General features: G+C 38.8%; 8 protein-coding genes and 1 long non-coding RNA gene across 14 annotated transcripts in view; 5 read left to right on the top strand and 4 right to left on the bottom strand.

Annotated features, from left to right (window-relative positions):
- The first annotated feature begins 6,492 nt into the window (after positions 1-6,492).
- LOC144653417 (protein ST7 homolog) lies at positions 6,493-19,627 on the top strand. Of its 2 annotated transcripts, none has more exons than XM_078513407.1 (18): positions 6,493-6,652; positions 7,621-7,703; positions 9,237-9,363; positions 9,905-9,959; positions 10,055-10,124; positions 10,738-10,789; positions 13,136-13,214; positions 13,745-13,799; positions 14,900-14,996; positions 15,360-15,457; positions 16,372-16,464; positions 16,581-16,602; positions 16,699-16,771; positions 17,121-17,223; positions 17,538-17,688; positions 17,793-17,885; positions 18,245-18,384; positions 19,023-19,627. In XM_078513407.1, exons 1-18 carry the CDS (start codon positions 6,493-6,495, stop codon positions 19,116-19,118), a joined length of 1,647 nt encoding a protein of 548 aa, XP_078369533.1. In that variant the 3' UTR covers positions 19,119-19,627. The 2 variants fall into 2 exon arrangements, with proteins under 2 accessions (XP_078369533.1, XP_078369534.1); XM_078513408.1 differs by having other exon boundaries at positions 17,793-17,898; positions 18,257-18,384.
- A 262-nt stretch (positions 19,628-19,889) lies between these two features.
- Positions 19,890-24,401, bottom strand: LOC144653419 (uncharacterized). The gene is made up of 2 exons (XM_078513409.1): positions 24,319-24,401; positions 19,890-21,251 (listed from the first exon to the last, which is right to left on the bottom strand). Exon 2 carries the CDS (start codon positions 21,206-21,208, stop codon positions 20,129-20,131), a length of 1,080 nt encoding a protein of 359 aa, XP_078369535.1. The 5' UTR covers positions 21,209-21,251; positions 24,319-24,401; the 3' UTR covers positions 19,890-20,128.
- A 2,425-nt stretch (positions 24,402-26,826) lies between these two features.
- Positions 26,827-34,643, top strand: LOC144653420 (uncharacterized). Its single transcript, XM_078513410.1, has 3 exons — positions 26,827-26,961; positions 28,896-30,840; positions 31,207-34,643. The coding sequence occupies exons 2-3, from the start codon at positions 29,017-29,019 to the stop codon at positions 32,212-32,214; spliced, it is 2,832 nt and encodes a 943-aa protein (XP_078369536.1). The 5' UTR covers positions 26,827-26,961; positions 28,896-29,016; the 3' UTR covers positions 32,215-34,643.
- Positions 34,644-35,437: 794 nt separating this feature from the next.
- On the bottom strand, positions 35,438-44,239 carry LOC144653416 (dystroglycan 1-like). 2 transcript variants are annotated; one of them, XM_078513405.1, is made up of 4 exons: positions 43,859-44,239; positions 43,159-43,395; positions 38,729-39,248; positions 35,438-38,275 (listed from the first exon to the last, which is right to left on the bottom strand). In XM_078513405.1, exons 2-4 carry the CDS (start codon positions 43,333-43,335, stop codon positions 36,318-36,320), a joined length of 2,655 nt encoding a protein of 884 aa, XP_078369531.1. In that variant the 5' UTR covers positions 43,336-43,395; positions 43,859-44,239; the 3' UTR covers positions 35,438-36,317. The 2 variants fall into 2 exon arrangements, with proteins under 2 accessions (XP_078369531.1, XP_078369532.1); XM_078513406.1 differs by lacking the exon at positions 43,859-44,239 and adding an exon at positions 43,606-43,744.
- A 3,680-nt stretch (positions 44,240-47,919) lies between these two features.
- On the top strand, positions 47,920-71,456 carry LOC144653421 (uncharacterized). 3 transcript variants are annotated; one of them, XR_013570739.1, is made up of 4 exons: positions 47,920-48,054; positions 48,519-48,578; positions 58,523-58,648; positions 70,086-71,456. It is a non-coding gene; the product is annotated as an uncharacterized LOC144653421 (long non-coding RNA). The 3 variants fall into 3 exon arrangements; XR_013570738.1 differs by lacking the exon at positions 48,519-48,578 and having other exon boundaries at positions 47,935-48,054; XR_013570740.1 differs by lacking the exons at positions 48,519-48,578; positions 70,086-71,456 and adding an exon at positions 59,961-60,100 and having other exon boundaries at positions 47,935-48,054.
- Positions 50,448-60,100, bottom strand: LOC144653415 (uncharacterized). Its single transcript, XM_078513404.1, has 3 exons — positions 59,932-60,100; positions 58,308-58,824; positions 50,448-56,695 (listed from the first exon to the last, which is right to left on the bottom strand). Exons 1-3 carry the CDS (start codon positions 60,088-60,090, stop codon positions 52,164-52,166), a joined length of 5,208 nt encoding a protein of 1,735 aa, XP_078369530.1. The 5' UTR covers positions 60,091-60,100; the 3' UTR covers positions 50,448-52,163.
- Positions 71,457-75,851: 4,395 nt separating the features above from the next.
- Positions 75,852-100,647, top strand: LOC144653413 (neuroepithelial cell-transforming gene 1 protein-like). The gene is given in 22 exon segments (XM_078513402.1): positions 75,852-75,939; positions 76,062-76,116; positions 80,985-81,086; positions 82,148-82,198; positions 84,479-84,541; positions 87,494-87,589; positions 88,054-88,152; positions 89,799-89,870; positions 90,354-90,416; positions 91,339-91,435; positions 93,370-93,446; positions 93,874-93,981; positions 94,685-94,736; positions 95,647-95,705; positions 96,206-96,247; positions 96,631-96,687; positions 96,779-96,823; positions 97,334-97,402; positions 97,510-97,599; positions 97,996-98,019; positions 98,021-98,093; positions 98,799-100,647. Coding segments are annotated over 22 exon segments (1,551 nt in total). The 5' UTR covers positions 75,852-75,931; the 3' UTR covers positions 98,948-100,647.
- Positions 100,507-107,098, bottom strand: LOC144653414 (uncharacterized). The gene is made up of 4 exons (XM_078513403.1): positions 107,003-107,098; positions 106,190-106,499; positions 105,037-105,514; positions 100,507-104,046 (listed from the first exon to the last, which is right to left on the bottom strand). Exons 2-4 carry the CDS (start codon positions 106,484-106,486, stop codon positions 103,916-103,918), a joined length of 906 nt encoding a protein of 301 aa, XP_078369529.1. The 5' UTR covers positions 106,487-106,499; positions 107,003-107,098; the 3' UTR covers positions 100,507-103,915.
- Positions 107,099-107,380: 282 nt separating this feature from the next.
- LOC144653411 (uncharacterized) overlaps positions 107,381-116,705 on the top strand; it is a 48,238-nt gene continuing 38,913 nt past the window's right edge. For both annotated transcript variants that reach the window (XM_078513398.1, XM_078513397.1), the window contains exons 1-8: positions 107,381-107,766; positions 107,956-108,101; positions 108,195-108,290; positions 109,671-109,743; positions 110,617-110,708; positions 112,155-112,301; positions 115,670-115,804; positions 116,053-116,122. In XM_078513398.1, coding sequence (XP_078369524.1) covers positions 107,547-107,766; positions 107,956-108,101; positions 108,195-108,290; positions 109,671-109,743; positions 110,617-110,708; positions 112,155-112,301; positions 115,670-115,804; positions 116,053-116,122 — 979 coding nt within the window. In that variant the 5' untranslated portion in view covers positions 107,381-107,546. The remainder of the gene's footprint in view (positions 107,767-107,955; positions 108,102-108,194; positions 108,291-109,670; positions 109,744-110,616; positions 110,709-112,154; positions 112,302-115,669; positions 115,805-116,052; positions 116,123-116,705) is intronic.

Here is a 116,705-nt window from a genome sequence, read left to right as displayed (position 1 = left end):
GTTGCATTTTAACCAAATACTTTAAAAAGCTTAAGATATATTAGTCACATTCCACTGGGCTTTTGATATCAATAGATCTGGGTGCACAATATAGGGTAACATGATTCGAACGGTGAGGTTGTTTTGTGCGTGAATTCATGAATCGGCGGAAAAATACGTGAGTGATCAGAAAGGGCGTTTTAAAAACCACAGGAGGTCGAGAGGGTTCAAGTCCTCCGTGGTCGGAGAAATTTTTCATTTCACTTGGCGTGATTTTATTTTCCATTACCACCGCTCACGTTAAGAAAGAATTTATACAATGCAGGGCCAATTTTTACAGGCCATGTCGCGGTTTTTTGCGGCATTTTCATAAGGCTGTAAACATGGCTCGATATACAGCTAATGTTTCTGCACAAATCCGGTGTTAAAAAGGTCGAGTAAATTTTTCGGATTTCTGAAATATTGGAAGTCTGAAAACATAAGATATTTAGCAACAGTTACTGATTAAAAGAATGTAGCTGACCTTGTAAGTGCGCTTGCAAGCTCGTTTTAGTCTTCCGGCCATTCTATATATTCGTCTGCAAGATCAATTAAATCGTCCGTTGAAAATATACTGATAAATCACGGTATGGAAAGCTATAAACGAAACTGAACAGTATCTCAGCTTCATCCCTCAGATTTGATCAATAAAATCATTTATTAGCCATGGCCTAGGATTGCCGACTATTAAATATTGCAGAAATTCAAGTTTACCAAAATAATTTGACATCAGATTTTCATATAAACTACTACATTTCAGTGCCATGTAACTCCGCTCGAAACACGATTTGAAAACTGAGTAAGTAACACGCCTGAAAATCATGCAACTTATTTCACAGTGTTCAGGCAAAATTCCTGACAGTTACATGAAAGGTAGAGTAGAGTTTCGAAGTCTTGGCTAGTTATCTCGAAAATGGCTTATAATAGCCACGAATAATACAACCCGCAGACATTTTGAAATTCAGGCAACGAGGTTCCCCTCCCTTTCCACTTTCCACTTCATGACCCCATTTCTAAATAGCCGTTCTTAAAAACACGTGAAAAACAAAAAGTGACTTCATCTCAGTGACCATAAAAGGGATAATGGTAGGTAAAGTCTGCGTACGAGCCAAGTAAGTTGCCCATCAGGCCGGAGCTTACTCCCAGTTTTCCATAGCAATAAGTGACCAGGAGTATTTATGGATGGGATTTGAGGATGGGATGCTAGTCCACCGCAGGGTTACCCCCTAGCATTAAATTCGCCAGTACCCATTTATACCCTGGTATAGAGGTACTATAAATGAAGTGTCTTGCCAAAGAACACAACGTAGTGCCCCAGCCAAGGCTCGTACCCGACCCGTCCAGCGCACCAACCATTAGGCCATCGCTCCTCCCATGAAAAGAATAATAGGGTCCTGAAAATATTTTGAAATTTCGACAGAACAGGGAGGCGCGAGATGCTGCAGATAAAGAGTAGCTTTCTACTTTAACAACAAATACGCGCAACAGTTTCAATGATAACAACAGCAACAGCTTTGTTTGGATGGCTATAACCCGGGGGCCATAAATGGTTACAGCGTTGCACAAGCATAAGCTAATTACAAAGAAAGGACAATAAAGTTGGAAATGAGACTCATATCATCTTCAACAAAAGTCTGTCATATCTAGAGATCTTGTCGTATCTACCTGTTGGTTATTTATTCTGAGTTTAACTAAAGCTTATCTATAAGGGGTTTACAGTCAACTCTCTCTAAGACGGACACCGCGTCGGGACCTGCCCCCACTGTCCGTCTTAGAGAGGTGTCCGTCTAATAAAGAGTCTATTACAGTAAAATGACTGCAAAAACGGCGGAGCCACGGGACCAACAGCGGGTGTTCGTCTTACAGAAATGTCCGTTAAGAGAGAGTTGACTGAATATTAAAACGAGTGTTCCATTTTAAAAGAGTGTTACCTGCAACACTGCACGCAATATCGTCGTACAATTTTTTTTATTATAATTGACTGATGCTTTTAATCTGGACAAACAAACGTGAAATTTTGTTGTTATTTTCTGTTATTTTTTAAGCCAAATTATGCCAAAAGTAAACTATACTGATTATAACAGTTATGCTGTAAATACACAAGAGTATCGACAAAGGTCAAATAATGTATGGAAAACATTATGAGTTGGTCTGAAATAAGGTAAAGGTTTCACGATACCGTATTGGTACTTGATATCGCACAGTTATCACGGGTCTTTAACTTTTTTAACGGTTTTTTGACATAGTTTTAATTGTCTTAACGCACTTTTTGGTCAAATCGAGAAAATATAACCCCGCGAAATATTGTCTCGCCTGTAAACAGTAGACCGTCCTAGACAGTAGTTTTATTTTTGATTGTTTTATTATGAATATACTTTTGTCACTTGGTTTCCATTTTCTTCTTAATTTTTTAAATAATTATAATTCATTTGTATTTTTGAGTGCTCTTTTTATCCGTTTTTAGTCCTTGTATATATTTTATTTTTTTTTAAATGTAGTCATTTTTTAAGCAGGGCCCTTTTGATATCGGCCAAGTGATAATTGGGCCACGCTGCCTAAATAAAGTTGACTTGATTTGCCAAAATGGCGAAATGAAAGGAACTACATCGCGGACAACCCATTTTGGAATAAACTGGCAAGTTTTTTCAAGTTTGTCGTTGGCAATCTGTCTTAGGCCCCGTCCACACTGACCCGTGTAAATTTGAAAACGCATCTTTTTTTTCTCCGGTTAGGCCAACCGTCCACACTGAAACGGCGTTTTCGGTCACCGAAAACGGAGCTTTTCAAAAAACGCTCACCAATGAGCGTTTGGACTTGGAGCGTGAAATAGTGTATTTTTATATTTTATTGTAAATAATTTTAGAGGGCCACTGGTTTGTTAGTATTTTTTATGTTATTTTAGTGCTACCCTCGTTAAATAAAGACTTTACTTTTACTTTTACTTACTAATGAAGCGTATCGTTTTCAAATTTGCCCGGGTTAATGTGGACGGAAAACATCTTACGCGGCGTTTTCAAATTTCTCCGTTTTCAAATTTACCCGGGTCAGTGTGGACGGGGCCTTAATCTTCGTCAGTCGAGACCATCCTTGGTTATTTTCACATTTTTATTACTCCTTTGTTGTTTTTCTAAATTTCACAACTATTATTTTGAGGTTTTCTTCACTTTGAAAGTAATCAGAAAAATGACTTAAAATATCGTGACACTGTTCCCTTAAGTACGTACCCGCGAACTTAAGTACCAATAAGGTAGTCACCGCACACCCCTTACCAAGCCAGAAAGAGCATCGCACATAAATCTAGGCACGTTTCATCGATAATTCATTCCCAAATGTAGCAACATACAAATCATGCTTTTTAAAACCTTTTAAACGTAAAATAAAGTACTGGTATTACACCGGGTACTACATTGCATTGCACAATACTTCGCACGATGTTTTATTCACTCCTGAAAATGTTGCACGCAACACTAACCGCGCGCGCTGTTGCAGAAGAAGTGTAATCAATTTCTAGTTTCGCAACATCGTCCGCAACAATATCAACCGGCTTCCACTCTCTGCACCACTGCGTGCAATGACGAGGCAAAAAAAAAAACGCTTCCAATGTAAATTCTCATTGTACCATACATGCCAAATAAAGGCTGGCTTGGCCAGCCGAAATATAGTACTTACACAAATTTTAAGTCATTCTACGTTGTATAGGTCTCTGCTTTTATATTCCTTATTTTCTATTAGATCACTATTGATCAAACCTATAACAGCAGGATATATCGTCAAAGGTTGCTTGCTCGTACATTAATAGGCAAAACTTCTAGCCTTATGATCCGATATCTAACCCAAGCAAGAATATGGTTGTGTATTATTTTGTTTTTTTCCCTGAGAGCCTAGAACATACTACATATGACTGGCCTGTGAAAGTCACTATTTTGGAACTCGCTTGCCACGCCACGCCACGTAGCGATTGGCCACGTTGAATAAAACTGTTGCGTTTGCTCCAAATAGCAGGGTGTTTCTGGGTCTTAACTCAGTTCTAAGAACGTGACTTGAATGCAGCCTTTGTTTAACTATTACATGATTTTGCAAGTTAAATTCGTGATAAGAACTGCTAATTAGCTCTATACATCTTTTGCCGGCTGAATTAATAAAGTTTATATACATAATTTTTAATAAACCGAGATGAAAGATAGCGCTAATCACTAAACTCAAGTGTACGGGTCAAGGATTCATGTCAAGTTTATGGGTTTTGTCTGGAACGAATGATACAATATCAACTGATCAAAGGTACAATAGATACGGTCATTCTAGTAGTCTCGATAGCTTTCTTTTACGACTTTACGAACTCTTCGTCTTTTAAACAAAAAACAACAACAACAAACAACGGATAGCATCTATGAACTCACCCGAGAGTTTTGACTTTGGAAACTGACTCAAAAGTTGTCGGGTTGAGTACGGCTCAGGTCTAATAAAACACTTTCAAGTACTTTCAATTTCGCCCAAAATCACTCGAGTGTGTGCATCAGCTTATGTAAACACGACGGAGCAGTTTTCCATTTCTTTCATTTTTTTTTTTTCAGTGTTATAGTAAGAAATGTAAGGTGACGCGATAAACCTGTCTGTTTGCAAAGCTCGTGCAAAACGCCTGCTCGTTCTCCGCTCAACGTCCCCGCATTTCAAAGTGCTGAATGTGATGTTGTTTCAAATGCTAAATATTGCAATACCTCTTCAATTTATTCCTGTAATTTCGATTTAATCGGGTTCTTCTAAATGACGGATGTCTTAGATAATCATCTGGCCCGGGTAGCCTGTGACACTTAGAGAACGTGTCTCCCCTCTCCTCTTATTTACTCTTCGAGCGGGTATTATGCTTGTAGAATGTAGATTATATTATAACGAATAAATTGACAGTTTGCCGCATGTGAGATCTGACGATTATCATTTATGTCACCCTTTTCGGTACTCTTCCTTTCCCTTATATTCTTTTCTTTGTTTGTTCGTCCAGTAAGTTCATTCCTTCTTTCTTTCATTTGATCCTTTTTTCTTTCCTTCCTTTCCTCGTTAATTCATTCATTTGTTTATATCGTCTGTTTGAATTTTCATTCATAATATTTATTCTTTCCTTAACCGATTCTTCATTCGCCGAATCACTCTAGTCTTTCCTCCGTCCCTTCCTTCTTTCCTTCCTTCTTTTGCTCATTAAATTTATAATTTGTTCATTAGTCATGTTTTGTCGATCTATATAACTGCAGTCGAATCTCGATTCCTCGAACCTCCAGGGGAAACGGAATTTTCTTCCAGTAATCGGGTTAAAATTACAGAGAAGTACAATCCAAGGCAAGCAAAAATTTGTTCTAGAAATCAGAGTTTTGAGAAACCAAGGGTTTGAGAAATCGGGATTATTATTTTTTCGTTTTTTTAATTGTTTTATTTACATGATTTAGTTAACTAATACCATGCACATAATAAAAGAAAAACTTACAAAACATACAAAACTCAAAGTGCTTTCCTACTTACACTATACAATTAAACTAACGATACTGACGACGAAAGAAAAAGAGAAAAAACCGACTACTTGCACCATTTTCGTACTTTACAAATACTTACAATACTTGAGACTACTACTGTACTGTATTCAGCGATCAGTCACTACTTCTTCCTTTCTTACATTCATCATTCCCGGGTTTTCATATATCTAAATGACAGGAAGTTTACTTGTCATTTTCATGTAGAGCTAATAACAGACAACTGAAAGCAAGGCTGATCGTACTACGTGAAAAGTTGACTTTGCGAGACACCACCACGACTAGAACCGATACAGCAGGATTGCAACCGCAGACAGCTGTTTCGTCCTTCTTGGGACTCATCAGTGCGGTGTAGCAAATCTAAATGGCGCCAGCTCAGAGAGCCAACGCAAATTAATTGCCCAATAACCCGTACACTGTATCAAGTTCCATTTTATTGCTGATCAGAACTCTCCTTAGATCCTACGAATAGCAGCATTATCGTTTGCGGTCCCTTGCAGTTTTAGTCTTACTTTTAGAGCTAATAACTATTTTAAATATTTTTCGAAATATTTTAATTAAAGGCCCTTTAAATACCTAAATGACAGAATTGCCTAACTAAACTTGTGAAATAACTACCCTTTTGTATACCTGAAGCAAGAACGGGCGGAGCCTCCCCGTATAGGCCATTATAGGGAGTACCCCTCCGGGTCATCATCAGTTCGTTCTTTCCTCTATTGATCCATTCGTTCTGTTCCTCTTCTATCTTTCTATCCTTTCCTTTCTTTGATCCTCTTTTGTGGATCTCTTTTCTTTTCTTTTGCGTCTTTGTTTGATTTACTCGTTGTATCCGGGACGCTTGATGCTTCACTTGTCATCATCACTTGGGGACTGAACATTGAAGTGACCCCCGACCGCGCGAGGTCTAGACCTTAGTCATTTTGCGCAAGCGCGGAGGCTTTATTTTTAGTGATCCAAAATGGCGGACGAGCCGAGCGGTGTTCAGCGATCGATAAGTAAAATTAAGCAGTGGATCGGATGGTCATGGACGTATCTGTGGGGATTTTGGTTTCTTTTGGTCATATTCTTACTCTATGTACTTCGTACACCACTTCGTCTGAAGGAAAACTTGAATTTAGGTGAGCCATTGATCTTCATTTGTTTACCGAAAAATAGAATCAAGAAATTAAATTCGCGCCGCTTCTCATTTTTTTCTAAAAAAATTAACAAATCAGTCTTATAATTACATATAAATGAGAACTATTTTAGATACCTCAAAATAATTGCTTTTTATAGGTAGGTCCTTATTTCCATGGTTTGATTTTTTTGGTTTAAGATCGACGTGAATTTTATTCGGGAAACGAATCGAAAATGTCAAACCGGATGACACTTGTGATGTCAGCTGTTCTCACTGAGTCGTATTCATTGTTGGCGTTTGCCTCTTTTTTCAAATAAGAATCCTATAATTCCATTGAATTTTAGTCCAGCTTATAAATGTGACCATTTTAAGATTTTTCCTCGTAGCCCTAGTTTGTCTATTCCGTAAGCTTATAATTTGTTGAATGACCTTTTGATCTTTTTTATAGTTGCCATGTTTCTTCATTTAAATTTTTTTTTCTTTTTTGAGGGAAGAGAGGGAAGACAGCAATCATTTTGAAAACCTGTACTTCACATGAAATTTAAAGCTTTTTCAGATAGCAATCCTATTATATTTTCTTACACTATAATTTCTAAAAATTATTTTTCACTGTGGCACCCAGGCTCTTCTAGAGCACATGCAGTTCTGATGTAACACAAAATTAAAATTAAATGTTAGGATAATCCTTTTTAATTTGATGTATTATTCAACCTGAAGTCCCAGCTAAGCCATCAATCATTTTTATTCAGCATCATGTTGGATGAAGTGATTAATTAAATGATCTTCATGCAAGTGTTCAAACTTGTGGTGGCTAAACAACCAGGCATGTTTATCAATCTCCGATGAAAATGCTTGGTTGTTGCTCATTAAACTGCATCAGCTAATAGCTACATTTCAATGTTTATTTTACAAGTTGCATGAACCAAACAGGTCTTAAAGTTTTAATTACTAATTTACAATTTTTTTCAGCTATTCTGTTCCTGAACACACTGACTCCTAAGTTTTATGTTGCTCTCACGGGAACATCTTCATTCATATCTGGAATTATACTGGTGAGTCTAGTTCTGTTAAAGTCATTCAGAGATCAATTTGTTTATTCAGCTTAAGCATCTGTTGTGACATTTGCAGTTTCTTTAACATCTCTTCAACCTAGTAAAATGACTTCTGATTGGATGTGGAATGTTTCCTCTGGCTGTTCAAAAGCTTTCTCAAGGATTATTCTGTTTTTTACTTAAGGACATAATTTATAGATCTTTGATATTTTGTCTTGTGTCAACAAAAGCCTTTAGATAAAACCAGCCTGGCCAATACATTTTATGCCTTTGAAGGATTAGTTTTCACATATTTTACAATTCATTATATTGTCATGAAATTTAAATCCACCACGTGTAGTATTGACATTTTAATCATGCTATTTTTACTAGCCTTACATGGGTCTAATCCTACTGAAATGAAATGGCCTTAGGAAAGCATTGTATTTTGCATGTTTTAGACAAAAGCAAATGACATTAATCTTTGTGTACTCTTTCATTTAGTAATACATATAATGTGGCTAATTATAACTAGAGAACTCCAGTTTGAATAACTTAACAATTCCTTCCTGAAGATATCTCTGCCATTGCATGCATATTGTTGTCTTTCAGTCGTTTAGACCTATTCATAGCAGGCTTGTATAATCTATTGCATTTTCACATGGGATGACGGCATTGTAAATTTGGTTTTATTACCTTATTATAGGAAATTAACGCTTGTGTTAATTAAGGTATTGGAAATTAACGCGAAAGAGAGGGTAATATTTCAAAATGAAGGAAATTAACATGACGTACACAACAGGAACAAGTTTATTTAAACACTTGTTGGCATATAATCTTAAACGCAAACAATGTTCATGGTACTTTTCCCACTTCGAGCATTCTTTGTAGTATCAGTGATAGCGGCAGATGTCCACCATGTTAAGATACTGATTTTTCCTTTGAGTCAAGAACGTCTGGACTGTAACGAGAAATCGGGGCCAAAATTTAGGAAATTAAGGTCATGGAAATTAACGCTCCACTTAATTAACGGTGCGGAAATTAACGTTAACAAAAATTAACGCGACTTAAATTAACACGAATTTTTGAAATTCACGTTAATTTCATGACGCGTTAATTTTTTATAATAAGGTAATTGTTCAATTTTGCTCAAAAGCTCCGATCACATTGAGATTTCGCCTAGAGCATGCTTGATAGTTACTCTAACCAGATCATTTTCCTTATGGTAGCAACATCTGATTTCCTTCACAAAACATTAAATTTTATACCTTTTGAAACAAATCATTTAGTTCTTATACAAACTCTTGTACTTGTTAATTGAATCTTTGTAACACAACACCACTCAAAGGCAAGAGTCGCATTTGCGTACATTTTGCTTAGGGTCATTTGTAATGCTTTATTGAGTGTTTGCATTTCCATTTTTTTTTATTTGTATGTACATTGTTGAATAAAACAAAATGGTTCTGTGGACGCCATTCACACCCCACATAATCAGCCTTTAGGCATCTCGTTACTATTTATTGGTAACTTTTTCTAACTGTTCTGTTTTCATAGATATTTGAGTGGTGGTACTTTCGGAAGTATGGCACATCCTTCATAGAACATGTGTCCTTGTCACACCTTGGTCCACTGTTGGGTAGTTCTGATAATACTCCACAAAATACACAACAGAATGTAGCAGGTATGTGCCATCCCGGCTCGAACCAAGGCCTATTTCTTGGGACACTTGCCATTTATTTTTTACACTTGTAACAGGGGGGAAATTTGAAATTCCTCCCCTTCCCCAATACAATGTTGTGTATCTTGAAACAACAATGCCTCCTGTTGCCATCTATCTTGCAACATTGCTTTTGGGAGATGGGGATTCTCCATTCCTTAGAATTTGTAACAGAATGTCACGTTACAGTTGTTAAAATGAGTGTCCCAAGGAAATATGGCGTGGATTGAGGGTCACTGTGTTGTGTTCTTGGGTAAGACACTTTACTGTTATTAGAGAGCCTCTCTCCACCCAGGTGTATGAATGGATACCAGCGAATTAATTCTGAGGGGTAACCCTACAGTGGACCAGCATCCCATCCAGGAGGAATTAGAAAATACTCCTAGCCACTTAATGCTATGGAAACTGCCCAAATGAGCTCAGGCTGTATGGGCCAGATGGCTTGACGCACGCTTTACCTTACCTTACCAGGCAATGAGTTGGATTCTTTTTTCTGTGTTTTTAGAGTGTAAAGTATGGAGAAATCCTGGAAATCTTTTCAGAGGAGCAGAATATAATAGGTAACCATACTTTGTTGAATTGCTGTTTCATTGTAGTAGTTTTCGTTTTTCTAATCTATGTTTCAAATTACAATTTCATTTGTTTACAACTACAGATATTACTGGGTGACAGGAAAGGAGCCATTAACTTATTATGACATGAATTTATCTGCTCAGGATCACCAGGTAATGTTTAACCCTAATTTGTTATATTTGACAGCTAGTATTTTAACTTGTAAAAGATGAGGTGCCCGCATGCAGTCTGGGTTCAAGCTTCTAGACTCTCAAAATCAATCCAACAAAGTCCTTGCAACCACTCGGACATTTAAGTTACCGTGTCCCAATTTCCTTCTTATGCACATTTACCATGAAAGCTCTTTTAAGCCCCTGTCCCTCCCTCGATGGTAAATCATGACAATGACAATTTATGAAGAAGGAAACAGGGGGAACTTTACCCTTTTAAACATATTCATTTCAACCACATTTACTTATTGTTGTTGCTTTTTTTGTGAAAATGTGTTACTAAACAACACTACAACGGTGAGAAGCCTTAAGAAGTACTTTATTTTGTGTTTTATACCGGTATACCCTAACTGATACATGATTTTTAATAAGCCCCCCTCTCTGTTAATCCCTTTTAAAAAGAAATATGCCCCCACCCCACCCCCAGGGGCTTAATGGAGCTTTTATCATAATTTCACTACAAGAGATAACAAATTTTCTTGCTTGCATTTTAATATCAGGGCAAAGTATTTTAAGAAAATAACTATTTTTTGGATCTTCCTCTTCCATGTTACAGACTTTCTTTACTTGTGATGCTGATGCTGAAAGCTCAGAGCCATCTGATGAGTGTGAGTATTATTTACGTACTTATTGACTGTACGAGAGAGGGTGATATGGGAATATGTCTGACTGGATGCATGACACACATGTACTGGCTGAGAACAAAAAATAGCCTGCCCTAACCTGCGATCAGGCTTTCTTTTTTTCGCTGCAGAGGGAAGGTCTGCTGCCCCCTAATTAAAGTATCTGTCAATGTCGTCGAGAATGTCGGCGATGCCATCAGATAAGCGTGCATGATTAGCGCCTTCAGATTATATTTTCACTCTCACAAGCATGTGTTTGAATTACCCTTTTTGAACGAGCTGATCGGATGGTTTTTAAAATTTGTTTTCTGCACAGGCTGATTTTGTGTAAGGCTCAGGTCAGACATTTCAAGGGCGTAGTTTTCGTCACTGGCACGATCGTCTGGCATCTTTGGTGGTGTGATGCAATAATCTTCGACACCATTGATAATAGATCACGCTCTTGCCGAATCCCGTCGGAAGCACCGCCAAAACATCTTTTCTTTCACAAACTATTCATCGAATACACTCCCTTTGTTCGTCTTTAAATGTTTTGGGAACAAAACTCTTGAGAAATTTTCTAAAAGCTAGAAGAACTCGCTCTCTACTTCATTCCGCTCGACACCCGCCATGATAACAATCATCTACATGCGATATTTTTGGACCGGAAATTAGACTTGAACTCAGTAAGCCAATCAGGATAGAGTTCTAATGTTGCCTTTTGTTTTCTGACCAATCAGAAAAAAGTCCAGATTCTGGACTTTTTACAGACGACTCGACAAGTAATTGTATTAGGCGTTCATTTTTCCGTTGACCCCTCCGCCGCGAGAAAAATAACGCCTGATCGCAGGTTAAGCCTGCCCATGCAGAATGACTGATAACCGAACAGTTCTTCTCCAGCTTGAGTGTACTGGATGAATAAAGTTATTATTTTCCCATCAGTAACATTTTAATCTCGTTCCCACATCTCGCGGGTACGAAGCCGGAAAGCGAGATCTGGCCAAGTAAGAAAATTCAATTTTTTGATTGGCTCTTTCAAAGCATGGCTGTCACAGCGCTAAAATTTGAACGTGCGATGCGGCCCCAAGGGAATTCAATGTCTGTATTTTATGCAAATTATAGATCATGCACGCAATCATAATATATTTATTTTTGGGACGTTTCGTTGTTTACAGTCGGCCTCAAAAGACAAGAAGATTTCGTTTTAGTTCTTTGTAGCATTATAGAGCTATTTCAAACGAATAATGAGGTTTATAAACAGAAAATCTGCCGTAAGAATATTTATGATTGATTACGTGACCGGATCAAATTTGTATAAAATCTAGACATGTCTCAGACATTGCATGTAACCGCCGAATGAACAATTTTTTTAAATGAAATAACTATTTTTACCTGACCTAAAGCCTTCATGATTGCCTTTTGCTTAGTAAAATACTCTGCTAGATATTATTCCAGGAAAGACGAGAATGGTAAAGCATTCTTTATTCATATAGTTGAGGATTGGTTATTTATTTGATTGCCATTTTCTTAGAGTTGTCTAGGGCATGCGCAATTGACTGGCCTGCCACATTCCTGACAGGCAATCACGTGGTACAAATCGGATTTGACCAGATCTCGCCTTCGGCTTCGCCCGCGAGATCTTGGAACGAGATTAGTAACATTTTTGAAGCTTATTTTATAAGCAGATACAAGCCATGTTATTTTAAAAGTATACCGTATTTTCTCAATTAAAAGCCGGACCCTGATTAAACACCAGTCTCTTTCAAACACTGGGTCAAAACTGCTAGGTTCTAAATAAATGCCAGGGGCATTTGATCGAGGTCCCGGTGTTTGTTCGAGGTCCAGGCATTGCCATTTATGAACTTAAAACTCTATATCAGTAACATTTACTTGTTCCCATGTTGTTCATATAGTGTTTCCGTTCTGTTTGTCACAAATCTTGATTGCAACATGCGGTATGCAATACTGTAACTCTTGGTAATAATCATTCTTGTAGACCCAGGGACAGTTTGTTGGGGAGGGACGAAGGGTAAAATTGTTCCGCCTTGACAAACTGGCCCTGGGTATCCGAGGATGGGTAATAATAAATCAACTTGAAAAATAACAGAAAGTTTCACTTTTTTTAATAAACCCCGGGCCCTGATTAAACGCCGGCTTCAAATAAATGCCGGGTCCACCAGGCCAAGTTTGAAATAAACGCTGGGGGCGTTTAATTGAGAAAATACAGTATGGGCATACTGGTTACGTTGCTAGCCTTAGAACAAGACCTTTTACAATTTAGCACTTTTCGTGTTGCTACATTGACTCTTATTAATTTGCATAATTTCATTTGAACTTGTGTTAATGTTTTAGTAATGTTAAGAGCATGGAGGGAAAGAGATCAAGAGAAGAGAATCAAGACAGCTCATCAAGCCTTAGAACATAATCCTAGGTATGTATTATGCAAGAAAAAAAAAACTTTTATATCAAGCTCCCTCACAAATAATTGCAATGTCAGCAGGGCTTTCTTGCTCTTCTAAAAGCTTATTTCGATAATAAGAATAACTAACTTTAAACAAATTATGTTTTAACAAACTTTATTCCATGTTAGTTAATTAATCTGTTATCGCCTGCCCACTGTATTCTTAAAAGGTACTTTTACCACTATTAGTTAAAATTTTCTTAATAAAAGGTGTTTGGTTGAGGACAGAGTAACTGTCTGCTGAAATACCAATATTCCATGTGGTATCATTGTCTGGTTAACCACTTTGTTGCCCTTGATTTTGGACAATTTTGAAGTTTTTGTTGAGTTGTTTCCCCAAATACCACAACAATTTATGCTGTCAAAGAAGAAAACAACACTTGCTCCTGGCAAAATTAGCACATTGTCTAAGATCTTGTATTGAATGCAAGTCACACATTGGTGAAATAATGTTTGTTTGTTTGTTTGTTAAAATTAATTTGGTTTGTTATCTTGAACAGTTCTCCAACAGCACTTATTTTGCTAGCAGAGGAGGAGGCTCAAACCATTTTAGAGGTAAGAAATATCAGATTTTATGAATAAGGGAAACTGTAGGTTGACTCCAGTATCGATTCAAGCTTTCTGATAAGTACTAGTCACTGGTGAGAGTTGATGGCTGGCATACATGTAGTTTAATTCTTGCTTGCTCATTATCAATTTCAAGGAAAATGGGCAGTGAATTTTACCAACCCCACACTGGCTTCTTATGCACCTATCAATGGTTTGCCCCAGGATGGGGGGGGGGGGGGCAACCTACGGGAATTTGACATCGTAAGTTCTCCCAGGGTAGGGATTATGACATCTTAAATAGTATGCTGGGTTAGAAATTTAAGAGGACATATGTAAAATTTGACATTCACTAGGTGCCCAGGGGTGGGGATTTCAACTCTGAATTCCAAAAAAATTCAAATTCCCCTGTGGTTGTCCCCCCCCCCCCCCATCCTGGGGCAAACCATTGATAGGTGCATTATATAACCACAGTTAGACCACGCTAATTCAAACTTGGTTATTTCAAATTCCCTGTTATTTCAAGCTTAAACCCATTTCCCTTGGATTTTCTCTTCAGTCATTTACATGTACTAACAGCTATTTCGATCTCCTGCTATTGTTGTTTCCCTGACAGTTCAAAATAACAGGGTTCAACTGTATTGAAGATAATTACTCCAAACTGAGAGTACAGTGGTATCTGTTAGTCTAAACACCAACAGATCCCCTGATCATATGTTATTAATGGGTGCTTCTATAAAGGAGTTCTGAATTAAGAAGATGACAGCCTGTGTACAGGAGAGTGGGAGCTATTCACAAGGGAAGAAAATGGCTGACTGAGTTTCTATTTGTGCCAAAAGAAGGTCATGGACATAATGACATGGTATTCATAATATGGGTTTCTTCTGTAGTTTGGAGGGAGGCCCTAGGAAGAGTTTACTTTCTACTTAAGGTGGTTTTGGTAAAAGATGACCTTTCTGGAGCTCTAACTGCTATTAAATAGGGATTTCATTGAAAATCAAATGCCTGGAAGAACTGGGGGTGGGGAGTTCTGTTGGAGGATTTTTTTTCTTCTCATTTGTAAGTGATGTTTTCTTCCTTGTCACGAACTATCCATGTTTGTTTTACAGGCTGAAAAGTTATTCAAACAAGCACTGAAGGCCAGTGAAGCTTTGTTACGAAATAGTGCATCAGTGAACCCAGACACAAAAGAGGAAGCCTTACACAGTGAGTAAAAAACCAAATCTCTTTAACAAAGATTGAAGATAAGAACATAAAAACACTACATTTTTAACCTCCTATAATCAGACACCTTTCCTAAGTGGACACTTGGTTTTGTTCCCACCACATACAAACACTACGTGCTTTACCTCTCATAAGTTAACACCTCTTCTAAAAAGACCCTTGTTCAAGCCCCAAAGGTGTCCACTTACAGAAAGTTTGACTATACCTTTAGATTACAGTGGTTTCAGAAAGGTTGCCATTCGCTTTTGAGTTTTAAATGAAATGAAACCTTACTACCAACCTTTCCCTTGACTTTTTTAATCCTAAACCAAGTCATGAACATTTCCAATTATATTCCACTTTCAGGAAGAGACACCAATGTGTGTGTTTATATAAGACGAAGGCTTGCCATGTGTGCGAGAAAACTTGGAAGAGTCAAAGAAGCCATTAAAATGATGAGAGATGTAGGTTTACATTCTTATACTGTCTGCGAGTTTATAGCCAGGGTTACATTCACTTGCAATGATTACGTTCTATAGCTAGTGTAGTTTGACAAGCTTATTAAGGTAATTCATGTGAAATAGAACTGGTCATAGATTTTCAACCAAACTTTGCGGGTTGGTTGTTTACCTTAAGGGAAGTTAATTTTTGATACAAAAAAGTGGGGTCACCGTATTCGTTTAGGAGCAGGAAGACCTTGTAGGTACCACATAATTCCTTAATAACTCCTTTGCGAGTACCAGAAATAATGTATCATTCTGCCATAGAAATTGATCTGTATTCATTTTACAAAAAGAATTTGATCACTACTCTCAAACTAAGAGACAAAAATGATAGGTCGCCATATTCATTTACAAGAAAACGATGATTTATCTCTCTCACGGGCCAAGCCGCATAGCAACCATTATTTTTGTTTGTGTGCATGCGCTAATTACGCATAAAATTCTGCGCAGTAAGGATGCACAATGCAATACTAGGGAATCACCTTAACTAAACTTTGTTTTGTGGCATATAGTTGGCTTTGATGATAAGATATTTATCCACTATGTCAGGAACGTTAGACAATTAGGAAAATAATCCAGAGTCCCCAGTAAGGTTTGAACCTATGACCTCCAACACACTAGTTGGACACTCCAACCACTGAGCTGGTGAGAGCTCCTGGCAAGCTAGCTAACATGACACTATAGAACCTACTATTGAAATGATATAGTATGAGTAGTATCTCAGGTCATCTCAGGACTTCTCAGTAGAACAGTTCAGTAGGCACAAGGTCATGGGTTCCACCCCTGTCGCAGACTAATTTTTTTTTCCAACTGCATCTCATTTCTATCATAGTTAGGTTTGGTTGTTCATGATCATGTTATTTGTTTTTTTGCAGCTAATGAAGGAATTTCCTCTCATGAGCGTTCTTAACATTCATGAGAATCTTCTGGAGGCTTTACTCGAAATACAAGCTTACTCAGAAGTGCAGGTATTTAAACCAAACTGTTTTGTTTTTGACATTCAATAATTCCTTTCATCTCTCTATCATGTATCACTGAAACTGACTGTAACTTCAATTTTTTTCTTTGTTATTTCCCATTGCAGCAAGTTCTAGCCAAATATGATGGTAAGAATATAAAACAAAGACGCAACTTTGCTTTACCAGTTCAGTTGTATGATAAAGTGACTAATACGAATATTAATCATAACTTTCTTTATTCAGATATAAGTCTTCCGAAGTCAGCTACAATATGTTATTCTGCTGCACTTCTAAAAGCCAGAGCAGTCTGCGACAAGTAAGAAAAGAATTTTTGTAGCATTGCAGGCCTTGTATGCTAAATTATGTTCAACACATAACCGGCTTATGGTGCAAACTTATCTTACTTTCTGCACGTTTTGCAAGGCTGTGGTGCTAGAATGTCTAGCTCTCTGCACGCAGTGCAGATTATGATGGTAAATAATTTCATAAGCCACTCACCCATAACATTAATTTTAAGGCCAGACCACTAACACCTACTCTTTTAGAAGAGCATTTCTCTTCTTTTGCTTCCCCTATTATCAAGTTATATGTTTGAAGGCCCTATTCTTAGAAACATTTGCCATGGACTGGGGCATTTTCATTTTTAATTTTTTTTTCCTTTGCAGATTCTCTCCTGAGATTGCAGCGAAAAGAGGGTTAAGTCCAGCTGAAATGGCGGCCGTTGAAGCCATACACAGAGCAGTGGAGTTTAATCCTCATGTTCCTAAAGTAAGGATTTAAGTTATCAAATATGTGTCCAGTCCAAGTTAATTCGCTTTCAAAGACCAACAGAAAAATGTTAAAAAGTTGTATGTGCGGTAATTGGCTATTTGTTTGGCTGACAAGTTTGGAAAACTAATAGAAAGATGTCAAAAAGTTCTCTGTGTTAATGATTGCTCTTTGACTTGGCTGGGGGGTTTGGAAAACCAGTATAATGTCAAAGTTGCCATTATTTAATCAAATCTTTAGTTACTGCCAGCCCAGACTGCCAGCAGTTTGATGCATGTCACAGCATTAAGATCTATAATTTGTTTCTCTTATAGTATCTTCTGGAGCAGAAGAGTTTGATTCTACCTCCGGAGCATATTTTAAAAAGAGGAGACAGCGAAGCGATAGCTTACGCCTTCTTCCATTTACCTCACTGGAAGAGAGTGGAGGGCGCTCTTAACTTACTTCACTGTACATGGGAAGGAAGTACGAAAGACTCTTTTGCTTGATTTTTTTTAGATTTGTTTTGTTTATTCAAGTTATGTAAGTTTGTGTAGATGGACGTGAAAACTCTCCTGTGTCTCTTTCAGCATTTCGTCTCGTCCCCTACCCCCTGGAGAAGGGACATTTGTTTCATCCTTACCCAGCATGCACTGAGAACGCTGACAGAGAACTTCTGCCAAGTAAGAAAAATATCTTTGTTTTACATGTACTAACTGCTTTTGCTACCCCTTTATCGTACCTATGAATTTAAACGTGCCGGCAAAATCCTTTCTAGATTCTCACAGGTGGTTTACAAATTTCCAAGGGTTGTGACTGTAAGACAAATTCTACGCACGTGAACAGCTGACCGGCAATGCGTGAAAAACACGTGCGAAAAAGGTTAAATCACGGGAACAACACATGGAAAAACTTTTGTGAAACTCATGCTTTCCCCGCGCCGTACTTTCTCTTTTTTATGCAGTCAAGATCAGTGCTTGAAGCTGTGCTAAAATAGCTGTAAGATAAAAAAGTGACTAATATTACTTTTGGTTTGTTTCAGGTCATCATGAACTCTCCATTTACCCCAAAAAAGAGCTTCCTTTTTTCATTCTGTTTACCGCTGCCCTGTGCTCCTTCACTGCTATGCTGGCTCTTCTTACTCACCAGTTCCCTGAACCCATGGCTAACGCGGCCAAAACTGTAAGTAGCAAATAAACTGTGGCATTTTTTTGGTTTTGAACTGTAGTGGTGGTTGTTTAGCTGTTAGCTTGTAAATAAAATATTGTGAAAATAACCACTTCACTGCTCAGGCAAGGCTATAGATATGAGTAGCAAGATTTTGCTTAGGCAGGACATTTCAGAGATATTGGAAATAGGTACACGACGCCCAAATGTTGATGGCGGGGAATGGGAATTGAATATAGCTTTCCATCTTGTAACTTGGCGAAAGAGGCAGAGAACGTTATGGAATTAATGACTCTTTAAGTAGGGAAGATCGAGAATTTACCCTATAAGGAAAATTGAGAGTCCCCAGCGAGGACTTAATTGCACTAGGGCATAGGGACATGTTAGCATTACAGGTCAAGGGGCATTTTCGGCAGATATTTAGGTTTTGGAAACTGAACACGACTCGATTTTTAAAGGTCCATTAGTCTAATCTACTTTTTAATTCGTATTTGGGACCACCGAATACTTCTGTGTATTGCTTATACTAGGGTCGATAAAATCTGCATTTCTCGAGTTTTCCTTTTTCTTGGCACCATATTTCTGTGTATATCCCACGTGATGTATTTTTTTGTATCAGATCAATATAATTTTCGATTTGTTTTATTTTGCAGTGTTTGAGCTGGATTTCAACGCCGTTAAACCTTATCATACAGAAGTTTGAAGATTTCTTTCCGGCTCACATCTGGCACCAGTTAACACGCATCTGATTGAACCGATCACGTGCTTTCATCCCTGCCCTCTGATTGACTATATTTAACTCCATATTTGGAATCAAAGTTCACGTGATCAGTGACGTTTTGTTTGTCTGAGCTGTGTTTGCTTGTTAAACGGCAAAATAAAAGTAAACTTAACTAAACCCTGCATATTTTCGAACAGAAAGAGAAACGGGTTAAAAGAAAGCATTTAAAAGAGTCACTTATGCAAATGGCATATGCGATATCGTATCCCATCAGAGTTAAAATATTTTCTTCATAGCGTTTGCGTAGTCTCGCGTTTCCTTACGTGAAAGATATTTTAACTACAGACGAGAAAAAGTAACAAAAAATTAAAAAGTAAATGTTCCCTCTTTCTCAAGCATAGTTATAGAGCTAACATATTTCTCCAAACATTAGTAAATTAATTGCTATATCGTTTAAGGCTGTCAGAATATATTTATGTAGTTCAAAAAGTTAGAAAGAAGATTGTTGAATATTAAAAGTTCAATTCTCCAAGACAATCCTTGGCGTTGTTCTGTTAGGTTGTCGGGGAAACTTTACAGAGTGGAGGGGAGTATCGAGGGGAAATAACAATGCTCCTAGTTTTTTCAAGCTTTAAGTGCTGGCTGTTGTGCCTCACTCCACCTTCCCCTATGTAGTCCTATAACTTCCCCAGCCTCCCATCCACCACTGAACGAGAATAAAATCTCCAAGTAAAGTCACTAAAATCAAAGTGAAGCATTGTTTTAACTATTGTTTCCTGGAACATTTAAAAACATTTGCTTTTTATTGTTGTTTTTTTTGTGTATTTCTCAGTTAAACATGAATTTGTGTAGTTCAAAGCAATCATGGCTGTACAGTAGAATCTCGATTTCTCGAACCTGCGGTTTCTCGAAATTCCCGATATGTGGAACCAATTTTCATTTCCCTTGAATAGTACTACTCTGCTCTGTAACACCGATAACCCCGATATCTCCCCTGGAGGTTCGAGATCTCGGGATTCTACGGTATTTCGTTTAGTCTCATTTATTAGTTAAAGTTTCATGGAAACCGCGGAGTCCATTTAACTTTACTGTAGATTCAGAGCTTTCAGTCCTAAACGAAACTTTGCCACTCTCCGAAGACTCGGCCTCGTCGTCACTTCGTTGAGAGCTCGATTGACTTCCTGTAACAAATAAATCCGACATTTTAGGACATACTCGAACCATTCCCTCCGCTGCCTTTCTCCACTTTCGCACTCCTTCCCAGTCGCTCTCTACTTCCCACGGCTTGTCCCCAGAGAAATGAATCACCTCGGGTTTTACATCCCTCATTTCATAAAACCATTTCGTGCAGGCATACTTGACGTGAATATGATGCCATTCAGTTTTGTACAATTGCGTAAAGAAGTATTCATCGGGACCAACAAAGTTCGCTGTTGTTCCGATTTGAGGGAGCGAACTCGCTAACAGATAATGATCTAAATTAGGAGTCAGTACCATGATACATCCGTGTACACCGTAATTGTTTTCAACAGAGTTTTCAATTTCCAACTCGGGGATTTTCGACCCGTGCCAGTAATCGTGATTTTTGATGCTGGAGCAAACTCCAGCTGGGGTTGGAAGTTCAAAAAGCGCGTCGATGTTGTTAAGAACGAGCGAATCTGCGTCTAACCAAACAATCTTGTCGTACTCTGTAAGCTTTAGCATACGCGCTTTCGTTAAACTATATTCAATCCATGTATCCTCTCTGCGATACTTTTTCCCCCTCAAAGCGCTTTTCACTCGCGTTTTGATATACTGCACCTTTAACACTCGATCGTAGAGCTTGCGCAGTAGCTTCATGGCAGGAACACTGACGTCAGGTGTTACCATGACGATCAATTCATGCTGAGTTTTCTGTTGCCTTAGAGACCAAGCGAGGGTCAGTGCTCCCTTAATATACTCGTCACCGCACATCACCAAGGTGACGAATGCATATCGCGGGCGCGGGATTGTTTTTCTGAATTCGTTTTGGAGGTGTTTTAAAGTGTTGGTCTTGGGTGGTGCAAAGCGTGAGATTCTGTTGAGTTTTCGGTGGTTTGAGTCAATCACTTCTCTCAGGAGTGTTCTTGATCTCGACATCTTGTCCTTTCCTAAGAAAAATTGTGTTTTTTTTTCCTTCAGCCTAGAACGAGAAAAAGACAAAACAGAATATTAAACCCCTACGGATGAAAAGAAAGAAAAATTAGAATGCACAGAAAGCTATAGAACAACTTAAAATTCTACAGAGGGTCTGAAAGGGGGGGGGGGGAGGTAAAGATCCCATTTCCCAGCCCAAATTTTTCCCAAAACTCATTTCCCAACCTATTGGTTTTCCGATTTTCCAAATCCCAGTCCCAGTTCTATTGATTTTTCTTTTGTGATTCCCAGTCCCAGTGACCCAACCATTCTCTCAGTGAAAATTTGCCCAAATCCCAGTTCCCCTTTTATCCCTTCAAGTCCCTCTCTACAACACCGCCGACACAAAAGAAAGACAAATTGTTACGCCGTCGATGTTATCAAGTCGCCTTGCCTTTAATTAGTGATGGGTAGCTTTGTTTAACCAGCAAAATAATTATAGTCATGTATTTTTACGTTAAAGTGTGAAATGCTTGAAAATTAGCTACCAGACCATTTTACAAGTCATTCACAGCAACTAATTGAGGTGTGACTTGAAATCACCTTTGCAAAGAATAAACGGTTCGCATTGCCACAAACCACTCTTCCTTAGATTAAAAAGGGTGTGAAAAAGTGTTAGCGGTGGATGACTCGATTTTGAAGCTATACTGCTGAAAAATAAAACAGATTACTCTTGATGCAAAATAAATCAAAATTTCAAAAGCAAACTCCATACTGAGGTAGAGAGAACTGACCTATTAAATTAAGTTGAGACGAGGAGCGATTTACAGTCAAACGTCTGTTTTCTCCAATGTTTCACGCCGGCAGCTGTCGTTGTTTAGCTACAAATAAGTTGCCGTATAGCTTAAAAGGGGGTCTTTAAAAGAGTATTGCAAAATGTTTCAAAAAATTTACGATAATAGTTGGGAACAAAATACCGGACACACTTGTTGCGTAAGATTTGTATAGCTGTCTGCTGAATCTGAATTGTGTTGGTTTACTTCAGAAGGACCTAACAGGAAAATAGAGCATTAATGAATTAATGACCAAAATACACTATCTATACGCAAAAATAGGCTTCGATGCTTAGATTTTATAATATTATTTTTTTTGCCCAATGAGGCATATTTCTGGCTAAGTCAGTTTAATGGAAAAAGGCAACAAGTGAGCCTTATTTGAATAAAACTGTCGTGTGTCAGACTTGAAGGAATATCTTAGTATCTAATTGTCCACTGCCCTCACATTAAAAGAAAACTTTCTCGTTCTTTAAAAACTTTTTTCACTAATTCTATTCTTGACTAGATGCAGACTGTTTGCATAAATAGCGGTCTTATACACAATATACAAAATAGACCACTAGAGCTTTGTAAAATCCGATATATCTGGACTGTAAACCCGAACAATAGAAGACTTAATGTGTATAGTAAATCCACTTTAAAAACAGTATACAAACTTGAATATCGAGAACGCTACCGCTTTAAGGTCGATACAAGCACTGTACGGACCTTTAGATTCTTCAAAATCCCAGTGAATTGCACGAATTCTTAACAATCTCGAAGAGTGGTAACTACAGTAAAATCGCAAAACGGATTTTACATGTTTGTTTACACGACTTCTTGACTAACAAAGATTTTCGAGTCTTGAACAATTTTCTGAGTTCAATATATGTGTACTTACTTTGCAAAGCTCTTCTAGGAAAGTTTGTGTTCTTCGTCACCGCATAAAACCTAGAGCATCACAAATACTTCGAGATGTTTTAGCGCCAAAGCCGCGCCGACTTCTGAGAGCTGTGTTGATTGCGCCGGGTTATCAGTTGAATAATTTGAGGTTCGTTTTAAGGTTTTGTTTATTCCAAACAAAAGCTCTTCACAATAGACGGATTATAAATAAAGAGCTTAAGGCGATATCAGTGTAAGCTAGTATTAAATTAGCACTCTGCATTAGATTTGTCGTGGGTAATTAATTTTTTCACTCTACAAACAGAGGTAACTTTCTAAGAGATACCGCGATTTACGGAATTTGCGTTGAAGAGGTTAACAATTTCAGAATCTTGGAATCGATAACTGTATCACGGTTTCGTTGAGTGATTTTGCATCAGCAATCAAATAAAAAAACAAAAGAAATAAACATTAGACAAAGACGTTTTGAAAAAAAGTACAAAGTTTTCGATGCACGAGGCAGGTCTTGTTTCATTGCTATATTTTTTAAAGGTATATTATCGTTTTCGAAAATAATGTGGGAATTCAAGTTGAGGAAATTATGTGGCATGAAACAATTGCCTTTGAAATTACATAAAGGGCTCCAGTACTACTCCAGCGCATTTTGGCTCAATACTCACGTTTATTGTAAACGCATCGAACTTTTCTCAAATTATGTAGTAAAACTTAAAAAAAAAAAAACATTCTTAGAACTCTGACAGCGTCTACTAAACTAGCCAACAAATAATAATTAGTTTTTTAAAAAAAAATGCTATGCAGAGTTTTGTAAAATATCTGTGGAAGCCACATTAAACTTTTGAAACCCTGAGCATCAAGCCGAAGTCATATTTCATAACGGGTTCCTGTCATTTGTCAGCTATTGCTCTACAATATCAAACCATTATTATTATTACCTTTCCTCTGAAATACATTATCTACTGGGCTTCTTCAAAATAATGCAAAAAACAGGAGACTGTTCGAACATGCTTCATAAACGTTTATCTTTCGTAGTGTTTTTTTTCTCGGCAGGATAACATCTAAAGTAATTGTTTTTCCTGATAACACTGAAATCGACTGTTTAAATACAACGTGTACAACGCGTTAACAATACTGTTATCACCCTGATTAAAAATGCCGTTAGAATTTTCTTCTAATTCAAGCAAAAGATGAAAAGAGAGGTTACATTTTATGAATAATTCCGTCGAATAAAATACAAAAAGAACGATTAGACACTGCAATCTGCCAAACATTCGTTACTCAAAACAAACTAGATCATATCGAATGCAAATATAAAATTCAAGACCAAAAATATCACCAACAGTTCTTAGATGTTTTGCAATGCAGTGAGTCCTAAACTCGAGATAACTGTTAAAGCGGCATTATTTTTAATTTCCTTACCTTGAATAACATGTAGAATTAGGTTTTCCTTGAAAGATACTTGTATCTCTTTAATTCTCGTCCGACCGGAGGTGAAACAAACACGAACAGCGCTGAAAAAATATATTATTTTTAAATCGGTCGCCAAAGCAACTGGTAAGTTTGTTATTTGATGATCTGTTCCTGAACACCTGCTGCAAAAATAATGACTTGTTAATCTATGAAATAAGAGGAAAAGAGAATGAGAAATGCTACTGATATAAAAAGTTCCCGGCTTTAATCAGTGGCGTTGGTTATAGTTGCACTATTGGCAATTTTTAGCCAGATTGCGAGAAACTAAAAATCGTATCGATACCGTAAAATACGGTTTTTATTTTCCCTTTGCTCAGGGTTATTCCTGTCTGATATAAGGAAAAGTTGGTGCGCTACTCCTTTTTAGTTTCTATGCTTTTCAAACTATTATTTTGACGTTCACTGTATAAAAGAATTGGTTCATGCTTTAGCTGTGCGTATATCGAGTTATGCATGCACTTGGGAAGTTTAGAGAGCACTCAAGAAGCTAGAGTTGCCCTCGGCTATCACCTCGAGCAACTCTTGCGCATCTCTCGTGCTCTCCAAACTCCCCGCGTGTATTCATAACTCGATATACGCACGTTAAGCATGAAGCAATTCTTAAAAACAATAACCGAGCTACTACGCGCGTTATAATTGGTTGATACCTGTCATCTATTAGAGTATAGATCATAAACACTATTGTTCCTTGGCGATTTCAATTAAACAAAAAAATAAAGTTCGAACAGCGGCAACAAACATGGCACACAGACTACACGTGGTTTCTTTTTGTTTTTGTTTTCAAACCACGCGTAGTCCATGTGTGATGTTTGTTGCCGCTGTTTGTATTTTAGAGTACAGATGTACAGATGACGTCACTGCGTGTGTGTAAAAATGCGCCACGGGATAACCTAATTACAATTGATTAAATAAAAAAATCGGTGCACTTGTACATGTTAAAAACATATCGATTTAAAAAGAGCGTCAACAAACATGACACGTGGACTACGCATGGTTTCTTTTCTTTCTTTTCAAACCATGCGTAGTCCATGTTTCATGTTTGCTGCCCCTGTTTGTACTGTAAAGTGCAGTTATACAGATGTACAGATGACGTCACTCGTGTGAATCTCGCGCGTGATCGGAGTTCATTATCCAAATCAGTGCTATCGGCAAAGTTTTTCAAAACTTGCAGGTCCACAACACTGAGAAACAATCAGCCAAACATCGTTCACCTTTCGAGACATATCACTGGGCTAAACAAGCTTGAAGTAGGGTGTCCATGGGGTTGTGGCTTTTACGATTAACGGTTAGTTGCTTTTCCTTAAGGTTAACAGAAGTGTTAAAAATTAATTTCCATTGTCCTAATAATAAAAATTAATCTTCATTGTTGTAAAACATATTTAAGGTCTTAGGACTTGAAGTAGACACTGACTGATTCAAAAAACATCGAAAGCTGTAAGTGCTTGTCCGATGTTGAGTAGTTTGAAGACACCACGAGAAATCGATGAATAGCAGTTGAACACTAAGGTTAAAGCTTAAAGAGTTAAACAACTTTCCAAATGGGATAAAGGTTAGTTTTTCAGTTGACATTTCATATTTCCATCATACAGTACTTCGTGATTGCGGAAAACTTTTTTGTGAAATGAAAGCATCTTTAGCTCACTGGTAGCGGCATTGCTTTAGCACTGAAATGCACTGAAATGCACTGAAGTCTTCTGTTATTATATAAAACAAAGAGATTCCATTTTGCCGTCCTTCTGTTCAGTTATAGATCACAGAAGACGTCAAAATGTCTTTTTGGTTCCTACCAAATTTTACCGGACGCCATCTGGTATAACTGAACAGACGCACGGCAAATTGGAATCTATTTTTATATAGGGCGAGGTAGGGAGAGTTTACTATTAAACGCTAAGAAAAAAACTAACCATTTAGATACCATTATGGATGGCGTAGTTCACGCGAGAAAAGTTGATCATTTGAGGAAGAGATTTGTACTGTTGCGAGTCAGTGAGCCCTTGCGCGCGGTAAGTAAACTGTTAAAAATGAACTACGAATTACGCGATCTGTAGTTAGCGGCTAGCGTTTATTAGTTTTGCCGATCGTTTTTAGCGTTTTTAGTAATTAGCTGAAGCATTTTTAAAGTTACCGTATTCTGGTGTTTCTGCTTTCAGTTCATGGTCGTGTAGTCAGTTGAATTCGCTATCTGTGCACATGCCTTCGACAAGCGCTCCCATTCTCGACCCCAGAGCCTTCGGTTTCTTGACTGCGCTAGAGCCCTGGTGTCAAAAATAGCCTCATGCTGTGCTCAACGCATATTCAGAAAGGAGGCGATCAAATTGCACATGATTAAATTTTCATATTTCTGTTACAACGGCTAACAATTATAGACATGTGTATAGACGGGGGTGTAATTAAGTTTTGTTCACGTACTAAATTATTCAACACTTTCTTCTTAGCGAAGGAATCCCAGCGCGTTTTGTAAGAAAATGGCTCTTTAATGATGCTTCGAACGATGAACGCGCCCTCTAAGTGCTTCACCAAGTCTAGGAGAGGTTTTCTGGCCGCAAAAGATTTAAAATGACAAGATCCTTGCAGCACCCATTCAGTAAGCAGGTAGGAATTCTTTTGCAATGTTGCACAATAGTTCTGGAGGGGCAGGTGTAGTCATTATACAAAAATTTTATCTCTTCTGCAATTCAAGAGTTTTTTAACGTGCAGTTTCGTAACGGAAACGTTTCGAAAACAGTCCTCTATACCAACAATTATTTTGTGTGATTTTCTGATTTAAAACTATATTTAAAAGAGTCTTTTAAGTACATCGGATTTAACAAAGAAAGCATCATTATTTTTGCACATAATAAGTTCTCAAACCTTTTCAATGCGAGGGAGGTATGAAAATTAAGCAAGGATTTCAAACATCGTCAGTGTTTGCAAAGGTTTTTCGTTGAGTAAACTTTTATAATATGTGCAAATAGTCTTAATTTCGATGAAAACAGAAATGTTGTACTGTACAACAATGGAAATTATGCTCCTATTTAGCAGCGCGTAACTAAAACATCTGCTTAATCGTGATCACAAAAATTTCAGACATTTGAAAAGAAAATATCGCCGTGTAAAAAAGATGACGATATGGTTTTGCTTCATATTAAAGAAAATTCTCATCTTTTCAAGGTTCTGTTGTCATTTTTGAAAACCTGTGGTACCGGCAAAAAATATACCGATTACGATCAAAGTAATTTGATTTAAAATGTAACGAATACTGCGATGTTTTCCAAATCATTTTAAAGGTGAAAATGATTAAGCAAATTAAGTAAAGATTTAGTGTTTGTTTCTCGAGCGAAGTGGTCTATTTCATCGATGTTGAGATGTGATTTGTTCAGATACTCTCAAATATTTAAAAAAGCTTCAGTTTGAATCCATGCTTTAATTGTGAAAATTAGTTGTTATATGCAAAACTTGACGCAGATATGATTTTGTATTGAACAAAGGAGCTCGTTGAATTAATGCAAAAGATTACAAAATAACAAACAATTTTGCATTGGTGATAAGTGCTCCAAAACTCCATTTTAAATTACAACTCTTTAAGCTCGAGTTTTGCAATGGCGCGCGCCTTGGAAGAATATAATTATTATCGAGAATTTAATGTTAACGATGTTTTAATTCGTGCTCAAGGCGTGTTTTATTTTCCCAGGACCTTAGACGCGAATAAATGAATGCCTTGGATTGGATACCCACTAGTAAAATGTCTTACCCAAAAGTATAAACATGCCTTGATGACGTCAAAACCATAGCCGCAATGCACAAGGAAAAACTTAGAACAATTCTTCAAAGACCAGTACCAAAACAATTTTATAAACGAAACATTTAAAATTCATTCAGTAGTAATACAAATTTTACACAGATTTTCACATCCAACAACCCCAGTTCTGTCTACGAAAAAGGCGATCTGCGCCCGTGAATGTCAAGGCAAGGTTAATTTCGCCATGGAATGAAAAAAACGCTCAAGACACGATCTTTATTTATTGTATCTGCATTGTATATTTTGTTATGAAGCCACAAAGTAGAACCGAGTCGCTTGAGGCTTTAGAAAAGCCACAATGACTTAGGAACAAATCATGAAAATGCGGTTACGGATAGTTTTCAATCGAGACTTGATTTACTCTCCAATACGCGCCATATTTTAAGGCACTTCTTTTCACAAAAATCAACAAAAAATTTCATAATACTTTTAAAAACTACGAACTAAAAATTTGATATGGATGATATTATCAAAAGCATAAAATAATGTAATTTTCGGTGCTAATAAAATCCTTCAACTCGAACTTTAATCTCAGTAACACATTGCTTTACTTTTCAAGTGCTGTTTTGTCCAGTTAAACCTTCGTTAATTAAACAGAGCCTTATATTATACCTTCCTTCAACATGCCTGTTATTATCTTAATTTTCTTCTTGTAGACATAAGCATTACACAATTTTGTTTTGGGTACCGGTTTCAGTTACACAAAAGTGATTAGTTCTGTTCATGTCTCGGATTTAACTTTTTTCAGGTGTATCAAGATTTATTGTTTAATCTCGCACTTGGCTGGATCTTTCCGTGAGCAGCAGTCAGAACAGAGCTTCAGTTCAACAAACCGTCCGCTCTCATGAAGCAGAGAAGCTTCTTCTCCAATGTCAAAAGCACTAACAGTTCTCAAGGTGTTTTTCTCTCTGGTGTCCATAAATTCGACCGAGACTCCATCTTCTATTAGCACAAGTTCCACCGGCCCGAGTCGCTCAACGCTCGCCACGACAAAAGTTGCGCCAAAATCCTTTCAAGGGACGGCGCATGTTGGGCAGGCATTTCGAATACCGATTCCTCAAGAAACTATAGACGCTGTTAACGGAGATACTGCTAATCTTCGCTTTACAATGAAGACATCTAACTATGGAAAAATTCGCTCCTCCTCATGGGTTCAGTTTGATATGAAAAGACGAGAAGTTTACGGCTTTCCTTTGCCTGGAAATGCGGGAACATTCTTTTATAAAATCCTCGTTAACAACATTACGGGATCTTTGGTAGATGAAATTTTATTGCGGCTACTTGTGAAAGCAAACGGATTTGCGTACAGTCACGAACTGATTTTAACTACAGGCACAAACGTTCAACAGTTTATGACAAAGGTAAATATGAGAATTGACTTTGCTTCGAAGTTGGCACGCTATTGTTTCAACGAAAAACCAGCGTCCATTTTGCTCAAGTCGTTCGACAAAGCATCTAGAAACCTAACTCTTGTATTTGTGAATATCCCTTATTCTCCTTGTAATGAAGACATTTACAGCAAGCTTAGAGCAAGGATACTTGAAGAGAAAACAAAGAAAACAAAAACAATTCAACCCAAGTTTCAGGATGCGCTAACTGAAAGATTTCCCATCAAAAGCGCGCACTTCAAGTTTTTTGGAGCCTGCGATCCAAACTTGTTCGGACCAGACCCTCCTTTTGAATGGGGCTGGTTGAAACATTTCATGCCTATTGCCATTCTCCTCTGTGTGGTAGGGATCCCGGTTACTATTGCTTGTTTAGTGAATAAATACAAAACTAAGCGTCCAGTTCCCGAAGAGAAAAGAACGCCTCGAACGCTGCGTCGAAGAAACGAAGATGGTACAACGGGTTGGACATCGCACACCGTTCATTTTAACAACCGACATCCTTCGATGCTGTCAGTAGCGAACAATTCTAAGGAAGATGGCATCGGTGAGGACGAGAAAGGCCTCGCTGGGAAGGCGAATATTCCAAATGGTAGTCCCTCAAGTAAACATTTGACAATTCCGAACGCAACTGCAAATCGGCCCAGACAGGGTATGGCGGCCACCGCGGACAAAACCAACAATTCAGCCAAGCAGAATAATCCGTTTAAGTTTCCTTTCAACAGGGAAAAGGGATCGTTTGATGTTCGCGCCATGTGGGACGATGATGACGACACAGAGCGTCCCCCCCTGAACATTCCTGTTTATTACACGTACAGGAACAATGACGAAGAAGAGCCCTCAATCTTGGATGCAGTAATAGACATGAACTTTGCTGACATCGCTGAAAACATTTCTACAAAATTGAAAGGTGTAAAGTCGATGTTGAACATATCCCAAGCGGAAGCTACGGAGCAAGAGGCAACAAAACCTCTCGGGGGAACTTCAAGTGCTGAGCCAAGTTTATCGTCAAAATTGAAAGGTCTGGGAAAGTCCATGCTCAATCTTTCTGCGCCAACAGAGGCAGCGGGAACAAGTTCAAGCAACTTGGCGCCCTCTCTCTCGACAAAGCTACGAGATTTTGGAAAATCCATGTTGAATATTTCCACAGATGCACAAGACGCAGCTGGCAAGATTGAGACAGAGAAGGGTGTTGGACATCAAAAGGCTCCCTACGACGATTCCGATGACAGCGAATCGTACATTTACAAGCCTCGGGAATACGAAGATGCACGAAGTGAAAGACAACGCTACGATAATGCACGAAGAGTTTCCGATTTCTCAAGAGACGGCAGCTCTGTTAGACAGTCTATCCGTCGACCAAGTGACGCATCGGAGTACGAAGATGCACAAAGGTCAACGACAACGCTACGATAATGCACGAAGAGGTTCCGATTTCTCAAAAGACGACAGCACTATCTATAGTCAGTCTATTCGTCAAACAAGTAACACATCCGAGTATGAGTACGAAGATGCACGAAGGGAACGTCAACATGGCTACGATCATGCACGAAGAGGCTCCGACTTCACGACAGAAGACAGCTCCGTGCATCGTCAGTCTATTCGTCGTCCAAGTAACACATCGGAGTACGAAGATGCACGAAGTGAACGACAACGCTACGATTATGCACGAAGAGGATCCGATTTCTCAAGAGACACAGCTCCGTGCATCGTCAGTCTATTCGTCGTCCAAGTACCACTTCTGAATATGAACTCTCCCAGTATTTCCCAGCTCGCCAAAATAGTTTAACTTCTGATAATCACAACAGAACTTATTTCCAAGGTCGCCGACATAGTACAAGCTCCGATCACCATCAGAGGACCCAAGATCCCTCTGGTGGCCCCAATTATGGTGAGCAACAGGGCAATAGAAGACCTTCTAGAGAAAGCGGCTCTGACGAATACCCTGATTCCCTTTTTGATGCACCCAGCGAGCATGGCTTCGAAGATCGGTCCGACCACGAAAAGTCGATTTTTGACAACGATTTTGATGACGGTGATGAAGCCACTCCCTGTCTCGCCAAGCCCAAACCTATCAAGAATCACTCCCCGGTCACCAAGGGTCAGGGAGGCCTGGGCATAGAAAGCTTTCCTCTAAACGAGGTCAAGTACCAAGATTACACCAACCCACATCAGTATAGTAATGGCCGCCTCCCGCGCAGGAAGCCACCTTACAGCGCACTGAGATCTAACAGCTACTCTAGCCAATCAACGCTTGACTTTTGGGACGATGACGAATACGACAGGAAAAGTAGCTGGAAACAGTCCTCCAAGACAAAAGACGACTTCTTCACTTCGTTTGACACTTCTGTACCAGATTTAAGGCGAGGCAGGAATAATGGAGGAATTCCAAACGGCACTAAACCACAGAGCAAAAGTAAAGCAAGGCAAGGAAACTCGCTTCTCCCCGACGTCGGTACGCTATTCTCGCGGGACTCGAAGGACGCGCGGGACACGCGCGAGAAGCCACCCGTTGTGTTCACACTTGGTGACGATGAAGAAGAAGAACGTCCACAAGAATTCGAAAGGGACAATTCTATGGTCGGTCTGATCAAAACCAAGGTTTCGGGCTTGCTGGAGCCAGACGGGAATGTATCAAAATGGTTTTCTGGATTTAACAAAAGCGACAATCCCGTCACGTAGAGCAAAAGAACAAATATATTTGCATGCTAGTTTTCTAGATCAAGAAGCAATTAGTTCCTGCGCTTGATAAAATGTAGCGGTCCAAACTGCCTTGAAGCCTTTGGTTCGTTGGAACCAGAATGGCGTGAAAAATAACTCAAAAGTGGCGTTTGATCGAGTAGATCGTAATGATTGGAACAAGACCACTCGAACGTTGAATTGTCATAACCAATTTACTCAGCTTTATTGGAAAAGAATGTAAATATGGGTCGTTTGAAAGGCCGCAAGCAAAATTTCCATAAAGAAACCCGTTTTCTTTTCGCGAAAGTAAAGAAATGTTCAAGCCATTTTTTCAGTGCGCATGCTCTCTCTTTCAGTTTGAAACTGATTCCAGTAAACGTTAGTCTCAGGACATTTTGAATTGGCGTTTGGTTTGCCAGTTAAAGCTTAGCAATTGTGCGATGCCAGGTTTTTGTACAGTAGTTGGGACTTACGTTGGTAGTGTATTTAAAAAGTGTAAATAGAATTGGTAGTTTAGATAAGAAAACCGCTATTTATGGTACTAAACGGTACTCGATCTTTTCAATTTCTTTATTTTATATTTTTATCACTTTAAAAGGATGGTGAGAACTTTTTGTCCTATGTTAAATTAATCATTGATATCAACAAGTGATCAAGTGATATTTGGGCAAAAGAAACAATTTTGCGCGAGCGTTTATTTGCTGAAAGGGCTCATCTTATGATTTGTCGAGGCTAAATTGTTACAATTTGTGAAATGTATACTCTTTAATAGCGAAGCGCGCAAGTGACGTCATGACTCAGACAAGACTCAGACAAACAAACTGGAATGGCGGACGATTTTCCCAAAACATTTTCTAAAACATCCGGTGTTCCCAAAACACATTTTTGAAACGAAAACTTTACCTAAATTCCCTCTATTTCTCTCAGAATGTACGCTGGTGTTGTCTGAGCCTCGTGGGGGTATAATTATTTGCATTCCATTTTTAAACCTCGCGCGCTCCGCTATTGAGGACGAGAAATATATACGCACTTTTCGACTTGACTTTTGAAAACTTTACAGAACTGAACAAAGAAGGGTGGAATTATAGAGCAGAGCATTAAAGTCTTAAAAATTGCAATTTCTTAACTGTCATCTCTAAAACCATTTTTATTTAGTTGTATAAACGTAACGTAAAAATACATTTGAGGTAAAATTTAGCACAGCAGTTTTGTCACCTCAGACAGCCAATATTTTAATTTCGAACACATCAGTCGAGGAAACAAGTACTAGTTGATGGCGACATCACTTCTCCGAGAAGTGACTGAGCCCGCAGCTTTCGCCCCAGGAGTTGCTAAGCAACATGACGTATTTGTACGTGCAATTGCTTTCAAAGTACTCGTGAGCGCTCGCGCTAGTTTTTGATTGGATGAAATAACTCGGAAATACTCGTCGAGTGTATCAACGAAGATTTGCACTTATTCCCCCGACTGACATATTCTAGTAATTCTAACTATGAATGATAAATGTAAGATTCACTAATATTCTAATAACAAGGATGATTTGTCCGCATAGTAATTTGGCACTTAATAATATTGCACTGCTAATCATTAAATTAAATCAAGTTGTTTCTCATTGCCAGAGAGAGAAAAAAAGCACAAAACCCTTATTCTTTCATCAGCTTCCTTGACAGCTCTCTGTGAAGTTTATGCTAGAAAGAGAAACTGTTCTGAAGCTTAACAAAATTAAAACTCCTTCTCGTTGTGACAGTTGTTCTTTATTTTTATTAGAAATGATTTCACTAAAGAACTTTGTGACAAGTTCCGGTTCCCTTGGCATTAAGCTACTGAAGTTAAGATGGCCTAAGAATAAAAGTGTCTTATATTTCTGCCCCTTCCTGGATGGGATGCTCCATCGCAGGTTATAATTACCCCCAGCATTGAATCCCGATAACTCGTACCTTCAAGGGAAGTCGAAAAAGGTTCGCGTTAGAGCGGTTTTCACTTGAGTGTCGAAAGTAATTTGCGTTTGCTTTGGTTCTGCATTACTACGCTCAGTGATTGGTTTAAAAATCTCGCGCCACTTTCTCGACCAGTCAGAACTAAAACAAAAACCAATCGTGACTCGCTCGCGCACGTTTTCCCGCGCTTCGCGTCAGCTACATGTTTTTGCTTCGAGTTTTGATTGGTTCACTGGATTGTCAATGTCGTTTCTGATTGGCCAGAGTAATTACTTTAGTTTTGGTTTTACGACACTCAATTGAAAACTCCTCTATCGGGGGTAAAATTAGTAAGAAATGAACTGGAGGGGAATTGAGAATGGTTCGAGTTACCGAGAGTTCGAGTTATCGGAATTCAACTGTATGTTTGAATTGTAATTCTTATTTATTCTTTTGGTAATAAAGCGTGTGTTGTGTTCACAGTATCGAAGATATCACGAGCTTTGTGGACTTACTTTGATAGCCAATTAAACTGTGAGTTGTATAATAGTCGGCCTTTGGTCTGAGCTAACTCGATTTAGTAGAAACTCGGCCGAGTTCTATTGGAAATCAGCGAATCTGATTGGTTCTCCCATTGAATTCTATTCGCTGAAAGAACATGATCGCGCGCGCGTTGTTCCTTAAAAGGACAATAATCTTGATTTTTGGATCAAGGGTGCATAAAATTGTAGGTGTTGGATTGCAATTCTTTAGAGTTTCTACTAAACCAATTAGACCACTCGCCCTCGTTTTCTATGAGCGATCTCCAACACGGCTGCCTCTCGTTGACAATTCGCTCATAGAAAACTCGGGCTCGTAGATCAACTCTCATCAACTCTCGCCAATCGAGGGAAAACTTTCATAGACTCTCATAAAAAAAGAGAAGATCAAAGTCGATGAGAGCACATGAGAGTCGATGAGAGTGCATGAGAGTTTAAGACCAAACAAAAGTGAGAATTTGAACTCTCATCAACTCTCATCCTTGTTTGGCCCGGGCTTTAAATAGAAATCGTTTCAACAGTCAGTGCTAAATGGCGAGAGGGAAGGGGGGTTGGGGGGTTGGGTGGGGAGAGAGGCATCTGGCCTTGGTTCCAGCACCTCATTGTTTGAGAAGATGCACGCGCACCTCGTTTGCGTGTTGTTTTAAATGAACTCTGCTGGAGGTAAAACTAAGACACTTGTTTAATAAACTGTAAAGTGCCATTTTACACGCCCACATTCCCGCATTAACGCTCGCTTTTGGCAGGATTAACAATTATGGCAACATATCAGTTTAAAAATATCACTTTAATCTATTAATGCCTTTAACGAAGTAGTCAAATACAAAGATTATAACCTTGGTATAGAAACATATATATATTTTCTGATTGGGTATGTGCATTATTGGCAAAAAATTAACAGCGTTCATAATGATACGATCTCTTACGATATACATGGAAATTTTTTATCAAATCAATACGCTCTATAAAAGCTCTATTTCAATGTGAAAATACGGATGGCCTTATCTTCTTTGTCTTTATCTTTATTTGCCACGGCATTCTTGGCAAGATTATTTGAGGCAAATCTTTTGAGGCTATCTTTGGTAAATCCTCGAAATGGATAATGCATTTTCTTTCCTTTTGAAGCCGAGATTTCGTGAAGGAATGTTACTTTTGAAATAATACAGTTTCACAGCGGATTTAACACTTGAGCAAAACAAAGCATCTTTGGTTGCGACAAAAAATGGAACTTTGTTTAGTTTAGTTTTAGAATACTACTACTACAAGAATAAATTTAGCTAAAATAATGTAATAAACTTGAACTATGAAGCACACTTTGTTTTGCTTTATGTATTCGATAATTCCCAACTGAAACTTTTACCGTGTTACTTTTAAGCAGTGCTTAGAATTCGTGTCCCGATATACACGCACGATATCACAACCCCTTTCTGAGCAGAGAATTTTGAATAAACTGAGAGAAGGCACGGCAACTACGCGCAAAATTTGCGTAGCTTTTAACTCAAAATCCTTTTTGTAGTTTGTTCAGTTTACATCATATCTTTCGGCAACATGTTTTGTTTTCCAGTTTTGTAAGTCTTCATCGAATTTTGTCCTTGTTCTTTCCAGTTTTTAAAGCACCAAAACGTTCCTAATTTTATATATCTTTTTCTTACGGGGGCACATAAGCCGGGGGTAGCCGGTATCCCGAATATGCAGGCTTCCGAGGGCTGTTCCCACCGGGAGTTCCTTGATTACTTGGTTGTCTGCTTGAAGCGAAGGAGGGGGCCTGGTATCCGGGGGACTGGGGCGGCTCGCTGGCTGAGTGGTTTAGGGACGGGCTTCGCGGATAGACCGACGGGGCGAGGGGTGGTTTCTCGTTTGGCAACACAAGCGGCTGTTTAAGTAACCTTTCCTTGACTTCATACTCTTCTTGGAGCACGGCCGGTTTCTTTTTCTCCACGAAAAGTTTTTGATCCTCTAGCGACAGCTTGCGTCTTCGGCGCGACCGCATGATAACAAAAAGACATCCGCCGATGACCAGTAACACAATTGCTAAGATCACTACCGGGATGATAATGTAGGTCTTCCATACACCCGATCGCTGTTTCGTCACGGGACCAACTCCACCCCCAGCGCCACACTCTCCAAGGCCTTCATACGAGCCAGATTTGACTGGAAATTCCGGTTCGAGAGCTTTCTTTAGATCAGGATTTACATTGTCACCATCTTCATCAACGTCTTCAGAGAGAAACTTCTCCCTCAAAGGAAAGTCACAGTTGTCGAACGGGACAACAGAGGAGTCGAACTGGAACTTGAAGATCACGGAGCCTTCGGTGAATGAGACGGCTCTAATGCTGCTCGCGTTCACTTCAAAATATTGAGCAAGTTTTGAGAGCAGCTCTACTCTAATGTCTAAGTCACTGGAGAATTTCTCGAAATCATAATCAATCTCAAGACCAAACCGATGATTGTAAGAATCAGACGAATCGTCCATGACGTTCACTTCAAAAGCATCATAGTCCTGTTCTCCGTCACTATCAGCAGCAATGATTAAAAACTCGTGAAGGCCGATGGTATCCTCGTCGACAGGATAGGCATAAATCACTTGTTCTTCAGCGTCAAATTTAATCCAAGGCACGTCGGACAGTGTGGTCCATTTGTAAGTTTTCATCGACAGAGTCAGATTGGGCGTAAACAGGTCTTCGTTATCATAAAACGTGTCCCAAGGAATGCGGAACCGGAGCTCCTGACCGCGGTAAACATCCAAGCGGTCAATGGGATTAATGACTTCTGGACGACTAACAGCCTCTGTTGAAGGTTTAACAGATGGTCCTGTTGTAATTTTTTCTGTTGTTGGTTTTTCTGTTCTTTTAGTTGGTTTCTGTGTGGAACTCGGCTTCTCAGGTGGTGTTGGTTTCTCTGTGGTGATTAGTACCGTTTTACCTTTTACCTCGACTGCGGTCGATGGTGTAGTCGTACTAGGCGGAGATGTTGTCGTCGTTTGCTCGGTTGTAGTCGGTTTTACCGTTGTGGTTGGCGGCTTGGTAGTCGTGGTCGGCTGCACAGGAGTCGTCGGCTCTTCCGTGGTGGTCGGTGGCTCGGTAGTTGTCGGTCGTTCGGTAGTAGTCGGTTTTTCTGTCGTAGTTGGTCGTGCGGTAGTAGTCGGTTTTTCTGTCGTGGTCGGTGGCTCGGTAGTTGTCGGTTCTTCGGTAGTGGTCGGTTTTTCTGTTGTGGTCGGTCGCTTTGTAGTAGTCGGTGTTGGTGGTTCCGTCGTCGTCGGTTTTTCGGTCGTTGTCGGCGCCACCGGAGTTGTAGTCGGTGTCACAGTCGAGGTCGGAACAACAGAGCTTGTCCTAGTAACAGTAATCGTGACACTAGCGACAACAGACGTAGGCGGTGCCACAGTCATGGTTGGTGTAGGAGTGGCCTGGACAGCTCGAACGTATCTTTTTGTTGATCGTTTAACTACTTTTGGCGTTTTGTCCTGCGCAGCTTGCTTGCGAGCTCGTTGTCGAGGCTCTTTGGGGTAACCAATGGATACGTGCCATTCAGTCACAGAGAGACCAAGCACTGGACCAAAGGATCCTGTCTCTGCGCTTGATTTGAGAAAGGAGGCTATTCGTACCCCTGTAAAAACACAAACAAAATATTCAAATCTCAATGTCAAAGAGTTGGTGAAATGTCCGTATGGAGTTAACCATCTTAACGATCTGAAATTAGTGGTAGGCAACTTAACCATAAAAAACCATTATCTTTGGACATCTTAGAGAAGATTTTACCCTAATGTGTGGATGGAAATTAAACTTCGGCTATAAATATCGATTTTTTGAAGATGCGCGGAAACAACTTGAAACGTTTAGCCTCAATTTTTCAAGTCGCAATCCGTTTCTATCCTAGCTATCCTTAGCCAAAGATGCTTGTTAACAGTTTCAGTGCTCTAATATGGCAATTTTGAATAAAAATGGACCATTATTTTTAGGTTTCCTATAACACAAATATAAATTTGGGCTTTTAAAAAATCTGGAAAGGCAATCCACGACAAAGCCCGTTTAAATAGAATCAATAGACGTGAAAACCTACCAGCAATTGGTATATCGACCCCACAGCCGATCTGCCAGGAAACGACCACGCCAGGCTGACTGGAATCTGCCACATTTCCTGGCCCTGCTGTTACAGTTATCACATCTTTGAGCCCAAAGGCAGTGTTATGCCCTTTGCCAGCTAACATGTGAAGGTTTTTTACATCCACGTCCACAAAATCGTGCACTTTGTTCATGATCTCTACCCTCTTTTCTCCCGTAACTTTCTCCAAGTGATAATCAAGCACAATCGAGGCGGCTGCCACTGGTAATCCCTTGGGACATTTTGGTTTGGAATACGAATTGGTCTTGGTATTGTTAGAGCGTGACGAAGGCTGTAACGCTTCGTCACGCAAGTCTTTAACCTCGATTTTCAGAGAATGTTTAACACTTCCATCCTTTGATTGAAAATCGATGAAAACTTCACCTCTGTCACGCCAAGACGGCACGCCAAGTAGCAAAGATTTGTCCTCGATGTAAGACAGCCACTGAGGTAAAGTATCTTGCCCTCTTTGAACCACCTAAAAAGTAGAGCGAAAAAGAGATATTTATAGACTGTTGTTATCAAGTACAAAAGAATAGCTTCTTTCAGACCACGCACTCGGGGCTTCAAAACGTCAGGAAGACATTAATAAGCTTCAGAACTATTCAGTTTTACCCGGAATATTGCAGAAGACAAACTTGAGTTTCTCCTCAGTTCTTTCACTAGCCCGTTCAGGCGTTCGGTTAGTCGGAAGCAATGCGAAGAATAGCGAGTGCAAAACGTCCAGGCGTTTGTCAAGAAGGGGTGAACTAACCCGTCTCTTTCTTGTCTTTTCTTCGCGCAGGCTAGTAAAAGAACCCAGGGGAAACTCAATTTTGTCCTGTGTAGTACATGTATCCCGGATAAGAGTACTGACAGTCACCGAATAAATCACTATCCAGTGGATTAGTGTTAACAAAACAAGATACCTTGTCCACTGGATAGTGATTTATCTGGTGGATAACGTTATCCATCCTTTGAACAAATGTGGGCAGGTTGACGAAACAATCAAATGGTGCTTTGTGATCACTACTCTCGAGAAAGGTACTCCGGCTTAGCTTCAAACGACCATTTACAAGTTAGAAAGCTAACGAGATAAATATTCTAATTTTTAAACCGCAATGCTTTTTATACACCACACTATCGAGAAAATAATAATTGGAGTGCATTTCTATAGAGAATTTTATGGTGGTACACCAACTTGAAAGACAGGAAAACCTAAAAACCCCAATAGTCTTATGAGAACTGTTGAAGTACATCCCGGGAGTACATATCTGCAATACATGACAGCTTCTGGGACCTTTGAATTTGGACTAATAACTGGCATGTACTAAAACCCGAAACAACGAAACGAAACCACCGAAACGAAACCACCGAAACGAAACCACCGAAACGAAACGAGCGAAACCACCGAAACGGCCGAAACGAGCAAAACGAGACGAAATCACCTAAACAAGCAAAACCCATTACAATTATTGGGCATGTACTAAAACCCGAAACAACGAAACGAAACCACCGAAACGAAACGAGCGAAACCACTGAAACGGCCGAAACGAGCGAAACGCGACGAAATCACCTAAACAAGCAAAACCCATTACAATTATTGAGAGCTAACCGTAAACAGGCTAACCGGAGTGCATAGTGGGCTAACCTATTAAAGTGAAACGTAGGCTAACCGGGGTGTGTAGTAGGCTAACCGGAGTGTATAGTAGGCTAACCGGGGTTTATAGTAGGCTAACCGGAGTGTAAAGTAGGCTAACCGGGGTTTATAGTAGGCTAACCGGAGTGTATAGTAGGCTAACCGGGGTTTATAGTAGGCTAACCGGAGTGTGTAGTAGGCTAACCGGAGTGTAAAGTAGGCTAAACTGAGTGCATAGTACGGTAAGTGACGGAATTCTTGAAGTTTTGCTTGTTTCGGTGATTTCGTTTCGTTTCGCTCGTTTCAGCCGTTTTGGTTGTTTCGGCGGTTTCGTTTCGCTCGTTTCGGCGGTTTCGGTCGTTTCGTTTCGGTGGTTTCGTTTCGTTGTTTCGGGTTTTAGTATATGCCCTAATAACTTGGGTATCGACTGAGTTAATTAGAATGGGTTTCCAACAGATCTAAGTTGTGATAGCTAGGGTTTTCCGGTCGATCCGGCTTGGATTCGTGTGAAATTTTTGACAAAGTTTTGTCGCAAGAACGGTTTTATTCTGATAGGTTTTATTGACTCTGAAGATGACTTCCGCTCAGGTTGTCGAAACGTCAGTCACCAACAACAGTTCTTTTCAGAACTACTCTCACCCAGACGATCACACTATAAGAACTTCTCATACTCCTGTGTTCAAACTATTTGCTAGGAAAGGTTTTATTATTCCACGGAACAAGGAAAAATTTCTAAGTAATCGTGTGTCATATCAAGGAAATTCTAAATGACAGATTTACTCGAAATAGAATGTGCTAAGGATGGAAATCTCTCGCACTATCCAAACACTTCTAACTATGAGCGTAAAACAGGAAAAATATCCAGTTTAAGTGATATTTCCTGACATATAAACTGTGATATCGTTAAAGGCTTCCTTTGCGACAATTTTTAGCTGGGTTTGGCAAAAAGGTTAAACATAAAAGGTCATAAAAAACCCAGACATACTATATTAAACGGAAAAAACGGCACCCGGAATAAAAAAACATCCAAATTTTGTCTAATTGAGACAATCAGTAGCCTGCGTAGCTGGCGGTTTTCTTGCTAAGCACGTTAGACAATCACTATTTCCATTCCAGAATTTCCGATATTGTGCATAAAGGAAGTACGTTATTTTGGTCCAATTGTGGTTGAAGATATGATCACGCACGACTTGCAAAACAGCAAGCACGAGGCACAAGGGGGATGGGGAAGGGGGGGGGGGCGAGCGAAGCCCCTCACCTCCCTCCCCCTCCCACACCCTCACGCCTGACGCCTCCCCGCTGGCGTCCAGTTCTCTTTCGATTCTTTTCCCGTGTTCAAAATTCGAAGAAAAAAAAAACACAAAAAAGAGAGGTGTAAACAGTCTACGCGGCGAGCAGTTTAGTTTTTCCTCTGTCTAAAATCGACCGGACCTTTGACTTGACATACATGTAATCAAACTCCTAACAGGGAAACCGCGAACCACACGATTCGCGGGCATTGAAAACGGCTTGAGGCAGTGAATTTAGAAGGCTTGAGGCTTGCTCATCACGGCATGGCAGCCCATAAATCACGCTCTCTGCGCTCTGTCCAAATAGGATAGGTACTTGATTCTTTATCGTTAAAATCGACTTTTACAACACAAAAATAATTTGGGAAATGTTATCAATGTTTTGTTTCGATCGATTTACGAGGTGGAGTTGGGCGAGATCTCGTTTGATAACTCATGCCGGAAATCATATCTGCCATGCATAGCCAGACGTCACATGCAGTACAGACAAACACGAATTGTCCGCTCTAGTCACTACAAAAACACAAATCGCTCAACATATTTGTTCCTTTCTTTTCTCTCCTTTTTCAAGCCTCTTTCGCGATTAGAAATACAGCATTGATCAACGAATGCCGAGTTTCATGTCTTATAACTGGTCAAAGATGAATCGATAAAACAGATCCTTCACGACTCATTAGAGCGCGGTTTTGAAAGAATTCCTTTCGCTATGAGTGGTATGCTCGCTGCATTTTATCTCTTTGACACTTCAGCGGGTTTTAATTTCTTTATTCTACACCCTAATTCTTTGTTTCTGCCAAACCACAACAACAGGGGCCCTATACAAAACAAGAGGAAGCCGTTTTAATAAAGAAAAAAATATGCACAATTACTCCGTTATTCGGCGGAGAATGTGCCCACAAAAATGCTAACTTTATGACAATCGCGAATTTTACTGAGGAATACTTGTAGCTGTAAAACGCCCAAGAATTTTGATCATTCCACACAACTGTCACATGCATGTTATCTCGATAAAATTTTACACGCATTTAAAACACGTTAAGCTTCTTCAGTCAACGTGGTATTCATCCCTTTTCTTACATATGTTAGGCACTTAAATGTATTAGCACTTTTACTAGAAGTCACGAGCATATGGACAACCCAGCACTAACTCAATATCCGTAATGCTTTGAATGCTAAATAGATCTAGAGATCATATTTGTATTATTAAAATACGTGCAGAAGGATCACTAACTATGCCATTATTTTAGGTTACCTCTGTGTGTTGCTTAAAGTGTAGCAAACAAATAAAATGACTTTTAACGAAAATTTATATCATCGATGAACGGACATTTGTTCCAAAACATTGCTTTGTTAATTTCGCAACACAAATCCGTTTGTGTGGAAATAAAGATCAGTGTGTATTTATTTTACCCCACAACTAACACAAAAGAAAGGTCGTTTGTCTCGTTTAGTTAGCACCCAACTCACAACTCATCACTTACCGTGTATGTCTCTTTATGGCCACCCTCATTTGGCAGAGAATATACAAAAACCCTTCCAACAACTGCTAATACATTGTCGATGCTTTCAATCGGCTTCATGTTGTTTTGTTGGCTTCCTCTCTCGGCGTGAGCCACCGAAATGAACAACAAACCAAGCAGAAACGCTCTCGAGTTCATGGCGAAGGTCTTTCGCGGTCTGTAACTGATACAACTACCTTTTGGACGGCCCCACTGCCTCTGTGAAATACAACGGTATAACGAGATTAATCAATGCAAGCACAAGCTACTCCGCGGATTTCGGTAAAATACGTGCTATTCCGCGATTGCTGGCTTGGCCCTAGATCTCCAGCTAAAGGAAACGATTTAACGAGTAAATATTAACAAATATCCGCCCTGCTTCTGAAGGGCCGATGACATACGCTTTTACAATAATCTTTATATTTATACCTAGCTAGTCTGTTTCTTTGTTCGGCTAGTAATCTGCCGGGTGAGCTTTAAATGAACACCAAGATTAACACTTAAGAATAATATTTGCACCTTAAGACCAGAAAGAAGCCGTAGTGAGGTGCAGAGATTAGTTTATAAGCTATAAGACGCCGGCATAAATTCCAAATGAACGAGTCTTTAACCGCAACACATTCCACGCGAAAGGGGGTTTCATTCAGAATGAATGATTGCATAAATACTTTAAAACACCCACCGATTCTATCCAAGTTTCCTGAAGCCCAGAGAATGCGTGCCTTCCGCTCGCCCGTCAAGCTTTCCACTCAACTACAGCATGAAATCTACCAAAGTTTACAAACAATAAGAGTCGAATTAATTCCTCAAATAGCCGGGTACTGTTACGCTCGGCTAATCGACTACTATCATATGTTCCCTCTCTGGATCTCTAAAGAGAGCGTCGCTACGGTTCTGTAGATCTGACCTTAGATGAAAGGTACAATGGACGCTCGGAACCTTATGCCAAATGGTGTCGAATTGCTTTATATGTGATGACAAGTGACGAATGAAAGCTGCGCTAGTTAATTCTCCCGGTCACACAGCAGTGCTCTCTACACACAGGCAAGCGAGTTCGGCTGTCGTGCCGGATATATAAAGGCTCTCGCTCAAGATCAGACTGAATGAGGAATTCATTTGAGGACTAAGTTAATCCCTTCAAATTCTATGTTTTCTTTGGAAACAGATGGAATTTGGAAGAAAACGGGGAATTTTTCAGTATCAAATGTCACATTTTTTTACCGAATTGATGGAAACAGGCGTTCTCTAAAAGCAATTTTGTTCCAACCTCTGTGCTTGACTGATTTCAAAAACTAAAAAGGCATCGCTAATGAACAATGACATTTCGTCTAACAAATAACATCAATTATGTGTAGTATTCTCTGATGTATTTATAGACAGAACAATTTTCTGACCTCGTTAACAAGAGACACGCCAGCCTGTGAGAAAGAAAAGGGGAGACATTTCTTATCTTGAGTTGTTTTTGCTGGCGTTGTCTAGTACACTAGAACATGTCAGAGCATTGTTTGCTTTTGAGATTTTAGATTCGGGCTTTTTAAAAGTTTAGCTTTCATTCTAAGATCTGCTTTACAGCCTAGTACGAAAACGCCTTAGAATATTAAAGGCCTAAAGAAATCACGACATCCTTAAAAATAGTTTAACGATATTAATCTTTTTACCTCCCTCGAAGAAAGAACGGAGAATGTTGAGCCACAAAAACAAACCAGCAAAGCTTCAAAAGCTTAAATACGCTGAGTAAATATGTAGACAGACTGGCAAACAGTACTTCAAAACAATGCATTCCTGAAGTCCTTCGAGTAAAATTAATTGATCTCAATTGCCAAATTCAATTTTTGGGACAAGAGAAAATCCATTTGAATATCCGCCTTTGGGTGTTGTATAATGCAATTATAGTCATTATAGTATATCCGCATGCCTGGGATAAAACCCATTTAATAGTTAGCAGCTTTATTTTTGATGCTGAAAGAAACCATAAATGCAAAAGGAAAATGCTCAAAATTAGGACTGAAAAGTTTTCGGATGTCAGGAATACACAGCAGGAAACTGCAGTCATCACGCACACTTGAGAGACATTTCAGGGACAAGGAGCTATGCAGTGTCGGGGCTTGAAAACTTTTGTGAAGCAAACAAACTTTATAAACAGCCCTAAAATTACCGATATATCTACACAAACAGATTGTCGGCCCGTGACCACCCACTAAACTGATAAACGAGTAAGTCTACTATCTGACGTTATCTTATGTTTCACCTTATTAGCTGGAATCGATAAGGTTATCACTGTACTGAAGTTTGCCAAATTCCATTTTTGTGGTTCAATTTAATGGTGATTGCCCAAAACCAGATGCATTCTGTGTGCGCATATGCAAAACCCTGAAAACGAAAGTTCTTTTTCTCAAATTTTCCGTACACCGCGTAATGAAGAATGAAAAAGGGCGAAAATCCTATTTTTATTTAAATAATAAAAAGGGGCTAGTTTCTCCTCGTGTAAAAATATTTCTTTCTTTAAGCTGTAGATATGTTTGTCATGCCTTGTTAATTGGCCTCTTGGCTGCCATCAAAATCAATTTTTAACTAAAAGCGTAAAATATTATTTATTTTTTTAAGCCAATCTTGGTACGGTAAAATAACCCGCCAGTTGATAAGATGGGGCTGATAAGACCTGTGCTGCCATTAACCTTGTCTTGATCTGCCGCTAGGTTGACAGAAATGTATCTTTATGAATGTCACCATGCCAGATCTGTTATTTTTCTCTTTCTCCATCTCGTTATAAACTGTTTACATGTAACAGTAATCTTATTCTAAAAAATACTTGCTTTTCCGGCTCGAAGCTTTGTAATGACCCTCTTTAATGTCATCAGGTGAGTGTTACTTCCAGTCACTCGTCACGCGTACCGCGTGACAGTTCTTGTGAAATTGCGACGATTGCGTGACCACCAACTTTTGCGTGGGAAAGAATTTAGCTCTCGGTGTTTTAAAAGTGATGAGTTGTAATTGTGGGAGTAATGGGGTGTGGGCAATACCATACTTCCGCTTAAAAGCGGATGTCTGAATGGAACACCTAACCGCAATCTTTTTGCAATCTGGAGATCGCAAATACGTTTGTCATTTTTTCGACGTTTTTGCTTGTTTCAGCTAAATGGTAGAATGGGGTTAGTGAGACCATGTACTCTCGGGACTTTTTTTTCTCAAGGGACTGTTTTATCTCAGGGAACTTCCCTGGGTGTCACTCGTTTCGCGTGACTTGTCACTTTACGATTACAATTTTAGTGACATGTCAGCTTTCTTTCTCACCACGTGTGTCTGGGCGATCTAGCGTCGCACAACATGGATTGCGTAACTAAAACACGAATATATCACTAGCACTTCTCGCGTGGAGTGTTGCATGTCGGCTACCGCGTCGCGCGTTCGGTGGTTTCTCGCCATCGTTCTCTTCATCGGCTTCACTGTTTGTGGCTTTCCGGTCTGTTCCCCCTCCCGGCGGCCCAGCTTGAGTGTACGATTGTCGCCCGCGTGTCGGATCCGTATTTTTGTCTTCGGCTCGTCGGCCGCACTTGCGGCGGTCCCTCGCAATCCGTCGAACGCATTTTTGCTGTTTCGCTTCCCCGTTCGACTGCCTCGGTCCCGTGTCGTCTCCGCACTTGTGTGTGGATTGTGTTTCCGGGGAACGAGCATTTTGACATTGGCTGCATTTCCTCCGCGAAGATGGATGACTAAGCTGTAATGATCGAGAACATGCAGATCCTTCGACTCATTTTCAGCAACGTCGATATCTCGAAGAGACTTTGATAGTTATTATCGCAGATTATCCGGACATGAGTTCCGGATGGAGGAGAGTGATGCATGGGCAGCGCCAAATCGCGGTTTATCTTTACATTCTGAATATTTTTTTCGTTGGAGAAAAGATTTTCTTAGCTAGAGACATTGATTGAAACTCAAAGAAATCTAACCTCGTTTTCAGGTCTTTTTGAGAACGAGGCTCAAGACTGCGGGAAAATTCAACTGTTGTATGCTGAGCTATTTTTCACGTGAACTTCACCGCTGTCTTCAAAAAAGACTCGATAAAAGACCCTGTAATGCCTCCTTTTTGATTGGTCAAAGCTCAAGAGCTCCTCTAACCACAGAAACCGCCTATACCTTGCGGGATGAAACTTTTCCGTTTTCCAATTTTTGCGGTTTTGCGATTTTTTTCTAAATCCAAAAAAAATTAATTCCGTAGCCTCAAAAGTCATACTTTCAAAATACATACTTTTGTGCCAGATGGCACGAAAGTGTCAAAAAAGTGAAAAAGTAGGAAACAGTGTTTATGGTCAAGAGTCTTTTCTTCAAAAGTACTGATATACTCGTTTGAATTGAAAAAAGCAGTTATCTTGGACAGCTGATGGTTCCTGTCCGTCTCAATTGTCTATTGTGTCCCGTTGTTGTTTACTTCGTGGTTATTATCGTGTAAAAAAATTAACATTGCGACTGACCCCCATTCCGGCCCCCATTAAACCCCAGAACCATCCTCGTACCCAGGGTCTTCGTTCCCTTTGACCCGCGGTCGACGGCCTGCGCAGGGGACGAGACTCGAGGCGGTCCCCATCTCGTTCCCAGCCTCCTTTCTTTGGTCACGTGGTCGGCGTCGCTGGCCCTGGGGGAGGTGGATGCCCCAGAACCGGTAAGAGAGACGGGCTCTGGGGACGAGAATGGTAAGATTCTTTCCAGCTCTCCTCGTCACCTATTACTAATCACCGCTGGACAAGATGGGACTGCTGAAAGTTTCAATTTCAGGAGAAGTGCGCGGTTCAAGTATGATTTTGTTTACTGACACTTAGAACTCTGGCGTTGATGAGACAGTTAGAGAACTGGAATGAGCTTGAACGACAACGCTACAAACAGGTACCGGTAAGATATCGCAAGGGAATCAAAATATCTGTTTCCAAATGAGAGCGGCTGCAAAAACTTTAATATGAAAATGATTTGTATTAATAATTTTGTTGCCAGCTGTCTAAATATAACTTAAAATTTAATTCTTAATGCCTGCAGTATTTCATAGCCTTAACCTTAAATTAAACTTTCAATTTTAATGTTTTATTTTCGATTGCCCTCAGCCAGGCCAGCTCAAATTCAGAAGTTATAAATATTGTCTGTTGCCGTAAAGGAAACCATGTGCATTCACATGCGGTCCCCAACCCCCCTCCCCCGGCCCTCCATTGCAGTAGCATTGGAATTCTTTAGGGGTGGGGGGGGGGAGGAAATCGTGGTGGTCGGACTGAGAAATTTTATGAAATTCTTGAAATAAATTATTATTCTTGTGGAGTTAACATATTTTTATGGATAATTTTCTTTTAATGGCAACACAGGTCTTATCAGATTTATTTAAGGATGAGATTGAAAGACCAGTCCTCGACAGGGTGAGGCAGGTGAGGGGGGGGGGGAGGGGTGGCACAGATTTTAATATCTTGTGGAATGTAGTTTGTTAAATACAAAATGAAAGAATTGGCCAAACAGTGTAGCCAAACTTTGTAGAAATATCAGTGCTACATATTATGCACCTATCAATGTTAAGCCCAAAGGGGGGGGGGGGGGCTGAGTCGGGCAAGGGGTGGGGATTTTGACATTTTCTATAAGAAAAAGTCAAAGTAATTCCCCACCCCCGGGACAAAATAATTGGTCAAAATCCCCACCCGGGAGCAATGAAAGGTGGTCAGATGTCCTTCAAACCTTGTTACAGGGGATCATATACGACCAAAATCCCTACCCTGGGGCAATCACGTACGATCAAAATCCCTACCCTGGGGACCAACCTCACGATCAAATTCCCGTGGTTAGCCCGACCCCCCCCCCCTCGGGCTTAACATTGATAGGTGCATTACATAATTTATCTCATGGATTGATAAATGCAGGAGGATATCCAGACTTTTATGAAAGGCCACTCAGGGCCTGAAGTTAAAAGGTTAGGTCTTACTTTTTCACCTGGGTATTTTTCTCTAGATCTATCACTTTGAAAATACTATACAGTGCATATTTCTAGGACTCCAGTGGCTTGCCAGGCCAGTGCATAACTTTATGTTAATGCTATGTAGCATTGTAGGTCCCTAGAGGTTCCTTATATCCTGGTTTCATCCAATACCCACACTTGGTCATGGTCCCAGCCAAATACCGTCGCTTGCATCTGCGTGCACAAGCTGCCACTTCTTTGGTTCGCAGTCGTTCTTGCCGTCGGCACTTCCGCTCATGCTCCCATACACTGGCAGGTGACTTTGCACCAGAGTGATTCAGTCCATCATGCATTTGACACAGATCAGGATCATTTGTCGGGAGTCTTGTTCCATCTTCCGCCAGTTCGGCGGGTCGCGGTCGCTTCACGTGGACCATCATCCACGGTCCCTTGTCTTTCGGCTGTTCCGGTGCGGGTATAAGCATTGCATTTGTATCCTCTAGTTGTGGAACAAATCTCAAAAGAAAACACCGAGTCCTTGTCTTAGTGAGGGGAAACCCCCACACCCCAGGAAACCATTTGCTCCAATGGACCAATATTTTCTAAACATTGTTGACCCCATCCCACCTGATGAGGTCCCCAATGAGGTTACCTAATACCAGGTGACAACGGTTGCTCAAGTTGATCACATATTTTATCACTGTGAACATGGTTCTAGTTTGAGTCCAAGGCTTCAGTTGGTAATCTTAGTTTGTTCGTGAAGCACCTTTTAACATATAATTTCCCATTCATTTCAGTTGAATTCACTCTTCAGTTATTTCATTCTTCTAACATTGACAAACCATTCTTCCAATTTCCTCAGTAATGTACTTATTGGTCTTGCAGTCAATGTTAGATTTTCAAAGACAATGTGTGCATAAATATTAGAATTACAGCAAGGCGCCCAAATGTGTGACCACTTTTAATTTATTCACATTCTTTTGTGCAGATTTAATCCAATCAAAAGCTGTGGATAGCTTGCAGTTGACTTCTGATTGGATTAAATCTGCACGAAAGAATGTAAATAAATTAAAAGTGGTCACACATTTGGGCGCCTTGCTGTAATGGATGCCCGGGGGGGGGGGGACTCCCACATGCGGCGGGGATGCTCGTCGGTTTTGGCCCCTGGCCAATCTGGGTGTGGCTCGCTTTTCTGCCCTGTCCACTAGATGGGTTTTGTTCTTCGGGTCCCTGGACCATTTTGGCTAATTTGGCGGGGCGTTTTGCCGGCCGGCTCCCCGTCACTTTCATTGCGGTCCCCCCCCCCCCCCCCCGGGAATGGTTGTCACAAAAAAAGTTCAAAGGCAACACACATTATTAACAGCTGAAATTTATTTTCCAAGATTATTTAAAAAAATAACATTTCCAAAAGTTTACTGATCATAAGAATAAAGCAAAGACTGAATTACTTTGCCACATTGCACTGCTATAAAGAGCAAACTGAACCTTAAGTACAGTCATTAGACATGCTAAAATTTACTATCAAAGAACAGCATCCCAATTTTCAATAATTGGTAAAAGTTACAATTTTAAATTTGCATTGCCGCATTGCACAACTGAAGGGAGTGTAGAATGGTGAAATCAGAAATCCCGTACTTAAAAGCTGACTCTGACTCTTGTGTGCAAATTCCAATTTGGGTTTTCAAAAGTCAATCACCAGTCAGACTTAAAATGCAAGTACTTTTTGCAAAACTTCCAAGAATCATTACTCATAGGGACCATTCTGCACTCCTTAAAGCCAGTTTCAAAGTCACTAGGCATAATTTTTAAATAAAGTTTTCTTCCTAGCCAAGAAAGAGTACATAATTCAACATAAGTAGACCAAATACTAGTCTTAAAGCAAAATGCCATTTGCAAGTTGTCTTCTGCTCTGGTTTGAAACATGTTGAGGTGTAAAACTCTTCCAAATGGAAGTAGTTTCATTTACAAGACAATAAATGTGGAATAAACTCCTTTCCATTTGAAAGGTTGTGTACCAGGCGTTGTTTTGCAACAAAGTAAAAGGCATCTTGGAGATGGCCCATTCAATGGATGTTATAATTTTTTTTCTTACATTCATTATATGCCAATAAAATTATCTATGTTTAACTCGAATATTAGTAGAAACATGAAAGCTAGGTTGCATGGAATGAAACCCTTATGTCAGACCTTTTGGCTTATCACCCAACTGATGGGTGATGTTGATTTTGCATTGCTCAATCATTGAAGCACATTGTCATAAAACAGTCTTCTGTTTCTTATCTTGTGCCTGGAAGCATTTATAAGGGCTTTCATTGACACACCCTTTATCAATTTTCTTTACAAATATTATGATGTTAAAATTTACATCTTGTAATTTTTTAAATTTGTTATTTTTACTCTTACTTCTAACAATGCATGCCTTAAACTTAGGATTAACAATACCTATTGCAAATTTATCCTCAACATCCAAACAAGGAATTTCTACATCAATTTTAAATAATAATATGTACAAAACCAGCAAATTGTTTTTACATGCTATAATTTGTTTACTACTAACAGTGAATATTTCACTGGTTTGCAAACAGCATAAAAAGTTTATCTCTTTTTAACATTTTTAACAGAAATATGCACTTTTCACCCAAGCTGATCACTTGTTAAGGCATACCATAACAATAACAATTTATTCACCTGAGTGTTGTTGAACAACAGAGGATATTCACCTCACTGCTTTGTAGTTTGAAAAATATCCGCTGTTATTCACTTCACTCTTGTGAAAAACAACAAGTGCTAACGTAAAAACTTAACAAACAGAAAACATTCAAACCACCAAAATAATCTTGTTACTGCATCTATCGGATCATAGCATTCTGAAAATATGTTCTTTGGCCTTGTCACGCAATCGTCCTCCCATGTGTAGGAGGCTAGTTTAGAGGCAGCTTCAGCAGATTGATCATAACAAGCTTTTAACAAATCACTGTCCCTTAACACTTGAACATCAGCCCAGTCAGCAAGCCACTTGTCGTGACTGACTGTCAAGAGAGTGCCTCAGTTTTTTTTTGTAACGAGCTTATGGTGGCACATAGGCTGGAGGTAACCGGTAACCAGAATAGGCTGCCTTGCGACTGCTCCCAGAAACACTGCCCCCACTGCTGCTATAACTGTAGCTGTATGAAGTCTGCTTAAAACCACCACCACCTGAAGCCATACTAAAACCGACAGAACCACCACCAGCAAAGCCGCTGCCACCAGCACCTCCCCCAGCTCCACCTCCCCCAGCTCCACCTCCACCAGCCCCACCTGCACCGGCACCACCACCACCAGCGCCACCTCCAGCACCTCCGCCACCAGCACCTCCACTGCCGGCCGCACCACCAAAAGCTCCTCCAGCAGCACTACCCCCTCCACCTGCGCCAGCACCACCACCTCCGGCACCACCAGCGGCTCCAACCCCACCACCGCCACTACCACCGAAACCAGCAATTGCGCCACCACCACCGCCACCGCCACCACCTCCAGCCCCACCACCAGCTCCACCACCATTGCCATTAGCAAATGCAGCATTACTACTACCACCACCACCACCACCCGCCATTTGTCTACTGGACACGAATGTTGGTGCTTGGTAGGGTACAGACTTTGTTTCCTCCACCAGAAGTGGGGTTTTGTCACCACCTAGTACAGGGCTGCGAGGATACACAGGTGGAACAGGTGGCTTTTCATTCGGCAGGACTATTGGCTGCTTCAGTAGCAGTTCCTTGATCTCGTACTCTTCCTGGAGGACAACTGGCTTTCGCTTATAAATGAAGGTGGTTTTCTCTGCTCCTGTCATTTTCTGCTTTCGACAACATCCCATAAGGATTAACACGCAGCACCCAATGAGAAGGAGGACAATTGCAAGCACAATTGCAGGTATAATTGCATAAGTCCACCATATTCCTCCAGGACGGTCTCCAACTAAAGCATCAGTGTCTGGTCCAACAACTTTACATGGAGTTAGCATCTCATAAGACCCAGATATCACCCTGAAATCAGGACCAAGTGCAGCTACAAACTGTGGATTTAAATCTTCACCAAACCAAAACAATTCAATAAGCTTTGTCAAGAAAGGATGTGAACATTCCTCGTATGGCAAAAAATCGAAATAGAATGTAAAGAGAACCCCAGGAGTGTAGCTGAGGACACGCACACTGGTGAAGTTCACACCAAAGTAACTTGCTATCTTGTCTAGCAGGAACACTCTGACCCCGACATTGTCCATGAATGTAACATTGTCATAGTCGATCAGAATGTTAAACTTGTGATTGTACGGAATGTTGTCTTCCAACACACTCACTTCAAATGCATCATAGGCCTTACTTCCTTCCTTATCAGCTGCAACCATCAAAAACTCATGTAATCCAATTCTTTTTATATCAGTGGGCAAGCCGTAAATTTCTTGGCGTGAAGAATTGAGGAGTATCCAAGATGTCCTTAGAAGTTTGTCACCATCAATTGTCTTCATCTCTAGCTTTAAGTTTGGAGTATACAGGTCTTCTTTGTCATAAAATGTGTCATTTGGAATTAAAAATCGTAGCCCTTGTCCTTGGAATACATTCAGCCGGTCAATGTGATTATATAGTTGAGGAGGTGTATTTGCTATTGGTTCAGGCGTTTTGCAAATGTCCAGGCCTTCATATGAGCCAGAAGTGACTTGGAACTCAGGACTAAGAGCATTGATGAAGTTTTCATTTAATTTTTTGTTGATTATGAAGCTAGATTTCCACTTCAATAGCCGTAAGTCATCACATTCTAGGTTTGGGATGGCAAACTGAAAAGTAGTTGGAACATCTGGGCCATAGCTACGGACACGGACATCATGAAAGTCAACACCAAAGTAAGCAGCGAGCTTCTCCACAAAAGTTACTCTGGAATTTGCATTGTCTGGGACTGTTGAATCACCAATTACAATTGTAAACCTGTGGTTGTAGATATTGGTATCTTCCAACACCTCCACTTCAATTTCATCAGAATCCATAAACCCTTTCTTGTCCATGGCAGTCAAGTAAAACTTATGTACACCAATTTTGTTGCTGTCAATTGGCAAACTTTTAATTTCTTGCTTTGGGGAGTCAAAAAGAAGAATCCACGAAGTTGGCAGCAGATTTTCACCTTTCGCTGTCGTCATGACCAATCTGAGATTGGTAGTGTAGCCGTCTTCCTTGTCATAGAATGTCTCTGGAGGAATAGCATACTTCATCGCTTGCCCTTCGAAAACAGTTTGACGCTTTATAGGGTTGATTAACCGTGGTGGAGTGTTTTCCCCTTTGCATGGTTCAAGACGTTGGTAACCACCGGAAATGACAACAAAATCTGGAGAAAGGGCTTCCACAAATTTTGGATTCATGTTTTTACCACTCCAGAATCCATTTATTAACTTTGTAAGGTTTGTGTTGTTGCACTGGTCAGCTGGAACAGTGTCAAATCGATAAGTAAATGTGTCAGCAGGCTCTTCTCTCAATACCCTTACATTTTTGAGATCCAGACCATAATAACTGGCTATTTTAGCCAACAATTTCACCCTCATAGCAACATCGTTCTTGAGTGCATTGTAGTTGTCAATACGGATGGTGAACTTGTGATTATAAGCTGCTTTGTCCTCCAAGACATTCACTCTCAACGTGGTATCTCCTTCCTCGTTCTTTCTATCCCTTGCGACAAGGCGGAACCTGTGACTTCCAACTGTACTGATGTCCAAAGGTAAACCATAAATGTCCTGCTTTGCAGAGTCAAGCGAAAGCCAAGATGATTGTGGAAGATCTTCATTTTGCATCGTTCTAATGCTCAATCTCAAGTTAGGTGTAAAAAATTCCTGCTCGTCGTAAAAGGTGTCATAGGGTATGTGGAAGGACAATGCTTGTCCTTGGTACACAAATTTCCGGTCAATACGCTCACTTTCATATGGAGCACTGTTTATTTCTGATGTGAGATGTTCACAAGGTCCAGAAGCTATGTAATGGCCAGTGACAACAGTTATATTGTCTTCTTTAAGGGCAGCTACAAAGGATTGATTGACCTCATTTTTATCGCCATGGACCCAGAAGCCATCGATGATTCTCTTCAAGAGTGGACTATCACAATCATTATATGGAATGGAATCAAACCTAAAACTTACAGATACTCCTTGGGCATATTTGGCAATGCGCACATTGGTTAAATTCAGGTGATAGTATTTAGCAATAGATTTCAATAAGAACACCCTGTTTTCAGCATTTCCTGCAATATCTTCGTAGCTATAGCCTCGGAGGCGAATCCCAAACATGTGATTGTAACTGTTTGTATCGTCCACCACAACCACCTTTACGTTAGTAAAAGTTTCAAGTCCTCCTTTATCAATAGCAACTATACGAAACACATGCTGTCCAACTAAATTCTGATCATTAGGTTGGCCAAAAATTTCCTGCCGAGAAGAGTCAAAAAGGATCCAAGAGGTTGCAGGCAGAGCTTTGCCATTGTTTGTTCTCATTTCAAGCTTCAAGTTTCGAGTGTAGTGGTCTTGTCGGTCATAGAAAGTGTCCCAGGGGATAGTGAAACGCATTCCTTGTCCCAAAAACACAATCAGCCGGCCAATAGCATTCTTTATTTCAGGTGCAGTATTTGTAGAAGGAACTGGTGCGCAGGGTCCAATGCCTTCATGAAAACCATACATTACGTCAAACTCTGGAAGAAGAGATTTCTTGAAGTTTGGATTCAATTGTCTGTTATTACTTCCAAAGCCGTCAATAAGATTCTTCAAAGATGCACTGTTGCAATCCTCATTTGATAACTCGAATTGAAATGCAAAGAAAATTGCACCATGTTTATAATAGTAGGATGCAACCTGTAACTTAGACAAGTCCCAACCATAGTAATGAGCAATCTTCCTCATCAGCTGTAGCCGAATCGCAACGTTATTCATAAATGTCTTGTAGTCATAATTCAAGCAAATTGTAAACACTTGATTGAAAGGGGTACGACTGTTAGACACCTGCACAGTAAAAGAGTCAGACACAGATTTCCCTCCTGTGTCAGTGGCTGTAAGAACAAACTGGTGTAATCCAATCTTGTCATTACCAAATGGAAGGCCATAGATTTCTTGTTTCTGTGAGTCAAACAATATCCACGATGATGACGACAGTTGACCAGAACTACCTGTTCTCATTTCTAGTCTTAGATTTCTAGTGAAACCATCCTGCTTGTCAAAAAATGTATCAGCTGGGATTTGGTACCGTACAGCTCTTCCCATGTAGATAGTCATCTGGCTAAGCGGGCTCAGAATGGAAGGTTCGGTGTTGTGAGTAATGGTCACTGTAGGAGTCACTTTAGTAGATGTTGCAGTAATAGAAGTCGGTGGAGCCACTGTGAATGAAGGAGTGGCAGTCTGACGGACTTGTCTCATTGAGCTTGCTAATGGCTGAGTCGGTACTGGGGTTGGAAACAGATTGCTTGCTTGTCTGCGCACCCTTTTTTGATGAGTTTTTGGATGCCCAGTTGCAATGTGCCATCCACTTACAGGGGCTTCAAGGGCCTGTTTGAATGTTCCTTGCTCAGAACTGGATTTCAATAGAGAAGCCACTTGCATTCCTACAGTTAAAACAAGACAAGGTTCAAAAAGAGTTCTTTATCTTATCACCATTTGGCTCCAGTGACACAATCCTAAAGAAACTGAATAAAGTGGTAAAATATGTATTGACTGTGTAAAGTTGGGCTGGGCAGGAAAATATTGGCTCTGGTCATTGCGTACAGAACTAGGGGTGAAAAAAAAAAAAAGTGATAAATGATCATCGCAGTGAATTTCCAATTTAAGCAATTGGAATAAAGAAGCCTGAAAAAAAAAATTCAGGGCTTCAACAGGATCTCCGCGATACCGGTGCGATGCTCCGTTGAAGCCCTGAATTTTTTTCAGGCTTCTTTATTCCAATTGCTTAAATTAGAAAATTCACTGCGATGATCATTTATCACTTTCATATCCATCCGCAGTTCGTATATGAATTATTTCATATACATTACATCAGAACTAGGGGTGTCGAACGGTTAATGCGAGACTTTGCTAGATGGCGAGACTGACATCTTTTCTGCGAGCCCGAGACCTTTTTAGCCTTGAAAAAGAAATTGAGACTCTTCGAGAAGGCATCAAAGAAATATTCGAGACGACGAGACACCTGAACTTTGGCTTAAATTTTGCGAGACACGCATTTTTTGAAGGACCATTCACCACCCCTAAAACTTGTGGCACAGGCCACACACTATGACCTCAAGCCAATGTTTTTTCATCTGTTCCTACTTCTTAGTCCATAGGCTCATACTGTCACTAGTATTCAACAAAATAATTATATTGTGCAACACTCTCACAACCCAGGGGGGTGGGGGCACTGTATATTTTTGGGTGTGGGTGTGCAGCTGGGACTCTAAAGCCCTTACCCTATACCAGACCATGTTAAGCTGATTCTGCAACTCTATACTAGACCAGACACCAAAAAAAATACCCTATCCCAGACTTATTTTTTTGGAACTGTCTCATTATTAGTGTTTTTAATGGGAACCATCTGTCAGCAACGTTACTGCAACTATTTTATTTATGTTTAGATAGCCTGTTTCTCTTCTGAGTTTCAATTCCTTTTCTGAACTTAATTCTTCATACCACTGATCAGTTTCCTGGCAAATCATGCCCTATTCTAGACCAAAACTCTCTGATTTCAATACCTTGTCCCAGACAAAACCATACCCTTCACAGCCGCACATACCTATAAAGCTCATATATGGAAGTTCCCCCCCCCCCTTGGTCTAGAGTCCAACATACTAATTATCCATTTTGGTGACCACATCTCCCTTAAGATAAGATAAGATAAGAACTCTAATAGTAATCTCCCCATAGGGCTTTTCAGAAACTATTTACAATAAAAAATAAATCTACTAACACTAATGTTTACAAATAAAATTGAAAACTAAATAAAATAATGATTAAAAGTTTAAAAGAAGATGATCCCTAAGCTTTGATTTAAAAGAGTACAGAGATTTAGCGTTTTTGATTTTAATATCAAGGCTGTTCTATAGGTTTACGGCTCTGTATGTGAATGTTCTTTGGCCTGCTGCGTTCCTGAACAGTGGAATTTGCAAGCTCTGGTGTTGACAGGTTTTTCGTCCCTTCAATCAAAGTCACATCAATTTCAAAACTGCATTACTACATACTACCCACCTGCAACGTCCATTCCACAGCCAATTTTCCAAGAAATCACAATACCAGGCTCCTTGGGATCTGCCACATTCCCTGGTCCTGCTGTTACCATCATGACATCTTTGAACCCGAATGCTGTGCCGTGTCCCTTTCCAACTGACATGTGAAGCTCTTCCATGTTCACGTCAGCAAAGTTGGATAGTTTTCTCATCAGATTCATTCTTTCTCTTCCACAGAGCTTACCCATGTGAAGATCGAACTGGATAGTCGCAACAGCAACATGCATTCCTTGGGAGCACTGTGGTTCTGTAAAGGGTGGTACCTTTGTCTCATTCGAGATCATGGATTTATTCTCCAACATGGTATGCAAGTCTTGAACATCAATAGAGAAAACAGCCTTGTCCAGTTGACTGTCCTTCAAATGGACCTCAATGTCCACTTTCCCTTTGTCGCGCCATAAAGGCAACCCATGAAGTTGGTTCTTGCCTGCATCAAATGACAGCCATTTGGGTAGAGCTGTTTTACCTTGTTCAAACACCTAACAGACACAACAGAAACAACAGCTGCATTAATATAGAAAAACTACAAAACTGAGGTGATATTACAATTGTGGTGCAACTTAGATTCTACATGTAGTTGTTTTTTACTTGGCAATGGTAGGACATGCACTACTGTAATAGGTTAGAGGCAATGGGGTAGATGCAACAGTGGTAGAGTGATACTGTACATGTAAGGGAGGTAGACATAAAATCAGGATGTCTTTGGTACATTTGTATCAAATTATCCTATTCTAACTTCTAGTTGGATTCATCTTATCTGAGAAAGGTTTGGAGTACAAAATTGTTTGCTCAATGAATACATTTAGTAGCCTTGTCACTCTAAGAGTACCTTGAAATTTTAACTGTTCCTCAGGACTTCATTTATAGCCAGCATTACCACCTATTGTGACTTGCAACTTTAATTAAATTGACTGACTGCTCAAAGTTTGAAAATGACTGAAAGATGACACTAAGGGAACGGATCCATTGTATCACCTGCTTTAGGTGCACAGGACCAGAAAAGCCAGCTGGGCTCTTTAATGAGCCTGCTTAGTTCTTTCTTAGCTGCATCCTTAAAAGGAGGCATGGCCTTTGTGAATGCATGACTGCCTACGTTAAGATGGGCAGCCAGCTTCTGACAGTTCCTTCACTAGTTTGTATGTCACAGCTGCTACGTTCATAAAATCAAGCAATTCTCTAAAATATTGTTCCATTGCTACAATGTTAATCAATGGTTCAATTAAAAATGCATGACAACATCTCAAATTCTGTAGTTTCCACACCCTTGCAATTAAAATTATGGACAATAATATTATGGTTGCAAAGGATGTAGCATTTTAATTCTATTGTGTTCTAAGTCATAATTTTCCTATCTTTAATCAAAGTTGGATTGGTGAAAGTACAAAAATTGTGTGCACTTTCAGACCTGCCTTCAAAGCTGAAGATATTTTTAATTAACTTCTCTTGGGTTAATTTTTTTAACCTTGTACTTAACAACTCTTTTAATTAACACCAATATTCAATGTTGTTAGTGCTTCAATGGATTAAGTGATATCCATTTCACGGTATGCACATAAAGTGTGTGTGTATCTGCTTTCAGAACATACCTTATATTGCTGTTTGCTTCCATCTTTAGGGGGTAAAAAGTATTCAAAAGATCTTCCAACGACAGCTATAGCATTTGGAAGTCTTCTGTATTGATCCTCTAATCCACTAGCACAAATAAGTGTCACAAGAAGGCTGAGAATACATATTCTGAAGTTCATTTTGTAGATGTTAAATGCTTGCTAGCACTTCTTTATGTCTGTGCAGCACACTCCTTATTTGCAGCTTAGTGAAAGCTTCTACAAGTTATCTGCACATTGATGGATCTGTGGAAAAAATCACACATTCAACAATTTATTATCAAGAGGACAAACCAATAGGGTCATTTCTATTTAATTTGGCTAAATAAGCTAAGAAGTCAACAAGCTTAATAAGCTAAGAAGTCAATAAGCTAAAGAAGTCAACAAGCAGTGCTTAGTCATCGGTGTCTGACATTTGCAGAATGCAGAATGCAGAATGCAGACTAAGAGAATATATTGTGTTACCTTTACCATTATTGAAAGCTAACTGTAAACAGGCTAACCGAAGTGCTATTTAGGCTAACCAGAGTGAATAGTAGGCTAACCGGAGTGAATAGTAGGCTAACCGGAGTGTGTAGTAGGCTAACCCGAGTGAAAAGTTCACTCCGGTTAGCCTACTACGCACTCCGGTTAGCCTACTATTCACTCCGGTTAGCCTACCCTCCAATAGCACTCCGGTTAGCCTGTTTACGGTTAGCTTTCAATAATGGTAAAGGTAACACAATATATTCTCTTAGTCTGCATTCTGCAGACTGCATTCTGCAAATGTCAGACACCGCTTGGTCATAGAGCTACAAAACTAAGAAAGGTCCAAGTTTACCAGCCATCATCAGAAAACAGTAAGAACAGGCCCAAAATCTCTAGCACCAAGTATGATCACATCTTCTTTGCTTGGTCTAGAAAATACTCCCACGAGAAAAAAGACATGTAGTTTGGTGTGTTTAACATTTGGGGCTTAATGAAACAAAGCAAGCCACTTTAGAGTACGCATTTTAATCTTGGTGCCACTTTAAAGGCACCAAAGAAAACAATGCTTCATTTGTTTAAATGGTAATTTCAGATTCACAAGTCTTTCTTTAAAAACAAGAGGAAGACTAAACAATATTTGCTTTTAATATGAAAGATTTTTCCAAGAGAGCATGTTAAAATAATAATATTCTTGGAAACTACAGGTACAGTAGCAGCCATGCTGGATGAGATTTCAAAAGCATGGGAGTAATTTGTGAAGCTTTTTCACAGTTCGAAAGACCATTAAATTTATTGCCCAATTGAATTATAGGCAGTTCTATTTGCATATTTCAAATTGTTTTCACATAGAAATTGAAATGATAGCACAGGCAAGCACCTGTAGACAAGTTGAATGCTTACAAAACTGTTCAACAGCAATGACTACCTAGAAAGAAAATCGGCTTCAATGTTTCTAGAGTCACCATCTGCTCAGTTTGTTTTTTTTTTTAAGCAAGAGTCCTGTCTCAAAAGTTCTGCACTTAGTGTAACTCCAGATGGCACCATTTGAAAATAAAAGCATTGCAACCTAATTTACTCTTTGAATGGCTGTAATATCCAACCGATTTACCAACATGATGTGTTCAGTGTTAACTTGAAGTCCAAGGAAACATTGTGTTGTTTTGGGAAGAAACTTTACAACACTGCAGACAAAAATAATGATAAAAAGACTCCAACAATTGGGAATCTTATTTACAGAAACATTTTTGGAATCTGTGAGACTAAATCATACTTTCTGTCCCACAGTTCAGTAACTGAACTGTTTTAAATGCTCTTATGCATTGATACATGTATCAATATAAATTTTATTTATTCAGTGGACCTGTGTGACAAAAACAGGGTCCAACATGCACTTTCAATTTGAATTAACAAATGCATAAAACTATAAAAGCCAGATAAATAATTTAATCTTCTTAATCAAATTTAAAAGACACACACTCATTAATTATTTAATTTAATTTAACAATGAAACCAGCAAGTTTCAAAATTTAAATGTGCAAGTCAAGTTTAAATGACTTATCAACATTTTATGTGTATATTGCATCTGTAGAGTTTTTGTGTTAAATTAATGACAATATCTAAATGCAATTTGCCTGGTTATCGTTGATTTCTTCACTGTGTCTGTCAGTTGTACTTAAAATATCTGATTAATAAACAGAACTGATAAAAACGCCAAGATAGCAAAATCCAAGTTAAGCTTCGATTGTGATAGTAAGCTTATCAATTCAACCTTCAAAACCCTGTTGAAAATTTTGCTGGCTTTCCGGAACACATACGAGTTACAAATCACTGCAAAATGTTCTCCTCACTGGCGAAAATACCCTGCGCTATCGTGCTTGAAGTAATTCTTATGTCAAAGACTTCAACCATGATCATTAGAAGGTAATTATCGCCATTTTGTAATCCAATTTCGTATCGTTCAACCATCGCCGAAAGTTGTCAACATCAAACTGAACTAACCTTTTAACTTTTCGGGTCAGATTTTCTAGACATCACTCGCGATTCATTGAAAATTCACCACATACCGGCATCAAAGATCGAAATATTAGCGCGGATCTTGAAGACGATCAGCGAGAGTCAGCGAAAACGTTCTTCGCCAAGCACCAAAATTAAAATGCGTTCGGTGGTTTTTGCGTGACTTTCCGTGTTGTCAAGGACAGGAAATCCATCACAGCGTGAAACATACATGCGAAACGAAACGAGTTCTAGAAGAGTTATAAACAAAAGTCAAGATCTGGCGATATCTGACCATCAGACAAAACACTGGCCAAAAAATTAATGAAATCGGTGATTTCGCCTTTCTTTGCCGTTCTTTATAGTGTTTTTGTGGCAGTATTTCAAAACAGGCCCAGTAATTTTTATTGCTGTATGGTTTTACTCAGCTGTTGTGTCGCCAGCTCACGCCCCTTGGCGTGTCGTTGTTTCTGACGGCTAATATGACAAGCAAAACAAAGCGATTTGTAAAATTCAAGGTCTACCTTTCGAAGAATACCTGCCATCTTCTGTAAGCTGCAAATTGACTTTTTAATCCCGCGTATTTTTAAACGCGAAGCAAAAAAAAAATCTGTAGCGCTTACTAACTTTTCTGTGATATTTGGGTGGTCTATTAAAACGCAATTTGACGCAGAATCACAACAATGACAATATAAACCTCAAGAGTAAAATAGATTCAAACGGAGAAAGTTCATTTAAATTCTATTTACAAACTTTCCTGCATAATTCAATCAGTGGAAATCGCAGCGACCCGTACACGTGCAATCGAATTGACGTCGAACCAGAAAGTTCTCTTTGGCAGAACTAAGCCCTTGATGCTCTTATACTCAAACAAAACAAGGAATAATATCGAAATCGAAAAGAAGCGTGTCTTATCATAAAATTTTTCAATATATTTAATTTCTCGATAACAGAACACGCATCATTCAGTCGTAAGCTTAAATCATTCATATGCAGAACTCGCAAATTTTCTTGCTTTTTGACTCCTAAAATACCGAAATACGTTGTTTTACTGGGTCGAACTTCTGTTCAAAATAAATCTTCAAGAGTTTAGAGTAACGAATTTGCCGTTTCGTCGCCACAGAAACGATTATATTTCGAACAAGTGACTTGCCGAGTTCCCGCTAAATTTATGACAGCGAATGAACTTCGCGAAGTTTTAGAAGTTTCGCTCGTGTAAATTGGCTAAAAGCATTTCCTGAGAGAAAAACTGTGGCCTTTTTAGCAAGGGGTTTTCACGGTTTAAAGCCACTTGTATTGTTGATAGATTTACCTAACAAATTAAAGCGGGAAAAGGCTATTCTAATCCCGGCTGACTCACAGCGACACTTTGAACTAAAACAAAACTTGACTTGCATTTGTCCTCGCGTAGAATCTCGTATAGCCTTACCTCGTAAATTTAGCTCCACAGCCTTTGTCAATAAACTCGTACGAGGATCACTTCGGACAGAAAAAGAAGCGCTGCTCGTTTTTTACCTCCCAAGAAGTTGTCCAGATCCGAAATTTTTCACTTCTGTACAAAACTGCCCGCGAGACGGCGCAAAGGTGTGTTTGCCAAGACGCGACGCGTTTCCGTACTTCACTGATGATTGGCGTTGATTGACACATTCCTGACATCCCGATACACCGCGGACCAATCAACGCACGCGACTTGGGATAACAAAAGTCTGTGGTCTTTTGCTCTGACTGATCGCATTGAATAAACTATATTTATATTGCAAAAACTCTAACCTTTCTTATTAGCAATAAAATGGGACATTGACCCGTAAACTAAACTTTCAAAACAACGCCGTTTTAAAGCCAATCCTTTGTAAGCGCTTAGCCTGAAGGCTTTTTTCTTTCGCCCGTTACACAGCATTTCGTTGGCTTTCCGGAAGGGCGATTGAACGAAACGAAAGCTTGCGGTCAGCCCCCACACCGCAGAAAAAGAATTAGACAGATAATGAGTTTGTTTGCAAACTTGCCAAAGACCTTTTATTAAAAAATTTCACCAAAAGCATTTAGTGTGAAGAAAATATTTAAATAATATCGGAAATTGTTACGCAAATCTTTGTACTCTGGCTTTTATGTGGTGTAAATTCTTGTACCCCTTCTCGCTTGATTTGCGTCCATTATTAAACTACATAATATCCATAGGCACAATATTTCTGACTACCAGAGGGAGATTTTGTTACAATACCTTTCAATATAAGTAAGCTTTATAGCTATTAAATTATTGTTTTAGTTATCGGAGCTTGAGTCCAAACGAGCTACCTCAGAGAGAGCAAAACGGTGTGTAAATTTCACAGCCACAGAAAAAATGTTACTAAGTCACAAAAAATTCGGTGCATTGAGTGAAAAACTTGATGAAATCTCCGAAGAATTAAGTTTTTAAAGAGAGTGCCTGATTGCAAGGATATTAAAACATTTTTAAACGTTTTTATTTTATATTGGTATCATGGTTCAAGTCAATCCCTTCCATTTTCTTTCGTACAAGATTGCCGTTTCATTTTCACCAAAAATTAAACGAATGAGCCCTAGAATTTACGCTGGCCGTAAGGTTTCTTCTTGTACGAATGTTCGAGGTGGCAAACATGGTAGAATTGGGAAGTTCTCACCGTTACATATCAAAAGGGGTTCGTGTTTTTCGTTAATTGACCCAGGAAAGGATTAACCGATAGAATTTCATCACTCAATTATTGCGATTGTTTTCAGAACTCCTCTCACGCAACGAATTTTCAGATGTGGGCAAAGAGACAGCGTTAAATACTGCATCACAACAAGATCTGTAAATCAGAACGAAATCACTGAACGAAAATTTTTCGCATCAAATTTTTGAGGCCCCTCGCCTGCCGACTGTCTGAACATTTCGAAGCTGATTTTTCGTAAGTTCGTTTTCGAAGTCTTTCTTATAGAGAACAGAACGACTAGACAAATTACGTGATATTGTTTCAGTTGAAAGCTTTCACAGAATTCGATGATATTCCAAGATCAGGCCTTAAGCTCTTTATAAGATCAGAGCTGACACGGTTTTTGAAAATCTCGCCTCTGTTACTTCGTTAGAAATCGAGATCTTTTTCAGAAGCCGCATTGTTTTAAATAGCGTTTTAATTTGTTTACATCTTAATTATTTCAAAAAAGAGTAAAAAGTACAGTAAAATTTATGCTTATGTCTAGAGTTTAGATTTAATTTAAACTCACATTCGAACCGTAGCTCATAAAATGTTAATCGCCTCCAAAAATCAATTCCATGTTTGGCCTTACTTCTGTCAAATCGGTAACCTCAGCCGTTAGCTTTAAATGCAATCTTTAGTTGCGAACCGTTCTTTTACAAAAATAAAAATTAAAACATAATAATAATAAAAACATTTTCATTGTTCTTTGTTGCATATTGAATCTAATTTTAGACGTTATCGATTCAATCAGAAAGGATGAATGGGCCGGTATCCGTCTTTAGTAAATGACAATGTTTTATCTGACAGCCGTCAGCGTTTTAGCTTCGCTGCACTCGAAGTTCCTGTTTATGAACTTAAATGAGTTATGGGCGTATGCGGTTACGTGAGTTTGGAACAATAAGTACTTCTAGAGACTCTCATAAAGACAATGAAATTCTCTCAACCATTTGTTCTAACTTGACGTACACCTAGAGAGATTTCATAGAGGGGTTGAATGCCAATTTTCTTCTGCTTTATACATTCAGAAGCTAGCGGGTTGGTGTCTTACACAAAAACTGTATATTGTACGAGACCTTAGTTTATCCTGGTTGTCGCTCGTGTTATTACACCTACTATCCTATTTTCTATCTCTGAGTGACTGTATTTGTCAAAGCATTGCCAGTTATTTTTGCTCTTCCTTCCGCCAGAAGAACTCGAACTCCACTCTTAACGACAAATTGAGAACTGACTTCATTAAAATACAAAATTTGATGTCGACATAGCCCTGTTAGTGGGCAGAACACTCAACCTCGCGCCGGACAAAGAAAGGAAACTTATGCTCTGTTCAGTTATGCGTTTCGGATGTGTTTATGTGTATGTGTTTTTAAGGGCGTTTTCTTCTCTCTCTTGCATTTTCCTTGAATCGGCATTTATTTACCTCTCCAGTTCAAAAACAAGCTCTGTTTTATAAATGCTCAATTAGCTTACATTTAATTTATTTCTGGTCGGCTTGCTATGCTTACAGCGTTGGCGAATGCGCACACCCCATATCCCTTGTCACGCAACATAAAATTTCTAATTTATATACGTCGGTAGAGTATATCGAACACCAAAACGAAAGTGTTTCTTAACTGAAAAATAAAAACATTTGTTTGGCGAAGAACTATGTGAAAATGAAAATGTCGTTTTGCAAAGAAATCGCAGAAAAAATAGTGCACAAAAAGTACAGGTGTCGGCTAAATTTAGCTACAGTGGGCTCAGCAGTTTTTATCTGCGCAATTTCAATATCAGCTTTACGCGAGAACAAAATTAAAATTTTAAGCCGGATAAAAAGATTTAGTTCTTGAAACGATATCAAAACTTAGGTTCATCTAATGCATCATGCAGGCACGAAGTTGAAAAACAGCAAAAAAAATTGGATTAGGAATCGAGGTTTCAGAATTATATCATAACGTTTACGCCGCGGTTTTGTTAGAAAGCGAGCGCCTGGTTTCAAAGAACAACAATACGCTTCGGTCACTTGATGCAAGAAAGGGGGTGTTTTGGCAGCATTATCTACACAAGTGATTTTATCAGTTACCGAAAGAAAAGACAAATTAGTTATTGTAGCTACGCGAAATAGCGTGTTTAAACTCTGTTGTCGAAAACTGAGTAGTTTTACTTTGCAGCAATTCTTTTCGTTTAGTATGTTTTCTTTCTTTTTTCATCGATGTGATTGGCTTTTTTGGCATTAGGGTTTTCTTTTATATTACTTTTTTTTTTCTGAAACCTCTGTTCCACAACGGCAAGTCTCTAAGGTTTCCCTATATTGGATCACTTATTGCGCGGGAAAAATGAACTCAGAATTAACCAGAGAAAGTCTTTTAAGTTTTGGTTTACAGTTTTGGTCTCTGGTTTAAGTTTAAAAACTTTAACCTTTCGCTTTAGTTTATTTTTTTTAACGGATGGGCGAAAGGTTGCGTGCTTGCTTTACAAGATTACCGCCGAAATTAGAAGCCAAATGCATGAGTTGTATTACACGAAGAAGATTTTCATTGACGCATTTCAATTTAATTTTCATCCAATGTCAACTGAAACATGTAATGAACTTTCGCTAAGCCGGGAATCGGTCGAAAGCGTGAGAAATTACTTAGATTCAGGCATTCAGCAACTTTTTAGGTTACTCTAGGTTTCAGAACAAGAACATGATTGTTATGAAGTAAATGATCTTTGGGTGTTATCAGCGAGGACACTTTTGAGTGAAATTCTTAAGATCTTGACCTTCTTCCTTGTGAGTTTACCGAGTTGGAAAATCCTTTTTCAAAGATTACGAAATCGCATCTCTATCACATACGACAGCTATAAGTAGATTATGTGACAGCTGTGTTCAGTGTTTATGATTTGTAGGAAACTATTTTTTCCAAGTTTTTGAGCAGCCCAAGTTTTTGATTATCTAGTGTTTGGTAGCCTGTTTAGCTAAAGGGTTAAAACAATTTTACAATTTTGTTTGCTGAGTTCTAGCACGATCTATTTTAATAAATCAGAGCGCAGTCTTTTATTTTAAGCTAATCATGAGCAAAACCAAAAGCACTCGTGCCTTTCATGTTTCCCGTGCTTGCTATTGGGACGTTCGTTTCGAGGATACCTAAACTTCGAGCCAGGATCCGAGCCAGGATCCGAGCCAGGATTCGAGCCAGGATAGCGCTCCGGTTAGCCTGAATGGCACTAGCCTAAATAGCCTAAATAGCGTTTGGTTAGCCTAACTAGCACTCTGGCCAGCCTAAATAGCACTACGGTTAGCCTACTTTTGCTTGGGTTGCTTGCGGTTAGCTTTTATAATAGGGTTAGGATTTCTATCTGAAAAAAGGGTGGATCCTAGCTCTGATTCTAGCCCAGATCCTGGCTCGAATCCTGGCTCGGATCCTGGCTCGAATCCTAGCTCGGATCCTAGCTCGAATCCTGGCTCGGATCCTGGCTCGAATCCTGGCTTTATCGTTAGTTTATCTCGTTCGTTTCCGCGCTTGCCATAGGTTACAGGCAATCTAATGAACCAATCGAAACTCGAAGCCTGCGCGAAGCGCGGAAAAACATGTGCGAGCGAGTTACGATTGGTTTTGGTTTTACTTCTGATTGGATGAGAAAGTGGCGCGAAATTTTTAAAAGCAATTGAGTAATCAATCGATTGAAAGCGTACTAAACAGACTTCACTAAGCATAGCTTCACACAAACACAGAACTCCCGTTATCCTCTTTTTTTTTTCTTCATTTTTTAAAAACATAAGAGACATAAGACGATTTACCAAATATTCCCATAAAATAATAGCACGTTTTGTGTTGGTGCCGAAAATGAACTTCCTTCGTGACTCAGATTTGAATCTAAAATCCATTTTTAAAGGCATTTAAATCTAAGGTTTTAAAACAGCAAGATATTAAATTGATATATCGTTCAGTAAAAGCGAAAAACCACTACACTAAGCCAATCTTAGAAACAGCGAGCCTACGATGATTTTAAACTAGACCTCGAGAAGCCCACATTTTAACATCCATCGAGCGTGAAGAAAAGAAAAGCACAGAGAAAAATTGTACGCGTGAAATCTGGTGGAGAAACGCGTGTCTATGCTCCAGATTTCGCGCAGCCATTTTTTCACTTCCTCTCTCTTTTTTTTTTCTTTACGCTTAAAGGTATAAGAAAAAAGAGGGACTACTTGTAGTCTAATTTCAAACTTGGATATACCTTAAGGTTACTATTGTTAGCGGCAACTAATTTTAGCGATTTTAGCGAGTTGGGCTAAAATTACCAAATTTGGTACTCGCGAAAAATTTGCTTCGGTCAAATTTAATACGCGTTAAATTAATACTCCCGCCCGCCAGCGGAATACAAAATTAAATATAGTGGCCCTGTTCAACTATATATGACAACGTCAGAAGGTCGGGCAACAATTAAGAAGGGTTGGGAGAGAGCTAGGATCGCCGTCATCGTGGAGAATATGACTGATTTCACTGATGAGGACCCACTTTCTAACATTTGCAATTCACTTTGTTCTTTCTGACAATGTTAATGTTCGTTTAATTCCAAGTGACTTAGTTCTATTGCTGAACATTTATTTCCATCTTAGCTATATAATTATTTTTCGGAGAATCGCTAAATTTAATAGCCGCTAAATCTTGCTCAGAAAAAATCGCTAAAACTAGTAGTCCCTAAAAATAGTCACCTTAACGCGCTCGCCTCCGAGTCGAACGGCCCGGGTTCGAGGCCTGGCCGGGGCGCTGCGTTGTGTTCTTGGGCAAGACACTTTACTCTCACAGTGCCTCTCTCCACCCAGGTGTACAAATGGGTACCGGCGAATTTACTGCTGGGGGGTAACCCTGCGATGGACTAGCATCCCGTCCAGGGGGAGCAGCAATACTCCTAGTCGCTTAATGCTACCGAAACCGGGATAAGCTCCGGCTGTATGAGCCTCATGGCTCGGACACAGACTTTTAAGGTAAATTAAGTTAACGTGGTCTTTTTATCTCCTTTTTCTAGTTCGAACGGAGAACAGCTGGGGGAAAAAGGAAAAGGAGTGTGGTACATGGAGGAAAAGAGGTCCTGCCTATATGATTTTGCATAAGGACATTGTGCCTCTTTTTCTTGAGATTTATACAACTGTTTTCAGTTTGAGAAAAAGTTTTTTTAAACTCTTTTTGGACTCGGCCTTTAGCAATTAGATTCAGGAAGTCTGATCTTGAATGCTTGCTTCAAAAGGCATATATATGGCTTTTGTTGGTCAGTTGACGTAAAACTGGCATGGATGCTGTCCAATGTTTATATTTTTCTCCATAGCTGAATTTCTGAGCACATACAACTGATATTGGTTTTTAACCTATTTACGTACTGTAAAATTCCAACTTCCACCCCCCCCTCCCCAAAAAAAAAAAATAATAATAATAAGCCCCCAAATCTTCTATATAAAAATTCTTTTAGTGGTAAAGATCTCCCGAAAATAAGCCCATAGCTTTATATTTAGTTTAAGGTCTTAGAGAACAATATATTTTTTTCGACCAATTATTTTGCCCCTTAGAGAAGGGGCTGTTTTGTAATTTTATCTCGTTATGTCCATCTAATGGTTGCAGTATTATGTGCACCTAAAAATTTCAGACGCTAAGTCTCTTCCAAATAAAAGCCCGACTATTTTTGAAATTTAAATGTTCTTCTGAATAAAAGCTTCTATGAAAACAAGCTACGAACATAAGCTACCTACCCGAAAATATGCCGACCAAAAAAAGCTTTTGAACAAAAATGAGCCAGGTGTCACGTGAGATGGCTCGACTCGCTACCCTTCGAGAGAACAATAGAACCAAAACAAACAAAAACAATTCCCCCCACCCTAGACTTAAAAAACAATAGCAACTGCTACACTAGAGGAGTCAGGACCAGTAGAATTACAAGCTTACGAGATCTGCTACACTACTGCTAATTTTTACGGAAACTATTTGATATCGGATTAACACACACGCACACACGTTATTTCGCCGTGTGCCATACTAAAATGACGCCACCATGGCAAAAAAAAAAACAAAAGCTCAGACACGTTGAAAAACAAACTTTGCACCGTAACTAATATTCCGATATAGAAACTTTATCTCTTGTGGCTTTAAGCATGACCGTCATAACAAAAACAATATAAAAAGCATAAGTTTCTACAAGGGGTTAATCTAGTTGACGCTTAAGACAGGCTAGGCGATGCTAAAATGACTTGTTTGTCGATTGTGATCGTCCAAATGAGATAACTTTTAAATAAAAACTTGTTGGAGACAAACGTTCCGACAACGTGAGTAGTATAATTTCTGGGTCATTTGAATTTTGTTTGTTGTTAATTTTTTTTTAAAGTTCAGCTGGAAGATCACACCTGACAAACTACTATAAATATAACCGTGTGTATTTTAAACTCTAAAGCCTCTGTAGAGTCTAAATAAACAACTAACAAAAGACTGAACCCTTTTTCAGGTTTCCCGTTCGTCTCTGTGCTAGAAAAATGTTTTCAAATCAAAGCTAAGACCCAAACAGAAGCACACCCCATGCTATCGTCCCAAACTTCAAGTTAAAGACGCATATGATATCCACTGGCGACAAGTCAGACTTCATGAGTGCTTCTAAAATTGGACGATGTGTTGCGACACTTACTCACGAAGTCCTATCCCGTTTATAGTATAAGAAAAAAGAAATAAAATATTTTGGGACTTTCTCTTCTTACATGGCACGTATGTGATAATCAGTCCTGTATTGTAAAGCGAACAAAACCGCAGCCAACTTCCACTTTTATTTTTGCAGTTTTGAAATCTTTTATAATCATATTGTACTCACCCGTTTAGTTTCACGCCGCTTGAGCTCCAAAGTTCTAAGTGATTGTTTACGGTCAGCCTCTCGTTTTCCCTGTCACAATCTCCGGCTTCAGATCTTCTTTGGCCTGTTTGTGACGTGACGACATCAGTCTTTGATTGACAGGCCACTTGCATACATCGTACCGCGTTACCAGTTTGTCTCGTTCTATTTGGAAGCACAGGGTTACCATCCTCTGTTTATGTGGTCAGAGGCTTCTAACATTGAGTTACAATTTCCTGGTAACAACCTTATGAACATGATCATTGCCTCGTATCAAAGGAATTAGTAAGTGGCCCATCAGGCCGGAGCTTATCCCGGTTTCAGTAGCACGAGGCGACTAGGAGTATTTCTATTCCCCCCTGAATGGGATGCTAGTCTATCGCAAGGCTGCCCCCAGAATTAAATTCGCTGATACCCTTTTATATACCATGGTGGAGAGAGGCAGTATGAGACGAAATTGTCTTGCCCAAGAACACAACCGACAATGATCCTGACCAGGGCTTGAATCCAGTCCGCTCGATGCGGAGTCCAACGCGCTAACCATTAGGCCACTGCGCCTCCTACAAAGGGATGAGTACTAGTACTATTATCATATTTTCCACCTATGGTGTGACTTCCTCTTGGTAAAGCCTAAGGGGGGAGGGGAAGGAGACCAAGTGACAGATAGGAAGGAGGGAGACTCTTCATAAGAAGGAATTGTATACCGTATTTTCTCAGTTAAACGCCGGGTACCAAATAAACGCCGGGTCTTTGTTGAAAATAGGCCCCTCAGGTATTTTTTGGGTGTATAATAAGCTGTAGGTATGTTAGACAGATACTTGTTTGTCAAAAATAATGAATAAAAACCCTTGCTTGATGAACATCGGGCTTAAATAAACGCCGGGTCCACTTGGCTAAGTTTGAAATTAATGCTGGGGGCGTTTAATCGAGAAAATACGGTATATTGTCAAGGAAGTAGAGAGCAACAACAGAAAGTGTACGACAGACAAGTTAGCAGAGTTGTTCACCAGCCGCCGCTTAGTACGCCCGGCGATGTCGACGACATTCTGGGAACGTTATATACCACGCATCTCCAAACTATCAAATGAAAGAAAGGTAAGTCACACTTCTTTAAGACGGGGGTAAACCTAAAGGCGTTTTTCAACCGCTTAACTTGGGTTTAATACGGATGTATCTCGTTCTGTCGTTTGCGTTTCGAGCGATCCAAAAATTCAATGCTCATTACACAAATCCAATTGCACAAATCTATGTTTTGCCATGTTTTTTGGGTGCATGATTTTTGGAAATGCTTGGGAGGAGATTGTTTTTTTTAAAGGATTAGTAAAATCTAGAGAAATAAGGAATATTGACGATTTAGTGTGATTTTAAAATAAGAATTTGAACTGAGTCAAAAATTAGTTGATGGACACCGAAACAGTCCCCTGATAACCTGGGGTGCTCTTGCGTGGGGGTCAACTGTCTGGTGGCGTTCCAAAAATAGTTTTCTTTCTTTTATACCTTCTTTAAACTTTTTAAAATTTCTCTCAAATTCGCGTTTACCCCTGCCTTATCACAAAGTTTTCCCCTAAATAATTTTTGTTTCTCGGAAATGTTAGATATTGAAGCGACATCAAACTGTACTTAACCACAGAATATCCGTCTCCGATATTGTGCAGAGGAAGTCCAATGTACGGAAAGTCATTTGCTTATTTCCAACTTCCTTTCGAACTGATATTCGTTCCCGAAAACTCTCTTTTGCCTGTTGTTATTCCCTTTACACTCAAACAAATAATCCATATAAATATTGATCTTGACGAGAAACGCCTCTGAAGGTTAATCGACTTGAAAGTTCCTTAGTTATGGAAAAAAGAGACAACTACCTTAAAAATCGATTTAACGCTCGAGGACAAATGGAGGAAGCTCAAGGAAGGATTCTTATTGGAAAAGGTAAGATAAAGTCTGGAGCCTAGTGGCCCATCAGGCCCGAGCTTACAGAGCTTATCCCCGGTTTCTGTGGCGTAAAGCGACCAGGAGTATTTCTACTCCCCGCTGGATGGGATGGCAGTCCATCCCAGAGTTAGCCCAGCATTAACATACAACGCAGTGATCTCAGCCCGGGCTCAAACCTGGAACGCTCGATCCAGAGTCCAGCAAAATACAATACAATACATTAGGTCAACGCGCCTCCCATTATTGGAAAAAGGCGGCTTTTTTACATCATTGAAGTCAGTGCTCAAACAACAAACCGTAACTCGGTTAAGTCTGTTCTAACAGACTGGACTTTTTCTTGTTGCTACACTAGTGCACTTATTGGAATAAGGGGACACTTATAACAAAATACCTTCAACTGGGAAGGCGGTAAATCGAATCTTTAACGGTAATTTGAACCCTGTGTAAAATTCAAGTTAATCATCTGCCACTTTTTAAACTCGATTGAACTATTTATTAAATGTTAATACTATTGCAGAGTAGGCGACTACAGTTAAACAAGAGCTGTTAAAAGCTAGATGCTTTGTGATTCTTTCTAGTTGCTTCTAGAAAATTTTTGTAATGAACTACCGTAAATTCCAAGAAAATTTTTCACATCCTTTTTAAGGCTAACTTAGGACCTCTGAGTGACCGGCGGGAAAATACGCACCCGACAGGAAATTGAATGACCCAAATAATACATTACGTTATGGGCTTCGCTTGTTCATTGTATTGCTAAAAAGTTTCGGCTGTCCAACATCCACACATGCAGTTTGCGGAAGTTTTGAACTTAGTTCTCGATGTACTCATCCAACTTCCCCCTACGACTGAAATTTTTCAAATAACAACAAAAACAAGAATCATGTCAGGTAAGACAATCTGAATATATTTAATAGCCTGAAATATTAAAATCTATACCGTTATTTTACTAAATTTAATCGAAACTACCCCCTAAACCCTAATGTTGCCTCTTCAGTTCGTGTGTGTGTTGACAGAGTTGTTTTGAATTTTGCTATTGCTAGTTGAACGTTTTGCCAGCTTGAGAAAAAATATTGTTCATTGTTTATGTTTGTAATATGCGGAAAAGAAATGAGGGAAATTCAAAGGACAGAAAGGAGGGACAAAATTTAGCTAACGTAGGATTACAACTCTCTCGACTGTTATAACTATTGTTTAAGTCGTGCCACGATGGGCGAGGGTCACAGTTATGTCATCCCGAAAATGTTAAGCATTCTCCCTATTTGAGGAAGTACGATGTTCCCAACATTATTTGTTTTGTTTTGATGTGATTTTTTTTATTTCTGAAGTTTTCCGGCACATTTTTTAAGGCTCCAGCCCGATTTCCGCGAAAATTGCTATTCTCGGGCCCCTAAATAGCGTTTTGGTGTCACAAGCCGGACAGACGGGCCGGGAGGGAAGGCACTTGGTAATTGTTCATGCCAGAATTTTTTTGAGGGGTTGTGGAGGGGAGGGAGCTTGCAATCATGCACTGCAAAATTACCTTTATTTTGACACGGTTGGGTTTAAAGCTAGAAGCTTGCAAAAAAAAGTATAGCCTTGGAATACTAGGACTACTTTTTACCGTAATTTGAATTTGTAGCGTTTTCGTGTAAAAGGAGGACAAATAGAACGTTACCCAGGGAATTTTTGGGACTTTGGTGTACGAAGATTTTTTTGGTGGTGAGGGTGGAGGAGGGAGGGGAGTGTAAACCAGTTTGGTACACTTATATTTAACCTTCTCAATTAAATTTCTGGTAATAAATTCATGTCCTATATACACCAAATGGTCTTTTCTGAAAGTTCACAAAGCAAAAAAAACTACCTCACTTTCAATTAAAAATTCTGATCGAGCTCTCTTCGATTCCCTCCCCGAATGTGATTGGTGCAATTGGCTAAATCCTTTCATGTGATTGGCTCACAGCGGCTTTGAGCGACGTCCGGTTTGATTCGAATGCAGCGCGCGAGGTTACTCAACTCGCCAAAGAAAGACACAAGCTTTTTTGCTATTCAAAAGATTTCGAGAGCATTCTTTTGATATTCAAATTTTTCAGCGTCACACGGGAATGTCGAGGTAAGCTGGCTGAATTAACGCTGAATGACGCAGTTTTGATTTTCAATAGAACCTGCCCGTATTTGCAGATTGCATGCTGTTGTTTATCTTTGTACTCATGCTCTTTGTTACATGGAACTCAGATCCGGCCAAATCGGTAAACAAAAGAGAATTAACGGCGACAAGGGATGTTTGAAGGTATGAAAATCACGTATTTCTCTCAATTTGTAAAGATATCATTCATCGTTTAACGAAATTTCAATTCCCCGCTTTGTTAAACTTCTTCTTGCATATAAAGCTGATTTTAACGAACGCAAATACCATTCGAGATTGAGTTGACTCGTGGTGACGCGCTCTATACGTTCAGTCCTGCATGCGTCGATTAAACTTTTTCAATCATTCTATGAATAATGAAGAGCAATTTATCTTTCTGATAGCAGTCAAGGTAGAATAGACTTTGAAACGACAATAAGCATTGTTGTAAACATGATTTCACCCGTGACTGCCCAATAATTTAGAGCAATTTGGTGACAGATATCGGCCCGCTTAGCAGCGACCAAAAATTATTCAATGCTTTGTATATCATATTTGCCGTGTTAACTTCGATTGTCACTTCATTCTAAAGCACTGATAGAGACGGGGTAGGATATCTTTTACGCAAACATGAATGATTTGTTTTCAAGTTGAGGGGAGTCGTTAAGACTTAAGCTTCTTTTACTATACTCAAGTCAATGATGTAAACATCAAGATATGTCTTAGAGGTAAGCTATTTTCGATTGAGTCTTAGCTAAACTCCTTCAAAATTGTCCTATACGATTAGTTTAATTGTCAGCACATGTAACCACATTTGCCCTAAAGGGAGAAAATAGTTTTGCAATATTTAAAGGCGGAGAAACGTTTAGGAAAGTCATCATTTTGCATTGTGAATGTTAAAGCATTTTTCTACACTTGTATGGTTTCTTTGCTTTCAACGCGGTCGGCGCGTTCTAGATTTCATTTTGATATTGCGATTAAAAATTTATAGCAGAAAGAAACCATAACAAAGTAGAACAACTCATTGTGAAAATGTAATCTTAACTACCACAAAGAAACAGATGTTAGACCAGTTTGTTAAAATTTGAGAAATATTAGCTTGTTTGGGGAAAGATGGAATTTTTGGTAAGCTTAATGTTTTTCATCATACGTAGGTAGTGCGACTTTATTCCGCCTAAAATTCTGGGCTTCTTGCTTAATATTTCATTCAAAACAAACTTAACCTTTTCTCTGGTGTTCTAAATAATTTATACTTGTTTGATTAAGGAAATCAAAGTGTTTTAGATGAAGTTGTTGACAAGGAAGGATGTGGGTCTAAAAATAATGAGCTTTAAGCTTAAGTTTAGTGCTTAAAGGAAGTTAAAAAACGCTGGAGAATTTTTAACTAGTGAACGTGTTATGTGACGAATATTTCTTTATTTTTGTGATATTATGTCAGACAAGGTGTGGTAATTAATTGACATGATGATTTGAACAAAACATTTATTATTTTCCTCTTCAACGTTGGGTTTATTTTTCTAATCAATGAATTTTCCAGTCACGTCAATTCTCCTGTTTTGTTACGTTGTTGTCTTAGAGACGACAATAATAAGGATCTATTTTATATCTCTTATTCAGTCTCACAAATATCTTTCCTGTTAGACTGTATAAGTTTAATGTGGGCGGTATTAATTCCCCCTTGTGATAACAGTTATTGTTCAGCCAGAACTGTGTATTTATTTACAGGGCTTTCATACAAGCATAGTCAGTAGCCTGCGTAACACTCAAAATAGAAAGGAAATTTTTATTAAGGTAGCACTCAAAATAAAGTGTTTTTATTAATGTACATGCAAGTGCCTCAGTCTACCCCTAGTTGTATTTTAATTACCAGCTAGTACAGCAAAATTCTTTTTAAGGGTAACCCTGTGATGAACTAGCATATCCCATCCAGGGGGAAGTAGAAATACTCGTACTCTCTTCATGCTAATAAACCAGAGATACGCACCAGCTTATGGACCACTAGTTTCAATCAGACTGTTTTCTTACAGTTTGTGTGAGCGCTAGCAACAAAGAAACAATACCTTTTACACTACAAGTAGCCATATTAGAAATTAAACCACTGACAATACAGAGAATAATCTTTGCAACTGATGGGATTTGAGCCCAGCACCTCAGGATCAGATCGCTGTTGCTCTAACAAACTGAGCTACGAGGCTTGCTTCAGTCTTGCTAGGAGCAGGTCAATGTAATTTAGATAGTGAATTTGTGTCAATGGAGTTACAAGTATAATACAATGTAAGTAGGCCATGTAGCACTCATATAAAGGGAAAATTTTTTAGGTATAATGTGAAAGTGCTAGAAACAAAGCAGAAATAATTGTGCTAATTTTTACAGACCCACAAGGTTTCTCTCCAAGGATCATTTTCCTCAATTCAAATATTATGGCCTCCCTCAAAGAATTTTTTTTTGGAAAATCATCCTAGAATGTTCTATGAAGTATATTGCTATTAATTTTATATCTTATCAGGGTTGATTTGATATTACATTTTTACATTTTGTCTGATACGAATTTTCCTCTTTTTGATAATTAAGATTTAAAAGTAAACCTGTGTAAAATAACATGGTCGTTAGTTTTTAGTTGATACAAATGTATTTTACCAATTATACACTGTTGAATTTAATTTAAAAATAAACTATAAAAATGTATTGCTTAGCTACATCACCAAGAACAATAAATTATATAGTACCCGGAATTGTATATTATTTAGTTATTGATATTTTTATTTGACATTTAACACCCAAAACATTATCTGACACTTTACTTCTATATTAAAAACAACTGCAAAGTTTCAGACTTAAAATCAGTGGAGAGGAAAACATGATAAACTAATAAATCATCAAATGATTGTTTTTTGACATTATTTTTGTTAAAATTGACAAGTTATAAATGCCAAAACCTGAGCTTTCCAACTCATTGGTAGAAGTGAAAAATTAAGTGTGCCTACAACAAAGAATATCACTTCCAGTGCCTTATTCCCCCTGTTTCCAAAAAATTAATGTCTGCGCTTTAGCTCCATAATATTGTGATATTGACAAGCGATAAATAATTTTTTTCTATACAAGTCATGTGGTTTATGAAATATACTGTGCATTTGTAAGTCATTACCACCCAGGGTGTAACACAAGAGAGCATAACACATCCGTTTAAAATAACTTGTAATATGTGCAGGATGCGAATTATTTAGTTCTAACGTAAAGCAGATTCATATTTTAATTCATGGTTGTCTCTAAGGGCTGGCTGCTGGCTAATTTCACCAGCAAAAAGAGAATTTTAATCCGGCTGAATTTTCACATAAAAACAAAGAATAGGTACACTTTTAATTAGAGCTGCCAAGGCCAGAAAAGCCATCTGGGCTTGTTGATGAGCCAGCTTAGTGTTTCCTTAGCTAAATCCCTGATTATTTGGTAGATTGTTAATCCAATTGTAAATAATATAGTATAACTAAATAATATTTGTGTTAATCTGTCATCAACACTGTTTTTGAATTGACTGTTAATTTATGCAGATGTAAAGTGAATTTATTTGATGTCAGTAAAGTAACCTTTAAGTGTCAAAATTGTTGTTTGAGTTGTATTGTAATTAGTTCTGTTGTGTTGAAAACTCCTGTTACTGACAGCTTGAATTTCAAGTTGCCTTTGTTTTCATTTTAAACATTGAACTTTGTGTACACTTTTTGTTAGTTTTCAAAACATCAGACTGCATTTCTAACAGTTTTGCGCAATGGTTTAATAATTTGTCTCCTGGGAAAATATGCGGTAACTTGATACTTCAGGAAATAGTTGTGTAGTGAAAAGAAACTTTGTGTAATTTGTATTCATACGGCAATGTCTTCCAACATAGAAGGTAGGATATGTTTCAATTTTAAAATGTTTAGATTAGGGCTTAGAAATCCACTGTTAGTATCAGAATTGTTTTAATTACGGCAGTTAGAAAGTTGTTGCTGTTTTTTAGGTCGATCTTTCCAACCCTAATTAATTAAGATGTACATTGTTCTAATTTAAAATTTTGTAGGGCTTGCTTTCAACACCAAAACAGTTTACTAAGATAATACAGTTGAAAAATAAGCTGTAGTTACTGCACCCAAAAAATGCCTGCAATTTGAAATTGATAAGTAACAACTGGAAAGTAATGGGCTTTCCATTAATTAATGAGTCAGCAGATTTGGTTTACAGTTAAGACACTGTATGTTATCAGAATTTAACAGACTGTTTGCAAGGTCATGCCACTAAAGTTATATTACTGCAATCGCACTCTTGCATAGTTATATTGATTTGAATTGTATAAAAACCTGACGCTATGAAATCATTGTTTAGAGTAGAGCTTTTTGGGCAGAAGTCAAGGGTGTATTTTATCACCTGTAATCGGCAGTTGAGTTGATTCTAAACTTGCAAAGTGTGTCGTCATTCTTTAAAATTCTTGTGTTACTAAAGAAACGACACTCTTTATGTGGAGTTTATTATGAGCAAATTTTGACCTCAATAAGAGCAACTGTGATCTATTGCTTAGAAATACTGAACTATAATTCTGGATGTAAAGCTAGATGCAATTTGGGTCAATTTTAAAAATCTTCAAGTGAACTTTGGTAGTCTTCTGGTTGACTTCAGAAATCTTGAAAGATTTTACTTCAGAAATCTTCAAATCATTTTCAGAAATCTTTCAAACAACTCTGGAAAACCTGGGAAGATGTACATCGATTGTTTTTTAATGCCATGGAAACATATTTCAGTACTTTTAGGGATCACAATTTGAAATTAAATAATTAATTCCATATTATTGATTTATTGCTTGTAATTAATTAATTATTAATAATTAATTAATATTGTGCTGCTCTCATCCAATCAGAATTGAGTAAATGTTTTTGAGTGTGCTATAATTGTGCTAATAAGTGATTTAGCAAATTTTAAGATGTATATCATTAAACTCATAGCTACAGTACATGCATTATATTAGTTGAATTTAGCATAATTTTTTAAAAATAATTTTATCCTTGCAGGTACAGATGTCAAGAACATTGAATTCAGAGAAAAGTGACGATTTAAATTCAAGTATCACAAGAAAACAAGAAAGTCTTCGAAGATCTTTAAGATCTCTCACGGTATTGCTGTTTATACATTGTATTAATTTGATGTTGTCTTATAGAGGACACTTGTCATAATCTATTGCCAATTTGTGAATCAATCTGATTGGCTCCCTCATTACTGTCGATTTGATATCTTGAAAGAGAAAATTATTCTTGAGTTTTGGCTTAAAAGTGCGTCGCACATGAAGGTTGGGTGCCAAGGAACCTGAGGGCTGGAGCTGCCGACCCCAAACCCAGGTAGCAAGAACACCCCGAAAGCCTGCCCTAGCCACAACCCAGCCACGAGCCCCGCCCGCCACACCCAGCTCCCGTCATACTGAATGGAATTCAGTGGAAAAAAAAAGAAAAAAAAATATTCGAAGTAAGCCAGAACGCCTTGAGCACTAAACTCAGTGAAGCTACGCGACTCAGTGAAAACTACTAACACATGCAACAGCGCACGCATAAGATCGCGGCAGTTAACCGCTGACCACGAGAGCGCCGGAAGTTGCCCGCAGCGCTTTGACCAGAAGTAAATGCCATGCATAGGAAATTGCCAGCCTGCCAAGCTAACGCCAGTCAACTACAGAACAGCCACAATTAGCTCCTAGTCATTAACTAAGTCAAATAATATATTTAACCTCATTAAAATAAATTGTAGAATTTGGACTGATATCCTTTGGTGTCCACTTAAACAATTTGGCTACCTGCCCTTGTTTTCTATGTCAGCAATAGTCAACTGGGCCATGCTTTGCTCATCGAAAACTTATGCAAGCTTGTTGTCTAACTGTTGAATACTGTATTATATATAAGTATATATATAAATAAATAATTAAATTATATATAATTTATATATTATAAATAAGTTAGCATAATGTTTCGATTTAGCATCCTGGGTGCCATTTTATTGTGTTGAACATGTAACAAAGGAAATTCTTCAGCTCAGCCAAAGTTACCAACAGTGAAATGTATTGGAACAGAATTCTGGTATAATGAACCCCTGTTATTATGAACACATTTCCCAGTTTTGGCACTTTCTTATGTTGAGGTTTAGTTACTCCTCCAAATCATGACTGTGAACTCATTCTTTATTGCAGAGACGTGGCAGCCATTTAAGCATTAAAAATCTAGACATTAAGGATATCAAGGTTAGAATATCATTATTTATTATAAATATGTTAATAATATTACGTTGGAGTGAGTATATGAAATATACATGTTAACCTGCTATCAGGCATTCTTTTTTTCCGCAGCGGGAGGAAAGGGAGAAAAAGAAATTCCTTTTCCCTCCTGCCACAAAAAGAACGCCTGATCGCAGATTACCGGGTAATTACTTACATGTATATTTGCAATACGGATGAAAGACCATTGCAGTTGTGTAAATAACTTCAGTTGACAAAAGAAATCCTGAAAAAGATTCAGCCTCAAACCAGACTTTAATGCAAATGGTTAGACATTCTAGTCTTCTTGGAAAAGGACGATAAACCATAGGTCCCGTCTCCTGTATCTTCAGTCTTATAACAGGGGACGTTAAAGAACCCACACACTATTCGCAAAGAGTAGGGCACAAAGCTCCCGGTGTTGTGGTCTGGTGTGTAAAGCGCATTTGAACGTATGGAAAATGCGCTATATAAATGCATTATCATTATCATTATCATTTAATCCATGACCTCTGCGAAACCAATGCAAGAGCTGAATATTTTAGGCTTTTTTTTTGGCAAACATTGGGTGTAAAACTGGGATGGTCTTTCATATTGATATGTTATACAAACATCAACTACCCCCTTGTGTGTGATTGGACTAAAATGGAATGGACTAAAAATAGTTATTATGAATAATAAAATAAAACCACAGAGGGTATGACTGCACAACATGTTTCCACAGCTCATGAGAGTAGCCTTTGGTTGAAACTATTGACAATGTAATGACACCATTTACAAAACATTCCATTACTCAAAATTTAAGCAATTTATTAAGGAATGCTAAGGGTATTATATATAAATGTGGAAGTCAGATCCATGATACCAGGCATAACTAATCGATGACATCAATGACATCAATGAGTAATCAATAGGTAATCGATAGGTAATCAGTTGATTAGTCATTGATTATTGCCGATGATCAATGAGTAATCGATGACTAATCGATAGGCCACCAAATTTTTGGTCATCGATTAGTCATTGATTGCATCGATTAGTCATTGATTGCATTGAATACTCATCGATATAATCTCATGGTTGAAAACCGGAACTTGTATAAGTATTCAGTACTCAAGCTTGTACACGACATAACAATCAACAATATCATGTTTACACATGAAAAAAGCACAAACAATGAAAGAACTTGCAGCTGTTCCGGAGCATAATGAAACTGCTTATGATGGCTGTCTCATTAAGCCGAAGCAGTCTTACTTTGCTGACAAACATCCACTGAACAAAATCCATAACCACGTAGTCGATTCTTGTCTGCGTACTTGTTAGTTTTATTTTCAGACTGGTTGGTTTTCCAAGTTCAGTTGTTTTCTTATTAAATAAAGAGTTGGGTAATGTGAAATATTGAAATATCATCTGTATTTGTGATTATCCCTTCACGCCTTCATATGCTGGAAGGTTATTTGACCTTTTGTGAAGGCGTAATTTCGTCAACAAGAATGCCAGTTATAAAGCAAAATATGACTGACATAGATAAAAAACGCAAAAAAATGGTACAAGAAAGCAAGGAATGTGTCTTTTGTGTGCAGTTGATGAGTAATCAATGGGTCATCGATGAGTAATCAGTAATATCAATAGGTAATCAATTACATCAATGAGTAATCTCAGATCGGATGAATCATTCTACTGAAAGTAATCGATGTCATCGATAAGTAATTGATAGGCCACAAAATTTTTGGGCTTCGATTAGCCATCGATTACTCATTGATCATCGCCAATAATCAATGACTAATCAACTGATTACCCATCGATTACTCATTGATTACCAATTGATGTCATTGATCATCGATTAGTTATGCCTGGATGATAATACTAACAATGCAGATTAAAATATTATTTAACAATTAGACTACGAGCCCGAGTTTTCTATGAGCAAATAGTCAACGAGGCGCAGCCGAGTTGACTATCGCTCATAGAAAACAAGGGCGAGTAGTCTAATTGTTTTAGTAGAAACTCTAAAAGATTGCAGTCCAAAACCTACAATATTGTGCACTTTGAAGACAAAAATCAAGAAAATTTACCGCTTAAAGAGCTACTCTCGCGCGCGACTGTTTTCTATCGGCGAATAGAAATCAGTGGGAGAACCAATCAGATTCGCGGATTTCCAATAGAACACAGCTGAGTTTCTACTAATAAGGGTTAGAAGGAACAATAAAATTATAAATAAAACAAGACAATACAAATCTAGATATTAATTGTATTATTGTTCAATATTAGAAACAGTTCCGGAAAAGAAAACGCAGTGATCACCAAGACAGCGCACAAAGCATGGAAATGAAGGTCTGAACACAAATTAAATGTAAAGTTATGTTTATTGTGTTTTTTAAGATATGATGCAATGTTATTATACATACATGTCACAAAAGATAAACGAATGGGACACTTATTGATTATATGTATCTTGCATTGGCATTCAGACTTAAAGTATTTAGGTGAGAAAAAAAATGTCTAGAACCAACTTGCTATCATGAGCCAACACAAATATTTACTTGAAAAATTAACATGGCTCATTATAATAAGACGTCTGAGTAATTATTATTGTTTTCATAGAGTGCATCGGCTCCAATGTGAATAGTTCTGCTTTTTCATTTTTTGCAACAAAAAGGAGTAGAAATCAAGCTAATTTATGCATTTTGCTTAAGATAGAATGTAATTTCGATCCAAAACTCAGGAAACAATATGAGACTTCAATTATATCACGGCATTGGTATTAAACAGCACTTAAAACTTCACTTCATTTCTAGTGATGAAACTCGTTTGTTATATAAAACTTTCTCATTCTTGTCCAATTCATTTAGGATAGATTTATGTAAGTTGGATGCTTAAAAAAGAATGCTTATCAAAATCAACCAATCAGTGTGCTTTATTTCAGAATATTGGACTGGGTAGTTACAGCTCTTTTCCAGTAAACAAACCTGTTAGTTATAGCTCTTTTCCAGTTAATAAATTTCTTATACATGTATTAATTACATATTTCATGTAATAAATCTCTTGTTAACCCAGTTTGTTTGGGACTGTCTCTCTCTCTTAAAATTTTCACACTGGGAGGATGCTTGAGGCCATTACATTGGCCCTGAAAAGCCCCATTTGGGGAGTGGTCAATTACATATTTTATTTATTTATTTATTTTATTTATTTTTATTCAAAATAGACATCCACTCCTTATGATCTTTTGCAGCTGTTGTTGCACCCTGTCCACGAATTCCAACCCATTTCCTCCCGTTCCAACCCACTCCATGCTTCTCCTCCAGGTCATCCACAGTGTGCCTTGTCTTCTTTTCCCTTCTGATGCCCAGTCCAATGCAGTTCTGGCGATGTTATAATTTGCCATTTCTTTGTAGGATGTGCCCGATCTATCTCCATCTTCGTATCTTTATCTTTAAAGATAATGGCTGTGGGCTGGTCCAAAAATCCCAGGGGGGTACTCCGGGATCAAAGTGACGGGGATGATCGAATGGAGGCAAAACTCAGGACCCAAAAAATCCCTAAGTCTCCCGACATTACCCAAAATCCCTCGACCAAAAAACGCCAAAAAAATCCCTAGTCAATTACCCCTAATTGCTAAGGCCGCGCCAAGGCACTTTAGTTTGATTTTAATACCCAAAAAATCTCCTATTTAAATCAAGTCACCCAAAAAAATACCTGCCAAATTCTCCTACCCAAAAAAATCCCGGAATCGAAAATTTAGACCCCAGGGAAAAAATCCTTCGCACATCCCCGGGGAGTCGCTAAGGGCTGGCTGCTGGCTAGTTTCACCGGCTGAAAGAGAACTAAAATCCGGCTGAAATATCACATGAAAACAAAGACTTAAGTTTTTTAGAGCTGCCAACAGAAACTTTAGCCAGCTGGGCTTGTTGATTAACCCGCTAAGTGATCTCTTAGCTACATCCCTGGGCTCTTGGTCTTTTCTGTACAGAACGTGCTGTGCTCAATCCATACATTCAAGCCTGGGGACCAAATTCTTCAAGTACGGCCCTATGGCACGTCCAACTTTTTGCACTCGGGAAAAAAGCTGCCTGTTCCCAGGTCATACAAACATCACACTTGTCAGTCACCTCCACTTAAACAAGCAACCTTCATTTCAGTAAGGGTCAAAAAATTTAAATTAAAAATGCAATAATTCCCTTTTATAATCCGTGATAATTACCCCTAGCATTTTAAGTGGAAGGACCTTTTGAATACTTCAGTTGATTTATGGATAAATAATACTCAACTTGACAAGCCTAACCCATTTTACATTGTGCAATGGTTTACGCATAACTGAAAATGTCAGGATAAAGTGAAAGATAATTTTTTAACAGCTTACTCAGTGTGAAATGGTTATCAAATGTTAATTTTAAAACATGCAACCTTGGCCGTGACACCTAATGCCTCATGACATACATTCATGTTTAAATTTGATCTGATCATTGTGTGCCCAAAATCTGCAGGAAATCGATTTTGTTCTTACACAAATGGCTAATCTACAATAATGTATTCATTGAAAATGGTTATACTGATTAACAGTACTTATAAAAACACTGTTTAGGTTTTACCATGGCACGTGGGAGAAATATCTGTGGTTTTCTCTGATAGTGAAGTCATTAAAGGAAGGAATTAGCTCATAAAATGTCTGTCCATTTTAAGGTGTATCACCAATTTGCCCTTCTCAGCTCCCTGTATCATGTTGCATTCCTGTCTGCATGATCTAAATTTAACCTCACAAATGAGACCCTTGTCTGAATTCCACTGATCAAGTTTCATTCACACAAATGAGATCAGCCAAAGGAAGGCATGAGCATCATATATGATTTGGCTCTAATCCAAAGAACTATGCATTACATGTAGGGAAGGATTGTCCTGTTGAAAGTGAATTTTTCAATGCCTTGGATGTGATACTTCACACTTTTTTGGGAGACAACTGTATCTGAGTGTGGATAGCTTACTGTTTGATAAGATCATAGAGGCGTTCTGTTCTGAATTTCACCACTGCCTGAGTCCACAAAAAAGCTTGGATCTTCTTCTTAACTAGAAACATGATTAAGCCGCTACTTCGCCGCCATAGCATATCAACCGCTGCACAGTTTTTTGACCCAGCTCCTTCTCCGACACGGGCAGTTATACACCAGGTGTTTATGTTACATAGTATAATTTTAATTTTCATCAAAGTGTTAGTGTGTTGTTTGTATATTTGAGAACAATAACAAATGGATTGAATGCTTTAGTTGATGAAGTTCATTGTTTCTGCCACAGGAGCCCACAACGAAGAAGATTTGTGCAGTATCAAATATGACGACCATAGCCGATTCATCACCGCCAAGTGCAGCTAAGAAAGGGGTCTTAGTACAGGTTTGTTCAAGCACTTGTGTGATTAATTTACCATGGATGTTAAATATTTTATAGTGTCTTTATTATATTCTCCTGTCAGTAAAAACGTGAAAAATGTATATTCACGTCACAGCTTATAATCTAAACCAAACTACTTATAAACCTTTTTGGCTCAATAGCCATCAATCAATACAAACTTCTAGATCTGTAAATTACTTAGATTCTACTTAGTGAAGAGAAAACATTATCTAAGAGCCCTTAGTTTTATCACGTTTTAACAAAAGAATATTTCTAGCCCGGCAAAAATAGTGTCACAATTATGGTGAAAGGCTGGTGTCTGGCTTAAGATTAGTTTTGTACACTGTAGCAAGGTCTCTGTCTCTCATTACGTAATTAACAGGGTTATCAGTCTGTCCTGCTGCTAAATGCTTTAACATGCTGTTTCGATTTTAATACATTAAATCAATTTGTCATTTGCTTTCCAGCGTTCAGTCAGTTTGAGATCAAGCCTTACGGTCAAAGATTCTGATTTTGCCAAGAGGTACCGACTACTTCCAACCCCCACAAAACACCGGCCCAGCAAGGTATGGATTCTGTCAATCATTTTACATTCATGTTGCGACATATCACATGTAATGTATCTCAATAACACAATTTGCCTGACAATAACCTTCATCTTATATGTCACCTTCTTTCATCCTGTAGCATTTGTTAAATTTTTTGTTAACAGCACAAAAGAAAGGAAAACATCAGCAGGCAGTTTCAATTCAAGTCACAACTTAACACAAGGGTCAATGTGAAAGAGAATTAAATTTTAACCTTTCGATAGAATTCCTTTGAGATTAGAAAAATATTCATGTGGTGGTTTTATTAGGGAAGTGTCATGCGATCTTGCATGTGTTTTTATTGTTACTTTGATCATAAAATAAACGTTGGGAGGCTTCCCTGGGAAGAAAATACATGTATATAATTCATTTCTGTTGATCAGAAACAGATATTGTTTTTGGGATCATATGCGTAAACCATAATTATTACGGTTACTTTGTTACAAGGTTTATAATCCTTTGAAGTAATTAGGTGAAATTCTCTTAGTCTGCCATGTTATTGAATTTATAAGGCCAAACATTTGACATTGTAAATTTAATTAACTATCGATCAGCCTAGACTGATTGCAACTCCATGAATGCAGTAGAAACTTCCAGATTTTACTCAAATAATCTGTTCAATTCTTTTCTGTTCTATAATTGCATTATCAAGTGATTAAAATAAATAAATGTTATTATCGACTATTGATCAGCATAGAGTGGTTGTAACTCCACAAATGCTGTAGAAACTTCCAGATTAAACCAAAATAAACTGTTACATTTTTCTCTTTGTTCAATAATTGAATTAGCCAGTGATTATATAATTACAATTGCTGTCTAATGCAATTATTTGATAGCAAGATAGAATGTTAGAATTAGCAGTTTATTTTATTATAATCATTCACAATGACTTCCTACTTTGTGACAATAAATGAACACGCAACATACACTTTTATTGATAAATATTTATTGTGTCTAGGTTGAAAATTGTTTTACACATTTCTATTTTTATTTTAAAGGTTACCAATTACTATTCCATCATAAAAAAGGTTTCTAACCTGGAAAGCGTTAAAAGAAAAACCTTTTCAAATATTTATATTTGTTAGTGACCTAAAAAAGTGAAACAGAGCTGCATATATATATGCAGTCTGAAATGTTGACGAAATTAAACAACTTTTCACCATTTGCAAAAAAGTTTGTAAATAAATGCTTTAGCAAGGCTATAATCTAATATTAACCCTTGTGAGTGCTCAACCTTATAAATTTTAATCATGTTCTTGTATTTATTAGGCTTTGTAAGTGAACAAGACTGACCATTGCATATACCCTTCTTAGGATTCATTAGCAACCTTTAGATTTGACTATATGAGTACAAAATCGAGTACCAGTACAACTTTGCATCCACTGAACTAGAAGTCTTTCCTGCTGCTGAATAACATATAAAGAAACGTTACCGATAAGATTGGTGTGATAAGTGATTATATGAGGCACACAAAATTGGTTTGATAACTCTTACTCGTAGTCTAATCTAAAGGTTGCTACTTTTTTCTTTGTATTACTCTAACATTGTTTAGTCTTTTTCTCCAGTCTCACAATGACAGAATCCCTAAATTATTGAGGTTTGTTATTTCTGTTTTTCTTACTAGTCATGGAGCGATACTGTTTCTAACAATGGTGTCAGTGAAACTCTTTCGCAGACAGAAATCAAGCGACAGGAGGTCAGTGGAAGGAATTTTATTTTTGAGTGGTACTTTAAAAAATAAATTTTAATTTCTTAAGTATATTATATTTTAAACAAGCTGGTGACAAGAATATTGTAAAAAATTATAGCCACCACAGATTGGTAAGTATATTAGTTCCTTGCCCCCAGGTGGGGGATAGGGGCCAGAAAGTTAGATTGGATTTGATTGGTAAGTAGTTAAATGTTTGAGATTAAAACTAAAAAAATTCCACATGCAATCCAATCGGCCTACAAAACTGATAGGTAACTTCACGCTTTATATAAACCGGAGTCAGGCACTAGGAGTACAGCTACAAAAAATCCGCAATCCAGGTCCATTTTAAGGCCAGATCCATCGATCTGCAAACCTATTCACCCGCCTCTACAAATGTCAGCAGCATATAATAACATAAATTACATGAAAAATTAACTATTTTTGTTATGACCACTATTTAACAAGTTAAATTTGTTCTGATGACAGGCCATTTATGAAGTTTGTTCTGGAGAAGAAAATGTGGTCGCTGATCTGAAGTTGATAAAGGAGGTAAGATTTCTACACTCAACAAGACATTTGTTGTACTGAAGATGAGAAATAAAATCAGACTGTTTAACTTGCATAGATGGCAAAATCATGAATACCTTTTCACAAAATGCGAGTGGGGTGGAAAAATTCCAAAAAGGTAATAACTTAGCAGAGGAAAACTCATAGGAGAGGAAAATGCTCCAGTTATATTCAAATGTCAGTTGCTCCATATCAACAGGAGCTGCAAAAACTGCTGATGAAATGGGGGAGAAGACCTCTGCCCTAGGTTGAAAATACCTTTAATTCAACTGCTGTCCACTGTCTTGGACAGCTCTTTTCAAAACGCATGCTTCTTGCATTGTTTTTGAGCCCACATAGAAAACATGGCGTCTAAGTACATCACATGATGTTTTGGTTGCTAATTAACTGTGGTGCATGCTCAATATAGCTGTTTTCGACCCAGGGTAGGGGTCTCTTCCCCCGTTTTGTCCCATTGCTGTAGAAGGGAAACAGTTCAGGACTAAGTTTAGGACTACCAGAAATAAGGCAAAAACCCTCATCAACCCATCATAATTTACCAGGGCTTATCAGTGACATCCTCTTACAAGTGATAATTATCACTTGTAACCAACCACCTTTTGTGAGCAAACGCCTTTCGTAAATGACCTCCTTTCATAGGCAACAACCTCTTGTTAAGAATCACCTTTCATAAAACACTACATCTCTTTTCTAAAAGATTTTATTTCTCACATATAAATGAAACCACTTTTAACCACTGACCTTGGCATTTATGGGTGGTTGCCAATTTAAGGGTTCAACTGTAGAAATGTTGACATTCTTGTTGACATTCCTTCATACTTCTCATTTTTCCTACAAGGTACATTATTTTTATTATTTCTCTGATAAATGTTTAATACTTACCCTCTTTTTTATTTGTTGCTAGGTTTATTATGCACCCATGTACAAACTCAAGCTCATGAATGAATATGAATTTATGAAGATATTTGGTTGTTTGGAAGTCTTACTCGCTCTTCATCAAGGTATAAACCCTTAGTTGTAAAGGTATTCATTGAAGCCACAGATTTTTGTTTCTAGCTTTACCTGGTGAAACACTTTAAGGATCTTTTAAAGATCGCTTCAAAGGTCTTCAAAGACCCATTCATGATCTCAGGAAGATCTGGTCTCCCTTGCAGCCATTTTTAGTGTTGTCATGCAACGGGAGGAGACTAGTGATGGGCACTTTTGATGACACTAAAAATGGACGGAGACTAAGGGCCCAGACGGACCAGATGCACTGGGCAATTTTTTGTTTATTTTGTGAAAAAATCTGTCACCAGTTCCGTGAGACAAGTGCACCCGGGGATTTTCAGATCTACCAAATTTTGTCACCTTACCAAACTTCAAATGCGCCGTTGTTCTGCCTCGGAGCAGGACAAATTTTTGTCAAGCGTCAAAACTGACAGATTTTTCAATTAACATGACTATCTAAAGAAAACGCCAAACAAGTATATTTGATCTCGCCTTTAAAGGCAGTTGTCTGCCAAAATATTTTATTTTTTCTCGACAATTACTCCTGGCTTGGCACAATTTTCAAACCGCCTGAGTACAAGTACTGCTGCTGATCAATATGAAAGCGCGGCGAGTCAAGACTATTGAATTGTACTAAAAGCGAAAAATACGGCTCTTATCGGCTGGAACGCAAGACTCATTTCAGCGAATGGAAAGTTATCGAAGGTGTACAGTTTTAACATGATTGATACTTTGTGGTTTTAAAAAAATTTGGTGTTTTAAAGTGCGTCCACGATTGCCAAATTCAAAATTTGGTAGAGACAAAATTTGTCGAGACTAATGGTAGAGCCAAACAAATTTTGTCAGTCCAGTGCGTCCAGGCCCTAAGGAAGATCTTAAAAAGATATTTGATTTGATGAAGATCTTACAAGTATCCTTATGATTATCAAGGATTTGATGATGATTTTACCAGGATCTTAAAATGAATTCTTTACAGGATCATTGCAAGGTCCTTGAGGATTTTTACAGCAATCTTCAAAATGTGCTAAGCTGTTAAAGGTCCTGCAAGAACCTTAAGATTTTTGAAAAATCCAATAGTTGGTCCTCTAGTGTAGCAGATTTTTTTGGGCTAGGGGAATTTTCCTGTTGTTTATTCTATTGTTCTCTTGAAAGGTAGCCAGCCATTCATGTGAGAATTTGCAAGAGCTGCTATCCGACTGCAGAGATCATTGCATTGCAAAGAACAACCCTAGTAAGAGCCTATCAGGCTGTTTTGTTTCTTTCTCAACAGCTTTAGCCCCCCCCCCACCCCAGAATTTCCGAAAAATAATTTCCGAAAAAATAATTTCCGAAAAAATAAAGACTTACTAAGAGAAGAGTCTTTTAAGTCCCCCCACTTCAAGTCACTAGTCAGCCCCCCCAGTTGGAAAAATGCTCCGCTGTCACTGTTTAGTAGCATGAAACAACACTTGGATGGGATACTAGTTCAATCACAGGGTTACCCCCCCCCCCTCCACTGCATCATTTAGGTCACCAGTTCGCATTTATAACCTGGGTGGAGAAAGGCATTGCGAGAGTCAAGAGTCTTACCCAAGAACACAATGCTATGACCCTGGCCAGGAGGCTTCTGGAGTCCAGCATGCTAACCATTAGGTCATCGTGGCTCCCACCATTGTCAATACGAAATAAATAAGATATAAAATTAATAAATTGTAAATAGGATATAATATCGTATCTTTGTATTGTAATTAGTGTAGGCAGAGCCTGTTACTTGTGTAAGTGTCGTACCCGTTATTGTATTGTTGTAATTATTGTGTGTTTTTAATGATAATAATAAAAAATAAAAATTAAAAAAAACAAGAATACGGCAAGAAAACCAAAAAAAAAAAAAAAACAACAAACCCACATTGTCAATAAGACTAATAATGATTTATTCAAAATCACTAAACATGCTTTCTTATTTCAGATCTTCACACAAAACTCAAAAATGCTAGATCCAGTAATGGCACAACAGACAGTATAGGAGATATCATGTTAAACTGGGTACGTTAATTTATATTATTTTTGGATTTATCTCACTGACATGAATGTGAGAGCTGAAGACATTTACCAAGATCACAGGACACGGAGAGGGAGCCAGAGGCAACTGAGGATGATGGCAAAATAGAAATGCGTTTGACAGGATTTTTCTGAATTCTTTGAAATTCTGTCTGTCTGTCTGTCTGTCCACCTGACTGACTGTCTGGCTGACTCTCTGTCTGACTGACTGACTGACTGACTTCGAGCTACATTACTTTTTGTAAGTTTAACTTGACGCTTTTCATAAAATTAGTGGAGATTTTTTTTTTTCTTTCCTACCTGACTGACTGCGCTGCTGCTGCCTGACTAACAAGCTAAATCACTTTTTTTTCAAGTTTGACTTAATGCTTTTCCATAAAATAAGTGAAAGTCTTGTTTCTTTCAACTGTAGTTTCCAGGCTTAAGATGTTACGCCAGATATTGTGCGAATCAATTTGAAGCTAAGACGATTCTTGATGAAAAACTCCGTCAAGGTGGAAGTGTAGCAGATTTTTTGCAGGTAAAACGTTAATTCCACCTACGTGTATCCTCACTCAGTGGTTTACCGTTTTTCCCCTTAGTTTTCCTGTTTTGTAATTTTTTTTTTTGTAAAAGATCATTTACTGAAGATACTGAGAAGGAGAGCGGGGGGGGGGGGGGGGGGGGGGGGCCCTAGTGTGTGCACAACTTGTGATTGGAACCACTGCTTGACATTTCAGACCAGAACACTGAAGAAGGGCCAAGCCCGCAACGTCTGTTCATTTCTAGTTTTTTTAAAATTAAAAAAAAAAAAATTTCAAATTTCTTTACTGCTTTTACTATTTGACGATACTCATCTTTACTAAATACTTTTTCAAACTCGGTCTTAACTTTAGCAACGTTTATGTCTATCGGAAAAACATTGGAACATTTATTTGGCGGGCCATTTTCAGTCCGATCAAGACATGATTAGGATGATCTCATATGGAATTTTCAAAATTTAATGCGCGCCTGCTTAACTTTATCATGAAGGACAATTAATCACATCTAGACAATGACCGACCCATGATTCAGGTTGCAGTTTAAATCAATCGGAAATGGCCCTTTCGACCGCGTACGTGTGTTTACTTTAGACATGTTCACAGCCCCTTCACGCATTCAAGGATCGTCTAAGAGGTTGTGAACAATCTAGTTCTTTTCTGTAAGACCCCATGTAACCACAAACCGCTCCATTTTGTTTTCAGAGATGCCGTGACTCGCCATTCAGTCGGAAGTTGGACCTTTGGAGTTTTCTAGGTAGGTCCTGTTCTGTGCACACATCTCTTAAGCCTGCTTTTTCAATTAAAGAGAAGGTATTTCCGGTGATAATCGTTTTAGCTCTCACGCCGAAGTTTTTGTTAATATCACCATTGTTCTTATATAAGTGGTGTTCTCTTTCCTTGCAAATATTTTATTGCTTAAGATTGTAAACTAGGAAAAGCGAAAAAAAAAAGAATTTGAATTTTATCGTGGTCAAAAGACCTGATAAACAATCAAACCTCAACACATTTTCAAGCAGTTAGATTATAAAAAGAAAAGATAGTTTGAGAGGGAATGAAGCTGCCACGCGTTTCCGCTTAATCGCACACGAAGCGTGCCTTGTTATTGGCGCCAATTGCGATTTTTTTCTGATGCTTATCTTTTGGTTTAGCAAAGGAAGTTTTAGTATCAAACACTCACGAAAGTGGAAAATGCCAGAAAAAACGGAGCAGTAGTAGAATATTCTGGCAAATGCAACTTGCTCGTCTAAAATTATTAAATTTATTTCAAACAAATTATTGAACTACACTATGTTGGATTTATAGACTTTGTAGAACGAGGAATTAACATAATTTTCCTTGATTTATTAAAAATGTTAAAAAAGAGAACCTTTTAGAATTGTAAAAGTGAGCGCTGAAGGATAAATCTGTAAAACTCAATCAGGGATTTAGTTATGAAAACCTGGAATGGTTTCATAGCCATATTGAATGAGAAATTAATTAAAGGAATTTGCGAGAGAAAAGCCAGAAAACGTATTTTGTATTTCGCGGCGTTTCGAGTGCCCGTATCTCAGACGCTGTTTCCCTCCAAATCTTAATGCGATCAAATGGAAACCCATTATAATATTTATACGTTAATCTGGGCGATAAGAGTTCATTGCTAACAAGTTGTTTATCTTTGGTTGCAGATTCGCCCAGAAGTCGCCTAGTAAAATATCCACTAATGCTGCGAAGCATTCAAAAATACGTGAGTACCATGATGGTCGGATGGGCGGAACTTCCGGCCGTTCCCCTAGGGAGTTGATCGGTTAAGGGAGGTACCTGCCCCCGCTTCGGTCCCGGACTTTCTCTAATTGATTTTATTGCTATCCGCCGACGTATTTACACCCCTGGGAAATTGTGTTTTTTTTCCGTTGTACCATGTTCGCAGAACTTTCCCCTTGCCCGACACCTTCACGTACGAGTTGAAAAATTCCACACTTATCACGTGCATTCCCGTGGTCTGTTTAGTGTCTCTGATTGGTTGATACTTGCGTGCAGCAATCCATAGCTTAGCAACAACTAGTGATTGACACATTTCTTAGCTTGACTGACAAACGTCAGTGCGAAATATGGTTGGGGTGGAAAGGGGATCGCCATTTCTTTATCTTTATATGGTAATGCTTATAATAATATGGTATTTTTGCGTAGGCCTTTAGAAATTGTCCTTTTGATTTTTTTTTTAATTTTCTTTTTGTTGTGTTGCAGACGCCAAAAGATCATTCAGACTGGCGTAAACTCGAACAAGCGGTGAGTAATGAATGAATTTTTTTTTTTCAGGTAGTTTTTTAAGTTGAACCTGAAAAGTAAACTACGAGCAGTCCGCTGTATTTTTTTCTCGCATATTGTAGAGTGAGAGGTCAAAACACGAGGGAAAATAGGGTTGCGGGAATAGTCAATACTAAAGGCGAGATGATTCTGTGAGATGAAATTTTGTCGGAGAAAAAGTATAGGGTTTCTTCCAGATCTTCGGGAAAGCACTCAAAGGGTTTCCGAGTCTTATTGTCCAATCCCAAAGCAGTTAGCGATAAGGACACGTCACTGTTACCTAGCAACTTCTCAGACTTGAACTCGACCGTAGCCCAGTTAATGAAGAAACCTAAATATATATGTCCTTTTTGGATTTCTTGTAGATTTGTCGCCTACAAGACATTATCGAAGAAGTGGACAGAAAAACAGGAGAAGCAAAGGTATTTTTGCGTTTTATTGTATGGCTCGATACGTATTTGTGTGTTTTTTTTATACTTTAAATTTGTAATTGTTTGTTTCATTCTCTTGCAGTGTCAAGATGTGCTCAGTAGAATAGTTTTCTTGGATGACAGACAGGTATAGAATCGTGGTTTGTCATGTGTTTTGTCTTTTTGTGCAACCGATGTTATTAACCGCGGGAAAACATGTAGCTGGCGGCAAGCGCGGGAAATCATGCAACGGGTGCCAACTGCCAAACGATAGCGCGGGAAAACATGCAACAGGTGCTAAGCGCGGAAAAATTTGTTACCGGTACCAAGCGTGAGTCGGGAAAAAATTTAGCCGGTACCGAGCGCAGGAAAGCGTTCAACAGATTTCAAGGGCGGGAAAACATGGAACCGGTGCCGAGGCTGCCGGTGCTGAGCGCGGAAAAGCATGCAATGGGTTCCAAGGGCGGGAAAAAGTTGCGTGAGTTTTGAATCACGATAGAAACATCTTTGCTCTGATTGGTTCATAAGTATGCTGCATGAGTTGAAACACAAACTAACAAAAGGCCCTCCGTGTTATACTCTAGTTTTGCACACCAGTGATTGTTCGCGGTAGGTCACGTGAGTCCAGTTTTACATATCGTGTTGTTGTTTATTTCAGATGTGCCCCGAGGTATTCAAGTCCAGAAAGCTTCTATGTAACGGAACACTGAGAAACAAACATGGAACGGTGAGAACTCTAGAAGCAAACAAATAAACAAATACCAAGCCTTTCTGTCATTGGCGTTTTAATATAGCCGTGCGTTACTAATTACGGTAATCGTCTCTCCAAAATAGAAACTACAAGTATTCTTGTCCGAGGCAGTGTTTCTTCTTACCCGGCCGGCCACAAGACAGGGCAGGGCCAGTTATCAAGTCTTTACACAGGTAAGTTAACTGTTCACAACTTACACGGACGATGTTATCCACTAAATTTTACCGTAGTAACAGGATCGTCACGCTGTGCTTTTACTGGGGTAATGCGTTGGCGTTGCGTGTCGTCCCAATTATCAGCTGCGAAGCTCGAAGGGCACTACATGTAATGCTGATAAAGTGTCTCTGCATTGCGATGCAAAGTTTTAATCTGCTAGTGGACTCTTTCTACTTTCCTCCCATCTACTCACGCGGAATTCGTAAGGAGCGTGACAGTGGAGAAAATTGCCTAGGCACTTTTCAAGGGAACAAAGCTTTTCTGGATTTTTTTTGTTATTAACTTACAAATTTATTTATGAAAAGTATTTTTTCCGGTTTTATATTTAAACATGACTCTTGTGTCATCCACAGCCGATCCCAGTCGAGAACTTGTTGAGTTGAAGATCTTTCGGATGGTGACGCCAGAATGGGCGGCTCCTTCAAGACCGCGATATCAAGACTTGGTACAGGTGAGTAAAATGCTCTTTGTGTGGTTACTGGCAAAAGCTAGCCTGCTTCAGTAGACAGTCTAAACCGGCGGTATAGTTTGTATGGACTATATCTAGGATTTTGTGACACGTCCGGCTGCAACGCATGTTAGCAAAAGCCATTTTCCAAGATTGGTTATATCAATACAAAGATAATAAGAATGAGAATAAAGAAAATTATCAACAAGGGGATTCTATCTTGATGTAGCACCAAGTTTTTACAAATTAAGCAAATTCCCAATTTCTCGAAACTCCCGATTTCTTAAACCAATTTTTGTTTCCCTTGAATAGTACTTCTCTGTAATCCCTCTCCCGATTTCTCGAAGCAGTTTTCGTTTCCTCTGGAGTTTCGAAAAATCGGAATTCTACTGTGTTGATGTAAAATGAAGCAACTTGTTGTTTTGCTTTTCTCCCTGGATGAGATACTAGGCCATCGCAGTTTCCCCGCCAGCATTATTTTAGGTAGCCCTAACTATTCGCCGGTACCCATTTATACACCTGGGTGGAGAGAGGCACTGTGAGAGTAAAGTGTCTTGCCCAAGAACACAACACAAGTGACCCCGGCCGGGGCTCAAACTCGAACCGCTCGATCCGGGATTCAACGTACTAACCATTAACCCTGCGTCCTCCTTCAAATTTGAACTTTAGATTAACAATAATTTTTTGACGGTCTTTTTGTTCCAACAGCTAAACACGTTTTTAGAGTCTCCAGTACTAACCCAGAGATGGGCCAATCTCACACGCTACAAGCCCCCACTGAACAGGACAAAAAACAGTGGCTCAACGCAATACGAAGCGTAATACCCCACCCCGAAAACTACAAGACCTACCTTTGATGTCACGAACGTTATCCAACGTCACGCAACACCTTGAGGTCAGGAACGTTCAGAAGGTCCGTAATTCCCCGAGGACCGCGTTTGAGGAATTTGTCCTGAAGAAATTGCGCAGGGACTTTGCTTGCGAGGAATTCTTGTGGATTGTTTTGCCATTGGCTGAGAACGAGTGAAACTTTACCAAATGACTTTTCACCAACAGAAGCGAATACTTCCTAAATTTTCTTCAGTATGCCTTGAAAATTCCAGCTAGGAAGGTTACGGGAATTAATGGATTCGTCATCTTGGTAAAGGGAAGTGTTCACTTTAACCCAAATTCTTCCAAGGATAAGAACTTAGTGTCAGAACGTTTTTAAATTTCAAATATCAGATTGTTTGTTTCATTTCGTTTACAAGAAAATAGTATGGCGAAGTTTCGTTATTTGGGCGTGACTTACATTGGGGGATCACATGGTCGAATAACGCCTGTGAAAGCAGCCCCCTTTTTGCGTAGCGCAAAAACAACAATAACAAAAGCAACAAGAGCTGCTTTCTCAGGGCTAATACTTACGTTTCTACATACGCGCCTCGGTAGGAAAATCTCCTTTCCAATTTATAGCGAACTGTACAATTGTAAATTTTTTTGTAATATTTACTTTAAAAATAGTGATTTTCTAATGACTGTTGTAAAGCTATTGAAATTCAAAGAAATAACAGCGATTCGTACGCCTGTAAATAGCCATCTGAGCCATCCAATCAGAACTCGGCAATTGCTAAAAAGCGCAGGAGTCGGTGAAAAGAGCGGGAAAAGGTCACGTGGACCCATTCACTGCTGGGTCAAGGTGGCATCTGATTGGCTGTGAGAACAACATCTTCGCCCCGATTGGTTAGGGCAGAATGCGCGGATTGCACGGATTTCATTGACCAATTGCCAAGTTCTGAAACAGACAGTCATGAAAAATCTGTCCCGGCGACAAATTTAATACCTTATGTAATAATGCTTTGGAGACGTCTCGAGCAAGTTTTACAAGATAACAGGAAAATATTCTCAGAGAAATATTTTATAATTAACGAGCAATAATATATTGCATTTATTATATTATAGGAAATACAATAATGATAGCAATGTAACGGAATTTAAAGTAGTATACATATGTAATTCGACTGTTGGCTTTTAATTTAGTACTCTCCTCTAAACCTCGCATTTTTTACAAGTTTAAACGAGGAGCCTTAACTTTAATACACCCGCATTTTTTTCTCCAACCTCTTTCGCACTGGCGTTATGTTGTATGAAACTTTTTTTCTTTCATCAAGACCTTTTGTTATAAGAATTTTATTTTGATACCTACATGGTGTAAATATCCTTTATTAATTTTGAAAATAGTTTCTCATTTGTTTATACTTTTGCGACCTCTTCTTGTAATGCTATTAGATATATTCAAGCACTTGATATTCAAGAAATCCAAAGTGACATTTACTTTTTAAATGAAGTTTCTAGGGACTTTTAAATGAAGTTTCTACCCAGTTTCTACCAAAAAAAGTTGGTGTAAAGATGTAGCTCTAATATTAAAATTGAAATGGAACAGTCAATGCAAGTTGTTTTCTTTCGAAATTCTTGTTACTGTTTTAACTCATCCAACCAAATCGCGCGGAAGACCGTAAGCCTCGTTGGCAAAAATCAGACGATATTCCGCAAGATTGAACAGGATATTTGTTTCATTGTTCAGCATATTGTCAACGTATTTTTATAGACGGTAAATTAGCTGTATTAGTATATACTAAAACAGTGAATAGCGTTTTTGGCACGCACTGATTGGCTACTCAAACTCCGAATATCGAAATCGCGCGGAATATCGCCTGATACTCAGCCGACAAGGCCGTAGGTCGAGTTGGCTAAAATCAGACAATATTCCGCAAGATTGAGCAGGATAATTGTTCTATTATTCAACAAATTGTCAACGAAGCACATTCTGTATTGTATTTTAGATTTTAATGTATTTTAATGTTTAACATTTATTTTCTCAGAGGACCCTCCTGAAAACCACCCCCTAGGTGATTGGAGGCCTCCTCTTAAAATATTATTTATTATTATTATTATTTTTTTTTTATTATTATATTAACTATTATTATTAAAAACTGTAATTATGCAGCGCTTAACAAGATTTCGGACGAATCTTCGCAACCTACGTATATTTAGTAAATAAACCCCTTCAGGCGGCTGGTATGTTGGAGGATAATGCCAGAGGCTGAACGATTGTCGAAAAATGAACAGTTGGCCGAGAAGCGAAGCTTCGAGTTATAAAACAGGATATTTGTTTCATTGCCGGCAACATATTGTCAACGTATTTTTATAGCCAGTAAATTGTACTGTACGTGTGCAGCGCATTTCAAGATTCCGGACGAATCTTATTGTGTCAAACTGCGCATATCGCAGGATATCTGTTATGTAAAGATGTCAAAGATTCGTACCCAGTCGCTATGTATGTGTAGAGTATTTGTGGTAAGAGAAGATTGGAGATGGGAAATGATGTCTAATGATGGATAATGACATTAATTTATGTCTAGTGTCGATAAATGATGCGTATTCATGGTGAACAATGTCAAACACTTTCTAGTGACATTTAGTGATGTAAAGTTACGTCTAATGACTTCAAATGACGTGTAGTGTTATACAATGTATGGTAGTGAGAATTTTATGTGGGTTCACCATTTGGTGTATAGAGCAGTTTTCAATTGAGTGTCGTAAAATCAAAACCAAAGTAATTACTCTGGCCAATCACAAACGACACAGACAATCCAGTGAACAAATCAAAACTCGAAGCAATTACATGTAGCTGGCACGAAGCGCGGGAAAACGTGCGCGAGCGAGTCACGATTGGTTTTGGTTTTAGTTCTGATTGGCTGAGAAAGTGGCGCGAGATTTTTAAGCCAATCAGTAAGCGTAGTAATGCAAAACCAAAGCAAATGCCATTTACTTTCGACACTCAAGTGAAAACCGCTCTATAGGACACGAATTTATTACCACAGTTTTTTTAAGGCACGCTTGGAGTCATGGGAAGGAACGATGAAAATTTTGCGCTTACCTTCCCATAACCCTCCGTGTGCCTCGCTTCACTGGCATCCAATTTCAGCTCACCCGAAAATCAAATAACGACAGGAAAGTTAACGACAGGTACGTTTGATCTTTGGAAACAGATAGTAGCCTGCGGTGCAACTGCGAGAGTCCACAATTTTTCTGTGAAAACAAACTGTTAGGCCGTTGCCGTTAGTTGAAACATTGAAAAGGCGATTCTAGACTGTCCACAGCCTCTTTTCCTAAAAACTGAAAGAATCGGCGAGCAAAGAGAGCGTTGTTTTGCGCTGGCATCCAGTTCTCTTGTCGCTTTTTTCCCCGCGCTCATCGATCGAAAAAATACGAGAAAATATGAAAAAATAGAGGGCTGTGAACAGTCTAAGGCGATTGGAGATTCAGAGATTTCCCGCGTAAATGTGAGAGCTGGATGAGGCGAGCCAACTCAATCAATTCAACACTCAGTGATGAATTGAGTTTGAATTAATCTTTACTGCAAGTAGTTGAGCCAAAACAATCGTCGATGTTATAAATGGCCAAAAAGATCTGGTATCTGGGAGGCCAGGGGTTCGATCCCTGTCGGGGACTCAGATTTTTTCTTTGTCCCACGCTCGTGACAAATGAACATTTCATCTTCTTTAAAAGTTAATTACAGGGTGTTTGGTACACCTGTTTTTGTTGCCAATGCGATCTCCTTGATTGTTTGTAAAAGTCCCCAAAGAATTAGTTCGGCAGGGCTACTGTCAAAATGCAGAAATATTAGCTTTGTCGGAACTTTTCTATGTTAATTTTGAAGTAACAACAGAGCTTCCGGAAGTTCGAGATTTTGAGCAGTAACTGGTAGTTCTTGTTTGGGAATAAGGTCATGAATAGTTTCCTTAACAATTTTTGGTTGGCGGGAGGGAATGAGGTCTCTTTGTCAACATTTCATGTATCAAAAAGTCACGGTTGCCGAAAAGCTTCTTTTCGGTATAAACTTGTCCGCCAAACAACTGGTATACCGCCTTTGTCGGCAGCTTTAATAACTGTCATTGCGCTTTCCAAGATTTGTAAGAGCCGCCCATTCTTCTTTGGATAGGTTAGACAATTCAGTATAAATTGCGGTAATTAATGTTGAGTGTTTGGATGTCATAGCGGCTTTTTTTCGCTTCAAAAAAGTCACGGGAAGCGAACCTCGGAAGGTCGGTGACTTTGCTCCGACGAAGGGCTAACGCTAGAAACGTCAGCTTTTCACAAATTCGCAACGGCGGTTTATTCCCACTTAGCTTTATCAACTTCCATTTGCTCAACATAGTGTTACACTTGTCCGACGACGCAGAACAACAGTTACTTTAGAAACAAATAACTTCTCCTTTTTTCTAAATAGTCCGTCGAGCGGGAAGCTAAAAGAAAAGCGCGATAGAAAAATGAATTCCCACGGCAATTTTCCACTCGCGTTCATTTCTTTTTCGCCGCAAACACGACGGGGCAGACTAAGAAAAGAGGGTCAACCTCTTGTACTCTTATTATTTTGGATTTGCTAAAACTGAACATTTCAAAATCATGTTTTTGCGTGGTAAGTGTTATCTATGTCACGAAAAAGCTATAAACGCAAGCTTGTTAAGACGTTTTCTCTATCGCTGATTTCATTTACGATCTCAACGGTGATGAATAAACTGCTGTTGGTACCAAGTCTGTCTCTCGTCTTTAAGTTTGTAGAATAGGGCATAGAATTTGATCAGTCCTCGGGTACAAATAAAATGATGACGAGATTCTGGAATTCCTACCAGCAAAGTGGTGCTCTCAAGGGCTAATTCTCCACGCATTTCTGACGTACTTTCGGCTAGAGTGTCCGTTCACCGGAAAAACAGGAGTCTGTTTTTGGTGACGGTTAAAACTTCGCGCAAGAAGAACTACGCATTTGGCGTGTACTGTTCCAAGCGTTAATGATAGTAGTTGAGGTAATCCTTGAGGCTTCTAGGGAGGGGTAGGAAGGGAATCTTGTCAGCTGGAGGGCGTGGCAGCTGCTGTCGGATGACGAGGCGGCAGCTTTGAAGTAGTCTGGGTGGACTTTCTGGTAAGAATGACCAGAATTTAGTTAACGTCACAATAAAGCAAAAAGGAAAACAAGCATTACACTTCAAAACGGCCAAGAGCTCCTCTCAATAATAATTAAACTGCAAGCAGTCAACTATTCCAACTTGTTTTACTAAATAATAAAGCAAAAAATAATGAAAGTTGCAATTTCATTCTTCATTTCAATTTTTGACTTAATATTTGATGATGGGGTGGGGATGGGGAGGGGGTATGGAGTGCCATATGAAGCTGACAGGAATGCTCCTAGGGAACTCAAGAAAAACCCCTAAAAGGTCCAATAATTCATTTTCTGGTGGTGTGGCCCAAGTTCATTTTACCCCTAAGAGGTAGCAATGTAGACTCTTTTCCTGATGAGTAAAAAGTGACTGGCTGGCCTAGAGCCATGTCCCGCATAAAAATCATTTCTTAACTATAACATTTTTAGCTCCTGTTCATTTGCAGCTTGTTTTGAAAACACCCCCTTTCAAAAGTATCATAAAAGTTGGTAAATACACATTTTTGAAATAGAACACCCTAAGACAGCACCAAATACCTAGAGATATCACCATGATTGTTGCAAAGCATCTGGGGCTGGAGGGGGGTGGGGAGAGGGGGTTCTCCCTATAGTGGACTATATGGGGAGACTCCACCCAAAAGGGGTAACTTTTTCAGGCCGTAGGCATATGAAAGGGTTGGGATTTTGAGAGGGTAGAGTATAGAAAAAAAATGATGAAACCTGTCACTTAGTTATTTAAAGTGACCTTTCAAAAAAGGGGTTATTCAAGGTGAAATTTAAGATGCAAAACACAAAAAGAGGTACAAATCTATCAAAGGTTTGTTAGAGAGTTATCTTTTTGTCAAAAATGGCATAGGAAAGGGTAGGGATTTCGACCTTGCGGCATAGCCTCTCTTTTTTGAGTCCCCTCCCCCCTACCAACACAGGGGGCTACGAGGGTGAAAGCTCTCCACTGTCAACCCATTTTCTCACCAGCTTTAGTCTGAAGTATCTTTCTGCATGCTGTATCAGTAGCCAAGTCAGCAGGTCTTTTACTCTCCAAGTTTCTCTGATAAACATTTGCTCCGTACTCTATAAGGAGTGAAGTGCAGTCTTCAAATCCACACAGAGCTGCTGTATGCAAGGGAGCCTGGTGTCTTTTGATCACATTGGGATTGGCCCCGGCGTGAAGTAAAGTCCTCACACATTCCACGTAACCTTGAAGACAAGCGACATGTAAAGCTGTTCCAAACTGATTCTCAGATTTCTCCAGGTTGGCACCCATTTGCATGAGCATTTCCAAGCAGTGAACATGTCCATTTAAGGCAGCTTCGTGTAGGGGTGGGAAGGTTACTGTTAATGTGGGGTTGATCTCAGCTCCAGCTTCTACTAATAGACGGGTGCACTTTAAAGATCCTTTGGCACAAGCAAAGCACAGCGGTGTACTCCCATCTATGTTACGTGCATTTGTCTGTGAAAGTTAAGGAAATAGACAACTAAAAATAAGGCATGACTGTATGTTAAGGTAGCATGGTAGGCTAGCACTTGGTTGGGCCAGTTTCTTCATGTTGTGTTCTTACACAGGGTACTATACATTCACAGTGCCCCACTCTAACCATGAGCAGAAATATACACTGAAAAGTTGTTGGGGAAAATTTGTGTAAATGCTGGTAGGGAGGCACAGGGGGTACTCCCTATAGTGGACTATTCAGGGCAGCTCTGCCTGAAAGGGGTATATTTTTCAGGCTGGATGTATATAAAAGGATGGGGATTTCATGAGTTCAGTATAGAAAAGAGTAGGGGCAATATTTATTTAGGTATTCAAAAGGGTCGTTCAAAAATCTTGAACAAACACACCTAATGGCTGATTTATCTGAGTATTTTAAGGGGATTCTGAAGTAAAAAGCGAAAGGGTTTACGCTGTTAGAGAATGCATCACAGCACACAGCATCACAGCATCCCATCCATATAGAAACCAAAAGATTATTGAAACGAAAATATTTCCACCTGGAAATTAGCACCCCCCCCCCCCCCATATATAGGCCCTCCCTGAAATAAGCCTATCTGAAAAGCCGGTCACCTTCAGCAAATATACAGTAAACCCTGGGCACATTTTTCAGAATTTTATGGTAGTACAGTAACATACATCTGCTCCTTCGGCAATTAGGATATCTACGACCTCTGGATGACCACCAAGACAGGCCTCATGCAAAGGTGTCATAAGATCAACTGTTCCACCGTTAACATAAGCTCCATAAGAACACAGCAGTTTTAAAAGATCAGCATCCCCTCGTCTCGCTGCAATATGGAGAGCTGTTTGTTGATCATGTGGATTAGAAAAGTTCACAGACAATTCTTTACATGCCAACAGATTCTTTACGTATTCCAGTGTATGTCTGTTATCTCTGATTGTTTGAAAGAGAATCTCATTTGAATCCATCATTTAACTTATGAACCTGAAAAAGAACAATATGTGACAATTATAATGTACAGCAGTAGAATGCAATAATTATTATCATTTTATTGCCATACAACTTATTGTTTTATGGAAAATTTTATGCTTACAGATAAAAGCATTTTTAAGGCAGTTTTTTAATGTTTCTAAGCTACATACAGTAACCTAGGTCGATCTAAACAGCATAAAATAGAGTAATTATTTTTATTTTTGTGACAGCAAAGAAAGTTGATTGGCCTCTCAAGTTGCGCCCACCACGAGTTTTCCTGGCACTGAAAGAATTTTACTACAGCTTAAAACTATGTTCACAAGAAAAATACCACTACGATACCATATGCTAACCAATCTAATATAAAATAAGGAACTGAAATCAGGTGAAATTTGCATTGTTATGGAAAGCTGCTTTCTTTGTGGCTTGCCGCCTCTTCTAGGCGGAACTCTACAAACGTTCTTCTTACATCATATGCAATGTCTTTTCAAGAGTTTGTTCGAATCAACAATTACCTGAAGATCGTAGCTACTTGGAAATTCTTAGTCATTTCCTGTCTTTTCTGATAGATTTCCGAGTGTTTTCTTGTTACGCCATTTGTTTCATTCACCGGCGACTATCAACAAGGCCTGGCCACAAAGGAGCAAAAAATACACCCTATAGGGTGGGGAAAGTAGTTGGCACTAAAATCAATCCAAGGTAAAAAAAAAATTGTCTCACAAGTCTTTATATTCAAGTGTATTTCAAACGTGATAAAACGTCGTTCTGTAGTTAAAAAATAGCAAGTTCTAGTGTGGCTTTGGTGTAATTAGTTAGAAAGCGCAGTGTTGTCTCACACTACCCCGGAGAGGGATTGCAATCGTCATTCCCGCGCTTGTCCCGAGGTGAAGTGTGAAGCAAATCAGGCTCACGCGGTCGTCTGCAATGCCTGAAGGCGAAAGAGCGTAGACGCGAGGAATGCAGTGATTTTTAAACGAAACGTCGTTTACCAGGACAGTGTGAAAGTCATGAGGAGCATAGTTAGGAACAAGTCAACTCTTGTGGAATTATTTGAGGAAAATGCTTGCTCCGAAGGCGTTGAAATCAGACAAGGGTCAAAACACTGATCGTGGTCCGGACGGTTCAAGCTCAGAGTTTTCAGAAGATGACACTCCGCTTGCCGTACGTTTGAATTCACAGGGAGCTAGCCGACTAAATGATGCAGGAAGGCAGCGTCTACGAGCCGCCTTATCTAAGAAAGGAGGCTTTGTTATCCCACGGAAAAAGAAACAGGCAAACGGTAAGATCTTTCATGTGACTTTCTTGAAATTGAACATGCTACTTGGCACATTTCGCAGCAAACGTGTTTTATACGTCGAGGTCAGTCTGCGTCGAGATTGTTGGACCCAAAGAATCTTATCTTAGCTTAAACGACTCCGTTTCATATTCTTTAATCATGACTCAGTTTTTCAATTGTCTTGTCTTTCAGAACTTCTTCAAGTTTCCAATTTTAATGCGAGAGAGGGGAAGGAATTGCTTCGACATGTCATGCAGTCGTACAGAGACACCGCTGTCGGGGCGACATTCAAATTCGAAAAACTAGAGCTAGTCTCCAACGATCAGCTATCCCGTGAGGTAAATACACAATATTCTATCCCTTGACGCAACCGAAATATGCTTTGAAGGCATATTTACATCAATTACTGTGCCTGTTTGTTCTTTGTTTAGTTCCAGGATAAAAAGCAATCGATGCGAAACGAATGGCGAAACGCAAGAGAACTCGAAGATAAATACGCGTTCCTCTACACCGTTGACCGAGATGAGGTTTGTATAGCTTACAGCTTAATTTTATTTTTAGAATTCTGCGTGAACTTATGAAGGTTAGCTAGTTTCGTTTTCGTGTCGGCACTTGTGTGCGATCAATTCTCGTTTACATTTCAGATCTGATTTCGTTGAATGAAATAAATTATTGGTTGTTTGTAAATATCCACGATGGTAGTTTTTTCCAGGTAGTTAGCTAAGTCAATGAAATAATTTTATAAATACGTTTAAGCTAGCCCTCAATGCGAAAGATTTACATGGTATTTTGTGATGTTTGGTTTTACATGAATTTGGGACAATAGATGGTGACGCTACATCAACGCGAATAGATAAAAAAAATTCTATCCATTGTTGATTTTTTTTGTGATAAGAATGGCAATTGCTTTTCCAGTTGCCACATGGCTATAAAATTCAGGATTATCTTACAGTTCTAATGATAAAACAAGCAGTTTTGGTATATTTAATTTTTATTACAATGAGAATATGATAAAATTATTTTGTAGACGTAAAAAGAGCAATGTATTTAATATTTGATATCGCACACATCTGCCTACATAATTGTCCGCTAAGTGGAGATCGATATTTTTAATGAGGAATATATTATTACTAATGGAAAGCAAGACATTTGTCATATTTGATAGATTTGCAGTTTAAATGTAATTCAGTAAATATCAGAATTTATTTTGTCAACAAAATTTTCAGTTTTGTGGGATACAAGAAATATTTCCTGCTATGCTTGATATGCTGTCTTGTCTTGCTTTCTGGGGTTAAAAGAATTTTTGTTCGGAAAAAAACTAAAATGTTAATTTGTTCAAAAATTCCCTTCTTTTACTGTTATAAAGACGGCTATAGTTAGTTTCCTGGATCAGGGATTAAAGCGCACACACACAAACTCAAACAAACAATGTTGTTATTAAATATGCACAAGGAAATACAAAGTCCTTGAGGAAATTAGATAAAATAAGCACATTGAGGGGATAAAAGAAGAGATTATTAGTACAAAGACATCTGTAAAATGAGCTGGTGTCAGGATTCAAGGAAATGAGTGTATGAATGAACAGATTATTTCCTTGGGAGATGGCAACCCCTTGTTATGCTAAATATGTGAAAAGCTGAATTCATATAAAAATTCTTGTGCGTACTTAGATGGCAAACTGGTATTGGTTGTATTTCTTTCTGGACATAACTTTTTGTGAGCTTGGTTTACCAAAATACATACATACATAGATACATAGACTTTATTTCCTCTCGAAATAAAATATTTATTTTATAACTAATCTACTGCGAAACTGAAATGCATTTAACTTGATTGTCATGGGAAATTTTCAAGCACATGCAATACAAATGTTATGATAATCTTTTCTGTTTTGTCTTGTTTAACAGGCAAGGAGAATTTGTGAGGTGGGTCTCGAGGTTGGATCGGCATCAATATCTTGTTTGGGAGACCCTTCAATGGGTAAGAAGTAAAAATAAATATAGTATAATCCCAATTCCTGAAATCCTCCGTTTCTTGGAACTCCCGATTTCTCCAACCAATTTTCATTTTCCTTGGAAAGAACTGATTTTACCCCCAATTTCTCAAACCTCCTGGTTTCTTGAACCAATTTTTGTGTGCCCTGGAGGATATTATGCCCTCTGGGGACTTATAAAGACATTATATATTGGAGGCTTATTAGATATGCAGAGGGAGGGGGTTATTTCTAATCAATATCATTTACAGCACATATAAAAAAAATAAAGACTACTCAACCCTCCAAGTTTATTTTTTTCCTTAGTGGCCATTTGGCCACCAACTACTCAAGTTTTGGTCGCCAGTGGAAAATTTTAGTCACCAAATTAAGCTGATGCTTTCAATCCTTCCTCTCAATTTAAGTCGCCAGGCTGGCGACCTTGGTTCAAATTTAGTCGCCAGCTCCAAAATTTTAGTCGCCATGGCGACTAAAATGGTCTTAACTTGGAGGGTTGCTACTTTTTTGAGTGATGTTTGGTGACACATTTTTACAGAATAGCAACAATAATAAGTAAATGTGATGGACAAATACCTTATTTCCTTTTTCTTCTAAATAAATAATTATTATTTGTCATAACTTACCATCTAGCTAGGGAGGGGGGCTTCCATCCAAAAGGGGGTTATTAGAGAGCGGGACTTTAAAGATAATGTACTAACACCGTAAAGAGAATAAGATCATGATCACTCTCGGGTTAAACTGCATTTTACATCTTGCCTGTAAAACTTTCTTAAAGTTTTAAGAAACCTCACAGCTGGTGCAGTCAGGCAAAGCTTTGTATTGGAGAATTTTAAAGTCATCCACACTTCTCTTTACGTTAGGTGTTTATCTTTGCCGCCATGCTGATGTGATATCCAAAAAGCCTCTGCTTCTGGGTGCCTTGGGATACCTGATCGTTTTCAAAGTCATCAAGGTTTGTACAAATGTTACTGTTACTTGTAGAACAGTTAAGTGCACAAGGGGACAAGTCCTAGAGATGGACTCTGCATTTTGTTGATCTTTTTGTCTGTAACATACAAGCAGGGCTCAGTTGTTCAAAGGGTGGATAATGCTATCCACTGGATAAATCGCTATCCTGTGGATAACTGTCATACAAAACCTACTACGCTATCCACCAGATAGTGATTTATCCAGTGGATAGTGTTATCCAGCCTTTGAACAATTGGGGCCAGGACTGCCTATCAACAAAATTGGGGGTCAAACTGCAACCCAAATTAACGCAACGACTACCAGCCCTTTATTTGTTTAGAAAGTTTCCTCAGCGGGCACACTTGATCAATGCATGATGTGGCATGACGTTGGGCAATAAATAACATGCCAAGTAAGGATGTGCACAAACAATTTGCACGAATGTCCTTGAAAAGAAAAAAATATTTACCGTAAAAACTCGTGTATAAGCCGCATCTTTTTGCCAAAATTTTGGGATCAAAATCGTGGGTGCGGCTTATCTACGGGACCATTGCTTTTGAGGGGTGTAAAATGCCCAGTCTGTAGTCAGAAAAAGCACTTAAAACCTTAAGTAAATAAACATTTATCATATTTAAACCTGCTGTTGTTGATCATTGCTTTTGGTAAAAGGTCTGGTTCCAATAAAAGCAGCTCTTATTTCCTCAGTCACGAATTGTTTTCCAGTAGTTCTTTCAAACGATTTCTCTGCACCTCGCTTGAGCAGCTAAACTTGAGCTGACATGGAATCTCCATTCTTCCACAAAGCTGCTTATTTGTTAAACTCCCATTGAGCAACAAGTTTTTATCAACACAGGGCTGATATGATTGGAAATCGAACTTTCAGTGATGGCTTTTCCATGTTGTTTACCGGACCAATCACCGATCGAACATGACTCATCTCAGACTTCTCTCTTTAAATGACTGTGTGGTTACTAAGCAATCGTTTTGTATTGTTCTAAATCTGTTGTGCTCGTACTATTTCAGTTCAAATTTATCTTTATCCACATTGGACTTTAGCAATAAAGACAATATCTTGACAAAAGAGCATCCTTATTGAAAGGTATTGAGATTTCAATTGAAGAGAAGCTTGCAAAAGGTTTTTTAAGAGGGGATTAATGAATTCAGCTCGCAGCAAATATACGGCTTATCTCCAACAAACAACTACTTCTTTACCTCAGCGCTTTTTAGAGTTTTTAATTTTTCTCAAAATCAAGCTTCAAAAATGGGGGTGCGGCTTATCTACGAGTGTGGCTTATACACAAGTCTTTACGGTACTTCTAATGTACTTCAAAGAAGGGTGTAACAAGTACAATTAAATTAAATTCAAATTTTAATGGCTTTTCAAGTGTTGGTAAATGAAAACCAAAATGTATGTTTATTTACATCTAAAGTTGCACCCTTTTCTTTTCAGGGCAAAGTGAAACCAGTCACAGAAAGGAGTGCTGCAGCCATTACAGATTTGCTTGAACCAACACCAAACTTTGACTGCCATGTTTCACGATCTGTCCAGAGCCTTCCAGCTAACAGTCCACTCAGCCAAGTGTTTGAGTATTCACAGGTCAGTAAAAGTCTGTACTTACTTACCTTATTTACTCGAATAAGCGCCGCCCCGAATAAGCGCCGCCCTCGAATAAGCGCCGCTTTTGGGACCAAGAAGTTAATAAGCGCCGCCCCCGAATAAGCGCCGCAGTCACGATGAGCCGCTTATTCGAGGAATTCCATGTAACTAAAAATAGCACTACAGAGCAACTCTAAAACAGCCTTGGAAATTCCTTTTCGTCAAAGGCGCCGTTTTGCAGTTCAAAGTTATTATATTTGACCGCTCGCCCAGGGCTGTCACTAAGGGCTGGGGGCCGGGGATTTTCCCCGGCTACAACGAGTTTGAGCCCCGGCTACTTTGATACAAAACCAAAACATGGAAAGTGAAAAATACATCAAATAACAGAATTGTGAATAAAAAACAAACCAATAGTTTATTAATTCAAATTATTTTTCACCTTTTAAAGAGAGCGATTGACATTTCATGTGAGGCTGTGATTGAAAACGCGTAAATATTGAACATTGTCATCTTCCTTTGAAAGCGCGTGATTTTACGTGTTAGTTTCATTCGGATTCTCTTGTTGTCGGAAATTCCGGCTCCGCGTGAAAATGTCATTGAAAAAACGGAGGGCAAAAGTGGATAAACGAATAAAACTGGATCCCTTCTTATCTTTTGGCTGTGCTTTAAGGTAAGATTATGTTTAATTGAAGAAACAACAGTTTGGGCTTCAGCACTTCTCTTTCGAATCGACAAGTGACCTGGATGATGCATGAAGGTGATTGCACAAGACGCATGTGGCCCAGTAATAGTCACACATGGACTTTCCATGGTTGAACTATGAACACTTTCCACACAAATAAAATCGGCAATCAGTTAACTGTAAACTTCAAAAAAATATTGAAGATCCGATACCAGGATTCATTGTAAGAAGATAAAAAGTGTTCTCTGGTAAAATATTTTAAAAATTATTAGCTTTCGACAGCCAGACTGCTGTCTTCGACGGATAAAAATGAAGTGATAAAATGGACCTAGAAATTTGAATATGACTAGCGAATCGCATATATTAAAAAGTTAAAAGTATGTGTAAAAGAATGTTAAACGGAGGGGGGTTTGAAGATTTCTTTCTTATGATATCAGCTGTGACTTTTGGTGGGTAGCCATTAGATTGTAACGCGATGCTAATGCGATCAATCTCACGGGCTTTTCCAGATTCCGAGTTTGGTAGTTTTAGAGCTCTATGCAGAAGTGTCGAACCCCCCAACACCTTCACCTGAAGAACTGGTTGGGATGTTCTTCAGTTGGGCTGATCCAATGAATAGTCAGAGTTTCGCGGTCCTTCCTTACATCAAAGGCATTACCGAACCTCTTACAAGAATTCTCAAAAGTCACGATATCCGAGTAACCAACAAACCAATCAAGACACTACAACAAGAGTTCCCTGTTCCCAAGTTTCGACCTCCGGTCGACGACCAGTGCAATGTTGTTTACAAAATCCCTTGTGCGTCTTGTCCCTGGAGTTACATCGGCGAGACAAAAAGATCGTTTAGCACACGGCGAAAAGAACATATCAGGAATACTAAACAATGCGCTAAAGGCTCCAATGTAGCAAAACATGCCTGGACTCTTGATCACGCCATCGACTTTGAAAACGCGGAGATAATTGACAAGGGCAACAATCGCATTAGAAAGACACTTGAATCGTGGCACACGGCAAAAACGGTCGAGGCCGACAACAATTCGTGCCCTCTGCCAGGACAATATAACATTCTTTTAAACAAACAGTAATTTAATATACACTTTTAGCATTCCGTTTAACATTCTTTTACACATACTTTTAACTTTTTAATTTATGCGATTCGCTAGTCATATTCAAATTTTTAGGTCCATTTTATCACTTCATTTTTATCCGTCGAAGACAGCAGTCTGGCTGTTGAAAGCTAATAATTTTTAAAATATTTTGCCAGAGAACGCTTTTTATCTTCTTGTAAACTTCAACTTGCAACATTATGTGTGTTCTTCTCTTGCCTGTTTTAATGCTGTTTGATCAGCTACATGTCAATAAACACAGATCAGTCGTACAGGACTTGTATGCGTTATTACACGTACTTTGTATGACAAAACATTGGCTTGTCTGAGTATTCTACATAAGTGCAGAAAGTTTTGTTGTGTGAATTTCTCAAAGCAATGGTTTTGGGTCAAGAAAAACAAACAAAAACAAACCAGTTTGACGTTCCCAACACGTTCCCGACGCCATGTTTTTTGGTCTTGCTCACGATTTACTTTCACTCATTCCCAGTCTTCCTCAACTTCTCTTTTCTGTCATGCTATTAGTCACAAGTCACGCCGTTTCAAATCCCATAATAAACGATAACTTTCGAAGACTTGTCAGATTCTTGTCGAATGGTGTAGAGAAAGAGAAAGTTGTAATTACTATGGCGTAAAAATTGCAGAAAATTTTAGTATTAGGAACAATTTTTGTTGTTTCCTAAACTCCCCCCCCCCCCCCCTCCCCTCAACAGCCTACAACAGAAAAATCTTGTACCCGGCTACATTTTTCATTTCCCCACCTACTTGAAAAATTAGTGACAGCCCTGCTCGCCCATTATTTTTTCTATCCAAAATTCTTACAATACGTAGTTCTGTTAACGTTGTGAAGGCCGTGAACAGCAAGCGTAAAAACTCTCTTCCATTAGAGACGAATACTGACAATCAAAAGTCCCTTCTTTTTGTAACTGTAGAAGTTTTGTCTATATTCGATTGTTTGTGGCGTCCAATTTTGAAATAAGCACCGCCCTCAAATAAGCGCCGCACTTGAGGCGCGAAAAATTTAATAAGCGCCGCGGCGCTTATTCGAGTAAATATGGTACTCTGCTTCGTGTATGGGTGCACATAAGGCCTCCAAAAAAAAAGTCTGTACTACAGGACTGCAAATAACAGTCAGTCATTGGACAACAGCCAACCAAAATTTGAACACAACCATGATCATGAGCAAATTGAACTTTCTTATATGCTGCTTCTCTGGAATGTGCTTTTGTGTTACAACAATTACAAGTCACATGTAAGAAAAATCAGAAATTGCATAAATTCAAACTACAATTGCATCAATGTCACAAAATGAGGGATTTGGGTAATGCAATTTCAGTTATCAGTAAATAAAATGTTTGCATTGTAGTAAAGGAAATAAAGTTCAGCATAATGTGATATGCGACCAAACTTTTCTTTTATCTGACCAAAATGGTACCCTTGTTGGAAATATGTCCTTTCAAGAAAAGATAATTATTTGCAGCCCTGGTACTTCTGTTTGTAATGTATATTTGGTGCCATTTTTTGTTATTTAGTTATAAGTCCACAAGTCACTTATTAGGTAAACATGTTGTTGTTTTCAGTATTATTTCTATGAGTTTGCTGAGGAGGGTGATGACCTTCATGTGAAGAGACCCAGGCAGTGTCTTCCTTATGCTGTTCTTACCTTTACCATGGTTGACTCATCTGCTCCTCATCAAGAGATTTCTGTTGTGCAGGTAAGAGAGGGTGCAGGCAGATTATTCACCAAGCTACCAAGCTTGAGAAAGAAAATGTGTAGCTCTCATTCTACCAGTGGTTGTCTAGACGTTCTGTCTTATATGGTTTTCTAGGGAAGCCGGTACTCCAAAACATTTAGTGTCTTCTTATCGTTAGCTTTCAAATGATCACTAATACATGTTGTTGGTCTTGCGTGCTTTGTTTGATGTCCATTGAAATAATTTGCGATTTTTGCACTTCTTTCAAGGAGGAGCTACCAAACTTACTGGACAACAGTGTACTCATACCACCTGCACCAATAATAAGACACGAAACAAGTAAGTTCCTTCAAACCAGTCCTACCTGAAACAAATATAAAGGTCATGTCCCAAAGCCTGGTGCTAGTGGATTTTATCTATCACTTGCCCTTGAGCAAGGAAGATCTTTCGACTTTTTGTTTGGATGTCAGACGAAGTGAGGCCATTGAAAAGGCCTTCAGCATAGCACACATTGGCCCCAACTTGCCAGGAGGGCGACCTGGAAAATCTTTTTTCACACACACACTGTTGAACCTCTGCTGATGGACACCTCTTTTATGGTGGATTTCCACTGATGTGTAAATTTAGCGACAATGTATGATTGACTTGCGTTAATGTGTACGTAAGCCGTTCATACATTGTCTTGAAATTTTTTCACGCATGTTAAAAATTATGTGTCAGTGTAAAACCGCCGTTACAAGGCTGCAAATAATTTTTTTTCACTTGAAAGGACATATGTCCTACTAAGATACCATCTTGGTTGGACAAAACAAAATTGTGGTTGGACAGATTTGTATTCATCGTTGCCATAAAATGATTTATGATCAAAAAATTGTCCGGACATTATGTCCGACCACACTTGGCATTTCTTCGGACATGAGCA

Source organism: Oculina patagonica, chromosome 5 (assembly GCF_052425735.1).
Source record: "Oculina patagonica isolate OP01 chromosome 5, crgOcupat, whole genome shotgun sequence".
NCBI classification, from domain to species: Eukaryota; Metazoa; Cnidaria; class Anthozoa; order Scleractinia; family Oculinidae; genus Oculina; species Oculina patagonica.
The sequence above is the reverse complement of the archived record's forward strand: the minus strand, read 5'-3'. Positions and strand labels throughout refer to the sequence as shown.

What these genes read in the sequence shown, in the direction of transcription:
- LOC144653417 (XM_078513407.1), top strand. Translation starts at nt 6,493, where the DNA reads ATGGCGGACGAGCCGAGCGGTGTTCAGCGATCGATAAGTAAAATTAAG. An exon ending in TCATATCTGGAATTATACTG is followed by an intron (nt 7,704 to 9,236) that starts GTGAGTCTAGTT and finishes CTGTTTTCATAG; the next exon opens with ATATTTGAGTGGTGGTACTT. An exon ending in AAGCTTACTCAGAAGTGCAG is followed by an intron (nt 16,465 to 16,580) that starts GTATTTAAACCA and finishes TTCCCATTGCAG; the next exon opens with CAAGTTCTAGCCAAATATGA.
- LOC144653419 (XM_078513409.1), bottom strand. Translation starts at nt 21,208, where the DNA reads ATGTCGAGATCAAGAACACTCCTGAGAGAAGTGATTGACTCAAACCAC.
- LOC144653420 (XM_078513410.1), top strand. Translation starts at nt 29,017, where the DNA reads ATGTCAAAAGCACTAACAGTTCTCAAGGTGTTTTTCTCTCTGGTGTCC. An exon ending in GCTACGATAATGCACGAAGA is followed by an intron (nt 30,841 to 31,206) that starts GTTTCCGATTTC and finishes TTATGCACGAAG; the next exon opens with AGGATCCGATTTCTCAAGAG.
- LOC144653416 (XM_078513405.1), bottom strand. Translation starts at nt 43,335, where the DNA reads ATGAACTCGAGAGCGTTTCTGCTTGGTTTGTTGTTCATTTCGGTGGCT. An exon ending in GCCATAAAGAGACATACACG is followed by an intron (nt 39,249 to 43,158) that starts GTAAGTGATGAG and finishes TCTACTTTTTAG; the next exon opens with GTGGTTCAAAGAGGGCAAGA. An exon ending in GGTCGATATACCAATTGCTG is followed by an intron (nt 38,276 to 38,728) that starts GTAGGTTTTCAC and finishes GTGTTTTTACAG; the next exon opens with GGGTACGAATAGCCTCCTTT.
- LOC144653415 (XM_078513404.1), bottom strand. Translation starts at nt 60,090, where the DNA reads ATGAACTTCAGAATATGTATTCTCAGCCTTCTTGTGACACTTATTTGT. An exon ending in GAAGCAAACAGCAATATAAG is followed by an intron (nt 58,825 to 59,931) that starts GTATGTTCTGAA and finishes TGTGTCTGTTAG; the next exon opens with GTGTTTGAACAAGGTAAAAC. An exon ending in CTGTGGAATGGACGTTGCAG is followed by an intron (nt 56,696 to 58,307) that starts GTGGGTAGTATG and finishes TTTTAACTGTAG; the next exon opens with GAATGCAAGTGGCTTCTCTA.
- LOC144653414 (XM_078513403.1), bottom strand. Translation starts at nt 106,486, where the DNA reads ATGATGGATTCAAATGAGATTCTCTTTCAAACAATCAGAGATAACAGA. An exon ending in TAATTGCCGAAGGAGCAGAT is followed by an intron (nt 105,515 to 106,189) that starts GTATGTTACTGT and finishes TAACTTTCACAG; the next exon opens with ACAAATGCACGTAACATAGA. An exon ending in GATACTTCAGACTAAAGCTG is followed by an intron (nt 104,047 to 105,036) that starts GTGAGAAAATGG and finishes CATTCTTACCAG; the next exon opens with AAAGTCCACCCAGACTACTT.